The following is a 144179-nucleotide window of genomic DNA, read 5'->3' on the forward strand; positions in this document are numbered from 1 at the left end:
TTACAGTTGGGAATAGGGTTGGGATTAGGGTTAGGGGTGTGTCAGGGTTAGAGGTGTGGTTAGGGTTACCGTTGGAATTAGGGTTAGGGGTGTGTTTAGATTAGGGTTTCAGTTATAATTGGGGGGTTTCCACTGTTTCGGCACATCAGGGGCTCTCCAAACACGACATGGCGTCCGATCTCAATTCCAGCCAATTCTGCGTTGAAAAAGTAAAACAGTGCTCCTTCCCTTCCGAGCTCTCCTGTGTGCCCAAACAGGGGTTTACCCCAACATATGGGGTATCAGCGTACTCAGGACAAATTGGACAACAACTTTTGTGGACCAATTTCTCCTGTTACCCTTGGGAAAATACAAAACTGGGGGCTAAAAAATAATTTTTGTGGGAAAACAAAAAGATTTTTTATTTTCACGGCTCTGCGTTATAAACTGTAGTGAAACACTTGGGGGTTCAAAGTTCTCACAACACATCTAGATAAGTTCATTGAGAGGTCTAGTTTCCAATATGGGGTCACTTGTGGGGGGTTTCTACTGTTTAGGTACATTAGGGGCTCTGCAAACGCAATGTGACGCCTGCAGACCAATCCATCTAAGTCTGCATTCCAAATGATGCTCCTTCCCTTCCGAGCCCTCCCATGCGCCCAAACGGTGGTTCCCCCCCACATATCGGGTATCAGCGTACTCAGGACAAATTGGACAACAACATTTAGGGTCCAATTTCTCCTGCTAACCTTGGAAAAATACAAAACTGGGGGCTAAAATATAATTTTTGTGGAAAAAAAAATATTTTTTATTTGCATGGCTCTGCGTTATAAACTGTAGTGAAATACCTGGGGGTTCAAAGCTCTCACAACACATCAAGATGAGTTCCTTAGGGGGTCTACTTTCCAAAATGGTGTCACTTGTGGGGGGTTTCTACTGTTTAGGTACATTAGGGGCTCTGCAAACGCAATGTGACGCCTGCAGACCATTCCATCTAAGTCTGCATTCCAAATGGCGCTCCTTCCCTTCCGAACCCTCCCATGCGCCCAAACGGTGGTTCCCCCCCACATATGGGGTATCAGCGTACTCAGGACAAATTGGACAACAACTTTTGTGGTCCAATTTCTCCTGTTACCCTAGGGAAAATACAAAACTGGGGGCTAAAAAATAATTTTTGTGGGAAAAAAATTTTGTTTTATTTTTATGGCTCTGCATTATAAACTTCTGTGAAGCCCTTGGTGGGTCAAAGTGCTCACCACACATCCAGATAAGTTCCTTAGGGGGTCTACTTTCCAAAATGGTGTCACTTGTGGGGGGTTTCAATGTTTAGGCACATCAGTGGCTCTCCAAACGCAACATGGCGTCCCATCTCAATTCCTGTCAATTTTGCATTGAAAAGTCAAACGGCGCTCCTTCCCTTCCGAGCTCTCCCATGCGCCCAAACAGTGGTTTACTGCCACATATGGGGTATCAGCGTACTCGGGACAAATTGGACAACAACTTTTGAGGTCCAATTTCTTCTCTTACCCTTGGAAAAATAAAAAATTGGGGGCAAAAATATAATTTTTGTGAAAAAACATGATTTTTTATTTTTACGGTTCTGCATTATAAACTTCTGTGAAGCACTTGGTGGGTCAAAGTGCTCACCACACCTCTAGATAAGTTCCTTAGGGGGTCTACTTTCCAAAATGGTGTCACTTGTGGGGGGTTTCAATGTTTAGGCACATCAGTGGCTCTCCAAACGCAACATGGCGTCCCATCTCAATTTCTGTCAATTTTGCATTGAAAAGTTAAACTGCGCTCCTTCCCTTCCGAGCTCTCCCATGCGCCCAAACAGTGGTTTACTGCCACATATGGGGTATCAGCGTACTCAGGACAAATTGGACAACAACTTTTGAGGTCCAATTTCTTCTCTTACCCTTGGAAAAATAAAAAATTGGGGGCAAAAATATAATTTTTGTGAAAAAATATGATTTTTTATTTTTACGGTTCTGCATTATAAACTTCTGTGAAGCACTTGGTGGGTCAAAGTGCTCACCACACCTCTAGATAAGTTCCTTAGGGGGTCTACTTTCCAAAATGGTGTCACTTGTGGGGGGTTTCAATGTTTAGGCACATCAGTGGCTCTCCAAACGCAACATGGCGTCCCATCTCAATTTCTGTCAATTTTGCATTGAAAAGTCAAACTGCGCTCCTTCCCTTCCGAGCTCTCCCATGCGCCCAAACAGTGGTTTACTGCCACATATGGGGTATCAGCGTACTCAGGACAAATTGGACAACAACTTTTGAGGTCCAATTTCTTCTCTTACCCTTGGAAAAATAAAAAATTGGGGGCAAAAATATAATTTTTGTGAAAAAATATGATTTTTTATTTTTACGGTTCTGCATTATAAACTTCTGTGAAGCACTTGGTGGGTCAAAGTGCTCACCACACATCCAGATAAGTTCCTTAGGGGGTCTACTTTCCAAAATGGTGTCACTTGTGGGGGGTTTCAATGTTTAGGCACATCAGTGGCTCTCCAAACGCAACATGGCGTCCCATCTCAATTCCTGTCAATTTTGCATTGAAAAGTCAAATAGCGCTCCTTCCCTTCCGAGCTCTCCCATGCGCCCAAACAGTGGTTTACTGCCACATATCGGGTATCAGCGTACTCAGGACAAATTGGACAACAACTTTTTGGGTCCAATTTCTCCTGTTACCCTTGGTAAAATAAAACAAATTGGAGCTGAAGTAAATTTTTTGTGTAAAAAAGTTAAATGTTCATTTTTATTTAAACATTCCAAAAATTCCTATTAAACACCTGAAGGGTTAATAAACTTCTTGAATGTGGTTTTGAGCACCTTGAGGGGTGCAGTTTTTAGAATGGTGTCACACTTGGGCATTTTCTATCATATAGACCCCTCAAAATGACTTCAAATGAGACGTGGTCCCTAAAAAAAAATGGTGTTGTAAAAATGAGAAATTGCTGGTCAACTTTTAACCCTTATAACTCCCTAACAAAAAAAAAAATTGGTTCCAAAATTATGCTGATGTAAAGGAGACATGTGGGAAATGTTACTTATTAAGTATTTTGTGTGACATATCTCTGTGATTTAATTGCATAAAAATTCAAAGTTTGAAAATTGCGAAATTTTCAAAATTTTCGCCAAATTTCCGTTTTTTTCACAAATAAACGCAGGTACTATCAAAGAAATTTTACCACTATCATGAAGTACAATATGTCACGAGAAAACAATGTCAGAATCACCAGGATCCGTTGAAGCGTTTCGGAGTTATAACCTCATAAAGGGACAGTGGTCAGAATTGTAAAAATTGGCCTGGTCATTAACGTGCAAACCACCCTTGGGGGTAAAGGGGTTAATGCAATGTCGCAGTGACCAAAAAAAACGTAATTCTGGCGTTTAAATTTTTTTCTCACTACGCTGTTTAGCGATCTGGTTAATGCTTTTTTTTTAACAATAAATTTTTATTGAAGTTTGCATATATGATACAGGAAAAGAAGAAACTTTAGTATTATCATATAGTACATTGCATCATAACAAGGGGGTAACAGTCCTTCATTTATGTTCTGGTAACTGGCAATAAACTTAAGATGAGTCATATCAAAGGACGAGTGTAACAGCGACAAAAACACACACAAAATGGGGGACAAGGGTTAGGGGAGGGGGAAGGGAAGGGGGACCCGAGAAGAGGTTATAATGAATCCATACCCATTTGGGTAATTTTAATCAGAAGCCTGAGGACTACGGTTAGATAGTCGAGATACCGGAATAGCGAAAGGGGTGTGGCTGGCGTATTCCGCCCAGGGGAGCCAAGTAAGTTCAAATCTCTCTACTTTGTCAGTGAGTATAGCTGATAATTTTTCGTTTACCATGTACCATGATAGACGAGATTTAACTCCCGACAGATCCAAGCCAGGTGTTTTCCAAGCCGAGGCTATAGTTTGTTTGGCTGCTAAGAATATAAACGTGATAAGGGCTCGAGAATATTTAGAAATATTGGGGATACGCTTGTTTAGTAGGGCTTCCCAGGGGTTTTTCCTAAGATTGATATTTGTTATTGAGAGAATCAAGTAGTATACCCTGGTCCAAAACCTTCGAGCCGTTGGGCATAGCCACCAGATATGAAGCATATCTCCTATAGAGTTACATCCCCGAAAACACTTTGGAGAGTAGTTAGCGACTGCCTTCGCCACTCTAGCTGGGGTCAAGTACCATCTTGTAAGTACTTTGTAATTGGTCTCTAGCATGAGGGTGTTAAGTAAGCCTCCAGTGGAGGAAGACCAAATCTGGGTCCATTCTCAGTCCGTCAGGGTTGAACCAATATCAGACTCCCAGCGAGAGGTGTAGCCCAGGCACCGCCTGTGAGTTGGAGAGTTGATGTGTGAGTAAAGAAGGGATATGATACCTGGAGCATGTGGGTTTTGGTGGCATCTCTGTTCAAAGGGGGTGAAGGAATAGGGGGGGCAGAGTTTCTTAGTAGAGATTGAACAAAATTTTTAAGTTGCAAATATCGAAATATTTCTCTCAGTGGGAGATGGTATTTTTCACTCAAAGCTGAAAATGGGTTAAGCCCATCCACGTTGATGAGATGGTGAACTCTTGTTATTCCCGCCGCGACCCATAGTCGGAAGTCCCTAAGGGAATCCACTCCCGGGGGGAACTGGGCATTACCCCACAAGGGGGCCAAGGGTAGGAATGAAGATATTAAATGTGAGGAGTATTTTAATGAGTCCCAGATTCTGAGAGAGTGGACCATGGATTTCTCTCCGGTGTGTTGGGAGAGTCCAGAGCAACGTATCTAGGGTACTCAAGTGGAGTTCTGAGGCCTCTAGAGCTAGCCATAGGGGGGGGGGGGGTTCAGAATAGGCGTGGTACAACGTCAGTTGATCAAGTTGGGCTGCTTGATAATATTTCGAGAGGTTTGGGACCCCCAATCCCCCTTTTAGACAATGGCGGTAAAGGGTGGCTCTATTAACTCTAGGGAGACCCCCCTCCAAACAAAGGTATTAATCGCTCACTGAGCTATTTTAAGGTATTGTGTGGGGACCGAGACTGGGAGGACCTGAAATAGATAAAGTAATTTATGGAGTATAGTCATCTTTAGTGCGCGTACTCTGACGAGCCAGGAGAGGTTAAGTTTGCCCCATGACTGGAGTATTGATTGAATTTTACGGAGCATATGAGGATAATTAGCCGCGTATAATGAGCCGTACTCTGAAGTAAGTTTCACTCCTAAGTAGTCCAAATGGTTAGAAGTCCACTGAAACAGGAAATCTTGTATTAGCAATGTGATAGTGGAGGAAGGGAGAGTGATGTTCATGGCATAGGATTTAGAGGGATTAATTTGTAGACCTGAAATGTGTTCAAAGTTATTAAGAGTTTGAAGTAGGGGTGGGAGGGATGACGGAGGAGATGTTAGGAGGAGCAGCATGTCGTCAGCAAACAAAAAAAGTTTATGGGGGACTGATGCTATAGTGACTCCCTGGATGGATGAATTGAGTCGAAGGTGTATCGCCAAGGGTTCAAATGCTAAAAGAAATAATATAGGTGATAAGGGACAGCCTTGGCGAGTGCCTCTATGAATAGGGAAGCGCGGGGAGGAGAAGCCGTTGTATCGTACATATGCAGAAGGGGAGCTATAAAGGGCCTGAATCATTGTAAGAAAGTAAGGAGGGAAACCCCATTTCCGCAAGACCGCAAACAGATAAGACCAAGAAATAGAGTCAAAGGCTTTTTTAATGTCAAGCGACAATAACATGCTTGTTAAATTGCGCTGTTTGCAATGGTGCAACAGGTGAGAGACTCTTCTTATATTATCTGATGCTTGTCTTTTGGGAACAAAACCTACCTGGTCTCTATGTATTATGGCTCCCAGACCCGAGTTTAGACGTTAGGATAGAATCTTGGCTAATATTTTAAGGTCTATGTTAATTAGGGATATTGGTCTGTAGTTAGACCATACTAACTGATCAGAATTAGGCTTTGGTATCATAGACACAGCTGCTATTAATGATGCCTCTCCAGGTCTATTACCGTCTCTCAAGGAGTTAAAGTAATTGGTAAGCTGGGGTATCAGAAGTGGGGCATATTTTTTTATAATATAGGGCAGTAAAGCCGTCCGGGCCGGGCTTTTTATTGACTTTCAATTGTTGGATAGCTAACTCTATGTCGTTAGAGGAAATAGGTTGGTTCAGCGAATCAATCAAACTTGGGCCAAGAGCCGGGAGTGGGACGGAGTCCAAGAAAGCTTCCAGCTCCCCTGAATCGACAGTTGAAGTGGCGCTATATAATTGTTTTAATTTCTGCTGAAACAATTGCGTGATCTTCAGCGGGATGGACGTGATTCCTGAGGGGGTACGTAATCTTACTGGGGGACAGGGTTGGGGTAGGCATTTTAACCAACGTGCTAAATTGGAGTTGTTTTTATTATTGAGGGCATAAAACCGTTGTTGGGACCAGCGTAAGGCTCGGTCAGCGTTTTCAGCTAGACAGAGGTAAAGTTCAGTTCGGGCGTGGGTGAGATTTCTATATATGTCAGGGGATGGCGAATTCTTTAATTGAGTCTCAAGCACTGATACCCTGTCCTCCAATTCAGCCATCTTCGCACATCTCTCTTTTTTCCTGCGGGAGGCCACTTGAATACAGAGGCCTCTCAATACTGCCTTATGCGCTTCCCACAAAGAAATAGGGGAAGAAGCTGATTGAAGATTTAAAGAAAAATACTCTTCTAGGTGACCTTTTAATTTCAAATTGATATCAGGGTAGGAGAGCAGAGAGTCGTTCAGGATCCAATTATATGATTGCGGTTTAGGGTGCAGCGCGGAACATATAAGCAAGATTGGGGAATGATCAGACCATGGGGTGGAAAGGATGGAGACATTAGAGACATTAGGAATGAAGGATGGATGGGCAAATATGTGGTCTATTCTGGTATGGACTAAGTGTCGCGGGGAAAAATACGTATAATCTCTCTGTGAGGGGTGCAAGTCCCTCCACAGGTCCACCCACTGGTATTGGGAGAGGAGTTTATTAAGGGAGGACGAGTCCGCCGACGGAAGAGGTGATGGAATAGTAAGGGATTGTGTAATTGTTGACCTATCCAAATGGGGTTTGAGTATACAGTTAGAATCGCGGCACAGTACCGTAGCTCCTTGGGCATGCTCAGTGATTAATTCACATAACTGAGAGAAAAAGGCGGTTTGATGGGTGTTAGGGGCATAGTACGAAACGATGGTTACCAGTTCGTCCGAAATGGTGCCTGTAACTATCAAGTAACGACCTTCTTTATCGGCTACTAAAGATTTAAAGACAAAAGGGACGAACCTCTTAAAGCAAATGGCAACGCCTTTAGTCTTATTTGGGGCAGTAGCTAGATAATATAATGGGTAGGAAGCGGATAAGAACTTAGGATAAGAACTGGCCGAGAAGTGTGTCTCTTGGAGACAGACCACGTCAGCCCGTTGAGACCTATAATAGCGAAAGGCCTTGGTACGTTTGTGTGGAGAATTAAAACCGCGTACATTGTGTGAAATGATCGTTAGCGGCATGATAAAGAGATGTGGGGTTCGCCTATGGTAGCTATCATTCGTGGTTTGGGGTTGGAAATGAAAGAGTCCTCTTGGTTCAGGCAAGATAGATAGTGTTTACTCGGGTGGGGAATGGGGGAGGAGGAGTGGGTGGTCGGGTATAACTGGGATATAAGGCTAACAGGGGAAACCGTAACATTAGCCAAGCACAACATGCTGAGCAGCAGTGTATAGGGACACTGTAGGGACAACGCAATTTAGAGTAGACCTAGTAATTAAGTGTGAAGGAAGGGTGGGGTAGATGGGGAAAGCTGGATATATGGAGCGCCAATAAGGCCTAGCAATATATCGGGTCTACATGTAGGCTGCGAACTGTGCCAGCCCTGTAGGGGCGGTTATTAAGAAAGAACTTACAGCTATAATGGAATACCAAAACAAAACAAGGCATAAAGTTAGTATCAATAACCTTATAACACAAATAAAACAGCGGTGCATTATAAGAAAAATAGACCTCCTTAGGCACTCATAGCTCATAAAATAACAAATCAAATCTGGATTCCAAGTAAACGTTCAATAGAGGTCAAAGGCGCTGAAGAATCATAGAAAAGAAACTGGAAAACAATCCTAAACTGTGAAGTGAAAAAATATTAGTATGCTTCAATAGCATTAACACGAACTTTTCTGTCTGCTATAAAACAGACAAAAGATAATATTGACACCAGAGGATTCTAAGGCTGCAGTTTGAATTGCCTAGGTGTGGATCAAAGATCCAGGAGGAGCTATAGTAAGCGTTGGGTCTCAAGGGGGGCCCGGATGAGGCCTGCAGCTCAGATCGTCTGTCTCCCGACCGCGGCAATGACGATGATGGTTGTGGGGCAGGTGAGGGGGGAATCATAAGCTGTAGCTTGGTGAGGCAGCGGCCCGCGCCCTCCGGGGAAAGGACCGTGTGAACCATCTCACCGTGGGTAAATATCAGCTTAAAGGGGAATCCCCAACGATACTTAATGTTTTTGGAACGTAAAACGTCCAAGTATGGTCTCATTGCCCGTCTTTTCGCAATAGTAGTAGGGGCCAGGTCTGGGAACAGTTCGTAGGAGTGCCCCTGGAAAACCAAAGATGTAGAATTTCTTGCAGCTTGGAGAAGTTGATCTTTAGTTTTATAATAACGTAGCTTTAAGATTATGTCTCTCGGGGGGCCATTGGGGTTTTTCCTGGTTAAGGCTCTGTGAATGCGGTCCATCTCAAGGCGTTCAATAGAAATGCCGGGTAGAAGTTCTTGGAACAGAGCTGTGGCCATTGACTGGAGGTCTGTAATGGACTCCGGCAGGCCTCTAATTCTGATATTGCTTCTGCAGGCTCGATTCTCGAAATCCTCTAGTTTGTTGTTGAGGGTATATATCTCCATATCTTTTTCCTGGGTGGCAAGATTGGTTAGAGCCAGAGGCGTAGCTAGAGCTTTTGCCGCCCGGGGCTGTTCCCGAGTTTGGCGCCCCCCCCCGGCTCAATACACACAAAGGTTACCAAAAACGGTTTTCCTGTTTTGTAGAACTTAAACTGGGCCTAATGGTGTCACCCCCACATGCCACACCTGTGACTTAATACCACCACACCATGACCAGGCCACATAGTGACCGAATAATACTACATACAAGGGACAAATACCACAACACCATTTCCAGACCACATATTACCACCACATAGTGACTGAATACTACAATACTGATTAGTAATAAAAAAAAAACCACAATACTATCACCATAAGTGCCAGTATTCACAGGAGATCTGTACTTAGTATGCAGTGTCTGTGTAGAGGTAATACAGAGATCACTGGTGACATTATACACAGGACCTCTATATAGTATACAGTGTATAGTGTCAGTGTATAGGTAACACTGACTCACCAGTGACGTCTCTAGGTGAAGTCCTTCATCTTTCATCCAGCACAGACCGCCATCATTCCTTCCAGCCAGGACTCGTTTCTGCAGGAAATAACACAGTTATCTCGAGCTCCGCTTGCAGAACACATTACTTAATTTTTCACAACTTCTACATTACATCACATGAAGAAAAAAAGGTGATATAGTGTCACTCTGCACAGTAACAGGACCGCCCCCCCCATTTAAAACAGTATACTCAAAAAATAAAATAAATACATCACTGCAGTAATAATATCCCTTAATTAGCCCCTATGGTAACACTATTCCCCACCCTGGCCCCGTTTCTCATTCCTGGCTCCAGCCATATGTTCTCGCATCCTGCCCTCATGAGTATCCATTCTACCCCATATGATCTCCACATCCTGCCCCACCAGCCTCCATCGTATCCGTCCTGCCCCATGATCCAATCCTGCCCCGTGTCTCCAATCATGCCCCGTATCTACATTCTGCCCATGCCTCAAGTCCTGCCCCCAGTGTGTCCAGCATATTACCCCCATGTTGTCCAGCAATCTGCCCCAGTGTGTCCAGCATATTACCCCCATGTTGTCCAGCAATCTGCCCCAGTGTGTCCAGCATATTACCCCCAGTGTGTCCAGCAATCTGCCCCAGTATGTCCAGAACTGCCCCCAGTGTGTCCAGCAATCTGCCCCAGTGTCCAGCCTTTCCCCAGTGTGTCCAGCAGTCTGCCCCAGTGTGTCCAGCATATTACCCCCAGTGTCCAGCATTGCCCCAGTGTGTCCAGCATATTACCCCCAGTGTGTCCAGCAATCTGCCCCAGTGTCCAGCATTGCCCCAGTGTGTCCAGAAGTCTGCCCCAGGGTCTCCAGCATTGCCTCAATGTGTCCAGAAATCTGCCCCAGGGTCTCCAGTATTGCCCCAGTGTGTCCAGCAATCTGCCCCATGGTCTCCTGTATTGCCCCAGTGTGTCCAGCATTCTGCCCCATGGTCTCCAGTATTGCCCCGGTGTATCCAGCAATCTGCCCCATGGTCTCCTGTATTGCCCCAGTGTGTCCAGCATTCTGCCCCATGGTCTCCAGTATTGCCCCGGTGTGTCCAGCAATCTGCCCCATGGTCTCCAGTATTGCCCCAGTATGTCCAGAAGTCTGCCCAGGGTCTCCAGCATTGCCTCAATGTGTCCTGAAATCTGCCCCATGGTCTCCAGTATTCAGTGTGTCCAGCAATCTGCCCCATAGTCTCCTGTATTGCCCCAGTGTGTCCAGCATTCTGCCCCATGGTCTCCAGTATTTCCCCAGTGTGTCCAGCATTCTGCCCCATGGTCTCCAGTATTGCCCCAGTGTGTCCAGCAATCTGCCCCATGGTCTCCTGTATTGCCCCAGTGTGTCCAGCATTCTGCCACATGGTCTCCAGTATTTCCCCAGTGTGTCCAGCATTCTGCCCCATGGTCTCCAGTATTGCCCCAGTGTGTCCAGCAATCTGCCCCATGGTCTCCTGTATTGCCCCAGTGTGTCCAGCATTCTGCCACATGGTCTCCTGTATTGCCCCAGTGTGTCCAGCATTCTGCCCCATGGTCTCCAGTATTGCCCCAGTGTGTCCAGCAATCTGCCCCATGGTCTCCTGTATTGCCCCAGTGTGTCCAGCAATCTGCCCCATGGTCTCCAGTATTTCCCCAGTGTGTCCAGCATTCTGCCCCATGGTCTCCAGTATTGCCCCAGTGTGTCCAGCAATCTGCCCCATGGTCTCCTGTATTGCCCCAGTGTGTCCAGCATTCTGCCACATGGTCTCCAGTATTTCCCCAGTGTGTCCAGCATTCTGCCCCATGGTCTCCAGTATTGCCCCAGTGTGTCCAGCAATCTGCCCCATGGTCTCCTGTATTGCCCCAGTGTGTCCAGCATTCTGCCACATGGTCTCCTGTATTGCCCCAGTGTGTCCAGCATTCTGCCCCATGGTCTCCAGTATTGCCCCAGTGTGTCCAGCAATCTGCCCCATGGTCTCCTGTATTGCCCCAGTGTGTCCAGCATTCTGCCACATGGTCTCCTGTATTGCCCCAGTGTGTCCAGCATTCTGCCCCATGGTCTCCAGTATTGCCCCAGTGTGTCCAGCAATCTGCCCCATGGTCTCCTGTATTGCCCCAGTGTGTCCAGCAATCTGCCCCATGGTCTCCTGTATTGCCCCAGTGTGTCCAGCATTCTGCCACATGGTCTCCTGTATTGCCCCAGTGTGTCCAGCAATCTGCCCCATGGTCTCATGTATTGCCCCAGTGTGTCCAGCAATCTGCCCCATGGTCTCCAGTATTGCCCCAGCCCCAGACAGTCAGACATAAAGAAAAAAAAAAAAAAGTAAAATCCTCACCTCTCCCGTTCCCAGCGCAGGTCCGGTGCAGTCAGCGTCTCTCCGGCTCTGCGACGCTCAGGACAGAGAGGCAGAGCGGCGCGCACAGTAGTGACGTCATCGCGCCCTCTGCTCTGAGACGTCGCAGAGTCAGAGGACGCTGCAGCATGCCGGCGCCGCAGGAACCAGGAGAGGTGAGTATAGAGCGGGGGGCGGGGTCCGGTGGTGGGGGGAGCTGGCCCTGGTCGTGGCGGCGGACGGCGCCGCCCGAAGATTTAAAGGGGTGTCTTTTTTTTTTTTTTTTTCTTCTCCTGCAGCGCCGGCCGCCCCCCGCATTGTGCCGCCCGGGGCGGACCGCCCCCCCCCCCGCACCCCCCTTCCTACGCCACTGGTTAGAGCAGAGTCCATTTTATCTTCTAAGTCAGAGGTACGAGATCCCAGCTCCCTAATCTCTTTCGTTAGGTCTTTAGTCAGTTTATCGGACATTTTGGATAATTCCGTATGTAAAATAGACTGAAATTGAGAGAGTAGGGCATTGTGGTCCGGAGTTGGGGTACTAGGCACCCTGGTGGTAGAGGCTGGAATTGTATCTGACTCGCTCCGTCCATTATGGAAGAATTAGAGGATTCAGACTGGGAGTGTGGCTCAGGTGACATAGTATCTTCTAGATCCGTCAGCGCCTGGAACCGATTGCTAGCGTACCTGGAGTTAGTTCTACGCTGCTTAGTCATGGGAGCGGTAGAATTAGATAGAGAACCACAGTATTATACGACCAGCTTAAAAGGATAGAATCAAGGGAAATACATGCTGTATGCTGTCCCTTACGGGGGTTGGGGGGTGCTGGTGTCAGGCCATTAATTCCGACTCAGTAAACTTTTAAGGTGTTCCAGGATTAGAAGGTGGTGACAGTTCCTTCAAGCGGCCAGTAGGTGTCAGCACAGGATCACATATCTGAGAATTGAGCAGTCTGCAATCCTTCACTATTCACCAAGGTACAGACCCTGCAATCTGCGCTTTCAAGTCTTTTAAAAATGGAGGGGGCTAGGATGTTGAGTTGTTTCCTTACAGGCTGAGGTCTTTTCTACTACTTTAGTGCTTGAGCCTTTAGATGAAAATGGCGCCAATATAAGTATGCAGACTGTCCGTTCCCTGAATTCCCTCTCCAACGCTGTTAATAAAGAGGGAAGTGGAGTGCCCCCTGACAGACTTATTTAGTTTTCTTCCCAGGCAACTCTAGATACAGGGTTCTCCCAGCACTCAGGCCCGACGCCACAGTGTCCGTCTCCAGGGGAGGCCAGTCACGCCTTGCGTTTCCTGTCTGTGGGGAAGCATCTTATAGGGGGAGCACCCCGAGCACAACAGCACGGCCCGTCTTACCTCAGAAAATGCGGCACAAGGAGAGTCACCACAGCAATCGGCGCTCCTCCACTCACCGCCGTCGGACGGACTCGGCCCCGCTGTCAGTTCCCCGCCGCAGAACACACCGGAGCACCAGGCGGCCGGCGATGTGGCAGGTAAGCAGACGCAGCCTCGGGGAGGCGGCTCTGGATCCTCGGCACGTAGGTGCCAATCTGTCTCACCGAGACCAAGCGCCGGCATCACAGCGAGCACAGAGGCCGCGGCGCGCTGCAGGGAGGGGAGGAGGAAGGCGGGAAGCGTCACTGACGGGCCCTTCGCCTAATCACCTCCGCTGGTTCCCTCACCTTTCTACGGCAGCGGATCTCCCCCAGCAGAGCCACCGGGTCCCAGGTAAACGGGGGTGGGTTCCTCTCTTGCCTCACTGAATTCGGTTTTCTTTAATAGGATGAGGTGCAGCAGGTCCACAGGCGAATGGTGGGCTGTATTCTCTCCTGTCAGGCTTGAGGCCTGCTTGCAGGCCTCAGATTTCAAGCGGGCCTAGAGCGTAAATATGCGGTCCATATGATCAATCAACGACTCTGGGCTCCAGAGGCAGATGTGCGTTGCCTCTAGGTGTATGGATGAGTCCACAAAACCTTCGGATTGATTAGATTGCAAGATCTATCACTGGAGCACAAGGAGATCACAACGCGATCACATCGCTTTGCTGTGGGGGTCTCAGGGAAGCCCACAGGGAGCCCCCTCCCTGCACGACGCTTCCCTATACTGCCAGCACACCGCGATCATGTTTGATCGCGGTGTGCCGGGGGTTAATGTGCCGGGGGCGGGCCGTGACCGCTCCTGGCACATAGCGCCTGATGTCAGCTGCGATAGGCAGCTGACACTCGGCCACGCTCCCCCCGTGAGCATGGCCGATCGCCCTGGACGTACTATTCCGTCCATGGGAATTAAGGCCCACCCCACATGGACGGAATAGTACGTTGGATGGCAGAAAGGGGTTAAACATTCAAAAAATTCCTATGAAGCACCTGAAGGGTAAGGCTAGGTTCACACTGCGTTAGGGTGATCCTTTTAACGGATACGTTACTTAGCGGCACTAACACAATATATCGGATCTGTTAATGCACCCATAGACTTTCATTATCGTAACGCATCCTTAACGCATGTCAAAATCGGCATGGGTTAGCGATAATGCTGAAAGATCATTTTTGTGACTAAAAAGTTAAATGTTCATTTTTTCCTTCCATGTTGCTTCTGCTGCTGTGAAGCACCTGAAGGGTTAATAAACTTCTTGAATATGGTTTTGAGCACCTTGAGGGGTGCAGTTTTTAGAATGGTGTCACTTTTTGGTATTTTCAGCCATATAGACCCCTCAAACTGACTTCAAATGTGAGATGGTCCCTAAAAAAAATGGTTTTGTAAATTTCGTTGTAAAAATGAGAAAACGCTGGTCAAATCTTAATCCTTATAACTTCCTAGCAAAAAAAAAAAAATTGTTTCCAAAATTGTGCTGATGTAAAGTAGACATGTGGGAAATGTTATTTATTATCTACTTTGTTTCAGATAACTCTCTGGTTTAACAGAAAAAAAATTAAAAATTTGAAAATTGCTAAATTTTCAAAATTTTTGCCAAATTTCCGATTTTTTTCACAAATAAATGCAAAAATTATCGACCTAAATTTACTACTAACATGAAGCCCAATATATCACGAAAAAACAACCTCAGAATGGCTAGGATCCGTTGAAACGTTCCCGAGTTATTACCTCATAAAGGGACACTTGTCAGAATCGCAAAAAATGGCCAGGTCATTAAGGTCAAAATAGGCTGGGTCATGAAGGGGTTACAGAAAATAACCAGACCTTGTAATTACGGTATTTGGATATTTTGGCTGGCCTAATTTCTGATAAATTAGAAACAGATGCATACTGCTTTCCACCACAAGTAAAAAACAACATGTTAAAACAATAGATGACTTGTAATAGTGTCAGTTTTACTTACAAAAGGTAGAGGAGTATTACAATTAACAAAACTATATACAGAGCCACAAAAGAAAGAATGCTGGACAAACACAATGGTGCGGCAGCTATATCAAAACTATTACACAGCAAGGTTGGAAAAGTTGCCCTTATCCACCAAAGTCCAGTCCAACTTTTCTAAAGCTCATGTGAAATGTAAGTCATAAACTTGCCTGGCAACTGTGAGCAACTATTAGTGAGAAGATTAGTTATGCTTGTTCATGATGCTGTTCCCTGTGACAGAGGAGACACATTTTGAGTGGTGTTTATTCCATCTGCAATGCATCGTGACACATGACTAGATGGTTTGCAACTTGAAATATGTGACAGTGGCTATGTTTTATCACATTCTCTGTGAAACCCTTTTTGTGTAACTTACCAGAATAAGCTGTTGTGTGCGCATATGAGGAATGTTTCTAGCCATTACTTAAATTAAATACTGCATTTTCATTACATTAGCACAAGAGATAAATATATTCTACTTCATTTACACTGATAGGACAGGTAGGAATTTTAATTGACACTTGAACACTATATAAAAGGTGCCCCAAATCACACCTCTACCTTTTTTCTTGTCTGATTGACCTCAACTGGACAGATGGTAAGAGCAGGCTAACATATTTCTTTTGCAGATCTTCTTACAATAAGATGTTAGTCTTATTAATTCTTAAATAACAAGACAAAGTCTCCTGTAGACTGTGGCCTGAGATTTAACAACAGCTTTGCCCTTGTTAAAGCAAGATTAGTTTTAGTGGTAAAGGAAGCCATCTCATCATGTTCCGGGAGCAGTGATGCAGGCTTCCCAAGAGTGGCCATGATGGGAGGAGAATGGCTATATTCTTCACTGAATTAAACGTACCTAATCATTGTTTTGCAGTAAGAACTTTCAGGAATGACAGAATATCTTTCTGCAATGTAGATTGGAAAGACTTGACTCTTGCTATGGCTCACGCACATGAAATACAGTGTAAGCAATGGAGAGTTCATCTGTAGCCCTTGTTTTCTAAGGTCTTTGACTATCATGAATGTAATATAAATGTCTACCTAGCTTCCTTAGAGGAGCTTTACTTTGGCTTCTGACAGCAAAGTCAGAAAGTGTCCATTACATCAGACTCCTAGTTTCCTCTGAGCACCAGGCCGACAACCCTCAGTGGGGATGGAGAGCTCATCTGGACGTCATTAATGTTCTAGGCTCATCGTAAGAACAAGCAATGTTTCAGCCTTAATATCCTGAAGGTAATTTGGCTTATGTTCTGTCTTCTTATCCTATTGGTTTGGGATATGAAGGAGTTGCATATCAAGTGCTCACAAAACTTCCAGTTGATATGACGTTAATACCACGGATTAGATAACAGAGTATGGCAGGGCCACAGACCTCATCTGTATGATTATGTGTTGGCTGAATAGTGATGAATTAGTCTCAAAGAAGCCAAACTTATCTTCCTAGTGTAGTTTGCACTGCTCTACTGACATCCAAGGGACATGTCTCAAATTTTTGCGTGTGTGGTTCTATCTTTGAGCACTTGCGAGAAACCTCTGCAAAGTCAGCAAATAATCTTCCTGCTCTGGGTCATTCAGCACCTTTTTTGCCATCCAGAATAGGACATGCTGAGGTTTTACCATTGCTTGGCACTAGTCATGTTTCTTATCTTTCCCAGTTCTCCAGTAGACTATGAAATGACTGCCCTTTTGTCATCTAGGGTCAGCAGCTTGAAAAGAAAATACCTTTCTAGCAAAAGGAGAAAACCTAAAATATCAGCCACACCAGTAGCAGTAGGCCTACATTTAGAAAACTGCACTATTCTTGAAGCCTAGTATCTCATCCTCAAGTGTTGCATTATACTCCTTAAGTCAGTGGAGCAAATACGTAACGTGGGCTCTCGGCCACTCCTAATAAATTTACTTACTCAATGTAAAACTCTATGTAAAGACATATAGAAAAGACAGCCATTTTTGAGATAGGTGCAGTAGGTCTCTCCTAAAGGATTTTCTTTCTATATCCCCATCTGTTGTGCTGCTGTAAGGGAAGTGAGGATTTAGAAGGTAAATCTGTTTTCCTTAGTCCTGTCAGCAGCACAAGACATTCACGCCACTAATAAAAGTTTAAAACAAAATGGAGTGGCGTTACAATCCACTTATACAGTGTTCAGTCAAATTTTTATTGATACCTGTCCTATGAATTCTCAGGTCAGATAATATCCCCATCTGTTGGGGCAGGAAGGGAAAACAGATTTCCATACTAAATCATCACTATTCACCAGCATTCGCTCTGCCGCCTCTCAAATATAATTTTCAGTTCTGAACTTCTCCTCAGTTCACGAACTGGAGATTGGAGACTAGCTGCACAGACCTAAGCTACAGACACTGTCAGGTCATCGCCGTTATACAGGTCCTTCTCAAAAAATTAGCATATAGTGTTAAATTTCATTATTTACCATAATGTAATGATTACAATTAAACTTTCATATATTATACATTCATTATCCACCAACTGAAATTTGTCAGGTCTTTTATTGTTTTAATACTGATGATTTTGGCATACAACTCCTGATAACCCAAAAAACCTGTCTCAATAAATTAGCATATCAAGAAAAGGTTCTCTAAACGACCTATTACCCTAATCTTCTGAATCAACTAATTAACTCTAAACACATGCAAAAGATACCTGAGGCTTTTATAAACTCCCTGCCTGGTTCATTACTCAAAACCCCCATCATGGGTAAAGGTACTGTCACACTAGACGATATCGCTAGCGATCCGTGACGTTGCAGCGTCCTCGCTAGCGATATCGTCCAGTGTGACAGGCAGCAGCGATCAGGCCCCTGCTGGGAGACCGCTGGTCGGGGAAGAAAGTCCAGAACTTTATTTCGTCGCTGGACTCCCCGTAGACATCGCTGAATCGGCGTGTGTGACACCGATTCAGCGATGTCTTTGCTGGTAACCAGAGTAAACATTGGGTAACTAAGCGCAGGGCCGCGCTTAATAACCCGATGTTTACCCTGGTTACCATCCTAAAAGTAAAAAAACAAACACTACATACTTACCTACAGCCGTCTGTCCTCCAGCGCTGTGCTCTCACTGCTCTGCACTCCTCCTGCTCTGGCTGTGAGCGTCGGTCAGCCGGAAAGCAGAGCGGTGACGTCACCGCTCTGCTTTCTGGCTGCCCGGCGCTCACAGCCAGACCAGAGAAGCAGAGCGCCGAGGACAGACAGCAGAAGGTAAGTATGTAGCGTTTGTTTTTTTACTTTTTAGGATGGTAACCAGGGTAAACATCGGGTTACTAAGATCGGCCCTGCGCTTAGTTACCCGATGTTTACCCTGGTTACTGGGGACCTCGGGATCGTTGGTCGCTGGAGAGCTGTCTGTGTGACAGCTCTCCAGCGACCAAACAGCGACGCTGCAGCGATCCGGATCGTTGTCGGTATCGCTGCAGCGTCGCTATGTGTGACGGTACCTTAAGACTAGCGACCTGACAGATGTCAAGAAGGCCATCATTGACACCCTCAAGCAAGAGGGTAAGACCCAGAAAGAAATTTCTCAACAAATAGGCTGTTCCCAGAGTGCTGTATCAAGGCACCTCAATGGTAAGTCTGTTGGAAGGAAACAATGTGGCAGAAAACGCTGTACAACGAGAAGAGGAGACCGGACCCTGAGGAAGATTGTGGAGAAGGACCGATTCCAGACCTTGGGGAACCTGAGGAAGCAGTGGACTGAGTCTGGTGTGGAAACATCCAGAGCCACCGTGCACAGGCGTGTGCAGGAAATGGGCTACAGGTGCCGCATTCCCCAGGTAAAGCCACTTTTGAGCTACAGAGAAGCAGCACTGGACTGTTGCTAAGTGGTCCCAAGTACTTTCTTCTGATGAAAGCAAATTTTGCATGTCATTCGGAAATCAAGGTGCCAGAGTCTGGAGGAAGACTGGGGAGAAGGAAATGCCAAAATGCCTGAAGTCCAGTGTCAAGTACCCACAGTCAGTGATGGTGTGGGGTGCCATGTCAGCTGCTGGTGTTGGTCCACTGTGTTTCATCAAGGGCAGGGTCAATGCAGCTAGCTATCAGGAGATTTTGGAGCACTTCATGCTTCCATCGGCTGAAATGCTTTATGGAGATGAAGATTTCATTTTTCAGCACGACCTGGCACCTGCTCACAGTGCCAAAACCACTGGTAAATGGTTTACTGACCATGGTATTACTGTGCTCAATTGGCCTGCCAACTCTCCTGACCTGAACCCCATAGAGAATCTGTGGGATATTGTGAAGAGAAAGTTGAGAGACGCAAGACCCAACACTCTGGATGAGCTTTAGGCCGCTATTGAAGCATCCTGGGCCTCCATAACATCTCAGCAGTGTCACAGGCTGATTGCCTCCATGCCACGCCGCATTGAAGCAGTCATTTCTGCCAAAGGATTCCCGACCAAGTATTGAGTGCATAACTGAACATTATTATTTGTTGTTTTTTTTGTTTGTTATTAAAAAACACTTTTATTTGATTGGATGGGTGAACTATGCTAATTTATTGAGACAGATTTTTTGGGTTATCAGGAGTTGTATGCCAAAATCATCAGTATTAAAACAATAAAAGACCTGACAAATTTCAGTTGGTGGATAATGAATCTATAATATATGAAAGTTTAATTGTAATCATTACATTATGGTAAATAATGAAATTTAACACTATATGCTAATTTTTTGAGAAGGACCTGTACTGACTACAATGATACCTGGGTGATGAAATCCGTCTTGCGGTTGTTTAATCTCTATTATCACTTTTGAGTTAATGATATGCTTGTGCTCCGGGGCGGCCTGTGGGGGGTCTTCACGTCCTGCTCTGATTAGGTATAATGCAGCCTGCTGACAGGTCACTGCTCCCTCACTGACCTGCCCCATGGTTTACATACTGAATATTGTATGTACATATTGAAAAAAAAACCTCCTGCAGGCAGGCGATGGACGTGGCATCAATACTGTAGCATAATCACATGTTTACTGTGCTAATATTTAAGGTTCTCCTGATATTAAAAAAAAAATAATTTGAAAGTGTGTCCACTGCCCCTGCGCAGTAGCCACTATCGGTGATGCGATTTGTTTTCTTCCATTTGAAACTGATCCAGTAAGCAAAACTTGGGATCTTTTTCAAATTAAAGAACAACTGATGACCATTTAACAGATCCATATTTCATAAACTTCAATGCTAAACAAAAATAAAAAAAAATGGATACAGCTAAAATCAGTTTTTTTAACAGACAAAAAAAAAGTAAAAAAGTTGACAATGATGATTACTAGACATGTGGGCATAACAGTTCAAGGCTTTTTTTTTTTTTTAGTAGATAGTGAGTTCAGAAGGCAGAGGAAGGGAAACACTGGCTTATGTGACATAATACAAAGTTTCTTCTATTTTCTTGTACTATAGATTTCTGAAAAGTTTATTGAAACTACAGTGACCATTTAAATTCATCTACCATATTAAAAACTTTCATAAAATGTCTTATAGCGCATGAGATAGTTGTATGCAGGGTATATGAGTTTACGTATCATTTAATTCATTTTTTTCCTAAATGCTGGAGGCTGTATTGGGATGCCAATTGGTAGGTAATAGGGTTCAGAGACCCCAAAGTGTTTGCTAAAACCTCCACTCTGAAATGAATAGCTGCTACAGGAGGGCATGCGCACAGCGATGTACAGGCGCAGTAATAAGTCTTTGGGTCCAAACACCACTGTGTTACTAATGGACAAGTCAGACAAATAAATTATGAAAAGCTTGACTTATTTTTTCAGATTTGGACTGTATATAACATTGAAAAGAAGCTGATGGCAATGTCTGAACTTGTCCTTGGACTCATAAATGTGGTATGATTGATCCTTGCTCAAGAGGAGTCTTCGACGGTGATCATTTCTGACTTTCCAGTGTCTTTGTCAGTGCAAGTTACATGTAATGAGCCATCTCTGTAAAAAGAAAAAACAAACAATCATGATGAACCAAATATGTGTAAACCCTGCAGAACATGGAAGCAAGATCACTCAGTCTTACAGGAGGCTGAATAACTCAATCCTGAGATTTGCAAAAAAAATACTATTAAAATCACTAAGTTTACAAATTATAGTATGGCTGGGGTCACATTTGCGTGTGCAATGCGAGAAACTTGCTCTCGGGAATGGAGCGTTCAGCTGCATAGAAATACATGCATCCGCACGCTCCGGTCCTGAGTGCCGGCGGCAGTGCTGGGTATTGGTGCGAGAGACTCGGGCGGGTTTCTCGCATTGCACTCGTAAGTGTGACCCCGACCTAATATTTAATTTCCCCACAGCTTCGATAGATGAAAAAAATATATTTGAGCAAAAGCAGCAAGTCCTGATGGAGATTTATTGATTAATCAACAGTAAAAATGATTAGTTCCCTTCCAAAAACCATGCAAATGACATAGGTGTTAAACCAGCCTTGAAAGATGAAGGTACAGATGCCCATAGCCATTCGATCTCTGGCAGAGTATCCTGTCACAGAAGGGAATAAACTGTAAGCCAAAACCAGGAGTGGAACAGTCAGAGGAAACGTCTGATAAATACAGAAGTGGTGACGTGTTTCTATCACCCACTCCTGGTTTTGGCTTACAAGTCCTGATGTAAAATACTGACCAAATACTGATAGTGTGAGGGTCTCTCTTAAAAGAAAAAAAAATCTGGCTTTATGCCCTGTGTCTTTAGGCAAGCAGTCTTTCAATTGTAGACAAAAGTGATTCTTATAGGGCATGTCTTCACTTGCTCCAAAGCATTAAATATAAAAAAAAGAAATTTGGCAGATGGTCTTCCTAGTCTTATAGCTGGAGCCCACAGCCTTATTCAAAAAAAGTAAATTTTTGCTTGTTTCAGTGATAAGACGCTATATCTTGTATACAAACTTTGCGTGATCTGATTTAGTTTCATACTCCTTTTTCATCAGTCATCTGGACAGACATGAGCTGCCATACCATATGAAGGGAATAATATTACTCCATCTACTGATGACTCAGAAATCTGACAACAGTGGACCATGATAGTTGGTGTATTGTGCTGAAATGCAAGTCTACTTATAACCTCATACATGCTGCATTTATTGGAGAAGTAACTTCATTATAAAGTGTATAGGGAAGGTGAGTCAATTAAATCATTTTACCTCTTCATTGTAAGTACAGTTACTATGTCATGAACACCATCTTTCTTCTGTAGATCTTTAAGTACAATCTGTGAAAACAAATGACAAGTTATCTAGCTATTCAGGTTAGCAATAGTGAGAGACGGAGGGACAGAGCCGGAGGGACAGAGAGCCGGAAGGACACGGAAAGAGCCGGAGGGACACGGAAAGAGAGAAACTAGAAATATATTAGGACATTGTATGTATTTATATGTGAAAAATAAATAAGTAAATGAGAATTAATGTCTTACTTGTGCAAATTTTAAGTTGTCTGGTGTGCTTGACTTTCGAACTGACTCGTACAGTTCCAAGCAAACAGAGGTAAAGTTACCAGGCGCTTGTAAGGAGTGCTGTCTACGGGCAGGAAGCGGTGTACCCGACGGCAATAAAATCGAGAACTTCTCAGCGCCTGACTCATCAGCCTCCTGTAACGATACAAGTGGAAAAGATAGTAAATACTAAAGTAGGAACATTTGGCCATTGGCCCCTGCCGCCATTTTTTTTCTCAACCAAGCTTTACAAGATTCATAACTGTATTTTTCCATCATCACAGCCATATGAAAGCTGGTTTTAGGTAGGACAAGTTCTATTCTTTCATGGCACCATTTAATTGACTCTATAATGTATTGCAGGGCTAAGGCTGCAGTCACACTAGCAGTATTTAAACCAGGAGTGGAACAATCAGTGGAAAAGTATAATAGAAACATATGCACCACTTCTGTATTTATCACCCATTCCTGGTTTTGGCTTACAAATACTGAGCTAAAATATTGACCAAATACTGCTATGTGATGGCAGTCTAAGGGTCCTAAATTAGCAAGCCAGGGGTTGGCTGCTTTCAGAATTTTGCACAATCCATCTGTTTCACTACTTCACTGCCGTGGCCACTATTCATAGCAGGGTCTGAGGTGTAAACTCCAATCCTGGAAGTTGTAGGGCGGTGTCTGCTGTATAATACGGCTGGCGTCTGCTCCATAATCCCCCAACTGACATGTGACATACACGGTATAATAAAGCAAGCCTTGCTTAGCTCTACGTCTTCTCAATATATTTATGATATTCTGCCAATTTTGCTTTGTTACATAACTACTGTAGCAAAGCTCTTATGTTGTGAATGCACAGCTGAAACTCAAGAAGATCTAAGCAGACGATTACAAACCAATAAAAACAGAGTGTGTATCCTACAACTAGGACAAAGCTGCGTGTAGAGATTTGATCACAAGTTTCTTTCCCATGTATCTTATTATATACCCCATGCATGCTTTTATATTAATTTCCCCATTGCCTGGAATACAAACCTTAACCATGATGTCACTGGCAGAGCACTCAATAGTAATGGTGTCTAATTCCATAGATAGATTTTCTTTGCCCAGTAGAATTCCAGCTTCTATGGCAGCTCCTATAGGAATCACCTCATCTGGTGGTATGCTATTGAGCAGTTCCACGTCATGGAATAAATCACGTATCAATTGCTGCAGTTTGGGCATGCGAGCTGACCCACCACATAAAACCACCTACGATGCCAAGGAAATTTTAGCAATTAGAAAATAGCAAAGAATGTCTAAAAAATATCAAAACATAAAATGCATATTCATTTTGCTACGAATTGCACAATGCAATTGTATTTAAAGTGTACACATCCTGCTGCTGGCTTCAGTGCTAAAGTGGCGCTTTAACCCCTCGAGGGTATGCGCACACCTTCAGGTTTTTTTTTGCGATAAAAGCGCGATAAAACCGCATTAGAAACCGCAGACATATGCATCCTATCATTTAGAATGCATTCTGCAATTTTTGTGCACATGATGCATTTATTTCCACGAAAAAAAAAACATTGCGGTAAAAAAAAGCAGCATGTTCATTAAGTTTGCGTTTTTTTTTTTCGCGTTTTTCCCGCTATTCATGCATTGGGAAAAAAAGCACAAAAAAATGATTTCTGGCAGAAAGGTCCGGTTTTTGTCAGGAAATTTCTGCTAGAAAATCCTGACGTGTACACATACTCTAACAACCAGAGGTATTTTTGGTTTTGTATTTTCATTTTTTTTGCTCCCCTTCTTCCCAGACCCATGACCATTTTATATTTCAGCCAAATGGCCGTGTGAGGGCTTTTTTTTTGCCGGAAGAGTTGTACCTTTGAACGACACCATTGGTTTTAACATATTGTGTATTGGAAAACAGGAAAAAAAAGATTCCAAGTGCGGTGAAATTGCAAAAAAAGTGTAATTCCACAATTATTTTTTGTTTGGCTTTTTTGCTAGGTTCACTAAATGCTAAATTGGACCTGCCATTATGATTCTCCAGGTCATTACGAATTCATAGACACCAAATATGTCTAGGTTCATTTTTATCCTTAAAAAAGATTCCAAAGTTTGTAAAAGAAAAAAGCGCAATTTTCCGATACCCGAAGCGTCTCAATTTTTCATGGTCTCTGGTTGGGTGAGGGCTTATTTTTTTGCGCGCTGAGCTGATATTTTTAATGATATCATTTTGGTGCAGAAATGATCTTTTGATCGCTCGTTATTGCATTTTAATGCAATGTTGCAGCGACCAAAAAAGGTAATTCTAGCGTTTTGACTTTTTTTCACATTACGCCATTTAGCAATCGGGTTAATTATTATTTTTTTTTTTACATTGCTAGATCGGGCGATTCTGAAGCCGGCGATACCAAAGATATGTAAGGTTTGATTTTTTTTTATGGTTTTCTTTTGAATGAGGCAAAAGAGGGGTGATTTGAACTTATGTATTTTTTTTTTTAAACATTTTTAAAAACATTTTTTTACGTTTGAATTCCTCACTTGCTATGAGCACCAACCACCGAGCGGTGCTCATATCAGTCAGGCAGTGACAACCTTAGAGTTCTGCTGGAAACCTCTGGTTGTCAAGCCAACCCATTGGCGACCCGCGGTCATGTGGCACAGGCGCCGATGGCCGGGATTTCCAGCGCGCTTGCCGGAAGCCCCTGTTAAAAGTCACTGTCAGAGTTTGAGAGTGGCATTTAACTAGTTAATAGCTGCAGGTGGATTGCAATTCCACCTGTGGCTTTTAGAGGCACGTCAGCTGTTCAAAACAGCTGACATGTGTCGGAAAAGATGTGGGCTCCGAACTAGAGCCCACATCAAAAGCAAGACCGGCATCAGTGTAATTTTAAGCCCGATGTCAGAAAGGGGTTAAATGTAAGTTCCCTGCCTCAGGTCACACACTCGCCCCCTCTGGCATCTTCACCGTTTTTCGGTGTCTGGAAGTTAGAGGCTACGTCACAAACTCTCAATACAAGTCTATGAGAGCCAGAACGAGGCTCTCAGACTTATTGAAAAATTAATTAGGAAAACACGGCACTTCTGGAATTCTGGTGGTGCACAAGTAGGATAACCAAATCCGCCAGCTGTGATGTAGAAATACTTGGCACTCGTATAGGTGTGTTTAAGAACTTGTTTATTGGATGAAGAAATTCCAGAAAAAAAAAAAAAAACAAAAACGACGTTGACACTGCAAACCCTCACACAGCACGCTGCCACACAGATCTCCTCAATCCAGAAGACTGATGAAGGGACAGGAATTGACCAAAACGTCTCATTTTTTGGAAATGTCTTCATCCAATAAATAGGTTTTTAAACACACCTATATGAGTGCCAAGTATTCCCTACATCACATTTTATTGAAAAATGACGTCTGTGCTACTCCAAACAGTTGAGCTGCAGGCAGGTCAGTTTTTGCCGGCGACTGACCGGAGCGGAAGTGAAAATAGATGAAAATATCGGAAGGTGGTTTACATTTAAAGCACCACTGGAGAAGTAATAATAATAATAATAATAATACAAAAAGACAACTGATTGGTGCTTTAAAAAAAAAAAAAAAAAAAATATGTAGAGAACTCACATTCAAAATGGTGCCAGACATTTTTTTCACTTTTATCACCTGTCAATTAGGTAAGATATCGATTGAGATAGTCTTTGCAAACATGTTAAATGTGAGCTGTACAATGGTTCAGCCGGCAGCTCTGGCGCCAAACTCTCCCATACACAGAAGCACTCAATCTGCGGAGTACAACTGTAGTCTCTTCGAGAGAGCCGCTGCCAGACTTCTCCGATGGTGGTTTACCGAGAACAAAAGGATCGGCCTACCAAGATCAGACATGCCAGATCCTTATCTACCATGGCATCTTATATTGGGGGAGAGCTGGGGCCCCCATACACAATAGACCATCAACCAAACCAGACGATATTGACTGAAGTTGCAAGAAGTGTATACGTTCCCCTGGTATTTACATGGATTTCCTCCAGGAGCTCTCGTGTCTTCATACTTATAGGGAATTTAGATTGTGAGCACCAGTATAGACAGTGATAAGGTGTGTGAAACGCCGTAGAATATGAATGAAGCGAAAAAATAAAAAATAATTAATATATGGGAGGCTGATAACTGCAGGTATAGGCAGCACTCTCGCTCCTGTGCAGTGGCCACAAACCGCTGGTATGGGCAATTGAATAGGATTTATACCATCTCTAACACTGAGAAATGACAACAGCGCCACAAATTCTACGGTAAAGCTGACAAAGAAACCACACGTCTTTAGGAAGCAAAGAATAATGTGCCTCCAACGTTGCATATTTAAAATAATGAGCCATTACATAATACTGACAAAATGCATACCTGATTCACATCTGTCGCCTTGACACCAACCTGATCCAGTAGGACTTTTATTGGATCAATGCACTGATTGAACAGAGATGAACAGATGAGCTCAAATCGAGCCCTGCAAGAAAAATCAGTTGCATAAATAGAAAAACAAAAAAGGGGAGGCGGTAAGAGGAGTAACCAGTTTAAAAGACAAAACAATTAAAACTAAAATCCTAACTAATCATTAACTATCAAATATGACATATTACTATTATATGCTAATACTTTATAACATGCAGAACATCATGGCCTCAGAGTACATGTGATGTCTAATAAGTCATTCACACACTGAATAATAACTGTATTGATATTGACCTGCATTATAGATGTTTGAAGTCTGAAGCATGCCAAATTATTCTACGAATTTCTACAATAGATTGTACCCTTTGCAATCTATAGATTATGGATTTTATTGCAGATTTCAATCTACAACAGAGTCTTTTTGATAAACTTATATGTACCCATGGACTACAGAATCTACAATCACATCCCACAATAGAGCAAAACCCAGGAGGAAGAAGAATGAAAAACATTACCTAGAAACGTTGCACTCAAAATCAATGCCATCATACAATGAATCCACAAAACAATTGGCACTTCCTAAATTGGACAGAGAATGCTTGGCCAGATCAGCACTGTTCATTAGTTTCATCATTGCTCGGGCATTTCCATTGATGTCTTGTTTGTATGACCTAACCACAAAAAAACAAAACAAAAAACATTTTATTATAAAGCTTCCCTACCACTCACCTTCCCAGTATACTTTATTTAGTAAATGAAAAATGTCACCAAAATTAAGCCTTAGTGCAGTTTTAGTCTAGGTTCACACATGAGGCATGTACTTTTAATAATTTCTGCTTGTAGGATTACACCCTGACTAAAATAAATGAATTCTTACTGCAATAAGCCATTTAAAAGGACATTACTGTACATTACACACTATAAAGTTAACTGTATAGCAGATCATCACCTCCATCATCACCGGAGCTTATTTTTTTGCATGTCGATTACTATTTTCTTTACAGCGGTTACCATATGGGTTAATAAATGTTACAATACTGTGGTAAAGTTTTAGGCAGGTATGGAAAAAATGCTGCAAAGCAAGAATTCTTTCAAGAATACAAGTCTTAATAGTTTAATTTATCAATGAACAAAATACAAAGTGAATTAAAACAGAAATCTAATTCAAATTAATATTTGGCGTAACCATACTTTGCCTTTAAAGCAGCATCAATTCTTCATGGTACACTTAGACACAGATTTTGTAGGAACTCGGGACAGAGGATATTCTAAATATCTTGGAGAAATCACCAGTTTTTCTGAGCATTTAGACTTCAACAACTCCTGTCACTTCACGTAATCCCAGACACTCATTCATGTTGATCAGGGTCTAAGGGGGATCATCAGTTTCAAGAGTTCTTGTTTTTTTAATTCTGAAGATCGTTCTTTATGCTATTGACTATATGTATACGGTTGCACAAAGCACATCAAGAACAAGGCAACATTGAGCACAGTATTGTAGATGCAGTGTTTGGCCAAGGAAACTTAGTGCAGTAGATTAAAGACATCATGCTTAGTTTCCTTTGAAATAAGAAGATGTCCAGCAGTGCCATCAGCACAGAACTGGCAACAACCAGTGAGGACCCAGCTACACCCAACAAATGTCTGGGGAAGTCTAGCCAAAAGTGCTCCTCTTGGAAGAATTGTGGCCCAAAACCCATAGTTTTGACATGGAAATTAGGCCAAGTGACTCAATTATACAAGAAAACATGGGACGCAGGATTCAGAAAGATAACTGTGCAGGAGACAGCGCTAAAGTTTAGCGCTGTCCCCTGCATCTGGTGCTGAAGCTGCCATTCATATCTTCTTTGAAGCAGCGTTTGCTGTAGAGAAGATATGAATTTTTTTTTTTTTTTTGTTTCTCGTGTTTAAAATAAAGATCCATGTGCCCACCCCCCTCCCACCCCCTGTGCGCTCGCCCGCTGTTCTTAAAATACTCACCCGGCTCCCTCGCTGGCTGGCGCTGCTTCCTGTCCTGGCCGCACCTTCTACTGTATGAGCGGTCACGTGGGGCAGCTCATTTACAGTAAGGAATATGCGGCTCCACCCCTATGGGAGGTGGAGCCGCATATTCATGACAAATCGGTGGCCCCACGTGACCGCTCATACAGTAGAAGGTGCGGCCAGGACAGGAAGCAGCGCCAGCAAGCGAGGGAGCCGGGTGAGTATTTTAAGAACAGCGGGGGGCGCACAGAGGGTGGGAGGGGGGTGAGGTCACGGATCTTTATTTTAAACACGAGAAACAAAAAAAAAAAAAGGAATATTCATATCTTCTCTACAGCAAACGCTGCTGCAAAGAAGATATGAATGGTGGCTTCATTCAGCACCAGTGGGGGGACAGCGCTTACTGTAGCGCTGTCTCCTGCACGGCACACGGACCCATTGACTTTAATGGGTCCGTGTAATCCGTGCGCTCTCACGAACACAGACATGTCTCCGTGTTTGGCACACGGAGACACGGTCCACACAAAAAAAAAAAAAATCAATGACATCTGCACAGATGCATTGATTTCAATGTGTCTACGTGTGTCAGTGGCTCCGGTACGTGAGGAAACGGTCACCTCCCGTACCGGAGCCACTGACGTGTGAAACCGGCCTAAAAGAGGACCTTCTCCATAAATGACAATAACATAGTAAAAGAAAGAAAAGCTTTAGAATAAAGCATAAAATAATAGAACTTACCTGTGAAATTCAGATGCAAGGTACTGAGCTAAGGCTTCTGTAAAACACACTCCTCCAATAGTATCGTAAGTCTTTGTGGCAAGCACCCGGTATATTCCGCTGTTAACTTCTATCATAGTGACAGACAGGGATGTACCTCCCAGTTTGTACACCAAAACATTGCTGTAAATAAGGAAAGCGCACAGACACATGAGCACCTTACAGCCACACGTCTACAAGCTAAAGCTGGGGGGCATGTAACACCATGGATCTCGAATGGTAGAGGATCTGCAGATATAAGCCCACCACGAAGCATAAAAAGCAGCACGTGTAACCAGTACATAAACATTATCACTTAAATAGCATAGTAATACTCAACTGGAATCTGGTAGTATAGGGCAAGATACTGTACCTTTTCCCCATGGGTGAATCTTGTCCAATTCCATAGGCCAACAGGGCCGCAGATGGTTCATGGACCATACGCAGTATATTAAATCCAGCAGATGCGGCTGCTTCCCTGGATTACAGATAAAACAGTAGTCAAATGGCATTGCCCTTACACATTCACAATATTGAGGTTGCATGTGGGTTATTATGTGGCCTCCGCTGCCTCGGAGTACTAATATCTTCCAACAGTTCCAAAGTGTGTGACCTAAGGAGACGGGTGTTTGTGCATGTACTGTTAGTGTGTATGACACCGCTGCGTCTGCGTGCTGGAGTACAAACTGCTGCTTCAACCATTAAAGTACTGTGTAGAAGACAATCAGGAGTCATGTGGAAGGCAGCATTCACATTCAGCAGCGTGACGCAGGTGAGAACCGCAGCAGATCTGAATGGCTGCAGTCTTTTTATGGCTTCATGCAAAATCTCGATACTACTGGAAAACTGCACAGCCCTGAGTATCAGCCTAAGCATTAGTATCTTGTAATACTGTACATAATATGGATCGCGTTCTTACCCAAGAGCTTTTTTCTGATTTTCACCAAAATCAAACGGTACAGTGATAACCACATCGTTGACATCAGATCCCAGAGCAGATTGGGCCGTCTCTAAGGAGCAACACCAAAGTTTGGTCAGCGTGGAACAGACGGTAAGGGACATAACTGTGAAAATGAATCACGAGCACCTTTCATTTTACTGAAGATCAGTTTGGCAACATCTTCTGGACTCACAAGTTTCATGATGTCCCCCGTGTCGATTTCATATCGGAGTTTCCCTCCTTTTTCAACCACCTGTAATTACAAGACACGTATTTTTCTGCCAATGTATCTAAAAGGTGGCAAACACCAGAAATTGTAACCTAAAGGGATTGGCCAGCTTTAATGCTTAACTGCCATTTTATAAGACTTTTCCCATGTCATTTCACAGGTTCTGATCAGCGGTGCTGCAAGTGTCGAGAGCCTCAAGGATCACTATAATGAAGGTATTCTTGCTATTGCAATCCAATGCATGGGATTCACGTCTGCTGGGCAATAAATTAAATTATGCCGTGAGCAGGATAGAGTTTGATGCAATGTCATCTAGACGAAAGTGTTTACATGTGCCCCTATTCCGCAGTGACTGGTAACCTCATAAGGATGCAGCCAATTACTGCTTTTTGTGCCCATTTTCTCCCCACATAATATTTTTGGCAGCCTGACTGTATGAGAGCTTGTTTATTTTGAAAGATAAATTACGGTTTAATATAAAGTTTATTTAAAATTCATAATCAATGTTGAATTATTAAGAAAATCACCACTCATGCAGGAAACGTATGCCCTAATGGTATTGGAAACCAGAACAGCCATGTACTTACTGAACATTTGCTTTCAGAGATGTGTTTCTGGGCGTATGGGTCTTCAGAGCTGGAGTGGTATAAAAACGTCACTTATGGTATACAACACAAAACAGATCATTCATATAACCAGAGCACGATTCCTTTTCACCGATTACGGCTCTGCCAACTCATTGTACCGTAATTTGTCACCAGATGTTCACTTTGTACAAACAGAAGGGGGACGAGACCACCACTGAACATCATTTAACATTTTATATATAGACTTTAATGAGTTAAGTACACGTAGAATACTTATATGGCACTGACCAGAGTCTGAACATTGGTCAGAGCTGCAATCACAATTCTGTACATTACTTAAAGATCATTGTACAGTTTGCTCCTGGGATCTTTATTGCTGCCAACGCATAATAGGCGCTGAGATAAACTGGTTGGGCCAAGTTCACACGTCCAGTAATCATCTGTTAGTACGGATCCAGCCACAATTCGTTGACAAAACAATTGTGCAGATAACTTTGTTTTTTAGAAATAGATTTCAGCTGCATCTGTTTATTTCACATTGAAGTCTATGGAAAACGGATCTGTTACATTAGCCATCCGTTTCTCTCCTATTTGAAAAGGATCAGTTTCTGGCTTACTGGATCAGGTTCAAATAAATGATCACTCGAAAATTCCCAAGTCCAGTCATATATGTTAATTATTTTTATATCTCCAGGAAGTAATAAACGTATCCTTTTCGAATGGGAGAAAAACGGATGGCTATTTAGCGGATTCAATTTCCATAGACTTCAATGGCAAAAAAACAGATACAAGTAAAATCAGTCTTTTCCATGCGAAGAAAAAAGTTACGTCTACACAACTATCAATGGATTGCTGCGGGATCCATTCTAACAGATGGCTACTGGACACGTGAACTTATCCTTAGCCGACAACTATTTCCATTGACAACCAGGAAAACTGAACACAAGTCTGAAACACTGTACAAGATAAGTGAAACAATGTATCTGCAGTTATTCACCTCTCAAATGGGTTCTCATCTTCATTAGTAGATAAAATTGCTAGTAAAAATAAGCAAATTTGCTATTTACTTCTTATTAAAAATCATCTCCTTTCTTAAGAACAGAGGGATTTTTCATGTTATACAGTACAGCTTGTTGCCACAGTCATTAGCCACCCTGTAATCTTAGTGTGGCTGCTTTACTGGGCAAGGAGCTCCAGAGCTGGCATCCATGATTTTGAGCCTTCTCATGAGGCTCTGGAGCTTATTTCATACTTCTCAGGCAGCATGGGAGAATGCTCAGTCCGACCAGTGGGGCCACCATGCCGCGGGACCGAACTGTATCTTCAGGAGCACACTACCCGCCAAACAAAGGCAGAGAAGCGGTGCGTTCCTGAAGAAAGCAGGGCAGTCAACACTTAAGCAGATGAATTCTGTATGTCACACACTAAATGTGTACATAATTATACGTTTTCTTACCTCCTTCCCAAAATCTGTTTTACTTTGACCACAGTATTTGTTGCATTTCTTACTCGACTTTGTTTTGCTGCTAGACCGACAATCTATAAAAAAAATGGCATCAAACATGATAAAGAATGTCCAAAGGTTGGGCCCCCAATATTCCGGCGGTGCATCCTTACCACTTCATTCTCCAAGTACCCAACCACTGCAGGTGTAACTCTGTCGCCGGCATCATTGGCCACCACGTCAGCACGGCCATCCTGGAAGAGAGAGCTACATTACTGGAAAATAATACATGTAACGGCCAATATATACTGAAAGTGGGGGGTCTTCACACCACAGCTGTATTACCGAGCAAAGAGCAGAATGAAAGGCTGAACACATGGCTCTCAGATAAGGTCACAATACATCTGTGTGTGTGAGATGGAAAAGGAACCGGTCACCTCAAGAAATGCTATTAGCCTACAGATATAGCGAGAATCCTCAGGGAAATAGCCGGCGACCTGGAAGAGCAGCTGCAGGGAGAAAAGTAACTGACGTCTTCCCTGTAGCCACTCATGGGGAGGGAACGGTTACAGCCACCACTCGCTACACGGTGCGACTATAATCTCTCCCAGCAGCGTATCTATGAAGAGCAGGCGGCCAAGGTGTCGGGGAGCGATCACAGCCATGATCACTGAGTGGTGACTGCTCCTCTCCATCCATCGCCCCGATGACTGGCTGCAGGGGGAATAAGACGCCATTTTCGCCCTGTAACCGCTCTTCCAGTATGCTGGCTACCAAGGCTTTGCACGTGATGGCCGCAATATTCTCCTTCACGACCTGAGAGGTCACCAGTGCCGGATAGAGTCCAGTGTGCGCACTAATAAGGCTGGGTTCACACTGCATATGTGGCGTCCGTTAGACTGCGTTACACGGCGGCATAACGCGGTGTAACGCAGTCCAGTAACGCCACCATTATGTCCTATGTCGGACGCATCGCTAGCGCACGCCCTAGTGTTACTGACCGACACATCATGGCCCCACAATGCAGGGATCTCCTGCTAGCACTGGGCCCTGTAGATGGCACCGATGCCAGGCTCCCACACGCCTCTGCCCTTTGTGCCGGGTCACGGGCCTAATATTCCTATCTGCTACCAGCGACACACGGGGGAGGAGTACTGCACCTTATACACGGCGACACAAGCACACGTGCAGCCCAAGTGCACACCGATCGCCGCCATGCCAGAGTCTGGCACTACAGACAATCTTCTCCAGCCAATGTGGACACGACTGTGAGCACGACTGCGAGATGCGGCAGCCAATGGAGGGACGGAGAAGGGTCACATGGGTGATCACGGCTCTAGAATCCAACCAATCAGAAGGTGACATAGCAGGGGCGGAGCGACACTTCCCGTTACTGACGTTGTTTCCGGCGAGACGTCACCGGCTGTGGAGGAGCGCTGTGTGCCGGCCGGTAGCGGGCCCTGAACCGGAACTATGATACGTGTGACGCGCGTGTCTGTGAGGACCGCGTGGAGATGTCTGGGGCTGGGCCTGCTCTGGGCCCTGTCAGTGAGGGCAGCGCCTCAGGCTGAGTGTGGAGGTGAGGCAGGTGTGCTCCGTGCTGCATGGCCTGCTGCTGACCTGTGTGCTGTGCCGGCGGTGTGCATGACTCACTGCTCAGTGATAGGACCAAGCCATGAACGCCTGGCCGGGTCACATGACAGACACTGCTAACTACGGCCCTAGTCCTGAGCATGGCCGCGCAGCCGTGTGACTAGTGGGCGGGACCCAGCATTGGCTGCCTGTAGCCCCGCCTCCGATAATGACCTCACGGAGCCTCACACGACGCTTATAGTCTAGCCTGAGCTGCCCTGTAAAGGGGCTCACACATGGGTACGATCGTGGTGTTTGTAAAAAACTAGCACCTTCGCTGTGGTCAAGAATGGAGGTAGTTTATCTCGTATACAGCTTGTTGCCTAGGTTACCGACCACCCTGCACTCCCAGCCAGGACATAGTTTATGCATTGCAGCCTGCTCGCCCCACTTTGAGACTGACTAGATTGCTGTATTAGGGATCTTTCAGATGACTGCAATCATCAGTCCGATCTCTGATCACAATGCAGAAACTGTCTGCGCGTCTCCTGTCCCCGAGCGTGAAAGCTGCATAGAACTATGAGGCTGTGGAAACACCAGAACTAGGGCCGAGCTGCTTACCTGCCCACGCCTCCAAACAAATGCACTGACAGGGTGCAGCGGACCCTATTAAAGGTGGCAGAAACACAGGTGCAGGAATACTGATGAGACAACCGCTCTCAGCCTACCAAGCCATGGAGGGTTGCCTGCTTGGTATAGTTTAGCCCTCAACCTCTCTGAAGAGACACTTTGCACACAAGTGGAGAGTAAAAGGCTTAGCATATATGAGTGATTTTACTTCTATTGTTACCTGTGTGCAGATTTTCCAATCACTCGGACAGCACATTAGTGAGGTGGACAGCATTACACCTGTCAATTTCCTCCCAGGCAGGATTGCAAGTAAAGGTGATGAAAAGATCTGGACGGCCATACTTTCTCACATAAGTCATTGCATCCTGTGTGTATTCATGCATGTCGTGGGCTTCCAGTGACAGTTGATGGAAGAATAACCATTTTCCCCAACTCTTTTGGATCAGCATCATTTGCAACAGCATCTCTAAGGTGAATATATTCCTCTGCCCTGAGCTTCTTTTGATTTAGTCAGATATATAAAAGACGTTCACTCTCAATCTTTGCATACATGTCAACAATAAATTGGTGGAAGAGGTGTTTGCATTTCAAGATGTGATTTTCCTCTGCAAATCTTGTCATGATCCTATATGCATAGAAGTCCATGGCAGACACTTTTTTTCCTGAAGGGTTGCCTGTTGTAGGATCTGTCTGAGGTATTCCAAAGTGATAGCCATCCTGTCCCTGCCAAAAGATGATTGGATATTGCAGTGCATCATAGGACCTGTGAGTTTCTGCTACTCGTTGCAAACTATTGTTCCTTTTCTGAAGTACAATGTCACGGCTTTGAAAATCATTGCCTACAATCAAGATGGCTACCTCATCAAATGTGGGAGCATTGAAATGTCGCTGATGTTCTCCTTGTGGTGTTTTGTCAGCTCGAATGACAACCTTGTAATCGTCATTTGGCATGCATTCAAGTGCAGTCTTGAAAAGCTGAACATATGGATTGTTGGAGTGAAGGAACTGCTGCAAAATAGTGACAATATCAAGGCGAGTGCTGGGAATTAAAGAGCATTTCCACTGAGCCTCTGCCTCTGCATTTTCCATGAAGAAGAGTTGAAGAAATTGAGGTTTTTCTTGTAATGGAAGCAGTGAACCAATTGAGTGGTAAACCTATCCTTGAACTTTAAAGGGCCACTGTCACCCCCCTCCAGCCGTTATAAACTAAAAGAGCCACCTTGTGCAGCAGTAATGCTGCATTCTAACAAGGTGGCTCTTTTAGTTTTAGGTTCAAGCATACCCCAAATAAAGCGTTTTTATACTTAGCCACAATTCCTGTCTCTAGCCAGGGAGGCGGGTCCTCACTCCCCAGCTCTAACCGCTCCTCTGCCGTCACTCAACTCTTCCTGCGCTTTCGGTGCCGCCCCCTCAGCGCTGTGTACGTTTCAAAACCAGCGCCTGCGCAGTGTACTGCTGTGCTGCGCAGACGCAGTAAGCTCTGGCCGTCTGACATCCCAGCCAGGCTTGCAGACTGCGCCTGCGCGGGCATTGCGGCTAGCCACCCTTAACATCCCCGCCCCGCACTGTGTTATGCATTATGCACAGTGCGGGGCGGGGATTCCAAAGGTGGCTGGCCGCAATGCCCGCGCAGGCGCAGTCTGCAAGCCTGGCTGGGATGTCAGACGGCCAGAGCTTACTGCGTCTCCGCAGCACAGCAGTACACTGCGCAGGCGCTGGTTTTGAAACGTACACAGCGCTGAGGGGGCGGCGCCGAAAGCGCAGGAAGAGTTGAGTGACGGCAGAGGAGCGGTTAGAGCTGGGGAGTGAGGACCCGCCTCCCTGGCTAGAGACAGGAATTGTGGCTAAGTATAAAAACGCTTTATTTGGGGTATGCTTGAACCTAAAACTAAAAGAGCCACCTTGTTAGAATGCAGCATTACTGCTGCACAAGGTGGCTCTTTTAGTTTATAATGGCTGGAGGGGGGTGACGGTGGCCCTTTAACCCCTTAGTGACCGAGCCAAATTTTTTAAATCTGACCAGTGTCACTTTATGTGGTAACAACTCTGCAACGCTTCAACAAATCCCAGTGATTTTGAGATTGTTTTTTCGTGACACATTATACTTTATGATAATGGTAAATTTTGTTCAACATTTTTTGTGTTTATTTATAAAAAATATCAAGAATTTGAGAAAAATGTTAAAAAATTAGCTATTTTCTAAATTTGAATGATTATCCCTTTAATCCAGATGGTCATACCACAGCAAACCATTAATAAATAACATTTCCCACATGTCTGCTTTACATCAGGACCATTTGTAAAATATTATTTTATTTTGTTAGCAGTTTAGGAGGTTTAAAAATGTAGCAGCAATTTTTAATTTTTTCAAAGAAATTTACAAAATTTATTTTTTTAGGGACTTATCCATGTTTGAAGTGACTTTAGGGGTCCCATATATTGGGAAACCCACAAACGTGATACCATTTTAAAAACAGCTCCCCCTGACATATCAAAAACTGCGGTCAGGTAGTTTATTAACCCTTCAGGTGCTTTACAGGAATTAATGCAAAGTGGTATGACAGAAATGAAAATGTGTATTTTTACCACCTAAATGTCTCTAACTTCTAAACAGATTACTACAGGCGTCAGACTCTAAGGCCGCTATTTGGCCATGAATTGCCACCGCAAACATCAGGACAACAAAATCATGATATGAGGGTACCAATTGGGACAAAGAAGAAGCCCCCACGCTCTGTTAACCATTTATAATGATGTAGTCACTATTGACAGCAGCATCTAAGGGGTTAAACAGATTTAGATGGTGCAAATACTGATCGTGGCTGGTACAGCAAGTTGTCAGCTATAGTGTACAACTGACAGATGCTGGATTGTCACCTGTATGGGGAGGCTATTCTCTTATATCTCAGGTCAGTTAAAAGACGTATTGGCGGTCATTAAGGGGCTAAATGTCGGCATAAATCCTGTTGTAAACATTTCTTTTGTTGCACCAAATGATGTCATTTGGAAGCAGGAGTTGTACTTCCTGATGTTGTCCAGGAAATGCTTTGATATTGTACTGGTACCTGTCATCAGAGACTTTAGGGGATCTGGTGGTGACAGGAGAGGTGGAAGTTTTATCTTGCCATTTTCACAGCATAAACCTGGCGGTTCATCTTTCCATTTTAGGGCACTGCAGTACATGCAGACCACATCCATTTTTCCTATCTGAACTTTAGGATTATCCTGATAGTTTATGTCTGACTGGTAATAAAAGGCAGCATGTTTCAAATTTCCAACCATTTCCTGCGCCCTGGTGGAAGAAATAGCAATTGTCGTAGTGGCAAGTTGGCCTTCTCTCTGCTGAGATGACTCATTGGCCCTTGAGGAAGCAGCTCTTCTCTTATCTGCAAGCCTCGCTTCCCTCTCCTCAGAAAGTTCATTGGTCTTGAGGAAGCAGCTCGCTTTCATGTCTGCAAGCCTCTCTTCCCTCTCCTCAGAAAGTTCATTGGCTCTTGAGGAAGCAGTTCTTGTTCTCTTGTCTGCAATCCTTGCTTCCCTCTCCTCAGAAAGTTCATTGGCTCTTGAGGAAGCAGCTCTTGTTTTCATGTCCGCAAGCCTCACTTCCCTCTCAGAAAGTTCATTGGCTCTTGAGGAAGCAGTTCTTGTTCTCTTGTCCGCAAGCCTCGCTTCCCTCTCCTCAGAAAGTTCATTGGCTCTTGAGGAAGCAGCTGCTGTTCTCATGTGTGTCAGTCTTGTTTCTCGGTCTTCACATTTTTCATTGGCCCGTAATGCAGGTTTTCTTTTCGCATCAGCTGACATTCGTGCCATGGAATTCCTTTTCATATGAGGCATTATTGTGGTAAAAATAGTCTGTAACTGGCAGTTTCTATATCCTCTCACATAGAGGTAATGTGACTGACATCAGCTTTCCACCAACACACCCTAACTGACATGCTATTGCCTCACACAAGCTTTGTTATACTGAGAATGTCCTTTGTTGCCTATATTAACCAATCAGACCTCAGATTAATTTACTGTAGCAAAATAGAAGCTGAGCTGCGATTGTTTGCTATTGGCAGCCTGATAAATCCCCAGCCAACAGGAAGCCCTCCCCCCTGGCAGTATATATTAGCTCACACATACACATAATAGACAGGTCATGTGACTGACAGCTGCCGTATTTCTTATATGGTACATTTGTTGCTCTTGTAGTTTGCTTATTAATCAGACAGGAGGATAGAAATAACAAGGATCCAAGGGGATCCGGCCCGCGGAAGAAGCATTTGTCCGAAACAGCGCTCGTCAGGCGAGGGGAAAATATCGCCAGCAACTACTACTTTTTTACATAGTTCCATAGCACTTTACTTTACCTCCATCACGGTGCATGATAGGTATTTCTATACATTTAACCCCTTGGATCCTTATTTCTATCCTCCTTCATTAACTATACCTTGGCAAGTATAGGATCTTTTTCCTTTTCAGCTTAACAAGCTAAATTTAGCATTAGCTGTTTTTGCCTTGCATTTTGGCTCTTAATGATGCTCTTCTTGTGGTTTGGAAACTTTAGGATACCAAGGTCTACCACTTTGGAGGGGAATTTATTATGCATATTAACTATTTCTAGAATGTCTACCAATAACAATAGACCATTTTTATTATGTATATTCCGGGCCATCTTTCCTTCCCCCTATATATTTTGGAGGTCCCATTATACTGTCTGTTATATTGTATATTTAATTTTTTTTTTAAATTTGTATTAATAAATATTAAATTTAACTGTATTGCAATTGTTTACCTCAGTACTTGTGAAGTCTTGGGAGACAGGTGTGGGAGGTTGGATTATAGAGGACCGGCAGAACAGAGGGCACGGGTAGGGTGGTAGACGAAGACGTGGGAGGAGATGCTTTGTGGCTGAGAGTAATAAGTCTGTATTGAACTCTCTAGTGGTTGCCCAACCACTACAATGACTGGCACATGGTGTAGAAATTGGTGTAATGGTTGGAAAGGAATAAGATGCTGGCTGCTGCATTCAGGGCGGATTGGAGAGGTGAGAGTTTGGTAAGAGGGAGACTGATTAATAGAGAGTTAAATAGTCCAGGTGAGAATGAATAAGAGCTACAGTAAGAGTTTTTGTAGAGTCAAAGGTAAGAAAAGGTTGAATTCTAGAGATGTTTTTGAGTTGCAGATGACATGAGCAAGCAAGTGAACGGATGTGGGGGGTGAATGAAAAATATGAATCAGAGTGACCCCAAGACAGCGGGTATGTTGCTAGGGAGTAATGGCAGAATCACACACAGAAATTGCAATATTAGGCATAGGTATGTTAGTGGATGGAGGAAACACAAGGAGTTCATTTTTTTGATAAATTCAGTTTTGGATAGAGCAAGTACATAATGTTCGAGACAACAAAAATGAAAATCACTGGTATTTTGTAGTAATGCAGGGTTGATGACAGGAGGTGATGTGTATAATTTAGTGTCATCAGCATAGAGATAGTAATGAAAACCGAATCTACTGATGGTTTGTCCAATAGGGGTAGTGTATAGGGAAAAAGGAGGGGAGGGGGGGGGGGGGGCTAGGACTTAACTCTGAGGAACCCCAACAGTAAGGGGAAGAGGAGCCAGCAAAAGATACAGTAAAGGAGAGGTTATAGAGGTAGGAGAACCAGGAGACAGTGGTATGTTTGAGGCTGATAGAATGGAGCATAGTGAGGAAGGGCTGGTGATCTACAGTGTTAAATGCTGCAGAGAGATCCAGGAGAATCCGCATGGAGTAGTGACAATTAGATTTAGCTTTTAGTAGATCATTAGCGACTTTAGGGAGGGCAGTTTCAGGAGAGTGTAAAGGGTCAAGAAGAGAATTATCCGAGAGATAGGGGATCCAGACAGTAATGGACCAAATGTTCTAGGAGTTTACAGATGAAGGGGGGGGATTATAGACAGGTCTGTGGTTAGCAGCACAGTTCTGGTCGAGGGGTGTTTTTTAAGTAATGGGTGTATGGTTTCGTGTTTAAATTAGAAAAAAATACCAGTTGAGAGGGAGAGATTAAATATTTTAGTTATGTGAGTGGTGACAGCTGAGGAAAGGGACTGGAGGATATGTGAAAGAATAGGGTCACTGCTCCAGATAGGGCGAGAAGATGCAAGGAGCCCGTTTACTTCAGTGCCTGGTTCAAAGAAAGTGAGCTAGATGCAGTGCAGGAGGGAGGAGAATGCATAACATTACGGGATTGGGAAAAAAATGTCCTGTTGGATATGGTCAATTCTTTTCTTCAAAATAAGTGGCCAGATTGTCAGCGCTGAGGTCCTTGGTGAGGATCTGTATTCTAAGATTGAGGAGAGAATGAAAAGTGTCAAAGAGCCGTTTAAGATTTTTGGCTAATGCTGTGATGAGAGTGTTGAAGTAGGTTTATTTAGAGAGGTGAAGGGTAGAGTTGTATGTTTTAAGCATAAACTTATAATGGATGAAATCTTTGTCCAGATTGAAATTTCTCCACAAACATTCGGAACACCTGAAGCGCCGCTGGGGAAAAAGTGTGGAAAAATATTTAGAATTGAGTCCTCAGTGGTTGATACCTTTTAATGGCTAACTGAAAAGATGCTAACAAATTGCAAGCTTTCGAGACTACTCGGGCCTCTTCATGAGGCATAGATTAATACAAAATCTGAAGAATCACATATTTATACACAACACAGCAGAAAGATAATGCAATGGATAAGACAAGTGACGGGGATAAACAGTTGTGTCCTTAAATATTGGAACAGTTCATAGATAAGGAGTGTCTACGGTGTTTTAGGCAGCCCCCAAACCTAAGAAGTATCCTTGTCAGAAGCTCCTTGTCCTCTCAAACAGCTGCAGGAACCTTTCTTTGCAACCAGAAAAAATGTAAAACCTGTCCATTTATAATGATTACGGACAAGAGAAAGATCCCCAATTCACATCAGGACTACAAGATACCAGGTACTTTCAGCTACATCACATCTAATGTGGTGTACTTAATTATTTGTACTAAATGCCCAACTGAGGGTCTGTATGTAGGGGAGACAGGGCAAAAACTGAGAACAAGGATTAACTCTCATCGCCACACAATAAGAGAAAAAAAGAATAGATCTACCTGTGGCAAAACATTTTTGCCTCTCTGATCACAGCACCATGGACAGGAGATTACTTGTATTAAAGGGTAATTTCAAATCTCAGACAGAAAGGTCTAGGAGTATAAGCTGATGACGACCTTTGACACACTCGGTGCAGGAATGAATGTGTCACATGGATTTAGGTCTTTCTACATCAATTAAGGAATTTGCTCCTCAGACCCTGTGGGGGGCATCACAACACGGAACCAGACCCCAATCAGAGGATAATAAAACATTCACACTCCTAATCTATGAACTGTTACAATATTTATGGACACAACTGTTTATCCCCCTCTACCATAATGATAACTCTACTTCACGTCACTTGTCTTATCCATTGCATTATCTATCTGCTATGTTGTGTATAAATGTGATTCTTCGGATTTTGTATTAGTCTTTGCCTAATGAAGAGAGGCCTGAGTAGTCTCGAAACCTTGCAATTTGTTACCATCTTTTCAGTTAGCCATTAAAAGGTATCAACCACTGAGGACTCTCAATTCTAAATATTTTTCTATCTACTGGCTAACACGGTACCAAGGTATATATCTTTCCTGTATGCAGTGTGTGGCAGTGTTGTCTCTGTGTTGAGGTGTTCTATCTGTAGGAGGTGCAGCTTCACCAGCTTCATCCAGGGCACTTTGCAATGCTTCAGTGCAAAGACAGGACATGAGAGGGAGGAGATTGGGGCCAATGATGACTTCACATTCTATAAGTAGGAGTGGCCTGAGCGGGGTGACAGTTCTTGACAGATAATTAAAGAAGGTTGTGGTCAGAGAGCTGAAGATGGGAATCAGTAAAGTTCTCATTTTAGGAATAACCTTTTAAGAACACCATGTAAAATAGCTCCTAAAATAAAGGGTTTAGAGAAACACCCCTATATTTAATACATAAAAGTACAAGATACAAAAATAAGACACTAAAAACTTCATATGAATAACAGATATAAAATTGAAATCAATGCCAGGAAACAATGACACGCTTTGCTTAAAACAACAAATATCAAGCTAACCTGTGATTGAATAGGTGCTCACATGCCTTTAAATAGCCTATGAATAGTTGCTTTGATGGATCAGTTATTCTCTGTTCACAATGGAAGAGAGCTGTGCCGAACAGAAAGGCTATTATCACCAAGCTCAAGCAGTCTAAAGGCTATACACAGTAGATGGTTGTCGGCCAAACGATGCTTAGGGTGATTGGCTGACAGTCATCTCCACTGATTCTCCTATATACACAGGAGCGCTCGTTCAGCTGAATGCTTTTGTATTCTCTATGAAAAAGTCACAGGCTGACACGTCAGCAGCTTATCACTGGGAGAACCATGTGATCTGCAGTAAAAAATCGGGATGTGTGATCGACAACTTCCCACTACCATCAGTCGGTGCCCTGATACATAAAAACTTGGCTGAACCTGTCGATAAAGCAGTGCGTCTCAAATAATGCGGTGTCCTCATTCAATTGAATTTGCAGCACAGGGATCCTGGTTCAAATTGCACAAAGGACAACATCTGCAAAGAGTTTATATGTTTTCCCCATGTTTGTGTAGGTTTCCTCTAAATACTCAGGTTTTTGCCCACACTCCAAAGACATATTGTAATTTGTATGTAACCCTTCCTCATGTACAGCACTATGGAAACAATGGTGCTATATAAATAATTAATATTGATAGGCAATAATGAGCAGACAAATATACAGTAAAAAAATTTGTTTGGGTCCAAACTTGAACTTGATCCCGGATCCACATCCAACAGAAGTCAATGAGAACTCGAACTTTGGTGCTTTAAAATGGCTGTAAAATGGTCATAGTCAGGGCTAGGGGGCTACAAAAGTAAGCTTGAACAAGGATGCAAAAGTCCAAGCGGAAGAGAATATGGCAGTAGGTGAAAGAGGTATCCATCACTGTTTTTGTGAGGGTTTTCTTTGTTAGTGAACTGACTTAAAAGATCATAGAATTAAAAAAAATAATCTAGAACCAGGAGGCAGGGGTCCAAGTGGAGGGGGAGATTGGGGTGTAAGTGGAAGAGACGTAGGAAGAGGAGGTAGCCAACACTGGTTTTGTGGGTTTGTTTTGGTGGGATGAGATGGGGATTCCTCTGAAAACAGGCAGTGTAATAATCTGCTGGCCACTGTCTATCTGTATATAGGCCATGTAAAACTGCACTTTTTGGGGTTGAAAATAATGAGAAGAGCATCAAATAGAGGATTCTTCACCTGCAACCCATGGGTACCTGTCTTTCAACTCACCCCTTTGTAAATCAGGCAAGCAGTCTGAGCTTCAAGTCATCCAGCCGTCACTTCTGGTTTTTGATGATGGTTCCGTAGGCCATCCACCTGACCATCCACCTGACCATGCCCGCCAATTCCAAGAGAAAGAGTGCACTGATACCCTTCTGTTGGAGGAGGAGTACGTGGGAGGGGTTGTTCAAGCAGTCAGTGGACCACAGCAGCAAATCTCTGATGACGAAACAGAGGTCTCTAAGAAACTGGTTTGGGCATTTCTAGGAATGTTGGGAAACTATCAGCAGGGTATCCCGAATTTCACCATGACAGCTGCACCCCTGACTGACCTTCGACCTTCTTAACCCTGCTGTGGAACCATGGGGTCATATAGACCCCAGCGCTGAATAAATTGAAATATTTCTAAAACTGATCAATCTCAGACATTGACCTTCTATGTATTTTCAAGTAACATATTTCTGCTTATGTTGATATTTCAAATTTGTTTTTCAATTTTGTTTCAAAGTTACTTTCAATTTTTGTGTGTTTGGGACTCTCCTGACCCTATAGTACCTTTATTGTCTGACATTTTAAAAAAAATATTTTCTGTTTATTCACCGGTTTTGTTATATAATTGTAAATAAACAATGGCTAGTTCCACGTGACACCAGCAGTGTTACAGGACAGCGCAAACGGTGCTATGCTTGTCCTCGTTCGAAGGACAAAAAGACGAGATTTGTTTGCAATGACTGCAAGAAGTTCATTTGTGAAGAACATGGCACTATGACGTGCAGTGAATGCAAGGGCTAAATTTATTGCCAGATCATTCGTTGTTATTATGTTTTTACTAAAATACAGTTGCATTTATTGTGCTTTTTTTATTGAATTTGAATACTTTTACTTATTAGTAAAGCATTTTGGTATAAATTTCAGTTTGTGTTTGATGATAACAAATAAATCACTTCAAAGTTACGTTTGATTTCATAACTGTGTTCTGAAATGATGACAGAATAAAACTTGATTATTCTAAACAGCCAGCATGTTCATTTTAATGAAATATGACGATTTTGAGCCTGGGGTCATATAGACCCCATGGTACCAAAGCAGTGATTTTTTTTCATGGTTGCACAGCAGGGTTAAGGGCACGAAGATGTCAATAGCCAAATGGTTTCTTGAAGCCGAGATGGCGTTTCAAGAGTTGAAACTCAGAGCTAAACGACTTCAAAACTTTCATGTAGAACACAGTCCTGGGATGCCCTGTGTAGACTTCCCTGTTTGGTGAGTGAAGGTGCCAACACCCCCGGCTTTGGGTGGGGGGGACATTTAACATAGTCACTGGCTAAGTACTAGAGGGGAGATATATGTAGCACTGAGGTTGTTCGCTTCAGTAATATAAACCTTTGGAAAAACCATCCAGCACACTAAGCGATGAGAGGGGTTAATCAGCCATGTTTAGTGCTAGGATGATTGAACAGCTGTAGAGATGGAAGAATCCAGAGGATAAAAATCCAGCTTTCTAAAGCATTTGAGTGTGGGTGGGTCTGGAGGTCCAATCTCTGGAGATGTTAAGGAAAGCTGGATGTATGAAGGTTGCAGGTCTACTGGATTGAATGTCCTCTGCTAAAGGACATGGAAGCTGAAATCTAAGCCAGATGGGCTAACCAACATTATTGTATGGACTTGTTACTTTTTTTTACATTCTGCTGGACAAAGGCTGTATTTATGTTTTCTGGTGATGTGGTTTATGAGTGCAATAAACCAGGCAGACTTTAAATAGAAACGGTTGCTGTCTATCTCGTTAAGAAACCGAGTAAGTCAACCCACTACAGCTGATATAACCACATGTTCCATGGTGCCGGTGTTCTCTCTTTTTGTTTTACAATAATTTTTTACACACACTACTCGCAAAAAAATGCTGCATAGTACAGTAAATGTTTACACACACTACTCGTATAGATACACGGTACAGTAAAATTATTGGTTTGGCCTATAGATTGCAATGAGACAGATAATGACAAGTTTATTTCGCAGACTTAAAAAAAACATTCCGGTCCACAAAAATGACTACTTTGGCCTATAAATGGCTACGAGATGGCTGATGCCAATTATTTATTTGCCACACTACTAGAAAAGACATCTGTGTGTAGCAAGAATGGGGAATCGTGTCAGAGTTTAAGCCCCACGGCTGACACCCTGCTTACACTCTACCGCATGTCCTGATTCCCCCAGCTCCTGCTACACACAGATGTCCTTGACAAAGACCGCTCTGTGTCGAAACGTAGAACCATATCTGTTTTCACTCTTTGCTGAATCAAAATAACACTGCAGCAAGACCTACAGTCCCATTTTCTTTTTTGTGCTGAGGTTTCTACTTTGTATACCATGCATAAGTCATCAGTAGTGATGAGCGAGCATACTCGTTACTCGAATTTACCGAACATGCTTGGGTGTTCACAAAGATATCTTTGTGTGGAAACTTCCTGAAGAAGAAGCCTTTGAGCTTCGAAACGCGTTGAATAAACCACCCGAACACCCTAAACAGTATATCTGGATCTATTATTTATCGCAGCAGCGCAGATGTAATCCACATTTCATTTATTATAACGGTTCTGAGAGGTCGCAACGCCAACCTGTGGATCTGCAGCAGCTGACAACTACACGCTTGTACTGTGTACTACCAGGTGAGCAGTTCTCTCACAATTGATTAAGAACAATCCTGGGGATAAGACCCTATTTGCGCTTTTTTTGTCTCCTATCTTTCAATACTAGCATATAGAAATAAAATATGACTTCTTAACAACAAAGACCATTAATATGAGGCACACAGGTAGGGCTAGTTTAACATTTCTATCACCTGTATGACCATAGTAATAACATATACATCCCAGGAGGTGACAGATTCCTTTTTAAACTTGAAATCTTATTTTTTGTTTTATTGTTAGAATCATTCATATTGTTATAATTATTGTAGCTAGTTATTTTTTACGCCCATATTTTACATATTATATACTTCATAGTATGCACTCTTCCATTTTCTAGCATGCCAATTGAAATGTACAGTGAAATGTATCCTGCAGATGGCGCTGGTACATTAAAATACTTCTTGATACCTAAAGCAGTATTCTCGGCAAAATTTAACATCCATATGCTTATACTAACTATGTAGGACACTTGACCAGCAAACATTTTGATTACTTTTATTCTTTACCTTTATTAGTGCTTGATTACTTTTGATGCTAAGAGCTTTACATGATTGCAGTTCATCATTATTTTATTTCTTGTGAATTATTAAATGAAAAACACAGAGCTATTCCAGTTTTTACGCTTCAGATGTGCTTTGATTGTTGTAGGTAGGCAGAGTAGGTTTCTGAAGATGTAAACTGTTAATTTGGAACAAAGCTAGCTATATCACTAATGCAAATGGGTTTTCTATAGGCAAAAATGTTAGAATCTCACTATACAGACACTGATAGTAAATGTGTCATAAAGCAACATCTTACAGCCGTATTTTACCCTTCGCCACGACAGCACCCACTTGAGAGAGGGATCCGCCCATAGGAACAGGAAACCTACAGAAATAAAAGGGGACGGCCCACCTCTCCTCAGTTGGTTTCCTGTCCCTATGGGAAGCGAAGCACGAACACCTACGGAGAAAATACCTGGGCCAGAGCATGCTGCCTGTGCAGTATCCGTTGAGAACGGCAGGGGCTGTGGTCCAGGTGCAGCGTGGGGAGAGCCCTGTCTACTAGCCTCCCTCCTCATCTGGCAGGTATCCGGGCGGACCTGGTCCGGGGATGGCCAACCGGTATCATGTGGGCACGCAGCGTGTGGTCGGGGTCCGGGTGAGGCCAACACATGTGGGATCGCGGGGAGCATCCAGTGGAAGCGGGGACTCTGGCACCGGCCGCCCCACTCCTCCATGAAAGCTGGTATCAGCATGGCAGGCCGGGGAAGGATAATGCCGGGCTGTGCAATAGATCGGGGAGACTTCTGGGGGAAACCGGAAGAGGCGGTACAACCGGCGGGAACCGCGCCTGATTCAAACCTAGGAAGGTAAATATAAGAGAGCTACAAGATTCATCAAACTTGAAAGAGCTAAATGCGATAAGTTATGCATTGCACCATTTTCTTCCGCAGCTTCAAGGGGCGCATGTGAGAATCATGTTGGAAAACACCACGGCAGTCGCATATTTGAACAGACAGGGAGAAACATGATCAAAAAGCCTAAAATCTTCTGCAGAAAGAATTTTTGATTTAGCCAAAAGTCATTTACTGTCACTCTCTGCTCTTCATATCAGGGGTAAGGACAATTCAAGAGCAGATTTTCTAAGCCGCCATACGTTGAGGCAAGGAGAATGCTGTCTGAATCCCCAAATATTCAGAAAAATCGTGAGGTTGTGGGGTCTTCCTCAAATAGACCTTTTCACCACGAGAAAGAACAAGCAGATACAGAGATTCGCCTCCCTGAATACAACAGATCATCCGGAGATACTAGATGCCTTTTATGCTCCATGGCAATTCAAGCTAGTTTAGGCCTTTCCGCCAATAATACTGTTGCCACTGGTCTCAGAAAGGTCAGAGAGGAGAGGGCGAGAATAATCCTGATCGCGCCATTTTGGCCCAAGAGGCCACGGTTCTCCTGGCTGCAAGCCATGCCAATATCAGACCCATTGGTCCTCCCTTCAGTCCCCAATCTGCTCTCTCAAGAGCCATTCTTCCATCCTCAAGTGGAGAGTCTACACTTGACGGCCTGGAACTTGAGAGGCAGTTAATAAGATCAAGAGGTTTTTCGGAAGGGTTAGTCAATACGCTCCTACAGAGTAGGAAACAATCTACAACAAAAATTTACACTAAGATATGGAGAAAATTCCTAGAATTCCATATGGACATCTGCTCTAGGGAAGTTCCGATTACACCTATTTTAGAATTCCTGCAAAGAGGTAGAGATTTGGGCCAGTCTGATAATACATTAAATGTCCACATATGTGTCCTAGGGGCCCTTTACGGTTATAATGTAGCAGGAGACAGGTGGATCTCTCGGTTCATCACAGCATGCGAACGTATGAATCCGGTCATATCACAGGTTCCATCCTGGGACTTGAATCTGGTCCTTGATGCCCTAACAGGGCCTCCCTTTGAACCGTTAGACTCTGTTCCACTAAAATATATATCTCTGAAGACAGCCCTTTTAGTAGCGTTGATGTCGGCTAGGAGGGTTAGCGATATCCAGGCGCTATCCATAGATCCATCTTTTCTATTGATATTCCAGGACAGAATAGTACTGAAGCCGGATCCTTCGTATCTTCCTAAAGTGGCAGCAAAATTTCACAGATCACAAGAGATCTTTCTTCCCTCCTTTAGTGATTTCCCAATTCAAGAAGAAGAAAAATTTCACACCCTAGATGTGAGGAGAGCAGTCATAAAGTACATAGATAGATCTAGGGATTGGAGGCAGCGTGGGGCTCTATTTATATCCTTTCAGAGCCACAGAAAGGGGTACAGAGTCACGAGAGGGGCACCTTATCCCGTTGGATCAGGGATGCGATTTACCTGGCATCCTCCACGAAAGATGAAAATCGTCCGGAGGGCATAAGGGTGCATTCAGCATCGAGCCATGGCATCATCCTGGGCAGAAAGGGCAGATATCCAAATTGAATCTATATGTAAGGCAGCAACATGGTCCACTCCGTGCACCATCTAAAATCATTACAGACTCAATCTTTCATCTTCTGACCTAGCCTTTGGCAGAGCCATCCTCGGCACGGTGGTCCCTCCCAGGTGATGGGTCTCTAGAAGTCTCTCAAGTGGGTGCTGTCTTGGCGAAGGGTAAAAAGCCGGATTACTCACCGGTAATGCTCTTTTAATGAGTCCACGACAGCACCCACTCACTACCCTCTCTAAGTTAGGTGTAAATAGTACACATAATAATATATAGATAAATAGATTCCTGGATGTGTAAGATTATATTGCATTTGGGCGGTTCCCCTGGTACTCTGAAATCCAACTGAGGAGGAGAGGTGGGCTGCCCCTTTTATTTCTGTAGGTTTCCTGTTCCTACGGGCAAATCCCTCAAGTGGGTGCTGTCGTGGACTCATTAAAAGAGCATTACCGGTGAGTAATCCTGCTTTTCCAATGTGTAGAGGTGTACCTAAGAACCAAGAACTGCCGTTTCAGACTAGATTTGTTGACTACAACTATAAAATGGGCTGTAACTTATTTCAAGATGAGTGATGTAATGCAATTACAATGTTACTGAACTTATTACAGAGTTATTCTATATAAACTGATATTCAGCCATTATGAATAAGAATAAAACAATCCTTTCCAGTTTGAACTTCAACTCTGTTTTTGTATTGTAACATGTTCCTCTGTGCGCACACAGGCCTCCACCGTAGCTTCATTACGATGAGTGGACCAGTTGTTACATGACTGTGTGACGCCCAGGAGACCGGGATACCCAGCACCGGACCAATGGAGTCTGTCTCTTGAGGGGGATGTCACGGGTGGCTTGACCCGGTGCTGTGGCCTCAGGCAATGCACAGTGTAAGGGGTATCGTGAGGGGACAGGCACTTACTTGATCAGCAGCAGGTTCTCCCAGCGGTGACGATCCCGATCCTGGATAGATGGCTATTGTCCAAATGAAAGACTGAAGCACTGAAACGTTTAACCAGTTTACTTTAACATAAAGGGATTTACAACCAGTCCTGTCACCGGAGTCTGTATGGGAACTCTGAGTTACTTTGACCCTGCCGGGGTCTTCGCCTCTTATTGTGCGCAATTTCTGTGTGGCCCTGCTGCTGTATGTGAACTGGCTGCCGGCCCAATCTGTCCCCTCCGGGTCCTGGTTCGACGGGCAACCCGAGTCCTTTTATCGGCTTACCCCCTCTGGGAGTACCGCTGAACTCTGTATCTGTTGCTGCGTCCGGCCCTAGTGAAGCTGATATCACCTCACGTTTTTCCGGTTGCTGTATTATATATAATGAATACAGCCACGGATCCGGTATCCGTCTTTGCGCCTGTTCTGGGTAGTGATTAATGCTACCCGGTTCTCACAATGTCCTTTTTCTCTATCCCTCTTCTCCTCAGGCCGGTGATTTAGGCCTGGTAACAGTCACAGGGCTGTTAGATATTCAACTGTATGACCTCTCACTTTCAGCTCCTTAGCCCAACTGCCATTTCTTCTCTCAGACCAGAATGGATCAAGGGAAGTCTCTGGAGCTCCCCCTTCTGGCCGGAGGTGGTAGTGCAGTTTTGCTATCTTAATATTTGTGTTTAGTGTCAGTAACTATTTTTGTGGCAAATACCCCTAGGGGTGCCACATTCCCCCTTAGTTAAGAACAGTACTCCGGGACTGTGGGACGATAACATTTTGAAATAACAATTAATATGTACAGAGTCTTAAAAATGAAAAGTTACAAAAAAAACACTCAAGGAAACAAAAATAGAGTTCTGTAAAAAGTCACTTCAAATAGCGTCCATTAATACAGTTCTACCCTTGAAGGTACTCAATAGAAAGTCTAAAGAAAGTTCAAAAAGAGCAAAAAGCAAAGTTCAAAAAGCAGTCTTTCCGGAGCTTTGATTTAGTGCCTCCGGGCTGATAACAAGTTCAAGAATATGCAAGAAGTTCATACAGACAAGTCTCTGTAGGTACTGGGCTTAAACGTTGCAGACTGATAACAATGACTATACTACATTTTCTGTTTAACTATATACAGCATAACATATATACAATTCACATTATGAGCTTTATAGTTGGTAATCTGCATACCTGGCCGGTAATTGACCCTGGGTACTACGCTGTGATCTACGTAATAGCGGTATCTCTTCATGTGGAGTACTACTGTCTACTGCGGATGTAGTATCTGCCCGCCCTGCTAAAGATAATTCCACGACTATGGAGTTGGCAAGTCCACCGTGAATGGGATTACTCTGACCAGGAATCTGTTCTTCCTGGCCTGGAACCTCCTGTAGTACGGGGTCAGCCTCCTCCTGTCTTGGGACTTCTGGTATTGGGTTCGGTGTTGGGTAAAAGGCCACCATGGGAACCACTACTCCACCATGGTATGTTAGTAGGGTTTTGGGAAAGTCTCCTATACAGGTGTGATACATTTCCTCTTCTTTTTCCTTTACTGGTTGGACCTGCATGGGTTGAATAACTTCTGGTTCTGGCTGGACAACTTCTGGCTCTTTCAATGCTTCCGGACATAATTTAAGATTGCCTCTTGACACTAGTACAGATGTTAAGCCTCCGTTTTTGCTAATGAGACACATTTTAGGATTATCCATTCTTGTTGGTAAAACTGTGTAGGGTACGGCTTCCCACTGATTGTCTAGTTTATTGGTTCGACGATTTCTCTTGAGCACTTGGTCACCCGGTCTTAATGGGGTCGCTAGAGCATTCTGGTTGAACGTTCGCTCTTGTCTTTCTCTAGTTTGCTGAAGGCTTCTTTCCACACTCTCTTGCACTTGGCGATACTGCTTTTGCCGTATGATATCCCAATTGGAGTCTTGAACTTCTGCGTCTGGTTTCAGAATTCCCATTTCTAGATCAATTGGTAATTGGCCGGGTCTTGCACGCATAAGGTAAGCTGGGGTGCAGTTGGTGGAGCTCACCGGGACATGATTATACAGATCCACCAAGTCAGGCAATTTCTCTGGCCATTGATTCCTTTCTGTCTCAGGTAAAGTCTTTAGTAGGTCTATTACAATATGGTTCATCTTCTCGCATAAGCCGTTTGTTTGTGGATGATAGGCCGTCGTCCGGATCTTTTTGCAACCATACATATTACAGAATTCTCTGAAGATCTCTGATTCAAAGGCTGTACCTTGGTCGGTGAGAACCTGTTCCGGATATCCATGGGGTCTACAAAAGTACGTTTGGAACGCTTTGGCTGCTGTTTTTGCTGTCAGATCTTTTACGGGTACTACTACCAAGAAGCGTGAATAATGGTCCACGATGGTCAAGGCATAGACATAGCCGGACCGGCTTGGTGTCAACTTCACGTGGTCCATGGCTACAAGTTCAAGTGGTTGTTTGGTGATTATGGGCTGCAGTGGTGCTCTTTGGTTCTTTTGATCATTTCTTCTGAGGTTGCACGGGCCACAATTTCTGCACCACTGTTCGATTGATTTTCTCATCCCGACCCAATAAAATCTTTCTCTTAGAAGTACTTCTAACTTTTTCCAACCGAAGTGACCAGCACCATTATGGTAAGCTTCGAGGACCATCTTGACATCTTGTTTAGGCACGATAATCTGCCAAACCAATTCATGTGTTTTCGGATTGGTGTACCTTCTACAGAGCTTCCCTTGATACAGGAACATTTTGCCTCTCTCTTTCCAGAGTTGATGCGTCTCTTCTGGGGCATCCTCATCGGGATATGCACTTTGCTCAGTTAACAGTTCCTTCACCAACTTCACAGCCGGATTGCTGTCTTGGGTGTCAGCCCATCTATGGTGTGCTAACGGATTAAAATTCACCTCTTGTTGTTTCTGATAGGTACTTGACTGATGATGTTTTGCCTTGGGATGATGGAAGGCTGGTAGTTCAATTTCTTCAAGCTCCCCTGTTTCTTCTTCTACATCTCTCAAGTGTGGCATCCGGGATAGGGCATCGGCATTTCCATTCTTGCGACCTGCTCGATACTTGATCTTGAAGTTGTAATTAGATAACCGGGCTATCCATCGCTGTTCTAACGCACCTAATTTGGCTGTGTCCAGGTGGGTCAACGGATTGTTGTCAGTATAGACAATAAATTCTGCAGCAGCCAGATAGTGTTTGAAACGTTCAGTCACAGCCCAAACTACTGCCAGTAGTTCCAATTTGAAGGAGCTATAATTTTCTGGATTTCTTTCAGTAGGCCGGAGCTTTCTACTTGCAAAGGCGATGACTTTCTCCCGACCTTCTTGCTTTTGTGACAGCACCGCTCCTAGTCCCACATTACTGGCATCGGTGTAGAGGATGAAAGGTTGATGGTAATCTGGGTATGCCAGAACCTCTTCTCCGGTTAGTGCCTTCTTTAGTTGTTCAAAGGAGTCTTCCCTTTCATCGTTCCACTGAAAAGGAGGGTTTCGGTTTGAAGGCTTCTTCGTCTGCCCTACCAAGGCGTCTTGCAAGGGTGCTGCCAATTTGGTAAATCCTTTTATAAATCTGCGATAGTAACCCACCAATCCCAGGAATTGCCTCACTTCTTTTGCGTTGGTAGGTCTTGGCCAATCCCTTATGGCGCTTATTTTCTCGGGATCCGGTGCTACTCCCTCCGAACTCACGATGTGTCCCAGGTACTGTACCTTTGGCTTGAGAAGGTGACATTTGGATGGCTTGATTTTCATGCCATACCTGGATAAGGCTTCGAACACTTCTGCCAGGTCTATTAAGTGTTGTTCATAAGTCTTTGAGTAGACGATCACATCATCTAGGTACAGGAGGACGGTCTCGAAGTTCTTGTGTCCGAGGCAGCATTCCATCAGCCGCTGGAAGGTACCGGATGCGTTGCAGAGTCCGAATGGCATGCGATTAAATTCACATAGACCCATTGGTGTGGTGAATGCCGTCTTTTCCTTATCTCTCTCAGCCACAGGGACTTGCCAATACCCGCTTGTTAAGTCTAAGGTGGAAAAATAATTAGCAGATTTCAAAGCAGTCAAGGACTCTTCTATCCTAGGCAAGGGGTAGGCGTCTTTATGGGTGATGTTATTAATCCGCCGGTAGTCTACGCACATTCTCATGGTTCCGTCCTTTTTTTTGACAAGCACTAGAGGGGCCGCCCAGGGGCTACAGCTGTCTCTTATTACCCCGGCCTGTTTCATTTCCCTCAGCATATCTTTTGCACATTGATAGTGAGCGGGCGGTATGGGTCTATATCTTTCTTTTATTGGGGGATGGTCACCTGTGGGGATTGTGTGTTCTACCCCTTCTATCCGTCCGAAGTCCAATGGGTGTTTACTGAAGACTTGTTCATATTCCGTCACTAGCCTATACACCCCTTGTTTTTGATGGGTAGGTGTTGAATATATGCCCACGTGTAGCTGTTGGCACCAATCCTCCATTTCTCCATCTGAGCCATTGCCTTCCACCTGACAGGTTGGTTCTAAGGGCTCAATGGTTGTGATGGCATTGTTGTCAACAGTATATAGCTTTGCCATTGTAGCATACCTTGGCAAAGTGACCTCTTCCTCTCCACAGTTCAAAAGTCGTACCGGCACTCGTCCCCGGTGTACCTTGACTATCCCTCGTGCTGTGAGTATAGTGGGCCTGCTGTCGGTGTACACTGGTTCTATTAAGGCTTGATAATCTCGTCCCTTAGTACCAATGGCTGCTCTACACCATACCAGCATTTCTGTTTTTGGTGGGATTACAATAGACGTTGAATCACTTACCCTCACACTGCCGATTTCTCCACCTGCAACTTCTACCTGTTGCCTTAACATCAATACTTTTATTTCCCTCCGGAGAACTCTCTGCTGGCAGGATTGGGCAGTTTCAGCAATTTGCTGTAAGACAGAAATGACTTCGGAAAAGCAGTTCTCTAACACATTCATTCCTATCAATACAGTTGGTTCACAGTTCCGCCGGTCAACATCAACAACAATTATACCCTGTTTCTTCAATTCTACTTTACCAATCTTTATGGTCATCTCCCTGAATCCTAGTTTCGGCACCAACTTACCATTACTGGCCCATATATCTAGTTCAACATCAGAGGGCCCTTTATCAATATCTGTATCAGCCCAGTACCTCTTATAAAGGATATACGGTATAGATGAAATCTGGGAACCTGTGTCCAGCAAAGCGTTGAGGGGCATTCCGTCCAGCACGATAGGGATAATGGGTCGTCCTCCGATGTACCTGTCGTGCCAGGGTGTTGGGCCTTGAAAGTTCCTTCCTGCGAAGCGGCCCGCATTCCCAGGGGATTCCCGTTTAAATCACAATCTCATGCAAAGTGGCCTGGCTGCTGGCAACGGCGGCAAATGGGCTGTCCATCCGGTTGGTAGCGGTCGCGGGGTCGTCCTCTCCATGTCGGGTATCTCCAGGGTCTCATCCATGGAACACCTTCTCTACGGTTTGACAACTCCATCTTGGGTCCTCTCATCTCCTGCATGGCTTTAGCCATTGAAGCAACAACATCAGTTAAGGAGTCAAGCTTTTGTTGAAGATCCTCATTAGTACTGGGCCCCAGGGGCTTAGCAATGGCCCCGGACATAGCTGATGTCACTGGCACTCCCTGTTGTTGAGGTGCCTCTGCCATAGGTTGCGCAGGATCCTGATCCCGAGGTGCCTCTGCCAGCTGGAGACGTATAGCGCTCTCCTTTAATTGAGCAAATGTCAATTCAGGGTTCTTAAAAACAAGCATGCTCACATGCCCCCGGTGAGAAGGGGTGTAGAGTCGCTCCATAAATTGATCTCTTAGCAGTTTATCCGCTCCGGTGTTAAAAATGGGTTCAGCCAGTGTAAGTGATTTAAGGGCTTCCTGCAGGTTTAAGGCAAAGTCTCTCACGCCCTCATTAACTTTTTGTTTGCAATTAAAGAATCGTATTTTAGCTTTGCTGCTGGCAGTGGTTTCAAATGTAGCTTTTAATCCAGCAAATATGCGTTCAACAGTGCCTTTTAGATCAGCTGCCCATGCTGTGACTTCTCGCTTAGCATGGCCACTTAACTGCATCATCAGGAGACTAACACGCTGAACTTCACCCACAGGGAACATGTCAAAATGGGCCAGCATCTTTTCTCTGAAATCGTCAAGGGTATTAGGCTCACCTTCATACATTGGAAGCCAAGGGCCACCCGGGGTATATGGCATCAGCACCGGCATGATGGGTGCCACTCCTTGCACCGCTGCGCTACCGGACTCTCTATCGACACTCTGTCTTTCAGCTGCATTAGCGCCGTTGGGTGCTGCGGCGTCTCCGTGCTGCGACATACTGTGCCCCCTTAGTTAATCCGGATCCTTCCGGTCCTCCGCTTCCGTCGGGATAGTGTAGATTCGTTCCGCTGTGCAGCAGGATTGGTTTTCCCCTTGCTCTGACGTCAGAGCGCTCAGCTTGGTGCCGCCCACAATGACACGCCCCCTGCTGCTCCCGCCCGCCGCGCGCTCTGTAATGGCGGATTTTGACGTTTTTCAGTTAGACTGGGGCTCAGGTAATGGCGTAGCTCAATTAACAGTCTCGCGCCTAACGGTTATGAGGTGATTACCTCAGGGGATGGCGGCCATCTTTACTCCATTATAACCAATGGGGAAAAGTCACTTTCAATAGTTTTTAATGGGAAATGGAATTTTCTTTAATAAAGTCAATTTTCACGATTTTTCATCCAAGTTTTCAAAGTTTTGGGCTCCAATCACGGCACACAATACCCGGTATATGGGCTGGCTCTATCCTGTTCGTGACGCCAATTGTGACGCCCAGGAGACCGGGATACCCAGCACCGGACCAATGGAGTCTGTCTCTTGAGGGGGATGTCATGGGTGGCTTGACCCGGTGCTGTGGCCTCAGGCAATGCACAGTGTAAGGGGTATCGTGAGGGGACAGGCACTTACTTGATCAGCAGCAGGTTCTCCCAGCGGTGACGATCCCGATCCTGGATAGATGGCTATTGTCCAAATGAAAGACTGAAGCACTGAAACGTTTAACCAGTTTACTTTAACATAAAGGGATTTACAACCAGTCCTGTCACCGGAGTCTGTATGGGAACTCTGAGTTACTTTGACCCTGCCGGGGTCTTCGCCTCTTATTGTGCGCAATTTCTGTGTGGCCCTGCTGCTGTATGTGAACTGGCTGCCGGCCCAATCTGTCCCCTCCGGGTCCTGGTTCGACGGGCAACCCGAGTCCTTTTATCGGTTTACCCCCTCTGGGAGTACCGCTGAACTCTGTATCTGTTGCTGCGTCCGGCCCTAGTGAAGCTGATATCACCTCACGTTTTTCCGGTTGCTGTATTATATATAATGAATACAGCCACGGATCCGGTATCCGTCTTTGCGCCTGTTCTGGGTAGTGATTAATGCTACCCGGTTCTCACAATGTCCTTTTTCTCTATCCCTCTTCTCCTCAGGCCGGTGATTTAGGCCTGGTAACAGTCACAGGGCTGTTAGATATTCAACTGTATGACCTCTCACTTTCAGCTCCTTGGCCCAACTGCCATTTCTTCTCTCAGACCAGAATGGATTAAGGGGAGTCTCTGGAGCTCCCCCTTCTGGCCGGAGGTGGTAGTGCAGTTTTGCTATCTTAATATTTGTGTTTAGTGTCAGTAACTATTTTTGTGGCAAATACCCCTAGGGGTGCCACATTTGCTTACACTTCAGTAGTGCCAATATTGATAATATTGCTGACATAGCTTTGTGGAGAAAGATTCAGTATCACCAGTTTTCATTTAAATCTCTTTCTGGGCTTTTCGGTCAAATGGATGGTCCTATTAGGGACTAAAATCTATCTCTGTACGCATACTCAGAAAGGGAAGGCTGTCAGTCACAGATACAGTTATGTGCAAAATAATAGCAGTCTAACATTACTAATGTGTTTAATTACTGCTTTTGGCAGAAAGGATCATACAACATGGAAAAAATAAATAAAATGATTAGGTGTAGGAGAGTAATCAACAGTCATGTACCTTGCCAATTGGGTGTAATTTACTCATTTAATGAAAGGGGGAGTTCTAATTAATAGCAGTGCGGAGTTCGATTAGTGAGATCATTCATTCTGTGAGTAAAAAGGTGTCAATTATGGCCTTTATTGGAAAAAGGAGGAGAGCAAATGTTGTACCTGCTGGTATTAGCCCTTGCTCAATAAGTAAAATGGGTAGTTCCAAACATTGTCCTGAAGGCGAAAGAACTTTGATTTAAAATGGCAATCAAAATCTGAAACACGTGGTAGGAAAAGAAATACTACCATCCGCATAGCTCATAGAATTACAAGAATGGCAAAAAAACATCCAATGATCAGCTCCAGGGAGATCACAGAAGATCTCCATTTACCTTTGAATTCTGCAATCATCAGAAGATGCCTATGTGAACCCAAACTATTTGCAAGAAACCCTCGTAAAGTAAAATTGCTGAAAAAGACGTGCTGAAAAGGTTACAATTTGCCAAAGATCACATTGACTGGCTAAAGAGAAGTGGCGCAACATTCTATGGACAGATGAGAGCAAGATTGTTACTATTGGGTCTAAAGGACGCAGACTGTGAGATGACCTATAAACACTGAATTCAAGCCACAAGTAAACTGTGAAGACTGTAAAACATGGAGGTCCAAGCATTATGGTTTGAGGATGTTTCTCATACTATGGAGTTGGGCCCATTTATCGCATGCCAGGCACCATGGATCAGTTTGACTATATGAAAATACTGGAAGAGGTCAAATGTATATTATATATGTTTTACTTTTTTATGCAGGATGCAGCAATATTGCCCTTATAAACTAGCATACCACGCCTCATGTGGTGTATTCATATATTGCTGGGCAGCCCCCTAATGTAATAGTATGGGCATCACTAATTAGCTGTAAGCCGGACACTGCACTCCATCAGTGTGACTGGCGCCCTGTACTAGTCTTATCCGTGTGCAATTCTAATACTAGTAGAATCAGCTATGGAGGATATCCAATATTAAAACATAACTTTTACTAACATGAGATTAAAATATTTTGGCCACCCAACAAAAGACACAAACATAAACAAAGTGCTCAAGTGAACCAGTGCTCAAAGAATAAAAATTGTATTGGTCTCACCAATGAAGACGGACAAATCAGTATAGTAGTATACTTCCCAGTCTATCCGACTGAGAGAACATGGTAGAAGACGTGTGGGTGATCACCTTGGTGATATTCTAATCAGAGGGACACCCCCATTGTAAAACATGTCAATGGTACACATGGAGGTGATGTCAAGGTGCTGCGCTTCATGGGAATTGACAGAGTACATATGCCTCCCGGGGGGGGGGGGGGGGGGGGTTATTTTGACAGGATGCTTCTACAGAGGGAGGCAAGCTGGATATTCCTATTGGATACATGCCATCATCGGGGCCTCAATGATCAGCTCAGTTTTTGCTGCTTTCTATGATAGATAGAGGGTAAGGGCTTATCTACCCTTCTTTTCTCTCCCTCATTTCTCTTCCCCCATCCCCTCCTCCCCCATTACCCCTCTTTACTCCACACTTCCTTTCCTCTTCCCCCCTCCCTCTTCCCTTGTCCTTATGTCCCCCGCCTCATCAGCTTGTCTTATTGCTTCATAAACACTTTTATGTGATAATCACGTGTTATGTTTAAATACCTTATCCTTTTGTTCTTTATCGTGGGTCCTTAGCAGGTTAAACGGCTAAAGAAAACAAGATTTTAAATGTGTCTTGAATGACTTAGTGGGATTGAGCCACTGCTTTCTCCTAGGATAGTCGTTTATATTAGTACATCTAGTGTTCACTCGATTGTAGGGTTTCACACTATTTTTTTTCAAGAAAAGCACATCCAGCCCATGAATGGCAGCGCTTCCCAGGACTCACACTCAAAGATGATATTTAATATTTATTTCATAACTTAAAATAGAAGAGATACAACGCGTTTTGGATACCGTATATATCCTTCTTCAGGTATCATAAAAACACAGTACAAATCCTACTAATATAAAATTCAATTACACTTATATATAGTATCAAACCTTTTATCCCAGTCTCAGAAACTTGATTTGGGGTGTGAACCAAGTTCAGGAAAACACCCACTGATTGATACAGCCTTGTTAACATCGAGGCAAGCTGCAAGCCCTGTATATTGAAAAGTATCTCAGAGCGAATTTGGAGGATACACGATCGAAAGCCATTTTAGTCTTTTATCAGGTGAGTGCATAAAATTGTGCACCCTTTAAAGACTATAATATTGTGTTTACGCACTTAGGGCGCCGCGATTTGTCTGTTCTTCTCTCCCAAACAGGGTTTTTTTGTACACTATTTTTTTGATATTGGACTATCATATATTTTGGTACATTATTTTTATGCAAATTTGGCGCTGTTTCCCCATCAATTAACAACGACCGTCTTTATATCTCTGAAAATTGACAATTGCGGAATGAAATATATGTTTATGCTTTACTATGCCCAACGGGCCTGTGACTGACCTCTGTACAGCATCTAATATTTGACCCGCTATTGAGTGTATTGGGGTCTTGTTAAATATGGTAAACTGCTCGGGGTGGCCCCCCCTTGGTACCTCCTCGTTCTATGAATGGGAGCGCACCATGGATCCCGGCCTTAGGATACGCCGACAGTATGGCTTTATTCGTTCCGGCGTTCTAGTGTTCCGTATCTAATAGGGTGATCATTAGGCATCAGTACCGTATACGAAGTGACGCCCACAATATGGCATCGCTACATCCGGCTATTATGCGTTACACCTTTTGGAGCGCAAATGCCGGGGTAGTAGGCGGGTGCCCGCCAGGATGTGACGTATCCAACATGGCGTCTTGACTTCCGGTATATGTGCGCTTCATTCATAGAGACGCAACTACCGGTCTGGTACGCCAGCGGCTACATGTGTTGTAAGTACACACCCCCACCCCTCCTTAATGTTTGCGATATACAGGAGGGCAATCAGGTACCCTAATGGTCAAAGTTTACACACGTCATTGATTGTGGGCGGGCCTTGCAGCTTAAAAAGAGATTACCTTGAGACGGAGGTGAGGATTCATTTAGACTGCGGACACAGTCATCTCAGCTTTTGGGCACCCAGCCACTGTGGGACCCATGACATACACGGACTTCTGATTGGACTATTTGTGCCTACTGGCACGTATTTCTATTCAAACTCCCCTGATGATTCTCCAGGACCGGAGTTGAAACGCGTAGGGAGAAAAAGGAACTTTGTTCATCCAGATTTCTGTTTTGGTGGTTGTCCATAGTAGGGTCCACTTGGGGCCTGTCATTGTGAGGACATAACTCCTGAGGGGATACAGGGTAGACAGAACTATTGAACCCTACCCCTTTCCTACAGACCGGGACCATGTTCTCTCAGTCGGTTAGACTGGGAAGTATACTACTATACTGATTTGTCCGTCTTCATTGGTGAGACCAATACAATTTTTATTCTTTGAGCACTGGTTCACTTGAGCACTTTGTTTATGTTTGTGTCTTTTGTTGGGTGGCCAAAATATTTTAATCTCATGTTAGTAAAGGTTATGATTTAATATTGGATATCCTCCATAGCTGATTCTACTTGTTGATCCTGAGGGGTGGATATGGTGTGGTTACTGCACATTATTGCTTTCTGCAATTCTAATACTAGGAGACCATCCCCTCCATGAATTGGTAGGTGTGCGAGTGCTTGTCTCATCGGGATTTTGCGCCTTTATCTATGCCTTTATTATTGGTGTGCCACAGCTTTGTATTGTCACCTGTGTTTGTGAACACGGCTGCTTTTCTATGTGTTTTTTTATGTCCTTTTGCTGTGTTCTTGCTTTAGTGGAAAGCTAACATTGAGGCCAATGAGTTGAGAAACCTATGTTGGCACCCACTGCACAATTCTAATAGACTACAAAGAATATATAGTAAATCATTGCAGAGTTTTCGTGACTCAGTTTTCACATCTTGCAATGTGGATGTTCCACCGAAGCACTGCAGATAAAACTCTCAGTGCCAGCTCTTATCTGTATAACGGATCGCTGCCATCTTAAGCTGTATCTTTGATTAGAGAAAAGTCTATTACAAATCTGCAGTGATGTCACAATGTCATGAGAAAACCGTTTGGGCATCCATCAGCGTGATCCAGTGACACACACACAGTGGGAACTGGAAAATAGCTTGCTTTTCACATGCGAGTTTACGGCTGTGGGAAAGCTGCACACATGATGTGCTATGGAGAGTTTCCTGTATAACAAGGATCACATTTCTACAAACCTCATACTCTGACATTGTTAGATCTGTCATGTCGTGTCACATCAACTAAATTGCAGCAAATTGCCAAGCCATTTATTCCATCAACCTCCAATGCATTTTCCATAGATTCTAAAGATACAGATAAAACCAGAAATAAGTGATTTCAAATATTCTGATGTGATCTATTGAAATTAAACACATACTATGGCTCCTTAGGGCTTGTTCACACTGGCAAGTAGCGTCCGATGGTTCTTTCATGTGAAATAATCGGATGCTCTGTGCAAATGACCCTTGACTCAAACTCTGCTGCGAGCGTGAGCCGAGTGTCATTTTACTGTGACCCGATTTATCTTCCATAGGAGAATCTGATCACAGGTTTGGAGAAGATGGAGAACTTAATTTCTCCATCTTCTTCTAGTCTGTTAGTCGGCGTAGATTGGACTGCACTTGGATGACATTGGAGTGCAGTCGGATGTTTTGCACGCACCCATAGACTTGTATGGATGCGAACCCTCCAATATACAGTATGCTGCAGCATGCAGAGATTTTTATTTATCTATTTTTTTCTTCTGACTTGGCATGAAAAAATAACCACTAGTCGGCACTTCTCCACAGTATAACATTGGACCGAGTGCTATCCAATGAAATAGCGGATAGCACTCTCCCGAGTTATACCCTGGCTACTCGCGAGTGTGAGCGTACTCTTAAGGTAAGGGCATGATATATCATACCTGCCACTAAACTACAAACGCTTGAACACACCACTTTGCGCATATCACAAAGGCAATGCACCAAAGATTGGATATTCTATTCCCTGCCACAGCCCAGCACCCAGTATTTTTCTGACTTGCCTTTTTCCTTCACCAATTGTTTGTCCTATATCCCTTTTTTCACGTAGTGCTTTTTGCACTAACATTATGTTTTTGTTTTTTCCCCCATAGTTTACTTTCTGTGTTTAATCGCTTGTAGTATAGGTCTCACCCCTTTAGGATGCATTGATAATGCACTGGTGCTATTTTTGCTATATAGACTGGATTAGGATTAGTTAATTAAGTGATCATTGTTTTCTTTTAGAGTATTTTTAATCACAAAATATTTTTTTTAACACAGATGATTTTCTGTCATGTTTTATGTTATTCATGTTCACTGTTCATACTTATATAACAGGGGTTTGATTTACCGTATATTTAGTTTTACTTATTTTTCTGCATACAGTTGGCTCTTGTTTATATGCTATGTGATAGCAGTCTATAGCTGGGAGACCATAATTACTGCATTTTGTTGTTTGGTCTATGTTCTCTATGTCCTCTTTTTTTAAATAATTTTAATTAATGTGTGTTTATTATTTTTAATTAAATAAAATATATTTTATTCTTTTTTTCAATTTGTCTATGTGATGAATGCGATTTAGTGTATCTTTGATATCTTGTTGTTTATTAGCTTTAGGGTGCAGTCAGATGGCCGTATGACATGGCCAACAATCTTATCACAATGCTCGGACTGGCAACTCTCCTGATCCTAGTGTGACTGCATGTATTCGTATGCAGCTGTCATGCTCGGGACAGGAAAGCCGCTGACCAGTCCGTGCTTTAGGAACCCAATTATCGTGTTATACGGCCATCTGACTGCGCCCTTAATCACACACTAACTGGATCTTCCCTACATTGGTTTATTGAGTGGCGCCAATCTCTCTTTGCTATTATTATGTCATGCCTTTGAGTCGCCCCACCTGGGCCGTGGGGTACTCGGTGCCGGGTCCTGAGTTCACAGGGGGATGTCATGGTGGCGGCGACCCGGTCCGTGGCCCTGGGCGCCCATGTAAAAGGGAAAGGTCTTTAAAGGGAATAAAGTTTATGTTCGTGACGCCACCTGTGGTATTCGGTCAGTGGAGACCGACGCTGCTCTAAGGGGTCCTTTGGGGTGATGTTATGGCAGCTAGATGGTATACCTTCCCACAGGTGAAGTATATCCCCAGGGCTCCCGGTGTGTAGATGAAAGATGGTGAGAGGCACAGTAAAAAATGAGGACGCAGGTTTGCAGTCTCCTTACCTTGTTTACTGAAGACTTCAGGCAGCCACAGTCCAGGGCACCAGATCACAGGGCAGGCAGGGTCCGGCCGGCTTGAAGACAAGTTAAGAGTCCCCTTACCTAGGTGGAAATCAAAGCCTTCCTCTAGCACAGTGATGTTGTAGTCCTTTAGTGCCTATGGCTTCACATTAGGTCCTCATAGGTGTTTTCTCTCTCTCTCTCTGTCCCCCGTATAGGATAGGACACGACCCGTATGACTGGTAACTTGAGGTGGTTTATAGGGACTCTAGCATGCCCCAGCCTCTAAGGGTGTCACGATGCCTCCTGGGTACTAAGGCAGACAGGGAATGTGGAGTTCAGCTGTCCTGCCGGTCTCTGATGTAAGTCGTGGAGAGCCTTACAATCCTTGGTGTTCCGGCTACCGGTCTCTGCGCCTCAGAAGGAGGCAGCCTGTTTGGGGCTGGTCTCCCCCTGGTATCCTCTCCTGTGCTTTGCTCTCCTGCATGTTCACTGTAATGTATTCAGCTCTCTGAATGTCTCTTTCCAGGAACTGCTGCACTGCGGCTACACAGCTCCGTAAACCCTCTTCTGCCTCAGACTGATCCAGTCTGTTTCCTGGCAAGAACTGACTGATTTTCCCTATAAACTACTATATATATATATATATATATATATATATATATATATGATCCTATTTACTACATATATATATATATATGTATGTATATATATATATGTATATATATATATATATATATAGTCACCTAGTAAATAGGATCAAAAGCTCCCCTGTGTTGCATGCTTGTGGTACCTGGTTACAGTTATCCCTTCTTACCTTCAAGCGTAACATCAATCTCCCCGTGAGGAAAGCAATGCTACTGTGACGACCAGGACCCTGGGGCGCCACACCTTCCCCTTGATTAAAATGAGAACATAACTTCAAAGAGTGTCTTACGATTGAGTCCACCCAGATCAATTATGTATTATATGATTAGCCTTACAATTTCATGAAAAATGGGCAGACACACTGATTTTCCCCTATCGATAAAATCGGATTACCAGTGATTACAAAACTCAGACCCACAGTGAGTGATTGGTTGAATCTTGAGGAAATGGCAATGTAACATCTAAGGGTATGTTCACACAGAGAATCCCCTCAAAGTCACATCCTATTGCTGATCATACAGCAAGATTTTTTTTCATTTCTGAAAAGCACAGTGTAATTTCTTTTATGCAGCTTCCTTGTCAAATGCAAACAAAACCTAATATTGAAGTGAAAAAGGCTGCACAAAAGCTTTGGGGAAAAAAACAGTCAAAAATCACTTTAAAACCTCCTCAGGACTAGAATTTTTGTCATGTCTTAATGGATAGTGGCACAAGTGGATTTCAGAAGTGAGAGGTGGGAGCGGTTAACTGGGGGGCAGGACTTGCCAATAGAACTACAGCATGACTCGTTCTTGAGTTTTGTTCACCCCCAGGTGGCCACCCAAGACATGTGAATGGGCCATGTCCAACACCCTTCAGCTATAGGGTCCTGGTACTAACAATAGTGTACTAACAATTGTTCTACTATCTTCTCCTCACCTTAGTAACCCAATACAATAAGTCCCCACTCAACATGAAATAAGAAAATCTGGTGTCAACCCTGTTATGGACCTGGTGGTTAGGAGCACCCGGAACGACCTGATGGTTAAACTCACACAGGACAAGCTCTGGGAAGTGGGAGCTCTGCTGACCGCAACCCCTAATCCTATCAAACAACTAGAAATAGCCGTGGAGCGTACCTAACACGACCTAGACGCCTCTTCACAGCCTAAGAGCTAACTAGCCCTAAAGATAGAAAATAAAGCCTACCTTGCCTCAGAGAAATTCCCCAAAGGAAAAGGCAGCCCCCCACATATATTGACTGTGAGTTAAGATGAAAGTCACAAACACAGAAATGAAACAGATTTCAGCAAAGGGAGGCCAGACTTACTAAACAGACTGAGGATAGAAAACGTATCTTTGCGGTCAGCACAAAAAACTACAAAAGACCACGCAGAGTGTGCAAAAAGACCTCCGCACCGACTCACGGTGCGGAGGTGCCACTCTGCATCCCAGAGCTTCCAGCTAGCAAGACAAAATCATGATAGCCAACTGGACAAGGAAACAATGGACAAATAATAACTAGCAGGGACTTAGCTTCTGCTGGAGTAGACAGGTCACCAGGTGGCAGACCTAGCGAACCGCTTAGTGCGCTTAGGTCAATCGGAGATAGCATGAGTGGAATCACCACAGTAAAAACACAGCCCATTCCGACGTCTGTGTTCTTGCCGTTCCGCTCTGGTCAAAGTCCTATCACATTGCATAGGCTCAGGCCTATGCTCAGAGAACACCGCCAAATGGTGCACAGCTTTGCGCTCACGCAAGCGCCGATCGATCTGAATGGCCAAGGACATAGACTCATTCAGACCAGCAGGCGTGGGAAATCCCACCATGACATCGTTAAGGGCTTCAGAAAGACCCTTTCTGAAAATTGCCGCCAGGGCACACTCATTCCACTGAGTAAGCACAGACCACTTTCTAAACTTCTGACAGTACACCTCCGCTTCATCCTGACCCTGACACAAAGCCAGCAAGATTTTCTCTGCCTGATCCACTGAATTTGGTTCATTATAAAGCAATCCAAGTGCCAGAAAAAACGCATCTACATCACGCAATGCAGGATCTCCTGGCGCAAGGGAAAATGCCCAGTCTTGAGGGTCACCACGCAACAAAGAAATAATGATTTTTACTTGTTGAACGGGGTCACCAGAGGAGCGGGGTTTCAAAGCTAGAAACAGTTTACAATTATTTTTGAAATTCAGGAATTTAGATCTATCCCCAGAAAACAAATCAGGAATTGGAATTCTAGGCTCTAACATCGGATTCTGAACCACAAAATCTTGAATGTTTTGTACCCTTGCAGTGAGATGATCCACACAAGAGGACAGACCCTGAATGTCCATATCAACACCTGTGTCCTGAACCACCCAGAGGTCAAGGGGAAAAGAAAGACAAAAAACACTGCAGAGAAAAAAAAATGGTCTCAGAACTTCTCTTATCCCTCTATTGAGATGCATTAATACTTTGGGCCAGCTGTACTGTTATGGACCTGGTGGTTAGGAGCACCCGGAACGACCTGATGGTTAAACTCACACAGGACAAGCTCTGGGAAGTGGGAGCTCTGCTGACCGCAACCCCTAATCCTATCACACAACTAGAAATTGCCGTGGAGCATACCTAACACGACCTAGACGCCTCTTCACAGCCTAAGAGCTAACTAGCCCTAAAGATAGAAAATAAAGCCTACCTTGCCTCAGAGAAATTCCCCAAAGGAAAAGGCAGCCCCCCACATATATTGACTGTGAGTTAAGATGAAAGTCACAAACACAGAAATGAAACAGATTTCAGCAAAGGGAGGCCAGAATTACTAAACAGACTGAGGATAGAAAAGGTATCTTTGCGGTCAGCACAAAAAACTACAAAAGACCACGCAGAATGTGCAAAAAGACCTCCGCACCGACTCACGGTGCGGAGGTGCCACTCTGCATCCCAGAGCTTCCAGCTAGCAAGACAAAATCATGATAGCCAACTGGACAAGGAAACAATGGACAAATAATAACTAGCAGGGACTTAGCTTCTGCTGGAGTAGACAGGTCACCAGAAAGATCCATGAGCGAACTGAACTAGTACAAGAACATTGACAGCTGGCATGGAGTAATGATCTGAGAGGAGTTAAATAGAACAGCCAGCCAAAGAATAAACTACGTCACCTGTGGAAGGAACCTCAGAAGCAGCAGCTCCACTCACAGCCACCAGAGGGAATCCATGGACAGAACTCGCCGAAGTACCATTCATGACCACAGGAGGGAGTCCGAAAACAGAATTCACAACACAGCCCCCGGCTTCTGTGCTTTACCATTATTCTGTTTATAATGGTTACCTTATTGAACGCTTCTTTTTCAGTTAGGTCTCTATGTTGGATGGACTCAAAATTTACACTAGTCTCCCCTATCTCAGGAACATCGGCATCCGGGGATACTACCTCCTCATCCTCTACCATTACACAGAAGGGAAACCTATCAGGCTTCTTTAGGGCCAACCTGTTTCTTACCAGAGCAATCAATGTCTCCACCACTCCCCCATAAGTCCCAAAACAACAAAAAGTCCTGACCTATGATAATTGGATGCAATAAATCCAGGACAACATCGCCCTTATGGGACTAAGTACCTCAGGCTGTCTCAATGACCTTCTGGCCACCAGATAGTCTTTAGCATTCCCTTGAATGCAGCAGATGCCCACCTTCTTCTCAGGGATCAATTGAAGAGTGTGGCCCTCACAAGGGTCACCAAACTCTGAATCTAGTAGTCCGCTTATTTGCAGACCATTAGCTTTTACTGGACAAGTTTGGGGCCCCTCGCCCAGAGGACAGTCCACATTGCAAGCTGGATTAGCATAGAAAGAACACAGGCATCCCATGCTACATTTCTTTTGCTCAGTGGTCAGGGGACAATGAGCAGCTATATGACCTGGGTCGTAACATCTCCAGCAATTACATTCCCTGATGAGATCCTCAGCATGACCTGTGCCACTCCCTTGGACTTTGGATGCCCCACCCCTCTTTTTAGCCTCCTGATGGGAAAGCCAGTATGGAGTGGGTTGCCTCCCCAAGGAACCGTCGACCCCTGATACCTCTCAACAAGTCCAACCAAGTCCATCGGCACTACAGGAAACTCCCTGAGCGTCCCAAGTCAGCATCGGGTTCAAAAGGGAGTGCAAAAACTGGTCCATTACAACTTGCTCTACCATCTACGATAGAGTAGAAGAATCTAGCTGCAACCATGTTTGGACAAGGTGCAACAGATCAAACATTTGAGAGCGAGGGGGTTATGTCATGGTGATATGCCCAGAGGTGGACTTATTGTGCTCCGACAGACTGTCACCCCCAAGTGCGCCAACATTTTGGTTTTCAATTTTGCATATTCTTTGGTGTCCTCTAAGGTTAAATCATAGTAGGCCTTTTATGGCTCCCCCGTTAAGTATTGCAACAGTACGTCAGCCCACTGCTCTTGCGGGAGTTTCTTCCTATTGGTGACCCTTTGAAAAAAAGCCTCTATATCGTCACCCGGGATCATTTTCTGCAAAGCTCTCCTCACCACATCAACTGACTTTGAATTCGAAGCTGCCGCCGTGCCACAAATCACCTGTTTGAGTGATTCAATCTTCTGTTGCTGCTTGAGCTGTTGCATAAGCTGCTTACTTGTTTTCTGTTGTGCTAACTGTTGCTGCTGTAGCTATTGCTGCTGTAGCTGTTGCTGCTGCTGCTCCTGGGCTTTCAACATGTGTTTAATCAGCTTTTCTATTCTCCCAGGCTTATAGCTGCCTTCACCTACAACATGCAGTACTTCTGTAGCAGTCACACATGTTCCATAGGAATGTTTCCCGCACTTCTAACACCAAATGTAACAATGTTTCTCATTTGGTATTCTCAAGACGGCATCGTAATTATCATGCAACTCCTGGCACCTTACACCATCAAGAAAAAAAATGGACAATAATTTTCACGTGGTGTATATCTTCTGTTTGGTATTTTTCACATTTGTATAACATCCATGTATAGGTTTTTGATGTTCATATGATCCTTTTAATATATCCACAAATGAGAAAAAAATTCTGAAAGGCTCAATACAGTATTCTATATTATTGCAATGGATCCATTAAAAATGGATGTCATTCAGGTGATGTCAGTTGCTCTTTTTTTTTTTAAGTTTAATGAGCGAGTCTGATCAGAAAAACTGATCAGTATTGCGTGTGATGTAGTTTTTATACATATAGATCATTGATTTTTGTGTAAAAACATGTTAGCTATTTTGTTCCCTTGCATTGGTTTGTTTGGCACATGGGCATTGCACAGACCAAAAATATGTTTGTCTGAAAGTGCTAACGTCACCTTCATAAATCCTAGTTTCACAGTCTGTATATGAGCCACAATTGCCCAGACCAACCGCATATAGCATAATTCAGGTCAGGGGAACTACTGGTTCATACATGAGCCAGGATAATCTGGCATGTGATGCTTCCCTAAAGCCGCTGAAAATTTTGATTGTGGAAAAATTCATTTATGAATAAAGATACAGAGAAAATACATTCATGTTATGAATATATTCTGTTATTGCAAATATTTCTTTTATTTCTCTCTCCAGTTTGTAAAGAATATCTGCACAGATTTTACCAGTCTTTAATCGAAAGAAATATTGACTTTACTCCAGCTGCCATAGAGAGAGAATTAATCGACACATGCAGAGATTCTACAGGAAAAGAAAACCGCCTGGTAAGAATCAACATGAACACGTCTATCTGTGAGGCTGGAGTTCAAAGCATGCTTGGCCCAGTGACAAAATTCACATACAAAACACATTGATCAGCAGTGGAATATGCAAACTGGTATCCTGCCTTGTAAAGATAGGGTAATGGAAATATTTCTAAGAACTACCTATATGAAAAATTCAATCGCGTCACAATGGACGGGTTGTCATACTGACAAAAGGAAGCAGATTTTTCATGGATTAATAATAGCAATAAACATTATTTAGTCAAATATTGTCAGTAATTGCAATTAAAACATTCAGTGATTATCTGTCACTATCACTGGATGTAATAGAATGCTGTAGATCTTCCATAATCCAGAGACCGATCAATTCATGTATTGATGACGTATGATAATCTAGAGATGAATTATAAAGCACTAGCACCCATATAATATGATAAACAATCTGAATATAAAAAAGTGAACAAAAATACAAACATATTAAAACCAATTAGAAGGCAAAAACAAATATTGTTGCAAAAATACAGTATTAAACTTTAATTGATATATATGTTTGACAGTTTTTAGGTTTTCCTATTTATGCACCCTAAATGAGTATACAGCTCGTCTATACAGTATTAGATTATATATCCCCCCTCCTTTTTGGTATCTTTGTATTTTGTGCCTTATTGGGCAGCTCATTCTTCTTGAGCAATTGGTAGTATATTCCTACCCTATGTGCACACTGTTCCTTTGATACTGTATCCATTGACTCTTCTATATAGATTATTCGTCACGACCATTTTCGGCCTTGTATTCCATTGTGACACACACGCTGTATGTTAGCATTTATGGACGTCTTCTTCCATCAATGACATTTTTTGGCTTTGATGTATATCGTTTGCACAAGTAGGCAGGGCGGTTCACACTGGCATGCAAACCATGACTATATCCTGTGTGGACATGTCTGTCCGCATATGTCCTTGTTATGTTTCTGGTTACATTGCTTGCTATTCTTGGCGATATGGTCCACACTGACATATTTTAGGACCGCCACACCCTTGTATTATACTTGTCCCTTGTTTACTGACATCTCTTCCAGTGCTGCCATTAGTTATTTTTTTCCCCAGATACAGTATGAGCTCCTATATAGCCTCCTATATACAGTATGATCCCGCACATAACTGCCTATATACAGTATGAGCCCCCACATAGCCTCCTATATACAGTATGAGCCTGCACATAGCTCACTAGATACAGTATGATCCCTCACATAGCCTCCTATATACCTGATGAGTCTGCACATAGCTGCCTATATACAGTATGAGCCCCCACATAGCCTCCTATATACAGTCTGAGCCTGCACATAGCTCACTAGATACAGTATGATCCCTCACATAGCCTCCTATATACATGATGAGTCCACACATAGATGCCCATATACAGTATGAGCCCCCACATATGCAACCTACACATGTGGTCAAAATTGTTGGTACCCCTCCGTGGAAACATGGTTGAAAAGCAATGTATAACTTTCATTCGTTCATTTTCATAGATTTTTTATTTATTATTACTTTTGTCAGATTCAAGTTATTTCTGTGACCATTGTGGGTTTTTCTGTCATTAAACGAGGGGTACCAACAATTTCGACCAGGTGTGTATATAAAGTATGAATCCCATATAGCCTCCTATACAAGAAAAGGAGACCATAAGCTGTACTGCAATGAGGATAACAGCTCACAGGCGCAGGCAATATGCCCTCACATAGCCCCCAATATACAGTATGAGCCCCCACATAGTTATCTAGATACAATATGAGCCCCTACATAGCACCCTATTTAATGTATGAGCCCCATATAGCCTTTTATATACAGTATGATTGTGCACATACTGTAGCGCCCTATATAAAATATGAGCCCCCACATAGCTCCCTGTTGTGAATTCTGTGGCAGAGCTCCCTCCTGTGGTCACAAGTGGTACTTCGGCTGATTCTCTCTGTGAGCTTCTGTTGGTGGAGGGAAGTGGTACTGCGGCTTCTGAGTTTCCTCCCTCAGGTGATCTGGTGAGGTCGTTAGGTGCTTCTCTACTTAACTCCACCTAATGCTTTGATCCTGGCTTCCTGTCAATGTTCCAGTGTTGGACTTGCTTTTCCCTGGATCATTCCTGTGGCCTGCTGCTCTGCATAGCTAAGTTCTTCTTTGCTATTTGTTTGCTATTTTTTCTGTCCAGCTTGTCTAATTTGTTGCTGGAAGCTCTGGGACGCAAAGGGTGTACCTCCGTGCCGTTCGTTCGGTACGGAGGGTCTTTTTGCCCCCTTTGCGTGGTTTTCTTTAGGGTTTTGTGTAGACCGCAAAGTTACCTTTTCTATCCTCGCTCTGTTAAGAAAGTCGGGCCTCACTTTGCTGAATCTATTTCATCTCTACGTTTGTCTTTTCATCTTAACTCACAGTCATTATATGTGGGGGGCTGCCTTTTCCTTTGGGGTATTTCTCTGAGGCAAGGTAGGCTTATTTTCTATCTTCAGGCTAGTTAGTTTCTCAGGCTGTGCCGAGTTGCATAGGCAGAGTTGGGCGCAATCCACGGCTGCCTCTAGTGTTGTTTGGAGAGGATTAGGGATTGCGGTCTGCAGAGTTCCCACGTCTCAGAGCTCGTTCTATGATTTTGGGTTATTGTCAGATCACTGTATGTGCTCTGACCGCTATGTCCATTGTGGTACTGAATTGCCTTTCATAACAGTACAGGAAGCCCAAAGTACTAATGATTCTCAATAGAGGGAAAAAAGAAGTTCTGAGACCATTTTTTTTTCTTTGCACTGTGTTTTGCCTTTTTTTTCCCCTAGACATTTGGGTGGTTCAGTACACAGGTGTGGTGATGGACATTAGAAGTCTGTCTTCATTTGTGGATCAGCTCTCGGCAAGTGTACAAAAGATTCAAGACACTATTGATCAGAAATCTATGTTACAACCAAGAATTCCTATTCCTGATTTGTTTTTTGGAGATAGAACTAAGTTTCTGAGTTTCAAAAAATAATTGTAAATTATTTCTGGCCTTGAAACCTCGCTCCTCTGGTGATCCAGTTCAACAGGTTTTGATTGTTATTTCTTTTTTGCGCGGCGAACCTCAGGACTGGGCGTTTTCACTTGCGCCAGGAGATCCTGCATTGAGTAATATCGATGCGTTTTTCCTGGCGCTCGGATTGCTGTACGATGAACCTAATTCAGTGGATCAGGCAGAGAAAAATTTGCTGGCTCTTTGTCAGGGTCAGGATGATATAGAGGTATATTGTCAGAAATTTAGAAAGTGGTCTGTGCTCACTCAATGGAATGAATCTGCGCTGGCAGCTATGTTCAGAAAGGGTCTCTCTGAAGCCCTTAAGGATGTCATGGTGGGATTTCCTATGCCTGCTGGTTTGAATGAGTCTATGTCTTTGGCCATTCAGATCGGTCGACGCTTGCGTGAGCGTAAATCTGTGCACCATTTGGCGGTATTACCTGAGCTTAAACCTGAGCCTATGCAGTGCGATAGGACTTTGTGTTCTTGCCGTTCAACTCTGGTCAGACGTCTGAATGGGCTGTGTTTCTACTGTGGTGATTCCACTCATGCTATCTCTGATTGTCCTAAGCGCACTAAGCGGTTCGCTAGGTCTGCCACCATTGGTACTGTACAGTCAAAATTTCTTCTGTTCGTTACCTTGATCTGTTCTTTGTCATCGTATCCTGTCATGGCATTTGTGGATTCAGGCGCTGCCCTGAATTTGATGGACTTGGAGTATGCTAAGCGTTGTGGGTTTCTCTTAGAGCCCTTGCAGTGTCCTATTCCATTGAGAGGAATTGATGCCACGCCTTTGGCCAAGAATAAGCCTCAATACTGGACCCAGCTGACCATGTGCATGGCTCCTGCACATCAGGAGGTTATTCGCTTTCTGGTGTTGCATAATCTGCATGATGTGGTCGTGTTGGGGTTGCCATGGCTACAAGCCCATAATCCAGTATTAGATTGGAAATCCATGTCGGTGTCCAGCTGGGGTTGTCAGGGGGTACATGGTGATGTTCGATTTCTGTCAATTTCGTCATCCACCCCTTCTGAGGTTCCAGAGTTCTTGTCTGATTACCGGGATGTATTTGATGAGCCCAAGTCCGATGCCCTACCTCCGCATAGGGATTGTGATTGTGCTATCAATTTGATTCCTGGTAGTAAATTCCCCAAAGGTCGACTGTTTAATTTATCCATGCCTGAGCACGCCGCTATGTGCAGTTATGTGAAGGAATCCCTGGAGAAGGGGCATATTCGCCCGTCATCGTCACCATTAGGAGCAGGGTTCTTTTTTGTAGCCAAGAAGGATGGTTCGCTGAGACCTTGTATAGATTACCGCCTTCTAAATAAGATCACGGTTAAATTTCAGTACCCCTTGCCATTGTTATCTGATTTGTTTGCTTGGATTAAGGGGGCTAGTTGGTTCACCAAGATAGATCTTCGTGGTGCGTATAATCTGGTGCGAATCAGGCGAGGAGATGAATGGAAAACTGCATTTAATACGCCCGAGGGTCATTTTGAGTATCTAGTGATGCCATTCGGACTTGCCAATGCTCCATCAGTGTTTCAGTCCTTTATGCATGACATCTTCCGAGAGTACCTGGATAAATTCCTGATTGTGTACTTGGATGACATTTTGATCTTCTCGGATGATTGGGAGTCTCATGTGAAGCAGGTCAGAACAGTTTTTCAGGTCCTGCGTGCTAATTCTTTGTTTGTGAAGGGATCAAAGTGTCTCTTTGGTGTGCAGAAGGTTTCATTTTTGGGGTTCATCTTTTCCCCTTCTACTATCGAGATGGATCCTGTTAAGGTCCAAGCCATCCATGATTGGACTCAGCCGACATCTCTGAAAAGTCTGCAAAAGTTCCTGGGCTTTGCTAATTTTTATCGTCGCTTCATCTGCAATTTTTCTAGTATTGCCAAACCATTGACCGATTTGACCAAGAAGGGTGCTGATTTGGTCAATTGGTCTTCTGCTGCTGTGGAAGCTTTTCAAGAGCTGAAGCATCGTTTTTCTACTGCCCCTGTGTTGTGTCAACCAGATGTTTCTCTTCCGTTCCAGGTCGAGGTTGATGCTTCTGAGATTGGAGCAGGGGCTGTTTTGTCGCAGAGAGCTTCCGATTGCTCAGTGATGAAACCATGCGCTTTTTTTTCCAGGAAGTTTTCGCCTGCTGAGCAAAATTATGATGTGGGTAACCGAGAGTTGCTGGCCATGAAGTGGGCATTCGAGGAGTGGCGTCATTGGCTTGAAGGAGCTAAGCATCGCATGGTGGTATTGACTGATCATAAGAACTTGACTTATCTTGAGTCTGCTAAGCGGTTGAATCCTAGACAGGCTCGTTGGTCGCTGTTTTTTGCCCGTTTTGACTTTGTGATTTCGTACCTTCCGGGCTCTAAAAATGTGAAGGCGGATGCTCTGTCTAGGAGTTTTGTGCCCGACTCTCCGGGTTTGTCTGAGCCGGCGGGTATCCTCAAGGAAGGAGTAATTGTGTCTGCCATCTCCCCTGATTTGCGGCGGGTGCTGCAAAAATTTCAGGCTAATAAACCGGATCGTTGTCCAGCGGAGAGACTGTTTGTCCCTGATAGGTGGACCAATAAAGTTATCTCTGAGGTTCATTGTTCGGTGTTGGCTGGTCATCCTGGAATCTTTGGTACCAGAGAGTTAGTGGCTAGATCCTTTTGGTGGCCGTCTCTGTCGCGGGATGTGCGTGCTTTTGTGCAGTCCTGTGGGATTTGTGCTCGGGCTAAGCCCTGCTGTTCTCGTGCCAGTGGGTTGCTTTTGCCCTTGCCGGTCCCGAAGAGGCCTTGGACACATATCTCTATGGATTTTATTTCTGATCTTCCCGTTTCTCAAAAGATGTCAGTCATTTGGGTGGTCTGTGATCGCTTTTCTAAGATGGTCCATCTGGTACCCTTGTCTAAATTGCCTTCCTCCTCTGATTTGGTGCCATTGTTCTTCCAGCATGTGGTTCGTTTGCATGGCATTCCAGAGAATATCGTTTCTGACAGAGGTTCCCAGTTTGTTTCAAGGTTTTGGCGAGCCTTTTGTGGTAGGATGGGCATTGACTTGTCTTTTTCCTCGGCTTTCCATCCTCAGACTAATGGCCAGACCGAACGAACCAATCAGACCTTGGAAACATATCTGAGATGCTTTGTTTCTGCCGATCAGGATGACTGGGTGTCCTTTTTGCCTTTGGCTGAGTTCGCCCTTAATAATCGGGCCAGCTCGGCTACCTTGGTTTCGCCATTTTTCTGCAATTCTGGGTTCCATCCTCGTTTCTCTTCAGGACAGGTTGAGTCTTCGGACTGTCCTGGTGTGGATACTGTGGTGGACAGGTTGCAGCAGATTTGGACTCATGTAGTGGACAATTTGACCTTGTCCCAGGAGAAGGCTCAACGTTTCGCTAATCGCAGACGCCGTGTGGGTCCCCGACTTCGTGTTGGGGATCTGGTTTGGTTATCTTCTCGTCATATTCCTATAAAGGTTTCCTCTCCTAAGTTTAAACCTCGTTTCATTGGTCCGTATAGGATTTCTGAGGTTCTTAATCCTGTGTCTTTTCGTCTGACCCTTCCAGATTCTTTTTCCATACATAACGTATTCCATAGGTCATTGTTGCGGAGATACGTGGCACCTATGGTTCCATCTGTTGATCCTCCTGCCCCGGTTTTGGTGGAGGGGGAATTGGAGTATATTGTGGAGAAGATTTTGGATTCTCGTGTTTCTAAACGGAAACTCCAGTATCTGGTTAAATGGAAGGGTTATGCTCAGGAAGATAATTCCTGGGTTTTTGCCTCTGATGTCCATGCTCCCGATCTTGTTCGTGCCTTTCATGTGGCTCATCCTGGTCGGCCTGGGGGCTCTGGTGAGGGTTCGGTGACCCCTCCTCAAGGTGGGGGTACTGTTGTGAATTCTGTGGCAGAGCTCCCTCCTGTGGTCACAAGTGGTACTTCGGCTGATTCTCTCTGTGAGCTTCTGTTGGTGGAGGTAAGTGGTACTGCGGCTTCTGAGTTTCCTCCCTCAGGAGATCTGGTAAGGTCGTTAGGTGCTTCTCTACTTAACTCCACCTAATGCTTTGATCCTGGCTTCCTGTCAATGTTCCAGTTTTGGACTTGCTTTTCCCTGGATCATTCCTGTGGCCTGCTGCTCTGCATAGCTAAGTTCTTCTTTGCTATTTGTTTGCTATTTTTTCTGTCCAGCTTGTCTAATTTGTTGCTGGAAGCTCTGGGACGCAAAGGGTGTACCTCCGTGCCGTTCGTTCGGTACGGAGGGTCTTTTTGCCCTCTTTGCGTGGTTTTCTTTAGGGTTTTGTGTAGACCGCAAAGTTACCTTTTCTATCCTCGCTCTGTTAAGAAAGTCGGGCCTCACTTTGCTGAATCTATTTCATCTCTACGTTTGTCTTTTCATCTTAACTTACAGTCATTATATGTGGGGGGCTGCCTTTTCCTTTGGGGTATTTCTCTGAGGCAAGGTAGGCTTATTTTCTATCTTCAGGCTAGTTAGTTTCTCAGGCTGTGCCGAGTTGCATAGGCAGAGTTAGGCGCAATCCACGGCTGCCTCTAGTGTTGTTTGGAGAGGATTAGGGATTGCGGTCTGCAGAGTTCCCACGTCTCAGAGCTCGTTCTATGATTTTGGGTTATTGTCAGATCACTGTATGTCCTCTGACCGCTATGTCCATTGTGGTACTGAATTGCGTTTCATAACAGCTCCCTATATACAATAGGAGCCCAGACATAGCTCCCAGTTACAGTATGAGCCCCCATATAGCCTTCTATATACAGTATGAGCCCACACATAGCTCCCTATATACAGTATGAGACCTGTACATAGCTGACTATATACAGAATGAGCCCACACATAGCTCCTCCTATATATAGTATGAACCCACACATAGCTCCTCCTATATATAGTATGAACCAACACATAGCTCCCTAAATACATTATGAGCCCCCTCATAGCCTCCTATACTCAGTATGAGCCTGCACATAGCTGCCTATACACAGTATGTGCCCTATATACTGTAGCCTCCAATATACAATATGAACCAGCACATAGCCTCATATACAGTATGAGCCCGCACATAGCCTCCTATATACAGTATGACCCTGCAAATAGATCTTTATGTATAGCCCCTCCATAATATAGCCTGCTATATACAGTATGAGACCCCACATATCCTTCTATATACAATGAGCCTCACATAGCCTCCATATATTCAGTATAAGCCCTACATAGCTACCTATATACATTATGAACCCAACATAGCCTCCGTATATACAGCATGATCCCCCATATAGCCTCCTATATACAGTATGAGCCTGTACATAGTCTCCTATATAAAGCATGAGCCCCACATAGCACCCTATATTCAGTATGAGCCATCACATAGGCTCCTGTATACATTACAAGCTCTCACATAGCCCCGATATACACTATGAGCCCCCACATACTGTAACTCCCTATGCACAAATCCCATACGTATTTTAATACAAAAAAACACCACATATGCACCTGGCTCCTGTTCCCCTGCCGCTCTGCTCCAGTCCCCGAGGCCCCACTTGTACTTGTGGTGCGTACATACTGGCGTGCGCCATTATAAAAGTTATAATAAGGGCAATCTGAGTATGGGCCCCCCTGGAGCCTCGGGCCCCAGGCGGTAGCCCAGATTGCCCTCATTATAATCCGCCTATGTGTGCATGTGTTTTAAGCTCACTGTGATCACTTAATTAAGTTTTATATTCTTCAGTATTCAGATTGTATGTTACATTATATGGGTGCTAGTGCCTTTGCATATCATTTTTCCTTTTTTCTGCATATAGTAATCTGGCACACATTATTTTATTTCCAGTAATTCCTGTGTCTGATTTGTGACTGCACATGATTGTGTTAGTCAATCATGATAACCATGCAGCTTGCCAGAAATATGAGTGTAGGCCTAAACAATAATATCTGTTGCGTGAAACTGAGATTGCGATCATCATTTCCTATATTGTCACATGGAAACAACACAGAGTCACATGGTTCCAAATGTGTTGGATCTTCTGTCGCTTGTTGTCAGTCATTCACAATCACTTGCCATAGGCTTCAATGCAAAGCGAATGCAACTTTGACTTGCATGCAATATTGGTGATTTTATTTGGATATTCCATTACTTCACAATCTGCTCAAGTTCTGAAAACCCTGAGAATCACAATCACTAGATGGAAGTAGAAAGTAAATATGGCTGAGCTGAAGGTCTCTATGCTGGAAGCATTGTTGTCTAGGAAAGTTGTGTAGGAACCTCATCGATTGTCTAGCATGCCTCCATTCACTCAGAGGATTGGTAGGGGGCCTTTTAGGGGGCCTTCAGTCATAATGTCACTGATCAGAAAGCAATTATATAGCCTATCGATATGCAATCATTACTTCTTATGGTAAAGACCACTTAAATTATATATTTTGGTTTTCTTTAGATTGAATTTCAGAACTTCCAATATCCATAGTTTTCCATTATTTTGTAAGTACACAGTTAATAGTAATTGTAAAAATTAAGCAACCAAATATTTTTTATAATGTTTATTCTATCACATTGCTCAGGCGAATGTTCCTAAAGTAGTTAATTACATACTCATTACTTAAAGTAAAGTTTATTTCTTCACAATGTTTTATCTCAGTGCACAGCTTTTAGTGCCATATATTATACTAGAGGGATAAGTATGGACTTAGCTAAAAATTGATTTATGAGTTCAATGTGTGTAATCTTGTCCTATTACAACCTATATATTACAGTGGGTGAAATAAGTATTGAAAACGTCACCAAGTTTCTAAATAAATATATTTCTAAAAGTGATACTGACATGACATTCTCACCAGATGTCTGTAACAATCCATCCAACCCACACATCCAAAGAAATCACACCATAAATGTCCATAAATTAAATTATGTGTAATGATTAGAAATGACACAGGGAAAAAGTATTGAACACATGAAGAAAGCCATAGAAAGTCATGACACCATCTGAAATCTACCAGTCATTAGAAACCAATCCTGCCACTTATTGAAAAATAATATCAGCGGGTTCAACTGATGGCCTAAAAATAGGTGCCTCATTACCAAGGTGCCACAAAAGAAACTTGTAATGATGGGTAAAACCAGTGAGCTGCCGCAACCTTAGGCTATGTGCACACATTGCAGATTTGGGTGCAGAATTTTCTACACAAAATCTGGATCTCTTGGCAGAAAACGCAGGTTCAGATTTGATGCGTTTTTGTTGCGGATTTTGTGCGTTTTTGTTGCAGATTTACTGCGGATTTACTGCGGTTTTTACCACTGCGGATTTCTATTATGGAATGGGTGCAGAAACGCTGCAGATCCGCACAAAAGAAGTGACATGCTCCTTCTTTCAATCCGCTGCGTTTTCCATGCGGAATTTTACGCACCATTAGCACAGTATTTTTTTTTACTATTGATTTACATTGTACTGTAAATCACTTTGCGGATCTGCAGCATTTCTGCGCAGAAAAAAACGCTGCGGATCCGCAGTAAATCCGCAATGTGTGCACATAGCCTTATAAAACCTTCACACTTTATATAATAAATGTAATTTATTATGCAAGATGATACTTAACCCCTTCTGACGTCGGACTGGACAGTACGTCCAACGTCAGAATCCCCACCTCAAAGCCACGACATATCAGCTGTTTTCAACAGCTGACATGTGCCCGCAGTAGGCGAGGTCGAATTTGCGATCCGCCCGCGCATATTAACTAGTTAAATGCCGCTGTCAAACTCTGACAGCGGTGTAACAGGGTCTACAAAGCTGGGGTACCTCTTTCAGTACCACCCCGTGTTTCAGGAGGTCCACTCTGCTTTGGCTGGAGTCTGAATGAAGGATGCTGGCTGGAATTGCTTGGTTACATGGGCGCATATAAAAGATCACTGCTTCTCCACGTATTTCCAGTCTGACCACACTGTCCTCACAGGACACAGAATATATCACACAGATACAGAGGGCAGGCCAATAGAAAAGCGGCAGGCCAGACATACATTACAATAGCCGCAGGTGGCCGGAGGCTGCCGATATTTACTGTGGGAATTACAAAGGTGGGGGTCGGACAAAAGGGCAATATCGTGTCCCCTCTGCCCAGGGGCGCAGCCTGTGGGATGATGCATTAGGGACTTGCATCTCACATGGAACCTATTATACATACATTTAACTGCACAACATATTCTGGCTGCTGAGTGGTTCTGTAACACGTAGCACGGCTCCCCTTTTCAGCGACGCGATCGGCATACACAGTCTGATCCTTAACGGATCGGTTTGGGGATGACAAAAGTTTATGGGGTTGGTACAAGTTCCATTTGTCGACTTAGTCCATCGGCGTTACCATTTTGTTTGCCGGGTCTGTAGTGGATGGTGAAGTCCAGAGGTTGCAGGGCTAAACTCCACCGCAGCAATCTGGCATTGTCTCCGGAGACCCGATTAAGCCAGACTAGGGCATTATGGTCCGTTAGGACGGAAAACTGTCGTTCATACAAATATGGTTGCAACTTTTTGAGTGCCCATACTACCGCCAGGCACTCCTTCTCGATGGCCGCATAACTTACTTCACGGGGCAGTAGTTTCCGACTCAGGTAAGCTACTGGGTGTTCTTGGCCGTCCGGCCCAACTTGGCTCAGTACTGCCCCCAATCCAAACATAGAAGCGTCTGTGTGAACAAGGAAACATTTAGTTGGATCGGGTGCGGCCATTACAGGGGTATTGGTGAGGGCGTCCTTTAGCTGGCGTAAGGCTTCCTCACACTCTGGGGTCCAGGTTACCTAGCAGGGTTGGTTCTTACGGGTCAGATCAGTGAGGGGCTTGGCCACACTGCTGTAATTGGGAACAAATTTCCTATAATACCCCGCTGTCCCTAGAAACGCCATGACCTGGGTTTTAGTGCGTGGGGTGGGCCACTTGACTATGGCCTCAGTCTTGGCTGGTTCTGGTCGCTGTTTCCCACTTCCCACCCAATGCCCTAAGTACTGAACCTCTGCTTTGTCCACGTGACACTTGTTTGGGTTCAGGGTGATTCTGGCCTTGTGGATCCTGTCCAATACTGTCTCTAGGTGATTAAGATGCTCTTCCCATGTCGCACTGTAGATGGCGATGTCGTCCAGGTAGGCACAAGCATAGTCCTGGAGACCATCCAGAAGCCAGTCAGCCAGCCTCTGGAAGGTCGCCGGGGCATTCTTCATCCTGAATGGCATAACTCGAAACTGGAATAAGCCAAACGGGGTGAGAAATGCCGACTTGGGAATAGCGTCAGGACTAAGGGGAATCTGCCAGTAGCCTTTGCATAGATCGATGGTGGTCAAATACTTTGCCCCCGCCTGCCGGTCTAACAACTCATCCACACGCGGCATGAGATATGCATCCGTCACTGTTTTCTCATTGAGCTTACGATAGTCTACACAAAACCGTGTAGTCTCATCCTTCTTGGGCACTAACACTACGGGGGATGCCCAGGGGCTATCTGACTCTTCGATGACCCCTAAACGCAACATCTCTTGTATCTCTTGTCGCATCCTCTCTCGTACAGACTCAGGGACGCGGAAGGGGTTTTGTCGCAGGGGGGTCTGATCCTGGGTCTCAACCTTGTGTTGTGCCAGGCGAGTGTACGCTGGTCTCCTGGAAAACATCCTGTGTCGCTGCCTCAACAACTCCTCCGCCTGCTGTCTCTCCCGGGGGCCTAGGTCTTCACCCAAGTGTACCTGGTCCCATGTTTTAGACTGAGTCCTTTCCCCTAAGACATCCGGCAAGGGAAGTCCGGCTAAATCCTCTGCTTCAGGTGCACAGATGGCCACTACCTCTTCAGGGCGCTCACGGTAGGTCTTCAGCATATTCACGTGGAACATGCGGATAACCCTGGGGTCGTCACAATCGGTGACATTATAGGTTGTGTCAGCTATTTTCCCAACTACCTGGTAGGGCCCCTGCCATGCAGCTTGAAACTTGTTCTGCTTAGTGGGCTCTAACACCAGGACCTTCTGTCCTATTTCAAAGGTGCGCTCTCTGGCCCTCCGATCGTACCATACGTGCTGGCGCCGATGGGTCACCTGCATGTTCTCATGTACAGCCTGGGTCAGCTCCTGTATGCGGTCCCAGAATTCCAGCACATAGGGTACAATAGATACCCCTTCTATGAGGCCCTCCCCTTCCCAGTGTTCTAGCACTATGTTTAGGGGTCCCCTTACCCATCTCCCGTATACCAGCTCGAACGGGGAGAACCCTGTGGATTCTTGGGGCACCTCCCGATAGGCAAACAGAATTTTTTAAAGCGTTCACACAACCCATTGGTTTGCGGGTGGTATGGGGCACTTCTAATGGACTTTACGCCGTACAGCTTCCACAGTTGGTTGGTCACCTATGCTGTAAACTGGGTACCCTGGTCCGAGATAATCTCCCAGGGAAATCCAACCCGTGAGAAAACTTGGAGCAGGGCGGCCGCCACCGTCTCTGCCAGTATGTTAGGTAACGCAACCGCCTCTGGATACCGTGTGGCATAATCTACCACTGTCAATATATACCTTTTCCCTGACGGACTGAGTTTGGCTAACGGCCCTATCAGATCGACCGCTACTCGGCTAAATGGTTCCTCCACAATGGGGAGGGGGCGTAATTTGGCCTTGTATCAATCTCCCCTCTTGCCAATGCACTGGCAACATTCACAGGTCTGGCAGTACTGACGAACATCATAGGTTACCCCCGGCCAAAAGAAGTTTTGTGTCAGATGATGCCTGGTGCGACTGACGCCGAAGTGCCCGGCCAAGGGTATGTCATGAGAGATTCGCAGTAACTCCTGCCTAATCTTTTTGGGAACTACCAGCTGTCGTTTTATAGTGGGGCTCGTCCCTGTGTGGTGCTGCTCTATGATCCGGTAGAGGAGTCCCTGCTTCCATACAAACTGTTCCCCTTCCAGTACCCCTCTCCCCTCCTGTGCCTTCCCACGATATCCCTCCAATGAAGGATCCTCAAGTAACTCCCTCTTAAATTTATCTGGGGTGGCCCAAGAAATGTGTCTGGCTATGGGAATACGTGTAGGGCTGGGATGTCTTACCTGGGCCTCCTCTGAGTGTGATTCCGCCTCCGAAGCTCGAGCTTGTCTCTGGGTGGTCACAGGATATGTCTCAGCCAGAGGGGCAACCGAGAAGGCAGACAACATGGGCCCCAAATCATTTCCCAGCAAGACATCTGCAGGCAAATCCTCCATCAAGCCGACCTCAACAAGGCCATCCCCGTCTCCCCAGTTCAGGTGAATCCTGGCAGTGGGCAGTCAATGTATAGCTCCCCCTGCTACACGGACTGCCACTGTCTGGTCCGTCTTCTCTTGGTCCCGGACGAGATTAGGCTTCACAAGGGTCAAAGTTGCCACGGAATCTCTTAGTCCCTGCATACGTTTCCCATTAACCCACATGACCTGTCGATGCTTTTGTCGATTATCTGCCCGGGCTGCCTGCATAGGGTCTACATCATGCAGCACTTCCTCCATCTCTTCCACCCCTTGGTTAGTCGTAGACCCCAATGCCGGGTCAGCTTCGCCTTGGTAGCAGTGTACAGCAGCCCGGCTGAAGTAGCTGTTCCCACCTTTGGCCACTGGGTATGCTGAGTCCGGTTGGGACATTGTCTTTGCAGGTGACCCAGCTGACGGCAGGTGTGGCATCGCACCCCAGGGGGACTGTGGTAGGCTGGGTTTTTAGCTGGTCCTCTTACAATCTTCGGTGGTTTGGGGCCCTCCAGGTTCATGGGCGGACCCCTAGTGACCATCTTTGATCCGGACAACTGAGGCCTCCTGGCATCATGATGTTCATCGGCCAGACGAGTGGCTTCCTCAAGAGTCGTTGGCCGCCTGTCCCGAAGCCATTCCTGTGTCTCGGGGGTTAGTCCATTAAAGAATCGTTCTGACAAGAAGAGCTGGAGGACGTCCTCCTTAGTGGTTGCTTGGCTTCCTTGTACCCACTGTAGCAGTGACCACCATAATTTACAGGCCCATTCAGCAAGGATATCGGTTACGTATTTTATAAGTCCGCGGAACTTTTGGCGGTGTGCCTCTGATGTCAGCGCATTCCGGGCCAAGATCACTTCTTTGATCCGCTCATAGTCCATACAGTCCTCATCAGGTACCGTGCGATAGGCGTCCGCTGCCCGGCCTGTCAGCTTGCTGGCCAGAATCTGAACCCGTTCCTACAGCTTCACTTGATGAAGGGCACACTGCCGCTCAAAGTCCTGCAGAAAGCCATCAATGTCTTCCTCTGCCTCCCCCAACTGTCGGAAGGCATTATACTGGATCTTTTTGTGGCTTACTGTTGAAGGTACCTGGTCGAAGGACAGAGATCCCCCTGCTCACTGACTCTCCTCTCTCCGAACTGCCATCTCCATCTTGGCCAGCTCCACTTTGGTCCGCTCTGCCATCTCCATCTTGGCTAGCTCTATCCTGGTCTGCTCGGCCATCTTTTCCTTCAGATCAGTACGCACATCAGCCATCACCTCTCATATGATCTCTACTGCAGGTTTTGGGCCATAGAACGCCAGTCTGTTCTTTACCTCCCTCTGGAATTCAGTCTCCTCCACGTTCACATTGGGGGGCGCTGCACTGTCTTGTTCCATGATGGCTGCTATCATATCCGCTTTTGTTTTGTTGCTGGCGATCAACCCTCGGGCTTCCACCAGATCTTTTCTGTTTTCCATTCATTCTTTCCTCCTGTAGAAGGGGTATCATAGCTGTCTGCCACCAGTGTAACGGGGTCTACCAAGCTGGGGTACCTCTTTCAGTACCACCCTGTGTTTCAGGAGGTCCACTCTGCTTTGGCTGGAGTCTGAATGAAGGACGCTAGCTGGAATTCCTTGGTTACATGGGCGCATATAAAAGATCACTGCTTCTCCACGTATTTCCAGTCTGACCACACTTTACTCACAGGACACAGAATATATCATACAGATACAGAGGGCAGGCCAATATTAAAGCGGCAGGCCAGACATACATTACAATAGCCGCAGGTGGCCGGAGCCTGCCGATATTTACTGTGGGAATTACAAAGGTGGGGGGTGGACAAAAGGGGAATATCGTGTCCCCTCTGCCCAGGGGCGCAGCCTGTGGGCTGATGCATTAGGGACATGCTTCTCACATGGAACCTATTATACATACATATAACTGCACAACATATTCTGTGTGCCGAGTGGTTCCGTAACACGTAACAAGCGGCATTTACATGGTGCTTCCAGCCATTGGGCCGGAAATACACGCACCGCTGACCCCTGTCACATGATCAGGGGTAGCCAGTGCGTCGGCATGACAACCAGAGGTCTCCTTGAGACCTCTATTGTTGTTGATGCCGGATTGCTATGAGTGCCACCCTGTGGTCGGCGCTCATAACAATGCAGTAATTCTGCTACATAGGAACGATATGAACATTGTCTCTATGTAGCAGAGCCAATCAAGTTATGCCAGCTTCTAGTCTCTCATGGAGGCTACTGAAGCATACCAAAAGTAAAAAAAGGTGATTAATAAAATTTAAAAAAATATAAAAGTTTAAATCACCCCCCTTTTACCCCATTCAAAATAAAACAATAAAAAAAAAAATCAAACATACACATATTTGGTATCGCTGAATCAGAATCGCCCGATCTATCAAAAAAAAAAAAAAGGATTAACCTGATCGCTAAGCGTGGTAGCGAGAAAAAAAATCAAAACCCCAGAATTACGTTTTTTTGGTCGCCGCGAAATTGCATTACAATGCAATAACGGGTGATCAAAAGATCAGCTCGGCATGCAAAAAAATAAGCCCACACCCAACCTGAGATCATGAAAAATGGAGACGCTACAGGTCTCGGAAAATTGCGCATTTTTTTTTTCTTTTAGCAAAGTTTGAATTTTTTTTCACCACTTAGATAAAAAAGACATGTATGGTGTCTATGAACTCGTAATGACATGGAGAATCACAATGGCAGGTCAGTTTTAGCATTTAGTGAACCTAGCAAAAAAGCCAAACAAAAAACAAGTGTGGGATTGCACTTTTTTTTTGCAATTTCACCGCACTTGGAATTTTTTTCCCGTTTTCAAGTACATGACATGCTAAAACCAATGGTATCGCTGAAAATTACAACCCGTCATGCAAAAAACAAGCCCTCGCATGGCCATATTGACGGAAAAAAGAGTTATGGCTCTGGGAAGGGGGGAGTGAAAAACGAAAACGCAAAACAAAACAAAAAACTCCGGTCATGAAAGGGTTAATTAGAAATGGTTTAAATTTATTTATTTTTTGTATCTTTCAAAAAATTTCCAAACATTACAGTGAACATAAACTTATTTGTAAAACGAGTACAATATTAGACTTGTATCTTTAATATGCTCCATTTATAACTTACTTTTTTTATTGCCCCATTGTAAAATGTCTAGTTTCTATATTTAGTGCAATATATTGCCTCTGCTGAGCCGCCTTTATCTGTATAAGCCTTCATGCTGTGGTTCTTGAACTTTGGCTTCTTTTAATAGACCAATTACCAACTTATCACTTTCCATGTCTTGCTTGAAAGTATTAGTTTTATGTAAGGAATATAAAGATAATCGCACATATAAGGCCAGGTTCACACTGCGCTAGTGTGACCCGTTTAACGGACTACGTTACACCGCGGCATAATGCCATTACTGTCAATGGCGGACGCATCGCTGGTGCACGCCCAGACGCGGGCTGCAGCGTTTCCGGGTCCGTCACTGCTAGCGCACTGCTAGCGCAGATGGAGCTAGCAGATGCTCCATCTCCGCTAGCGCTGTGCAAGCGCCGGCACTTGCGTTAGTGCAGTCCTTTAACAGATATGTTGAACGGACTGTACTAACGCAGTGTGAACTTAGCCTAAGAATTCTCGATAATTCTCAGTAATGAATTGTTTGATTAAAAAAGTTCCTACATATCATTTTGTATTCATTTATAATATAGATATTTCTCCTTCGCCTCATTGGGGGACACAGACCATGGGTGTATGCTGCTGCCACCAGGAGGCTGACACTAAGTAATACAAAAAAAGTTCGCTCCTTCCCTGCAGTATACACCCTCCTGCTGGCTCCCAGCTAACCAGTTCTTGCTTGGTGTCCGTAGGAGGCACACGGACGGGTCTGCTATACAGACCCAAAGAACTATTTTTTACAGTTTTTTACTTTTTACTATGGTCGAATGGGGCGACGGATTCTTTCATGTTCCGATCTCCTCGAACCAACAACAGGCGAGCACGGGAGTTTCACCTCTCCGTATCCTCTCCTGCGACGTGGGAAGCCACTGCCTGAGCTGATTTTAGGGGCGACGGGCCCCTTCAAGGGCACCGATCTCCCCCCTCCCTTATCAGACGAGCACTGGAGTTTCACCTTCAGTATCCTCTTCTGCAGCCAGGCCTATTGCCGGACATGCAGCCCTGTCCACCAGGTTTTACCCTCGGCTGTACAGAGGCACCTTCCAGTGTGGCGTCCGAGCAGCCCCCACTGCATCACCACTGAACAAGCGGATGATTGAAGGAGGCAGACGGTTCCTCTCCACCCCTCTTCTGCAGGGATGGTGGATGGAGGCTCCCCAACCCTGCACCGTCCTTCTACCCGGGCACAGCTCTGACCTGCATCCCCTTCATATTGGGGTAAGTGCTCCGTGAGATTTGGGTTTTTCTGGCGGTCAGAGGAGGGCTCCATAGCGGCAGGGTCCCCACAGAGCTTCACGGCACTTTTCCCTTCAGTCTGCGGGTGCGCGCCGGCCGAAGCCATAAATTTAGTCCCCGGCTTCGGCCCTGTTTAGGCCGCATCCCGGGAAGCCCCGCCCACCGCTTGCTTCATTCTAGCGGCTCCGCCCCCCTATTCAGGCGCTTCTCGTTCCAGACGAGATCCCGGCGGCCATCTTCCTCCTCCTCCATTTGCCGGTCATTAGTTTTTCTGGAAAGGGCTACCGCCGGCGGTTTTTCAGCGCTGAAGTCAGCGGTATTCCAGTCGGGGGACTCAGAACCTCGGTAAGGTGATTCGCCCCCCCTCCCCCCCCGCCCGCACGCACCACCGGCAGCATTAAGGGACTAGCTTTCCCTGTTTTTTATATACTTAAGGCCTGCAATCTCTGGCTCTCCTGCAAGCTCCGGTCTTAAAGGCACGGGTCTTAAGGGTACATGACCTCATTCCCTGGTATTTAAGACTCATGCCCAGTAGTCGCTGGGCCCATAGGTGCATCCCCAGCTTTCCTTGCCTTTTTATTAATCTCATGACCAGCATGGTCTTACGGGTTCCCTTGTTTAAAAGGGGCACATCTCCAGCATTCTCTGCTCTCCCAGAAGCCGGTCATTTTTCCCATAGTTCTTAATCAAATGAGCTCAGGAGCCCCCGCTGCCGCCGAGCCCAGCTCTTCCAGTTCCCCTCAGGGGGCTCCACCTTCCCCTGGCCTTACACACATGGCCAGTATGCCCTGGTCTTAAAGGCACATGGCCAGTATGCTCCCGTCTTAAAGGCACTTGACCAGCATTCATGGTCTTATAGACGCATGACCAGCATTCCTGTTCTTAAAGGCACATACCAGCTTTGCTGGTCTTAAAGGCACATGTCCAGCATTCCTCACTCGACCAGTATTCCTGGTCTTAAAGGCACGTGACCAGTTTACCCTGGTCTTAAAGGCACATGACCAGTATGCCCTGGTCTTAAAGGCACGTGACCAGTATACCCTGGTCCTAAAGCACATGACCAGTATTCCCTGGTCTTAAAGACACGTGACCAGTTTACCCTGGTCTTAAAGGCACATGACCAGTATGCCCTGGTCTTAAAGGCACGTGACCAGTATTTTCTGGTCTTAAAGGCACATGACCAGTATGCCCTGGTCTTAAAGGCACGTGACCAGTATCCCCTGGTCTCAAACGCAAATAACCAGTATGCCCTGGTCTTAAAAGCACATGACTAGTACGCCCTGGTTTTCAAAGGCACATGACCAGTATACCCTGGTCTTAAAGGCCCATGTCCAGTATGCCCTGGCTTTTAAAGGCACATGACCAGTATGCCCTGGTCTTAAATGTTCACGACCAGTATGCCCTGGTCTTAAAGGCACGTGACCAGTATACCCTGGTCTTAAAGGCTCATGACCAGTATGCCCTGGTCTTAAAGGCACGTGACCAGTATTTTCTGGTCTTAAAGGCACATGACCAGTATGCCCTGGTCTTAAAGGCACATGACCAGTATCCCCTGGTCTCAAACGCAAATAACCAGTATGCCCTGGTCTTAAAAGCACATGACTAGTACGCCCTGGTTTTCAAAGGCACATGACCAGTATACCCTGGTCTTAAAGGCCCATGTCCAGTATGCCCTGGCTTTTAAAGGCACATGACCAGTATGCCCTGGTCTTAAAGGTTCACGACCAGTATGCCCTGGTCTTAAAGGCACGTGACCAGTATACCCTGGTCTTAAAGGCTCATGACCAGTATGCCCTGGTCTTAAACGCAAATGACCAGCATGCCCTGGTTTCAACGGCACATGACCTGTATGTCCTGGACTTAAAGGTTCACGTCAAGTATTTCCTGGTTCTTAAGGGCTCATGACCAGTAGGCCCTGGTTCCTGAAGGCACATGTCCAGCATGCCCTGCTTTTAAAGGCACATGAACAGTACGTCATCTTACTAAGGCACAAGACCAGTATTCCCTGGTCTTAAAGGCTCATGACCAGTACTCCCTAGTCTTAAAGGCGGATGACCAGTATTTACTGGTCTTAAGGGCACATCACCTATCCTAAGCTGGTCACCCTAACTGAGCTCCGGAGCACTCTACATGCTCCCTCTCCTACAATGGGAGCCGTCGGCTAGCAGGGGCCGCAAGTATTCTAGATAAACGTACAGGTTCTAGAAAATCTCCATCAACAAATTGACGGGGGATGCACCGGACAGAAACCTCTAAGTAGGATGCCATACCTGGTCGGATTTTTATGGGCGACGGGTCCTTTAAAGGGCTCCGATTTCCTCCCACACCTTCAACAGACGAGCACACGGAGTGTCGCCTCCATGTATCCTCTTCTGCATCCAGGCCTATCGCCAGACAACCTGTCCTGTCCACTCGGAACTCTGGGCATGTACGGAGGCACACATTTGTGGCATCCTAACAAGGAGGTTTTCCCCCCCTTTGTATCAGATGCAAGAAAGCGGACGATTCCTCTCCACGTCCCTGTTAAGAAGAGGGTGGATCGAGGGTCCCTTATTTTCTACTCTGCACGACAATGGCAGAGACCTGCTGGTTGCAGTCCCGCATTCTGCCACTGGGCAGACTATCCGGGTAGAATTTCTTGTGGTATAACTACCAGTATCCTGGCCGGCGTATCATCAATTAGATACCACAGACGGTCGGATAGCAAATCTAGTTCGTTCCGTCTTGTGTTTTCGGGTTCAGCGCTCTACCCTTCCTTAGCCGCCACATGGGTTGCTTGACCAATAGTCTCCTGGTCAGAGACCTTAACTACTTTGTTTTCAGCAGTATAGCTGGCCAATCAAATCTTCTGAGCGGGAGACTAGCAGGGGATCGTATCTCCTCTACAGACCCATCCAGCAGTGGAAGCATTGTCCAGGACAGTCTAGATCTAAGGGACCTTGGTTCCAAAAAGGAGGGAATGAAAAGTGTCACCATTCCTGGACCTCAAACTTCTAACAACCTTTGACAAGGTCCTCCTTTTTTCGGATGGAGTTCCTCCGCTCAGCCATTACTTCAACAGATAGAGGTGGACTTTTCTGGCATCCATCGACATTCGGGATTCTTACCCTCACTTGTCTATTTCTCCTCTCTACAATAATCCCTTCGCCTTTCCATTCGCGAACAGCTTTTTCAAGTCACGACCTTGCCCTCCGGCCAGGCTACCACACCAGAGTCGTCGCAAGGGTCATGACGGTTGTCATGTGCTTCTTGCACCCTAGAAGCATGATCGTCCTGCCCTATTTGGTCGACTTTGTAGCCGCTCTTCTAGGACTACGCTGAGTCGTCTATATGACTTGCAATACACTCTCAACTGGTCTAACAGCTAAACTTAGACAAGTTTTTTCCTCATGCCCAGTCCAGCAGATCCTCTTTGAGGATGATCCGGCCCAAGAAGGATGGTTATTCTCTCTCGAGTCAAGGTCATGGCCCTTCAACAGAGAGCTGGTGCACTTGATCACTCATTCCCTCGGTTCAGTCAAGTTCGCTAGGAGGGTTCTGAAAAAAAAAAAAATATATATAGTCGACAATGGAAGCGTTTTCCTTCGCTGCGCTCGTTTTCTGCAAGTCAATCAGGCTTTCAAAGGGTAGTCTCTGAACTCCTTCCTTGTCCAGAGCCTTCTCCTGGTCCAACGGTTATTAGGAAATACCAATGCCAGTCTTCTTCTCCCAATCTTTTCTCTGGAGATCCCAACGGTACGACTGATCCTACAGCAGGTCCACTGCCTTTTGGCGGGTCTTCAGTTGGATAATGCCACGGCTGTGCCACACGTTAACCATCTAGCAAGTACCCACAGTCAAGCGCCATGGCCAAGGTACCTCGCACTATCTGATGAACCGAGATCTATCATTCGGTGATCTCAACAGTACATATCCCCGGAGTAGAACACTGGGCGGCAGACATTTTCAGCCGTCAGGTTTTCTCCTCAAGTGAGTGGGAACTTCACTCGGAAGTCTTCCATCGGATCTGCCTTCACTGGAGTACTCCAGACGTAGGTCAGATGGCGTCCAAGCTGAACGCTAATGTACTCCGTTCATGGTCTGGCCTCGCTCCAGGACCATCGCAGTGCATGCTCTGTTCTTCCATGGTCCCAATTTCTATAACCCCTCTTCCACTACGTCTGAGATCTTTTCGGAAGCAGGAAGGGCCCCAGTGATCCCGGGAGACCCGCACTGACCATGTCAGGTTTTCTCGCTTACGGTTCTAGTATTTTTCCGTCTTATTGCAACAAAACTGGAATTATGGACTTTCTCGCAGGGAGTCTTAACCTGTAGTTCTTCCCTACCGCGTACCGCTAGATCCGTGGGACCTTAATGGTCCTGGGCATCTTACAGTGGACTCCTTTTTTGATCCGGACAGATTTTACTATCAGGGAAGGTCTCTTCCCTTCTTTCTCTGCGTTCTTGTCCTCCTGACGAGTCTTCTGAACTCGTCGTTCTGTTCTTTGTCTTTTTTCCTTATTACCATCAAGGCAGGGTTGCCCTCAAGCCATCCCCTTCCCTCGTTGCCAAGGCGGTATTGTATTCCCACTGTTACAGGGGCATCGTTCTCTCATCTCTTTCGGCTCCAGTCCACAAAACGGAATGGGTTCTCCATAATCTGGAAGAAGTGAGTGCTCCGAGTGGGTACGTATCGAGGACGGCGTCCTTCCATAGGTTGGACACTTTACTTGGGTTCCTCGATGGCAAGTAGGCTTCCTGACGGTCGCAGGAAGGGTTTAGCCGTTTCTTCGGCCATGTTAGCCTGGTGGATTCTTTTCTCCATCCAGGAGTCCTTCCGGGCTAGATGTCAGCCTATTTCCCTGTCTGAGGGCTCTAGGCACCAGACGTCGGCAAGCATGACCGCAAGTTTGCGGATTCCTCCAGTCCGCATGCATTCTTGAAGCACTATTATTCACATACTTCCACAGATGTGAGTCTGGGCAGGCGGACTTTGCAGGCCGCGGTGGCGCACTTGTAAGTAGCGGTTACACGGCCTGATCTGATGTTGTCCCCGCCCAGGGACTGCTTTGGGACGTCCCATGGTCTGTGTCCCCCAATGAGGCGAAGGAGAAATAGGGATTTTTGTGTACTCACCGTAAAATCCTTTTCTCCTAGCCATTCATTGGGGGACACAGCTCCCACCGTTATTAGCTTATGCTTTGTTTTTTATCTTTTGATATGTTACACTCTCATACATAATGTGACATGTTTTATGCTTATATGTCGTTATTGATCTCCTACTGCTTTTGCACCGAACTGGTTAGCTGGGAGCCAGCAGGAGGGTGTATACTGCAGGGGAGGAGCTAACTTTTTTTGTATTACTTAGTGTCAGCCTCCTGGTGGCAGCAGCATACACCCATGGTCTGTGTCCCCCAATGAATGGCCCGGAGAAAAGGATTTTACGGTGAGTACACAAAAATCCCTATTTTTTACATAAGCAATTATGTTAATAATACAAGTTTTTTTCTAAGTGTTATTATTTAGGGGCCACAAGCGATGCAGCTACAAAAATTCTCAGTGAGGTTACTCGTCCGATGAGTGCACATGTTCCAACACACAAAATTTGTGACAAGCTAAAGAAAATCGACATTCAGATTTGTGAACTGAAATATGGTATGTATCAGGTCAAGCACTCAATGAAATGTGTCTTAGCACTTTCTTTATACATGTTGGTACTTTTATAAACCAAATGTTTAACATTATTGCAAAATTCTAGAGGAGAATGCAGAAGCATTTGCAATAAAAATATTTAACCAATGTTTTGGGTTTGCATCCAGATTTCAATCGCGATTTGACATTAAAGAGGTTGTCCACTACCATAACTCAATTACTGGTTTTTGCCATAAATGCTTAAAGAATAATGTCCTTAAATATCCTCATATACTTCACATAGTATCTTGACTGCAGTATTGTATAGGCTCCTTACAACTGACCAACTTTTATATCAACACCCCCTATTACAACCCTGCTTCGCTCCCACGGAACACCCCTTCCCTTAAATGAACACTCGTAACACATTTGTCTTTGGATAAATTGGCCAAATTGGCCTTTTATTAACAAGCATTACAATAAATAACTTTTAGTAAGGAGGTTCTTGGAGCTCCGAAACCCGGCGGAAACCAGTAAATAATATAATTACGGTAACCATCCAGCATTACTTCCAGCCGCTACTACAGGCTCGGGGGCACCTTTGTTGCTGGAAAACCTTTTCCATGACACTGACTCCCAGGGACTCCACCCTGTAGAGTCCCAAAATCCGCCAGGCAATTAACCAAAATCCAAACATAAAGCAGAGGTTACCATCCACCTGATGTAAAACCCCCGAACCACAATTTTGCCACCAACTCCAAGAACCCCCCTCACCACAGCTTGCAAAAATGACCCAATGACATCATCATCAACATTTTGATATTTTACTTTACTTTAACCCCTAAATTAAAGGGCGGGACCTTTGCTCTTGGTGCCTTGTGCCAATTGCTAGCCCTCACCCCTTCTCAGACAGGTAAACCCTGCTCAAATGTAAACATCTCCCCTTACCGTCCAACCCCTCTAATCTTTTGACTCCACAGAACCCGCGCTTCTGCCCATATTTATTCTCTAACCCTCTGCTTGTCCTACAAACCAAGACATGGGTCACTTCACCCATGGCTTTGCTGAGGGCTGCGTTTTTCCTTTCTGTTTTGCTTCATATGCCCTGTCATTACTTCCTCTTCAGGTTCCTCTTCTCCTTTACTACATTTCCCAACAATCGCTAACATGTAGGCCTTTAGCCTGAATGGTGCTCTGTGCAAAACTGCCCCAGCCCTATTGATTTTTAGCCCTGTTTCCTAGGACACAAACTCAGACAGGAGCCCATTTTTTAAAAAATTCCTAAGGAAATTGATTTCTTTACATATATTGCACTGCAAATTAGCGTTAATTCCAGTATGTCTGAACAAACCTTTACAGGGGTATTCTTATCTTGTGTATTTATGGCATTGATATTACGTAATGGATATTATATGCAGATCTCACAGATGGGACCCACATGTATATCGGGAATGAGGTGCTGCTGCTTTTTGTGGACAGGTGGTATAAACTCCTATAGACATGAATGGGAATTTTGCCATCTCTTAGCTGAGAGCAGTGCATGTCATGGCCCAGTTTGTGGGATCCGCATCAACTATATACATGTCTACTATACAAGATGAAGCATGATGGAGATGACGCATGATGGACATGACGCTTGATGTGGATGACGCATGATGTGGATGACGCATGATGTGGATGACGCATGATGGAGCTGGCACCCTACTCTGCATGTATTCAGGCACAAAAAGGACAAAATACAAATGTTAAAGGGGATTGTACAAAATTATAAAAAGATCTCTGCTGCATAATAAAGTGCCCTCTGTTTACATCAGGCATTGCATCTCAGCTTCACTGACCAGAACAGGCCGAGGGGCAGCACCACATACACAACATGATGACAGGGGGCGCTGTTTATGGCAGAACACCACCATATTTATACCAAATAATTCCCTTATTAACCAGTCTGGGCCCACACCAGTTGACAATGCTGCAAATAATTTTGAGGGAAATCTGTGTGATACAAATCTACACCGAACCATGTGGATATTGCTGCAGATTTGCCTCTGATGTTCTTGTATGTTATGAAAAAAAAAAGTCAATTACTTTGAAATCCACAGAAAAAAATACAATACATTGTACATAATACACCTCAGCGGCTGCAGAACCTCATATTAGACATTTCAGCTACTGCAGAATCTCCTAGGGTATGTGCACACGTTGCAGATTCTCTGCGGATCCACAGCGTATTTTGCGGTGCAGAAACGCTGCAGATCCGCAATTGATTTACAGTACAATGTAAATCAATGAGAAAAAAAATGCTGTGCACACTTTGCGGAAAATCCGCTGCGGAAACGCTGCGGTTTAAAAGAAGGAGCATGTCACTTATTTTTTGTGAATCTGCAGCGTTTTTGTACCCATTCCATTATAGAAAACCGCAGGGGTAAAAAACGCAGCAAATCCGCAAGAAAACCGCAGCAAAAACGCACAAAAAACGCTGCGGAACCGCAGAAAAAAATGCGACAAATCCGCAGGTGCTTTTTCTGCCAGGAGAGGCAGAATCCGCACCAGAAATTCCTAAGCCTAATCCACAACGTGTGCACATAGCCTTAATATGCACTTCAGCTTCTGCAAAACCTCATAATACACACCCTGGTGCTTCAGATCATTATAATATACCCTCCAGCTGCTGCAGAACCTCATAATAAATTAATCTCAGCTACTGCAGAACCTCATAATAAGCTCAGCTGCGGCACAACCTGATAACATACCCCTCAGTTGCTGCAAAACCTCATATTACACACCTCCGCTGCTACAGAGCCTCATAAATCACACCTCAGCTGCTGCAAAACCTCATAATACATACCTCAGCTGATGCAAACCCGATAAGACATATGTCAGCTGCTGTAGAACCTCATGTTAGACACCTCTGCTGATGCAAAGCCTTATTATACAAACCTCAGTTGCTGCAGAATCTTGTAATACACACCTCAGCTGCCATAGAACATCATAATACAGATCTCAGCTGCAGAACTGCATAATAGTGCTGCATTAAATTGATAGCATAGCTTTCACATCAGCTGCTGCAGAACCTCAACATATACCTCTGCTGCAAAACCTAATAAAAAGCTACCTCAGCTTCTAGAGAACCTCATAATACCCATGTCAGTTGCTACTAAACTTCATTACACAGACCCAAGCTGCTGCAGAACTTCATTATACACATCTCAGCTGCTGCGGTACCTCACAATGCATAACTCACTGGCTGTGGATCCTGATAATATATATCTCACTGCAGAACCTCATAATACACACCACAGCACTGCAGAACCTCATATTAACCCCTTCCCGACCTGTGACACAGCGTATGCGTCATGAAAGTCGGTGCCAATCCGATCTGTGACGCATATGCTGCGTCACAGAATGATCGCGCTCCTGCAGGTCGGGTGAAAGGGTTAACTGTAATTTCACCCGACCTGCGGGGACAGGGGGAGTGGTACTTCAGCCCAGGGGGGTGGCTTCGCCCCCCGTGGCTACGATCGCTCTGATTGGCTGTTGAAAGTGATGTTTCACTTTCAATCAGAGCAATCGTAATATTTCACCAATGAAAATTGGTGAAATATTACAATCCAGCCATGGCCGAAGCTGCAATATCATCGGCCATGGCTGGAGACCGCGATCTGCCCCCGCCACCGATCCACCGCCCCGTCCTCCATCCTGTCCTATGCTGTGCTCCGCTCCCTTCCGTCCTCCTGTCTGCTCCCCCTGCAGTCCGATCCCACCCCCCCCCCCGCTGTCCAAGCTCACCCCCGCATACTTACCGACCTCCGATGTCCCTCCCGGTGTCCATCGGTCTTCTGCATGGGCCCACCATCTTCAAAAATGGCGGGCGCATGCATAGTGCGCCCGCCGAATCTGCCATATTCGTTCAAGGTACATTTTGATTGCTGTGATAGGTTCTATCTCAGCGATCAAAATAAAAAAAATAACAAACAAACCCCCCCTTTATCACCGCCATAGGTAGGGACAATAATAAAATAAAGAAAATATATTTACTTTTATTTTTCGGTTAGGGTTAGTGCTAGGGTTAGGGTTAGAATTAGGGTTAGGGTTAGAACTAGGTTTAGGGTTAGAACTAGGGTTAGGGTTAGAACTAGGGTTAGGGTTAGAACTAGGGTTAGGGTTAGAACTAGGGTTAGGGTTGCAATTAGGGTTAGGGTTAGAATTAGGGTTAGAATTGGGCTATATGCACACGGTGCGGATTTGGCTGCGGATCCGCAGCGGATTGGCCTCTGCGGATTCATAGCAGTTTTCCATCATGTTTACAGTACCATGTAAATGTATGGAACACCAATCCGCTGTGCCCATGGTGCGAAAAATACAGCGCGGAAATGCTGCTTGTATTTTCCGCAGCATGTCAATTCTTTGTGCGGACTCCGGAGCATTTTTCACCTGTTCCTCAATAGGAATCCGCAGGCGAAATCCGCACAAAAAACAGTGGAAATTCGCTGTAAATCCGCAAGTAAAACGCAGTGCGTTTTACCTGCGGACTTTTCAAAAACTGCGGAAAAGTCCTCACACGAATCCGCAGCGTGGGCACATAGCCTTAGGGTTAGGGTTGGAATTAGAGTTAGGATTGGAATTAGGGTTAGCGTTGGAAATAGGGTTAAAATTAGGGTTAGGGGTGTGTTGGGGTTAAGGTTAGGCTTGTGGTTAGGGTTATGGTTAGGGTTGGGATTAGGGTTAGGGGTGTGTTGGGGTTAGGGTTGTGGTTAGGGGTGTGTTGGGGTTATGGATGTGATTAGGGTTATGGCTAGAGTTGGGATTAGGGTAGGGGTGTGTTGGGGTTAGTGTTGGAGTTAGAATTGAGGGGTTTCCACTGTTTAGGCACATCAGGGGTCTCGAAACGCGACATGGCACCACAATTGATTCCAGCCAATCTTGCGTTCAAAGAGTCAAATGGTGCTCTTTCCCTTCCGAGCCCCGACGTGCGCCCAAACAGTAGTTTACCCCCACATGTGAGGTATCGTTGTACTCAGGAGAAATTGCCCAACAAATTTTAAGATCCATTTTATCCTGTTGCCCATGTAAAAATGAAAAAATTGAGGCTAAAAGAATTTTTTGTGTGAAAAAAAAGTACTTTTTCATTTTTACGGATCAATTTGTGAAGCCCCTTAGGGTTCAAAGTGCTCACTATGCATCTAGATAAGTTCCTTGGGGGTCTAGTTTCCAAAATGGGGTCACTTGTGGGGGTGCTCCAATATTTAGGCACACAGGGGCTTTCCAAACGCGACATGGTGTCCGCTAAAGATTGGAGCCAATTTTTCATTCAAAAAGTCAAATGGCGCTCCTTCTCTTCTGAGCCCTGTCGTGCGCCCAAACAGTGGTTCCCCCCCACATATGGGGTATCGGCGTACTCAGAACAAATTGTACAATAACTTTCGGGGTCCAGTTTCTCCTTTTACCCTTGGGAAAATTAAAAAAATTGTTGCTAAAAGATCATTTTTGTGACTAAAAAGTGAAATGTTCATTTTTTCCTTCCGTGTTGCTTCTGCTGCTGTGAATCACCTGAAGGGTTAATAAACTTCTTGAATGTGGTTTTGAGCACCTTGATGGGTGCAGTTTTTAGAATGGTGTCACTTTTGGGTTTTTTCAGCCATATAGACCCCTCAAACGAACTTCAAATGTGAGGTGGTCCCTAAAAAAAATGGTTTTATAAATTTTGTTGTAAAAATGAGAAATCACTGGTCAAATTTTAACCCTTATAACTTCCTAGCAAAAAAAATGTTGTTTCCAAAATTGTGCTGATGTAAAGTAGACATGTTGGTAATGTTATTTATTAACTATTTTGTGTCACATAACTCTCCTGTTTAACAGAATAAAAATTCAAAATTTGAAAATTGCGAAATTTTCAAAATTTTCGCCAAATTTCTGATTTTTTCACAAATAAATGCAAAAATTATTGACCTAAATTTACTACTAGCATGAAGCCCAATATGTCACGAAAAACAATCTTAGAATAGCTAGGATCCGTTGAAGCGTTCCTGAGTTATTACCTCATAAAGAATTGCAAAAAATGACCAGGTTATTAAGGTAAAAATAGACTGGGTCATGAAGGGGTTAAACATATCAGCTGTTGCAGAACCACATAATCCACAACTCAGCTGCTGCAGAACTTCATAGTACACAACTCCGCTGCTGCAGGACCTTATAATACATATCTCAGCCTTTGTAGAACCTTCTATTACATACTATACAACAGCTGCTGCACATCCTCATATTAGACATCTTGGCTGTTACAGACACCTCATAATTCACACCTCGGCTGCTGAACAACATAATACACATCTCAGCTGCTGCAGAACATCATAATACACACCTTATCCACCTCAAAGCATACTTCATCCACTGTAGAACCTCATAATACACACTTCAACCGCTGCAGAACATGCCTTAGGGCTCCTTCTCACTTAAGAAAAATACGTCCGAGTCTCGCAGGTTAAAACCCTCTTCTGGCGCCGGCACTCCAGAGCGGAGCGTGCGGCCGCACAGCAACACATGGAGCTGCACGCTCCACTCCGGAGTGCCGGCGCCAGAAGAGGGTTTTAACCTGCGAGACTTGGACGTATTTCTCGCAAGTGAGAAGGAGCCCTTAGCTGCATCAAAACACCTAAATATACACCTCAGCTGCTACAGTACCTCACAATGCTTTAAAATATACAGTACCTCAGCTACTGCAGAACATCAAAATGCACTTCTTACTTGCTGGAGAACCTCATAATACACATCTCCGATGCTGCTGAACCACATAATACACATCAATTGACTTATGTAAAATCATATAATGTGATTTTCTGGTTTCTATTTTTAGATTCTGTCTCTCACTATTGAAGTGTACCTATCATAAATATTACAGACTTCTCCTTTCTTTGTAGGTGCGAAAACTTGCAAAATCGGCATTGTGTCAAATATTTATTTTCCCCACTGTATATACACAGTACATATGTAATATATATTGTCTGGTCTAAAATGATAAGTCTTCAGTCACTCTATGACTGCAGACTTGTGAATCCTCCCAGCACACACACTAGAGAGATCTATCTACCGATCTATATGTGCTATCTATCTATCTATCCATTTTTCTATCTATCAGCACCAAGTCTTACACTCCATGATGCACAGGTGAAATTCTTCCTGTATGCAGATGACCTACTGCTGCTGTGACCAACTGAGAAAGGCTTCCAAGACAATCTGAAAATCTTGGAGAAACTCAGCTCCACATGGACACTTCCGATCGACCCAAAGAAAACCAACATCATGGTATTCCACAAGAGAAAGCCAAGATCAGACCAGTACCCTTCATTTGTGCTAAACATCTTTACTCTTACATGAACTGACAAATACACCTACCGGGGCCTTGAAATTTACCAATCAGGGAGTTTCAAACAAGCCATAGAGACCCTGATGGACAAGGCCTGCAAACCTTCTATGCCATCCAAAGGAAACTCTACCATCTGAAGACGCCAGTGAGGATCTGGCTAAAAATCTTTGATGCCATCATTGCCCCTATCCTCCTGAATGGCAGTGAAGTCTGGGGTCTTCACACATGCCCAGACCAACAGAAATATTCCACCTGGAATCCTGTAAGCACCTTCTCCAGATCAACTGGAGCACTGCCAACAGTGCCTGTCGGGCTGAGTTGGGCAGATTCCTTCTACACCAGCAGGACAGCTTGAATTTCTGTGGAACTCGATTGGGGCTGCTTATTCACCATCTGGACTATCCTGCGTTGCAACCTGTCATTAATTTTTCTCTGCCGTCCATGTCTAAGGAGATTAGCTACTTTGCCATGGGTTGCAAACTTCTATTACGGCTCACTGTGATACTCACCTAGCTTCCCGGGTCCCGCACCATGTTTCTCCTCCTCCTCTTCTGGGTCTTTGGCCGCACTGGGGATCCCGTTCCCCATACATGCTCCTTGCTTCTTTATGATGCAGGATTGTACTGACCAGGAAGCGCTGTCCTGCCTGGGCAGCGGCCTCCGGGTATATCAGGTCACTTCCTGCAAGAGGAAGCGCCTGATTATTATTGTGTCCCTCTGTGCTCCCACCAGGTCTACTTAGGCTCCAGTAGGTCAGGTCCCTGTATGCTTCCAGTGCGTGCGTGCTCTGCCTAGGCCCTGTACGCTTCCAGTGTGTGCTCTGCTCTGTCCCTGTACTCTTCCAGTGTGTGCGTGCTCTGCTCAATCCCTGTACGCTTCCAGTGTGTGCGTGCCCTGCTCCATCCCTGTACGCTTCCAGTGCATGCTCTGCTTAGTCCCTGTACGCTTCCAGTGCATGCTCCGCTCAGTCCCTGTACGCTTCCAGTGCATGTGTGCTCTGTTCAGTCCCAGTACGCTTCCAGTGTGTGCTCTGCTCTGTCCCTATACGCTTCCATTGTGTGCATGCTCTGCTCAGTCCCTGTATGCTTCCAGTGTGTGCTCTGCTCTGTCCCTGTACGCTTCCAGTGTGTGCATGCTCTGCTCACTCCCTGTATGCTTCCAGTGTGTGCGTGCCCTGCTCCATCCCTGTACTCTTCCAGTGCATGTTCTGTTCAGTCCCTGTACGCTTCCAGTGCGTGCTATGCTCAGTCCCTGTACGTTTCCAGTGCGTGCGTGCTTTGCTCCATCCCTATGCTCCTCCAGTGCGTGCCCTGCTCCGTCATGTATCCGGTACCCTCTGTGTGAACCCCGCCGTGTCCTGAGTCCCGGGTTTTCTCTTGTCCTGAGTCCCGGGTTTTCTCTGTGGCTGCTCCATCCGTCTGGTCCTCGGTGAGTACCCTGATTCTCTTCGTTGTCCCCAAGCCGCCCCTCTGGCACAAACTATTGCGATGTATCTTCCTCCTAGGCTTGACCCTAATGGTCCCTGTATAGGGGTCGGTTCCACCTGGTCAGCTCGCCTTGGAACGGTCGTCACCGCAATCCAGTGGGTCCACTCCAGGAATAGTAACAACTTCTTGATTATGTTGCGCACCGTGGACAAAGGAACATTATGATCTCTGGAGATGGACTTATAAGCTTGAGATTTTGATATTTTTCAACAATTTTTTTTATCTCAAATCCTAAGACATTTCTCTTCTCATCATATTTCTGTTTGCCATGCTTAGTGTAGCACACACAAACACACAATACAAAGATTGAGTCAACTTCTCCCGTTTTTATCTGATTTCAGGTGTAATTTTTGAAATAATGTCCAATTTGCCTTTTTTCAGTTTTTTTTTTTTCTTATTTTTGTGTTGTTCTAATACACAAAAAGGAAGTAAACATGCACAGGAACAGTGTGAGTTCTGCTGTTTACCCAGAATTTTGGAAAGGTGCAGCAATTTTGTACAGCCCAGTTTGTTTGTCTTTGCGTAACATTATGTCAAATTTGCCTTTTTTCTCTATTTATGTTGTTCCGATGCACACAAAGGAAATAAACATGTGTATAACAAAACACGTGTATTTACCATAATGTTCTGGGAAAGATACTTCATTTTCTCAGTAACAATTATAAGGGTGCCAACACTTTCAGCCATGAACACATACGCACACACCTACCTTGAAATTTTTCCAGAAAATGAAGTAATTCTACCAGAAAACTATTTTGGTTACATGTTTTGTTATACACAGATTTATTTTCTTTGTGTCTATTGGAACAACACAAAAAAAACAGGAAAAAAAGGCAAATTGAACACAAAACCCCCAAAATGAGCTGGACAAAAACTGTTGCCACCCTCAACTTAATATTTGGTTGCACACCCTTTGGAATAAATAACTGCAATTGCTTCCTATCAACAGGCTTCTTACACCTCTCAACTGGAATTTTGGACCACTCTGCTTTTGCAAACTGCTCCAGGGTGCATTCTCTCCCAACAGCAATTTTAAGATCTCTCCTTAGGTGTTCAATGGGATTCACAGTGGCTTGTGAAAGCATTCACCTCATTGGCATTTTTCATGTTTTGCTACCTTGCAACCTGGAATTTCACTGTTTTTATTTACAGTGTTTGCATCAGTTTGTGTAAAGAACATCTCTACAACTGTGAACATTTGGTTTTCTTTTTATTGTGAAGCAAACGACAAATAGGACAAAATACCTTAAAATTTCAGTGTGCAAAACTATTCACCCACTGGCGGACACAGACAGAAAAGGGTCCCTGTGTAAGAACAATTTGTGGGCCCTATGCAGCCCAAGAGCTCCTAAATATGCAAAATTGCACCTGCTTTTGAGGTAGAAATGGGTCCCCTTACATCTTGGGCCCCAGTGCTGTAGCACAGGTTGCACCAATGATATGTCTGCTCCTGTATTCACCCTCCCTAAAGTCAGTACTTTGTAGAGCCTCCTTTTGTGGTAATTACAGCTGCAAGTCGCTTTGAATAAGTCTGTATGACCTTTCCAGAGTTTGCACCTGGGATTTTTGACCATTCCACAAGGCAAAACTGCTCCAGCTCCTTCAAGTTAGATAATTTCCTCTGGTAAACAGCAATCTTGAAGTCTAACCACAGATTCTCAATTGGATTAAGGTCTAGGATTTGACTAGGCCACTTAAAAACATTTGCACGTTTTCCTTAAACCACTCAAGTGTTGCTTTAGCAGTATGTTTTGGGTCATTGTCTTGTTGGAAGGTGAACCTCTGCACAAGTCTCAAATCACTGACAAAAAGGTTTCGCTCAAAAATATCCCTGTGTTTCGGACCATCCATCTTTCCCCTCAACTCAGACCATTTTCCATGTCCTTGCTACCGAAAAAAATCCCCACAGCATGATGCTGCCACCACCAAGTTTTACTGTGGATATGGTGTTCTTGGGGTGATGAGCTGTGTTGATTTGGTGTCAGACATAGCATTTACGTTGGTGGCCAAAAAATTCAATTTTTGTCTCATCTGACCACATCACCTTCCTCCATACATTTGGATAGTCTCCCACATGTATTTTGGCAAACTCAAAATGAGTCTTATAATTGTATGTAAGTAAAGGTTTTTTTTCTGCCCACTCTTCAAAAAAGGCTGTGGGGTGTACGGCTTCTTTTGGCCATATGGACAGATACTTCAGTCTCTGCTTGGGAACTCTGCATCTCCTTCAGGGTTATTTTTGGTATCTGTGCTTAATGCCGTCCTTGTCTGGATTGAGCGTTTTGGCGGGCAGGCTTCTCTTGGCAGATTTGTTGTAGTTCCACTTGATGATAATGGATTTGATGGTGCTCCAGGAGATCATCAGATATTGGGATATTTTTTTTTTAATTTTTATAACCCAACCCTGACTTGTATTGCTAAACAACTTTGCCCCTGACTTGTTTGGAGATCTCTTTAGTCTTCATGACATTTTTTGGTTAGTGGTACCTTTTGCCTAATGGTGTTGCAGCCTCTGTGGTCTTTCAGAAAAGGTGTGTATATACTGACAGACCATGAGAAACTTAGATTTCATACAGGTAGACTTATGAAAGTAATTGCTTGCACCAGAAATGTTTTAGAGCTTCATAACAAAAGGACAGAATACATGCCATTTTTAGTTATTTGATCCCATAAATGTAATTTATGTCTATATTTTTCTCACTTCTCTTCACCCACTTAAACTATTTAGTGCTAATGCATCACACAAAAATCGGATTACAGAAATATTTAAACGCAGGTTGTAATGTAACAAAATAGGTAAAAAACAAAGGGAAGTGAATACTTTTGCAAGCCACTGTAGATCTGGACTCATTGCTAGTCAGTTCAAAACTCTCCAGTGCTTTCTTTCCATCTATTTTTGAGTGCTTCTTGAAGGGTATTTCTGGTCATTGTCCTGCTTGAGGACCCATGACCTAGGATGCAAACCCAGCTTACTGATATCGGGCACTACATTGCGACCCAAAATGCTTTGGTGATTTTCAGATTTCATCATGCCTTGCAGACAGTGAAGACACCCAGTGGCAGAAGCAGAAAAACAACCTCAAAACATTTTTGAATGCCCACCATATTTGACTGTAGATATTGTGTTCTTTTCTTTGAAGGCCTCATTCTGTTTTCAGCAAACAGTAAAATGATGGACTTTAACAAAAAGGTCTATCTTGGTCTCATCTGTCTGCAAGACACTTTCCCACAAGGATTTTGTCTTACTTACGTACATTTTGGAAAACGGCAGTCTAGCTTTTTTATGTCTCTATGTCAACAGCGGGATCCTCCTAGGTCTCTTGTCATAGTGTTACATTTCATTTGGATAATTTGCAATGACACTAATGCACCCTGAGCCTACAAGACAGCTTGAATTTCTTTGGAACTTGTTTGTGGCTGTTTGTGCGCCAGCCGGACTATCATGCGTTGCAACATTTCATAATTTTTTTCCACGTCCAGGGAGATTAGCTACAGTGCCATGGGTTGTAATCTTCTTGATTATATTGTGCACCATGGACAAAGGAACATCAATATCTCTGGAGATGGACTTGTAACCTTGAGATTGTTGATATTTTTCAATTTTTTTTTTACCAAGCCCTCAGACAGTTGTCTTCTCTTTCTGTTCTCCATGGAAGTAGTGACGTTTTGAAATGCAGACTTTGATGGAATGGTCTGCGGGCGTCACATTGCGTTTGCAGAGCCCCTGATGTACCTAAACAGACCCCCCCCCACAAGTGACCCCATTTTGGAAACTAGACCCCAAGGAACTTATCTAGATGTGTGGTGAGCACTTTGAACCCCCAAGTGCTTCACAAAAGTTTATAACGCAGAGCCATGAAAATAAAAAATCATTTTTTTCCTCAAAAATGATTTTTTAGCCCACAATTTTTTATTTTCACAACGGTAACATGAGAAGCTGAACCCCTATAGTTGTTGCCCAGTTTGTCCTGAGTATGCTGATGCCCAATATGTGGGGGTAAACCACTGTTTGGTCACACATTGGGGCTCGAAAAGAAAGTAGTGATGTTTTGAAATGCAGACTTTGATGGAATGGTCTGCGGGCATCACATTGCGTTCCCCCACAAGTGACCCCATTTTGGAAACTAGACCCCCCAAGGAACTTATCTAGATGTGTGGTGAGAACTTTGAACCCCCAAGTGCTTCACAAAAGTTTACAACACAGAGCCATGAAAATAAAAAATCATTTTTTTCCCCACAAAAATAATATTTTAGCCCCCATTTTTTTATTTTTCCAAGGGTAACAGGAGAAATTAGACCCCCAAAATTGTTGTACAATTTTTCCTGAGTAGGCTTATGTCCCATATGTTTGGGTAAACCACTGTTTGGGCACACGTCGGGGCACGGAAGGGAGGGAGCACCATTTGACTTTTTGAATGCAAGATTGGCTGGAATCAATGGTGGTGCTCTGTCGTGATTGGAGACCCCCTGATGTGCCTAAACAGTGGAAACCCCTCAATTCTAGCTCTAACACTAACCCTAACACACCCCTAACTCTAATCCCAACTCTAACTATAACCGTAATCACAACCCTAACCCCAACACACCCCTAACCCTAATCCCAACGATAATCCCAACCCTAACCATAACCCTAACCACAAACCTAACCCTAACCTCAACACACCCCTAACCCTTATCTTAACCCTATTTCCAACCCTAACCCTAATTCCAACCCTAACTCTAATTCCAGCCCTAACCCTAAGGCTATGTGCCCACGTTGCGGATTTGTGTGCGGATTTTTCCGCACTGTTTTTGAAAAATCTGCAGGTAAAACGCACGTTTTACTTGTGGATTTACTGGGGAATCCGTACAAAGAATTGACATGTTGCGGAAAATACAACGCAGCATTTCCGCACGGTATTTTCCACACCATGGGCACAGCAGATTTGGTTTTCCATAGGTTTACATGGGTAAAACTGCCACGAATCCACAGCGGCCAATCCGCTGCGGATCCGCAGCCAAATCCGCACCGTGTGCACATAGCCTAATTCTAACCCTAATTGCAACCCTAACCCTAGCCCTAAACCTAGCCCTAACCCTAACCCTAGCCCTAACCCTAACCCTAGTTCTAACCCTAACCCTAGTGGAAAAATAAAAATAAATACAGTGGGGCAAAAAAGTATTTAGTCAGTCAGCAATAGTGCAAGTTCCACCACTTAAAAAGATGAGAGGCGTCTGTAATTTACATCATAGGTAGACCTCAACTATGGGAGACAAACTGAGAAAAAAAAAATCCAGAAAATCACATTGTCTGTTTTTTTAACATTTTATTTGCATATTATGGTGGAAAATAAGTATTTGGTCAGAAACAAACAATCAAGATTTCTGGCTCTCACAGACCTGTAACTTCTTCTTTAAGAGTCTCCTCTTTCCTCCACTCATTACCTGTAGTAATGGCACCTGTTTAAACTTGTTATCAGTATAAAAAGACACCTGTGCACACCCTCAAACAGTCTGACTCCAAACTCCACTATGGTGAAGACCAAAGAGCTGTCAAAGGACACCAGAAACAAAATTGTAGCCCTGCACTAGGCTGGGAAGACTGAATCTGCAATAGCCAACCAGCTTGGAGTGAAGAAATCAACAGTGGGAGCAATAATTAGAAAATGGAAGACATACAAGACCACTGATAATCTCCCTCGATCTGGGGCTCCACGCAAAATCCCACCCCGTGGGGTCAGAATGATCACAAGAACGGTGAGCAAAAATCCCAGAACCACGCGGGGGGACCTAGTGAATGAACTGCAGAGAGCTGGGACCAATGTAACAAGGCCTACCATAAGTAACACACTACGCCACCATGGACTCAGATCCTGCAGTGCCAGACGTGTCCCACTGCTTAAGCCAGTACATGTCCGGGCCCGTCTGAAGTTTGCTAGAGAGCATTTGGATGATCCAGAGGAGTTTTGGGAGAATGTCCTATGGTCTGATGAAACCAAACTGGAACTGTTTGGTAGAAACACAACTTGTCGTGTTTGGAGGAAAAAGAATACTGAGTTGCATCCATCAAACACCATACCTACTGTAAAGCATGGTGGTGGAAACATCATGCTTTGGGGCTGTTTCTCTGCAAAGGGGCCAGGACGACTGATCCGGGTACATGAAAGAATGAATGGGGCCATGTATCGTGAGATTTTGAGTGCAAACCTCCTTCCATCAGCAAGGGCATTGAAGATAAAATGTGGCTGGGTCTTTCAACATGACAATGATCCAAAGCACACCGCCAGGGCAACGAAGGAGTGGCTTCGTAAGAAGCATTTCAAGGTCCTGGAGTGGCCTAGCCAGTCTCCAGATCTCAACCCTATAGAAAACCTTTGGAGGGAGTTGAAAGTCCGTGTTGCCAAGCGAAAAGCCAAAAACATCACTGCTCTAGAGGAGATCTGCATGGAGGAATGGGCCAACATACCAACAACAGTGTGTGGCAACCTTGTGAAGACTTACAGAAAACGTTTGACCTCTGTCATTGGCAACATAGGATATATTACAAAGTATTGAGATGAAATTTTGTTTCTGACCAAATACTTATTTTCCACCATAATATGCAAGTAAAATGTTAAAAAAAACAGACAATGTGATTTTCTGGATTTTTTTTTCTCAGTTTGTCTCCCATAGTTGAGGTCTACCTATGATGTAAATTACAGACGCCTCTCATATTTTTAAGTGGTGGAACTTGCACTATTGCTGACTGACTAAATACTTTTTTGCCCCACTGTATATTTTATTTATTTCATTATTTTCCCTACCTATGGGGGTAATAAGGGGGGGCTTTATTTACTATTTTTTTATTTTGATCACTGTGATATAACCTATCACAGTGATCAAAATGTACCTGTAACGAATCTGCCGGCCGGCAGATTGAGCGGGCGCACTGTGCATGTGCCCACCATTTTGGAAGATGGTGGCACCCATTGAAGATGCCGGACGGACACCGAGAGGGTCCCCGGGACTCCAGCGGTACGGGGGGTGAGATCGGACAGCGGGGGGGAGGGGCACCGGAGGGGAGAGGAAAGCAGCGGAGGGCAGCGGAGCACAGAACGGCGGGGAGGAAAGACTGACAGCGGCGGCAGATCGCCGCTGTCAGTCGGTGAGGTTCAGATCGCGATCTCCAGCCATGGCCGATGATATTGCTGTGACAGAAAAATGACTGGTACATCCAAACTAGTGTTATAATAATAATAATTTTTTTTTATTTATATAGCGCCAACATATTCCGCAGCGCTTTACAAATTATAGAGGGGACTTGTACAGACAATAGACATTACAGCATAACAGAAATACAGTTCAAAACAGATACCAGGAGGAATGAGGGCCCTGCTCGCAAGCTTACAAACTATGAGGAAAAGGGGAGACACGAGAGGTGGATAGTGTTGGGTAAATGTGGACACCTCTATCAGTAAAGCCTACATATGGGTTGGCCGGAACCAAGTGTGATTAGTGTGATTAGATGTAATTAAAAACCACATGGTGAAGGGAGGAGTGCTCAGTCAGTAAGCTAACATAGAAATAACAGAAAAATGACTGGCAGATCCAAACTAGTGTAAATAGGTGCATACCAGGAGCAGCTACCTCCATATACAATATACAAAAAAAAGGTTGCACTCTATCGTGCCAAAGCATGTCTAATATGAAATACATGAAATATGAATAGCAAAATGGCTTTTGAACATTGGGAAAAATATTTGAGAGACGCTTTGCACAGAATTTTGCAAAATAGTGTGAGCCCATCAACCATCGTCAAGGTGGTCTCATTAAATCTGATGGGTCCCTGACCTCCCTGTCCAAATGTGAACACTTACCGAAGGCTAATGTCTGTATGCTTGGGTAAATGTGGACACCTCTATCAGTAAAACCTACATATGGGTTGGCCGGAACCAAATGTGATTAGATGTAATTAAAAACCACATGGTGAAAAGAGGAGTGCTCAGTCAGTAAGCTAACATAGAAATGACAGAAAAATGACTGGCACATCCAAACTAGTGTGAATGGATGCATACCAGGAGCTGCTACCTCCATATACAATATACAAAAAAAGGTTGCACTTTATCGTGCCAAAGCATGTCTAATATGATATTGCATCATCGGCCATGGCTGGATTGTAATATTTCACCAAATTTCAGAGGTGAAATATTACAAATTGCTCTGATTGGCTGTTGCACTTTCAACAGCCAATCAGAGTGATCGTAGCCACGTGGAGGCAAAGCCACCCCCCGGGCTAAAGTACCACGCCCCCTGTCCCTGCAGATCGGGTGAAATTGGAGTTAACCCTTTCACCCGATCTGCAGGGATGCGATTCCTCCATGACGCCACATAGGCGTCACAGGTCAGATTGGCACCGACTTTCATGACGCCTACGTTGCGTCACAGGTCGGGAAGGGGTTAATGAACATGCTGCGTTTTTTACCGTGATGCTTTTTTTGGCGGAAAAAAACGCATCATGTGCACAAAAATTGCGGAATTCATTCTAAATGATGGGATGCATAATGTAAGCTGTTTTTTGCGGTTTTATAGCGTTTTTTATAGCAAAAAAACGCAATAAAAAGGGGAAAAATCAGCAACGTGTGCACACAGCCTAAATGTGCTGCCAAGAACAGTGATCTTTTGAGCAAATAAAAATATCATTTTATCCAATGAACGAGCAATTTGCATGCCCTTCAGGAGATTATCAGCCTATTTATACGATTATCATCAAATGAGTTTTCCTAGCTACGCTTGTTTCATGATAACTGTGCAGTGTAAACTTCCTTTATTATCTCTGAATGATCTAATGAGGCATATGGAGATGGGTTGTGTTTGTTAGCACCACGCCGAATCCCTGCTCTGACAGGCGGGTCACCGGCATGTCTCTTCACTCTCCCATGCTGCAGACAGTTCTTCCCTTCCCCATGCTCGGCATGCTTCCAACCGATCCTCTAACCATGTCCTTAGGGCACGTGCAGGTGCGCTCCAGCTCTCTTAAAGGGCCAGCGAGTGCACTTGCTATTTCCTCCCCAGCCAATGGCTATGGGACATTATGTATATATTGCTTCCAACCCACTGGGGAGGTGCCTGAGCAACCTCACTGTTTTGCAGTCTATGTTTTGTAAGGATGCATACCAGTCCCCACTGCACTCAACTGCAGACACTGCTTGCTGCACTCTAATACAGACCTTGCCTTCTGCACTCAACTGCAGACCCTCCATGCTGCACTCTAATGTGGATCCTGCCTGCTGCACTCTTCTGCAGATCCTGTCAGCTGCACTCTGATACAAACACTGCCCGTTGCACTCTGACACAAACACTGCCTGCTTCACTCTGATACGAACTCTGTCTGCTGCACTCTGATGCGAACTCTGTCTGCTGCACACGGATGTGAACTGTCTGCTGAATTCTAATACAAACTCTACCAGCTGCTCCCTCCAGTCTGTCCTCTGGCTCCAGCTGCTGCATGTCCGATGGTCTGTCCTGGAGTGGCACCTGGCGTTCATAGGGAGCCAAGTCTAACCTCACCATCAGAGGCTCTAGTGAACAGCAAGGTGTTCACTTAGTCAAGCCCCTCCAGGCTCTCCACAGTCTGTGGCATAGTTGTTCCACAAAACCACATCTTGACAGTCTTGAGATAACCAATTGACTAGTTGGTGTCCATTTCAGAAATATTTTATACATAATTTGAATGTGGCATATGATATAATTTCTAAATATGTTCTACACTTTTATATATTATGTTACTTAGAGAAGGAGATAGATCTAAACTCTGTGGACTTGGCTAAGATGAAGGTGGCAGAGTTGAAGAAGATACTAGACCGATGGGGAGAAGCATGCATAGCCTGCATAGAGAAAACTGACTATATACAACTCATAAAAGAGCTGACTCCAAAGTATGCTGTAAAAAGCCAAAAGGAGGATCTCTGAAACCTGCATCGGGAAATATGCCATTGAAAGACACAATCTGGACTGGTTAATGTTTTGCACCTAAATTAAATCATCAATTCACACTGACATTTTATGTGTAATTGTTTTTATTAGAGTAGTTGTGGATATTAAGATTTGAATTCTTTATTTTAATAGTAAAGACCTTTTGCAAATGTGGTGCCAATATTCAAAAAGGGCTCTAAAAGTGAACCTGGAAATTATAGGCCAGTAAGTCTAACCTCTATTGTTGGTAAAATATTTGAAGGGTTTCTGAGGGATGTTATTCTGGATTATCTCAATGAGAATAACTGTTTAACTCCATATCAGCATGGGTTTATGAGAAATCGCTCCTGTCAAACCAATCTAATCAGTTTTTATGAAGAGGTAAGCTATAGGCTGGACCACGGTGAGTCATTGGACGTGGTATATCTCGATTTTTCCAAAGCGTTTGATACCGTGCCGCACAAGAGGTTGGTACACAAAATGAGAATGCTTGGTCTGGGGGAAAATGTGTGTAAATGGGTTAGTAACTGGCTTAGTGATAGAAAGCAGAGGGTGGTTATAAATGGTATAGTCTCTAACTGGGTCGCTGTGACCAGTGGGGTACCGCAGGGGTCGGTATTGGGACTTGTTCTCTTCAACATATTCATTAATGATCTGGTAGAAGGTTTACACAGTAAAATATCGATATTTGCAGATGATACAAAACTATGTAAAGCAGTTAATACAAGAGAAGATAGTATTCTGCTACAGATGGATCTGGATAAGTTGGAAACTTGGGCTGAAAGGTGGCAGATGAGGTTTAACAATGATAAATGTAAGGTTATACACATGGGAAGAAGGAATCAATATCACCATTACACACTGAACGGGAAACCACTGGGTAAATCTGACAGAGAGAAGGACTTGGGGATCCTAGTTAATGATAAACTTACCTGGAGCAACCAGTGCCAGGCAGCAGCTGCCAAGGCAAACAGGATCATGGAGTGCATTAAAAGAGGTCTGGATACACATGATGAGAGCATTATACTGCCTCTGCACAAATCCCTAGTTAGACCGCACATGGAGTACTGTGTCCAGTTTTGGGCACCGGTGCTCAGGAAGGATATAATGGAACTAGAGAGAGTACAAAGGAGGGCAACAAAATTAATAAAGGGGATGGGAGAACTACAATACCCAGATAGATTAGCGAAATTAGGATTATTTAGTCTAGAAAAAAGACGACTGAGGGGCGATCTAATAACCATGTATAAGTATATAAGGGGACAATACAAATATCTCGCTGAGGATCTGTTTATACCAAGGAAGGTGACGGGCACAAGGGGGCATTCTTTGCGTCTGGAGGAGAGAAGGTTTTTCCACCAACATAGAAGAGGATTCTTTACTGTTAGGGCAGTGAGAATCTGGAATTGCTTGCCTGAGGAGGTGGTGATGGCAAACTCAGTCGAGGGGTTCAAGAGAGGCCTGGATGTCTTCCTGAAGCAGAACAATATTGTAACATACAATTATTAGGTTCTGTAGAAGGACAAAGATCTGGGGATTTATTATGATGGAATATAGGCTGAACTGGATGGACAAATGTCTTTTTTCAGCCTTACTAACTATGTTACTATGCTGAATTATTTATTAAACCGAAAATGACCTGGCAATTCTGAATATGTATTCTTCAGTCTCCTAAAACAGAAAATTGAGTCTCCCTCATTCTAAATTAGCTATAGTTGTCGCATGGTTGTTAAACTCAAAGCATAAAAAAATTACATAACTATTACTACAGGACAGGGTATACATAGAAGAGCAACACTTGCTTTGAAGGCTGCAAGAGCTGATGAGTGGAACCAAGGTCATGCTCCTCAAAATGGAGGGGCAACATCACTGGTATGCTGTGGGTGTGATCCCATAAGCAAGGGAGCAGGATGAACCCTTCTTCAGGAGTGAAAGGGGCTGGGCAAGGGTCCTTGAGAAGGCTTGAGATAGGGCTACTACCACCCTCAAGAGATTGGACTATCCTCATATATGCGAGCAGGTGATGGTGCAGATGACACATGGGACTGATGCCCATTTCTACATGTTGGGGCATCGTCACTTACAGCCCAGGAACCTGGGAATTGGGCTTCAGGATGCAGGAAGAGGCAGTCTCCCCAGCCTCTTGAGGAAGGAGAAGAAGTGGACACCCGAAGGGAATGTTGTGAATTCTGCTTTTGGGCTCCCTCCGGTGGTTGTAGGTGGTAATGTAGTTGTCTCTGGGCTGCAGTCCTGGACAGGTGTATCTGCTGATTGCAATTCTGACTGGGGTATTTAGGTTTGCAGGACTAATTAGTCCTTGACAGTTGTCAATGTTTCTTGGGAAGTGTTGGATCTCTGTCTGGCTTCTCCTGCTTAGCTGCCAATTCAGCAAAGATAAGTGTCTGTTTCTTTTTCTTTGGCACACAAGCTGTGTACTTGTTTTTTGATTGTATTCCTGCTCTGTGTGTAGGATTCTCTGGAGTTGCAGATATACGTTCCACGTCTTTAGTTAGATGGAGGAATTTTTTGTATAATCTGCTGTGGATATTTTTGGAAGGGTTTTAATACTGACCGCATAGTACGCTGTCCTATCCTTTCCTATTTTAGCTAGCTTGGCCTCTTGTGCTAAATCCTGTTTTCTGCCTGTGTTTGTCTTTCCTCTCCTACTCACAGCCAATATTTGTGGGGGGCTGCCTATCCTTTGGGGTTCTGCTCTGAGACAAGGTAGTATTCCTATTTCTATTTATAGGGGTATCTAGTCCTCCGGCTGTGACGAGGTGTCTAGGGTTTGTTAGGTACACCCCACGGCTACTTCTAGTTGCAGTGTTAGGGTACCATCACACTATACCATTTCGATCGCTACGACGGTACGATTCGTGACGTTCCAGCGATATCGTTACGATATCGCTGTGTCTGACACGCAGCAGCGATCAGGGATCCTGCTGAGAATCGTACGTCGTAGCAGATCGTTTAGAACTTTCTTTCATCGCTGGATCTCCCACTGTCATCGCTAGATCGGTGTGTGTGACACCGATCTAGCGATGCGATCCAGCGATGCGTTCGCTTGTAACCAGGGTAAACATCGGGTAACTAAGCGCAGGACCGCGCTTAGTAACCCGATGTTTACCCCGGTTACAAGCGTAAAACTAAAAAAAAACAAACAGCACATACTTACATTCTGGTGTCCGTCAGGTCCCTTGCCGTCTGCTTCCTGCACTGTGACTGCCAGCCGTAAAGTGAAAGCAGAGCACAGCGGCTGTGCTTTCACTTTCACTTTACGGCCGGCAGTCAGTGAGTGCGGGAAGCAGACGGCAAGGGACCTGACGGACACCAGAATGTAAGTATGTGCTGTTTTTTTTTTTTTAGTTTTACGCTTGTAACCAGGGTAAACATCGGGTTACTAAGCGCGGTCCTGCGCTTAGTTACCCGATGTTTACCCTGGTTACCCAGGGACCTCGGCATCGTTGGTCGCTGGAGAGCTGTCTGTGTGACAGCTCCCCAGCGACCACACTACGATTTACCTACGATCACAGCCAGGTCATATCGCTGGTCGTGATCGTAGGTAAATCGTATAGTGTGACGGTACCCTTAAGATCAGGATTTGCGGTCAGTATAGTTACCACCTACTCCAGTGAAAGTTTTCATGCTGCTCCAAGGTCACCGGATCATAACAGGGAATTACTGTATTACACTTCTTATAATTTTTTCCTGGCTTTGTACTTTCTGCAAAGCATTTATGAGTGTAGGAGTACAGCAACTACACTTTAAAAATATTTGATTGAGACCAGCCAGTTGTTTCTTTTCTGTGGCCTATGGGTGACTGGATGACCATCCTTATAATTCTTTTCCTATCTTTGCACTTTCTGCAAAGCGTTTATGAGTACATCAACTAAACTTTCAAAACAGACATTCAAACATTTTTTCTGTATTCAATTAGTCATCCATATAGTTTAGCACAGTTCTTGTTACATTACGGTGGTATGTTTACATTTTTTTCTGGATTGAATTAGTCATCTATACAATATTACAAGTTTTCTGGTACATTATGGCAGTATACAGTTCTGGCAAAAATTAAGAGACCACTGCAAAATGTTCAGTTTGTCAGATTTTTCTCTTTATAGGTATATTTTTGAGTAAAATATAAACTTTTGACCACATGTCTCTGAATTTCCAAACAATAAATTTTGTATTTTTTTTCTGAAAAGGAGAAATGGTCAAAATTAAAAACAAAACAAAAACAGTGCTTTCAGACCTCAAATAATGCAAAGAAAACAAGTTCATCATCATTTAGAAACAACAATACTAATGTTTTAACTCAGGAAGAAAGTCAGAAATCAATATTTTGTGGAATAACCATGATTTTTAATCGCAGCTTTCATGCGTCTTGCATTCATTCCACCAGTCTATCACACTGCTTCAGGCGCAAATATTTAAGCAGTTCTTCTTTGTTTGATGGTTTGTGACTATCCATCATCCTCTTGATTACATTCCAGAGGTTTTCAATGGGGTTCGTGTCTCGAGATTGGGCTGCCCATGACAGGGTTTTGATGTGGTGGTCTCTTAATTTTTGCCAGAGCTGTATAACACTCCCAAAAAGTGTAGAAAAATTTGTCTGTATTCAATTAGTCAACCATAGCATATTATGTGCTTTCTGTGACATTTGGAAGGTATATAACACTCCAAAAAAAATGTGGCTGGATCAATTACTCATTCATAGAGTATTAGATGCTTTCCGTTACATTAGCGTGGTATACAACACTCCAAAGAAGCATTAATTTTTTTTTTGGATTCAATTACTCATCCATACATTATTATATGCTTTGTGTTAAATTTCGGTGGAATATAATGCTCCAAAACAGCGTTGAAAAATTTGTATTCAATTAGTCATCCATAGTGTATTAGGTGCTTACTCTGATATTAGGATGCTGTATAACATTCCAAAAAACATTGAAAAAATGTGTCTAGGTTCAATTACTTATCCATACAGTATTACGTGCTTTGTGTTAAATTTCAGTGGTACATAACATTTTAAAAAAGTGTTGAATATTTTTTTCTGGATTCAATTAGTCATCCATACAGTATTATGTGCTTTCTCTTAAATTCTTAAATTTTGGTGGTATGTAACACTCAAAAAATGCATTAACAAAGTTGCCTGGAGTCAATTACTCATTCATACAATATTATATACTTTGTGTTAAATTTCAGTGGTACATAATGTTAGGAGTCGAGTTCCCGCCGCTGCACAGGGGGAATCTCGAGCCGTGTCTGCTGCCGTCTCCCATTCTGCATCGGCCGCAGTGGAGCCTGCTCAGCGGAGACGTCAGTCCCAGCGTCTCATTGAATCTGATACTGCTGCCTCTCCAGGCTCTGCTATTGTACCCTGCACTGGTCTGCGATGAGCAGGCTTTTCTGGGACTAAGTCCTGCTTTGCACACAGTGAGCATGCCCAAGGTAAGATCTCTCAGTGGAGGTCTAGGGTCACATGCTCAGGTACTGCAGCAACTTCCATTGGTCCTCCAGGAAGGCCCTGTACCTGATCAAGGTCTGTGGCAGCCTTCCATTGGTCCTTCTAGGAAGGTCCTGAAGTTGCTGCAGCTATAAAAGGTTCTCATGACTTCACGGCCATGCGCTAGTATCAAATATAAAACCAAAAACAGTAGTATCAAATATGTACGAGCTCAGCGCCAGTATGGTCGTGTGTGTGGTCAGGGACCCGGCTGAAATAAGCCCCTAGAATGCTGGCACCTCCGGCGAGGAGTTTCTCATGAGTGAATTCAGAGCTGGCTAATAGCCATTAGAATTCTGGCTCACCCGGAGAGGAGCAGCGTGTTTGGTTGGGACTGCATGACCACTGTCGGCTCTACTCAGTAGCTGTTTTCCCTGTGAGCTGAACAGGGCACAGCGTTCGCTTTACTACAGGCTCTGTGAAGTAACAGAGTTTGTTTATACTAATTTACTTCACCGCCTTACTTAGCAGCAGGTTCTTTCCTGCACGGTGGATCCCGGGTTGCGAACGCACCTTTCTCATCTAATAAATATATTCGGTGCGTTCCGCCAACCCTAACAGTATACTAGCACCAGGATCTGGCTAAGTAATGGCGGATGAACAGCGATTGCAGGGGTACATCCAGCTGCTGGAGGGCCAGTTGGCGTCTCTCGAGCGTGCAACCTCAGCGGTGGATGTTACCGCTATAGCTGTTCAGGCTGCTAGCGTGGCTGCAGCAGCTTTACCCACTGCCACCTCTGTTCCGACCTCATCTCACTTCCCGTTGCCTGAAAAATACTCTAGGGACAGTAAGTCCTGTAGGGGTTTCGTGAGCCAGTGTGGTATACATCTCGAGCTCCTGGCTGCACGTTTTCCCACAGAGCGGGCAAAGGTGGGTTTCATAATCTCTCTCCTGTCGGACAGAACTTTGGAGTGGGCTATGCTGCTGTGTGAGCGCAACGATCATGTGGTGCGGAGTGTTCCTCGGTTTCTGGGCACTCTGAAACAGGTCTTTGTAGGACCTCAAGTCACCCATGATACGGTGCTCCAACTGCTGGCATTGAGTCAGGGTTCGACCATGGTCAGCCATTTTGCCGTCCACTTCCGGACATTAGTGTCTGAGTTGGAGTGGCCAGATAAAGCCCTCATTCCTGTATTTTGGAGGGGGCTGGCTAACCATGTGAAGGACGCTTTGGCCACTAGGGAGATTCCCGCCACACTGGAGGAGCTCATAGCTGTATCAACTCGCATAGACCTTCGTTTTCACGAGCGAAGGTTGGAGCGAGCCCAGTGTAGGCAGAGGTTTCGGTTGGCTCCCACCTTCGCAAGACCTTTGGAATCTCCGGTCCAGGCGCCTGAGTCACATGAGGCCATAGAGGTGTCACGAGCAGGGTCCAAGTCCCGGTCCGCTCGTGCACTTAAGGTCTGTCATGTTTGCCAGCAGTCAGGACATCTTGCCTTCAAGTGTCCTCAGCGGTCGGGGAAACGTCAGCGTCTAGTGGCAGTTGGAGGAGGTACACTAGACACGGAGACGTTTGCCTCTAAGTTGTCCTTCAAGGGGACAATTACCATAGGCCCATCCACTCTTATGGTAGAGCTATGCGTGGACTCTGGGGCGGAGGGTAATTTTATGTCATCCACTTTCGCCCAGCGACACGCAATACCCCTGGTCATGCTCGCCAAACCAGTAACCGTTCGAATGGTAAATGGTTCAACACTACCCTCACAGATTACACATCAAACCATTCCTTTCACTCTCTCTGTGTCTCCATCACATCAGGAGATTATCTCTCTATTAGTCATTCCTGAGGGAATTGATGAGGTCCTGTTGGGGATACCATGGCTACGCTATCATTCTCCGCATATAGAGTGGTCCTCAGGGAGAATTTTGGGACGGAGTAAATCCAGTGAGGGTAGATGTCAGAGGGAGTGCATTCAGGTTGCTACAACAGAGGTACCCGCAGATCTTTGCTCTCTCTCCAAGCACTATTGGCCCTATGCGGACGTGTTCTCCAAAAGAGCTGCGGAGACCCTTCCGCCTCACCGCCCCTATGACTGTCCTATTGACCTCTTGCCTGGTGCTGAGCCTCCCCGGTGTCGAGTCTATCCGTTATCTCTCCCGGAGAAGAAGGCAATGTCTCAGTACATCCAAGAGAATCTGGCAAGAAGATTCATTAGGAAGTCAGTGTCACCTGCAGGGGCTGGGTTCTTCTTCGTGCAGAAGAAGAGTGGAGACTTACGTCCATGCATAGACTACAGGGGTCTTAACGCCATCACCGTTAAGAACAAGTACCCACTACCCCTGATATCTGATCTTTTTGATAGGCTATGGGGAGCAAGGGTATTTACTAAATTAGATCTGCGGGGTGCTTACAACCTGATTCACATCCATGAGGGGGACGAATGGAAGACGGGTTTTAACACCAGGGATGGGCACTATGAATATCTGGTGATGCCCTTCGGGCTCTGTAATGCCCCGGCCATTTTCTAAGACTTTGTGAATGACATCTTCCGGGATATGCTCACCACCTCAGTTGTAGTCTATCTGGATGATATTCTCATCTACTCTCCAGATATTGACTCCCATCGGAGAGATGTTCGCAAAGTCTTTGACCTCTTATTGGCAAACTCCCTCTACGCCAAGTTGGAGAAGTATGTGTTTGAGCAGGAGTCCTTGCCTTTCCTTGGTTATATAATCTCTGCCCAGGGTTTGGCTATGGATCCTGCCAAGCTACAGGCTGTGATGGACTAGCAGGAACCCCATTCACTTAAAGTGGTGCAGCGCTTTATGGGGTTCATTAATTACTATCGCCAGTTCAGTCCACACTTCTCAACTTTGGTAGCTCCCTTGGGTGCCCTCACCAAGAAGGGAGCAAATCCCAAGTTCTGGTCGGATGATATCTCCAAGGCCTTTCTCTCGGTTAAGTCACACTTCACTAGCGCTCCCATTCTACATCGCCCCGATGAAGATAAGCCATTTATCATGAAGGTGGATGCCTCATCCGTTGGTGCTGGAGCAGTCCTTTTCCAGAAGGATGCTCAAGGTCGAAAGCTTCCTTGTTTCTTCTTCTCCAAGACCTTCACACCGGCGGAGAGGAATTATTCCATCGGGGACAGGGAGTTGTTAGCCATGAAGTTGGCTTTCTCAGAGTGGAGACACCTCTTGGAGGGAGCTCGCTTTCCCTTCCAGGTATTCACTGACCACAAGAACGTGGTATATCTACAGATGGCCCAGCAGCTGAATTCTCACCAGGCTAAATGGTCCCTGTTCTCCCAGTTTCATTTTACTCTTCATTTTCTCTCCGGGGAGAAGAACATTCGTGCCGATGCTCTCTCCCGCTCCATAGTGTCATCTGAGGAGGAGGAGCCTCGGCTAATTGTCCCTTCTGAGTCTAAGAACTGTGGCTCCAGTTTCACTAGAGTCCGTGCTGCCCGGGCAAGACTTTCGTGCCAGCGAATTTTCCACCGGAGGTTCTCTCTTGGGCTCAATCATCCAGAGTGGGTGGGCATTTTGGGACCAAAAGGACATCTAAGCTTTTGGCGAGGACATACTGGTGGCCGCATATGGCCCGTGACGTTGGGGACTGTATTCGGGCGTGCGTTTCCTGCGCCCAGAATCGGTCTCCTCGGCAATGGCCTGCTGGGTTGCTTTACCCCCTGCCGGTGGCAGACAGGCCCTGGGAGATGGTCGGGTGGACTTCGTGGTAGGCTTACCCAAGTCTCGTAGCTGCACCGTTATCTGGGTTGTCACGATCATTTCTCTAAGATGGTGCACTTGGTGCCGCTTCCACGGTTACCTTCTGCACGGGCCTTGGCGGCGTTATTCATAAAGCATATTTTCCGTGTACATGGAATGCCTGATAAAATTGTCAGCGACCAAGGTCCCCAGTTCGCATCTCGGTTTTGGAGAGAGCTCTGCCGTTTACTTAGCATAGAGTTGAATCTCTCCCCTGCATATCATCCCGAGACGAATGGGTTGGTAGAGAGGACCAACCAGACTCTGGTGATATACTTGCGACATTTTGTCTCTGCTAGGCAGGATGACTGGGCATCTTTGCTATCTTGGGCGGAATTTGCCTTGAACAACGCTGTAGCCGATTCCACTGGGCAGACTCCTTTTGTCCTTAATTACGGCCAGCATCCGCGTGTCCCTGTGCCCATGCCCGTGTCATCCACTGATTCTAGGGTGGCAGACTGGGCGGTGGATGCACGTGACATTTGGGACCGCACACAGGATGCCATCCAGGCCTCCAAGGAGAGAATGAGGGTTTCTGCTGATACACACCGGCGCCCCGCTCCTACCTTTGCTCCTGGCGACTTAGTGTGGCTCTCCGCACGTAACATCAGGCTGTGAGTTGAGTCCACTAAGTTTGCGCCTCGCTACATTGGCCCGTTCTAGGTTCTGGAACAGGTCAACCCTGTGGTCTACCATTTAGCCATTCCTCCCCGCCTTGGTATCACTGACAACTTCCACATCTCTCTCTTAAAGCCCGTCCATTTGTCCCTGTTTTCCGAGTCATCTGCCGGGACGTCAGATTCATCCACGGATGAGTTTGAGGTGAATGCTATCGTAGGGTGCAAGGTGGTCCGTGGCAAGAAATTTTATCTGGTGGACTGGAAGGGTCACGGTCCAGAGGACAGAACCTGGGAAACTGTGGAGCACATTCGGGCTCTGCTGCTCATTGCAGCTTTTGAGCGTAGTGAGGCTCAAGGAGTGGGGGACCCTGGAGGGGTAATGTTAGGAGTCGAGTTTCCGCCGCTGCACAGGGGGAATCTCGAGCCGTGTCTGGTGCGGTTTCCCATTCTGCATCGGCCGCAGTGGAGCCTGCTCAGCGGAGACGTCGGTCCCAGCGTCTCATTGAATCTGATACTGTGCAAAGGGTTACTGCTGCCTCTCCAGACTCTGCTATTGTACCCTGCACTGGTCTGCGACGAGCAGGCTTTTCTGGGACTAAGTCCTGCTTTGCACACACTGAGCATGCCCAGGGTAAGATCTCTCAGTGGAGGTCTAGGGTCACATGCTCAGGTACTGCAGCAACTTTCATTGGTCCTTCAGAAAGGCCCTGTACCTGATCAAGTTCTGTGGCAGCCTTCCATTGGTCCTTCTAGGAAGGTCCTGAAATTGCTGCAGCTATTAAAGGTTCTCATGACCGCACGGCCATGCGCTAGTATCAAATATGTACGAGCTCAGCGCCAGTGTGGTCGTGTGTGGTCAGGGACCCGGCTGAAATAAGCCCCTAGAATGCTGGCACCTCCAGCGAGGAGTTTCTCATGAGTGAATTCAGGGCTAGCTAATAGCCGTTAGAATTCCGGCTCACCCAGAGAGGAGCAGCGTGTTTGGTTGGGACTGCATGACCACTGTCGGCTCTACTCAGTAGCTGTGTTCCCTGTGAGCTGAACAGGGCACAGCGTTCTCTTTACTACAGGCTCTGTGAAGTAACAGAGTTCGTTTATACTAATTTACTTCACCACCTTACCAGCAGGTTCTTTCCTGCACGGTGGATCCCGGGTTGCGAAAGCACCTATCTCATCTAATAAATATATTCGGTGCGTTCCGCCAACCCTAACACATAACACTTCACAAAAGTGTTGAACAATTTTTCTGGATTCAGTTAGTCAGCTATACAGTATTAGGTGCTTTCTGTGACATTAGGGTGGTATATAAAAGTCCAAGAAAGCACTGAAAAATGTGTCTAGATTCAATTACTCATTCATACTGAATTACATGCTTTGTGTTAAATTTCCTGTGCTATATAACACTTTAACGTGGCTTTTGTTACATTATGGTGGTATATAAAACTCCAAAAAAGGTTCCCAAAAATGTTATGGATTCAGTTATTCATCTATACAGTTTATAGCGGTTCTTGTTACATTACAGTGGTACGGTATATAAAACTCCAAAAAAACCCTTCCAAAATATTTAAGAAATCAATTATTCCTCCATACAGTTTAATGAGGTTTTTCTTTTACATTACTGTGGTATATTAAACTCCAAAATAAACCTTCAACAAAGTGTGGATTCAATTCTTCATCAATACAGTTTAACATGGTTCTTTTTACATTACGGTGGTATATAAAACTATAAAACTCAAAATAACCCTTCCAAAAATTTTAATAGATTCATTATTCATCCATTGAGTTTAACGTGATTCTTTTTTACATTACGTTGGTATATTAAACAAAAAAAAACTTACATTTTTTAATGGATTCAATTATTTAGCCACACAGTTTAACACAGTTATTGTTAAATTACGGTGGCATATAAATCTCCCCAAAAAACTTCCAAAATTTTTATGGATTCAATTAGTCAGCCATACAGTTTAAAGCGGTTCTTGTTTTATCACAGTGGTATAAAAAACTCAAAAAACCTTCAAAATATTTTTATGGATTCAATTATTCATCCATAAAGTTGAATGTGATTATTGTTACATTACGGTGTGTGACAGAGTAATTGGCTTTGTAGAGGAATGGGGGTACGTGTCACTGCGCATGCAGCGGTCAGTGATATGAAACCAGAGTGTTTGGCATTTCCAGCACACTATGTGCTGAGTGACCGTGTACAGAGTTTAATGGGCCAGTTTTATGTGAGCACCCGCAGTGTGGGTAGGAGGGTGCTCACCGTACCCCCTTTCCCTGCAGGACCTGCAGGTGTTTGAGGACCTGCAGTGATGTCACAATCATGTGACCAGCCCAGCTGATATACCTGGACCTCTGGTTCAGTCTGTGGTGTGTATTGGAAGAGTAGGAACTCCCACATAACTCCCAGAGGAGCTAAAGGACAATTTTTTTCAACTGGTATGGACTACTTTATTGCTCATTACGCTCATTTTTCATATATATACTTGTTATATAGAATAGTTTTTCTTGTATTATTACACAATTTTGATAACTGGGTTCTGAGCAGTATTGATTTTTCCTCTCCAGCGTCTCACACTTATGAAATTTCTTATCCGTTTTTTGCACTGGCACTTTTTTTCTGATTTGCTGCCATTTCTTGCTCTCCCATCCTCTTAAATACACGTGGTTCTTGTGTGTTTACACCTGTGATATCAGCTATTCAACTTTGTCTCCAACAATTCTTGTTGTCATTTACTTGTTTGTTTTATATGTCATTTTGAATAAATTATGATCTTGTTTTTATGTGGGACTCTTTGTGCTCTTTTTTCTCTCTTGTGTGATATTGCTATTTGAGAGTGTCCTGTGCTATTGTAGTTTACTGGATTGCCCCCCCAGTAGGGCAATGGGGTACATGGAGGCGGGCCCTTCGGTTCTCGTCAGGGATGTCACGGTGGCTGACCCGGTCCGTGGCCCTAGGGGATGTCTGTTAATAAATGGGGGAAAGGTCTTTAAAGGGGAAATGTTCATGACGCCACCTGTGGTTTTCGGTCAGGGTGACCGACGCTGCTTAGGGGTCCGCTGGGGTGATGTTACAGCAGCTAGATGGTATACCTTACCACAGGTGAAGTGTATCCCCAGGGCTTCCCAGTGTGGTCGATGGTGAGAGGCGCAGTGAATAATGAGGACACAAGGTTGCAGTCTCTTTACCTTTACTGGAGGCTTCAGTGTCCACAGTCCAGAGCACCAGATCACAGGGCAGGCAGAAGGCAAATCCAGAGTCCCCTTATCCAGGTGGAAATCAGTAGCCTTCATCTAGCGCCTAAGTGTTGTAATCCCTTCCTGCTGAGCTTCTCGGTGAGGTCCTCACAACTATTGCAGATGTAATGTCTCTTTCTCTCTGTCCCCCTGATGGATGAGATAGGACAAACCCATATGACTGATGGTCTGAGGCTTTTTACAGGGACTCTATCACGCCCCGGTCCCCACAAGTTGCCACCGTGCCTCCTGGGTGTAAGGTCGGGCAGCCAACGTGGAATTGACTGTCCTGCCTGTCTCTGAAGTAAAGCATAGAGATCCTTACTCCCTCGGTGTTCTGGCTACTGGCTTCTGCGCCTCAGAAAGGAGGCAGCCTTTTACAGGGCAGAACTCTTTCTGGTTTCCTCTCCTTTGCTATGACTTCGTTTCTCACTCACTACAAGACAATTCCCTTCTGATATCTCTTTCTTAGGATGCTGCCGCACGTGGGGCAGGAGTAGCTCCGTGGACCCTCGTCCTCCGCAGACCTCAGTCTGCATCTGGCTCCCTCTCACCCCAGCCAGCTTCTCCTTTGTTCTGCCTCACTTTCTATCCAGACCACCAGTTTTACCTAGTTGTGAGGAGTGCCCTAATAGATAGAAGCATGGCTCCCCCTGGTGGCCTGGAGTGTGAAGTGTGTTGTGTAGTTTGTGATACCTGGTAAGGTGATCTCCTTTATTGCCTTCAGACGTAACACCACTCCCCCTGGTGGAAGAATGACATCACTGCAACAACCAGGACCCTGGGGCACTGCATTCGCATACTTATGCCAACACATTATTTTTATTTCTCCACCAGAAAACAAGTTTTCAGTTTATTTTTCAATTGAATTGTAGAGATTATAGGTAACATGAAAAGTGGAAAAAGTTCTGCAATTATTCGTCTTGGTGTGATTTTTTTTAAATGACAAAAACCTGACATTTTAACAGGTGTGTAGATTTTATATATCCACTGAATCATACCTGCTACTATCAACCAAGCCTCCATGGCTTGGGAAAGCTTGGAGAGATGATAAGTTCCCGAGTCCAACAGTAATCCAAGGAAATACAGCCAAGATGAAGCAGAATGCTGGGCATAGATCCAACGCTAGACTCCTGGTTCTGCAGTCAGCCTTTAAGGGTATATTTGGGACCTTATGAAAAACCGCCCTGTGCTGGCGAAAAATGGCGCTGTGAACAACGGATAGACAAGCAGGTAGGTAGAATCTACCTTATTGTTGTTTGTGCTAAGGCACATTTTTTGTTTTTTATAAAGTCCTGGATATACCCATTAAGTAAAAAATCATCCCATTTCCATTTCTGTTCTGATGATAGAAAAATGTAACTGCAAACCATTGCAACCCTTTGGCTGTACTTCTGCATGATAGAAAAGTATGAGAGAACAAAAGTATGTATATAAGTAATCTCATATTAGTTGGTCCAAAGGTTATTATTGGTGGATTTAGTAGCTATGTTCATGGGATGAGAGGGAATGCCTGTTATCAAAAATTTTTGGTACAAAGTACAAACTTGTCTCAGGAGGGATAGTTATTAGACAGTTGCAAAATATATGGTTGAAAAAAGTAAAGGTTAAATGTAGTACTCCTTAGTATGTAATTTAATGCACAAATTAGAAATATCTTCAATAGACATTGACCCACTTTAAATGGTGGTAAAGTATTGATAGATCTTATTTTACTAGGTACTACTAAATTAACTCTTAAAAGAACTTATGATGAGCAGTTACTATCATCTTTAAACCACATTTCACATATAAATATTGGAAACAAGCTGCACGTCTTTGTGACTAGTATACTTATATTGTGCTGGAGACATTGGATATTTTTCCACATCATTTCCATTCACACTAAATGTAAAAATGTTGCTTGGATTGTGGTTTATTTACACTCCACAGACACAAACATGATTTAACCCCTTAGTGACAGAGCCAATTTGGTACTTAATGACCGGGCCAATTTTTGCAATTCTGACCACTGTCACTTTATGAGGTTATAACTCTGGAACGCTTCAACGGATCCCGCTGATTCTGAGAATGTTTTTTCGTGACATATTGTACTTCATGTTAGTGGTAACATTTCTTCGATATTTCTTGCGATTATTTATGAAAAAAACGGAAATATGGCGAAAATTTTTAAAATTTTGCAATTTTCAAACTTTGTATTTTTATGCCCTTAAATCAGAGAGATATGTCACGAAAAATAGTTAATAAATAACATTTCCCACATGTCTACTTTACATCAGCACAATTTTGGAAACAACATTTTTTTTGTTAGGGAGTTATAAGGGTTAAAAGTTGACCAGCAATTTCTCATTTTTACAACACCATTTTTTTTTAGGGACCACATCACATTTGAAGTCATTTTGAGGGGTCTATATGATAGAAAATAATGAAGTGTGACACGATTCTAAAAACTACACCCCTCAAGGTTCTCAAAACCACATTCAAGAAGTTTATTAACCCTTTATGTGCTTCACAGGAACTGAAACAATGTGGAAGGAAAAAATGAACATTTAACTTTTTTTTGCAAACATCTTAATTCAGAACCATTTTTTTTATTTTCACAAGTGTAAAAACAGAAATGTAACCATAAATTTTGTTAGGCAATTTCTCCTGAATACGCCAATACCCCATATGTGGGGGTAAACCACTTTTTGGGCGCACCGCAGAACTTAGAAGTGAAGGAGCGCCGTTTGACTTTTTCAATGCAGAATTGGCTGGAATTGAGATCGGACGCCATGTCGCGTTTGGAGAGCCCCTGAAGTGCCTAAACAGTGGAAACCCCCACAAGTGACACCATTTTGGAAACTAGACCCCTTAAGGAACTTATCTAGATGTGTGGTGAGCACTTTGAACCCCCAAGTGCTTCACAGAAGTTTATAACGTAGAGCCGTGAAAATAAAAAAATCGCTTTTGTTTACACAAAAATGATCTTTTTGCCCACAAATTCTTATTTTCAAAAGTGTAACAGGAGAAATTAGAGCACAAAAGTTATTGTGCGATTTCTCCTGAATACGTCGATACCCCATATGTGAGGGTAAACCACTGTTTGGGCGCACCGCAGAGCTTGGAAGTGAAGGAGCGCCGTTTTACTTTTTCAATGTAGAATTGGCTGGAATTGAGATTGGACGCCAAGTCGTGTTTGGAGAGCCCCTGATGTGCCTAAACAGTGGAAACCCCCCACAAGTGACCCCATTTTGGAAACTAGACCCCTTAAGGAACTTATCTAGATGTGTGGTGAGCACTTTGAACCCCCATGTGCTTCACAGAAGTTTATAATGTAGAGCCGTGAAAAAAAATCACATTTTTTCTACAAAAATGATCCTTTTGCCCACAAAGTTTTATTTTTACAAGGGTAACAGGAGAAATTAGACCACAAAAGTTGTTGTGCAATTTCTCCTGAGTACGCTGATACCCAATATGTGGGGGTAAACCACTGTTAGGGCGCACCGCAGAGCTTGGAAGAGAAGGAGTGCCGTTTTACTTTTTCAATGTAGAATTGGCTGGAATTGAGATTGGACGCCATGTCGCGTTTGGAGAGCCCCTGATGTGCCTAAACAGTGGAAACCCCCCCCAAGTGACACTATTTTGGAAACTAGACCCCTTAAGGAACTTATCTAGATGTGTGGTGAGCACTTTGAACCCCCATGCGCTTCACAGAAGTTTATAACGTAGAGCCGTGAAAAAAAATTGCATTTTTTCTACAAAAATGATCTTTTTGCCCACAAATTTTTATTTTCACAAGGGTAACAGGAGAAATTAGACCACTAAAGTTGTTGTGCAATTTCTCCTGAGTACGTCGATACCCAATATGTGGGGGTAAACCACTGTTTGGGCGCACCGCAGAGCTTGGAAGAGAAAGAGTTCCGTTTTACTTTTTCAATGTAGAATTGGCTGGAATTGAGATTGGACGCCATGTCGCGTTTGGAGAGCCCCTGATGTGCCTAAACAGTAGAAATCTCCCACAAGTGACCCCATTTTGGAAACTAGACCCACCATGGAACTTATCTAGATGTGTGGTGAGAACTTTGAATGCCCAAGTGCTTCACAGAAGTTTAGAATGCAGAGTCGTGAAAATAAAAAATATATTTTTTTCCACAAAAAAGATATTGTAGCCCCCAAGATTTTATTTTCACAAGGGTAACAGGAGAAATTGGACTGCAATTGTTGTTGTCCAATTTATCCCGAGTACGCTGATGAGCCATATGTGGGGGTAAACCACTGTTTGAGCGCACGGCAGAGCTCGGAAGGGAAGGAGCGCCTTTTTGGAATGCAAACTTTGATAGAATCGTCTGTGGGCATTATGTTGCGATTGCAGAGCCCCTGATGTACCTAAACTGCAGTAACCCCCCACAAGTGACCCCATTTTGGAAACTAGACCCCCCAAGGAACTTATCTAGATGTGTGGTGAGAACTTTGAATGCCCAAGTCCTTCACAGAAGTTTAGAATGCAGAGTCGTGAAAATAAAAAATATTTTTATTTTCACAAAAAAGATATTGTAGCCCCCAAGTTTTTATTTTCACAAGGGTAACAGGAGAAATTGGACTGCAATAGTTGTTGTCCAATTTATCCCGAGTATGCTGATGTGCCATATGTGGGGGTAAACCACTGTTTGGGCGCACGGCAGAGCTCGGAAGGGAAGGAGCGCCTTTTTGGAATGCAGACTTTGATAGAATGGTCTGTGGGCATTATGTTGCGATTGCAGAGCCCCTGATGTACCTAAACTGTAGTAACCCCCCACAAGTGACCCCATTTTGGAAACTAGACCCCCCAAGGAACTTATCTAGATGTGTTGTGAGAACTTTGAATGCCCAAGTGCTTCACAGAAGTTTAGAATGCAGAGTCGTGAAAATAAAAAATATTTTTTTTTTCACAAAAAAGATATTGTAGCCCCCAAGTTTTTATTTTCACAAGGGTAACAGGAGAAATTGGACCACTAAAGTTGTTGTCCAATTTATCCTGAGTATGCTGATGCCCCATATGTGGGGGTAAACCACTGTTTGGGCGCACGGCAGAGCTCGGAAGGGAAGGAGCGCCGTTTTGGAATGCAGACTTAGATAGAATGGTCTGTGGGCGTTATGTTGCGTTTGCAGAGCCCCTGATGTACCTAAACAGTAGTAACCCCCCACAAGTGACCCCGTTTTGGAAACTAGACCCCCCAAGGAACTTGCATAGATGTGTGGTGAGAACTTTGAATGCCCAAGTGCTTCACAGAAGTTTATAATGCAGAGTCATGAAAATAAAAAATATTTTTTTTTCCACAAAAAAGATTTTGTAGCCCCCAAGTTTTTATTTTCACAAGGGTAACAAGAGAAATTGGACCCCAGAAGTTGTTGTCCAATTTATCCCGAGTACGCTGATGCCCCATATGTGGGGGTAATCCACTGTTTGGGCGCACGGCAGAGCTCAGAAGGGAGGGAGCACCATTTGACTTTTTGAGCTCAAAATTGGCTGTCGTGTTTGGAGACCCCCTGATGTACCTAAACAGTGGAAACCCCCCAATTCTAGCTCCAACCCTAACCCCAACACACCCCTAACCCTAATCCCAACCTGATCCATAATCCTAATCACTAACCCTAACCATAATCACAACCCTTACCCCAAAACAACCCTAATGTCAACCCTAACCATAACCCTAATCAAAACCCTAAATCCAACACACCCCTAATCCTAATCTCAACCCTAACCTCAAACCTAACCCTAATCCCAATACACCCCTAATCACAACCCTAACCTTAACCCTAATCCCAAACCTAACCCTAATTCCAAGCGTAACCCTAATGCCAGCCCTAACCCTAATGCCAACCCTAATCCAAACCCTAACCCTAATCCCAACTCTAACCCTAACTTTAGCCCCAACCCTAGCCCTAACTTTAGCCCCAACCCTAACCCTAGCCCTAAGGCTACTTTCACACTTGCGTCGTTTGGCATTCGGTCGCAATCCGTCGTTTTGGACAAGAAACAAATGTGCCCCCAGGATGCGTTTTTTGCCCATAGACTTGTATTGCCGACGGATCGTGATGGATGGCCACACGTCGCGTCCGTCGTGCACTGGATCAGTTGTGTTTTGGCGGACCGTCGGCACAAAAAAAGTTCAATGAAACTTTTTTTGTACGTCGCATCCGCCATTTTTGACCACACATGCGTGGCCGTAACTCCGCCCCCTCCTCCCCAGGACATAGATTGGGCAGCGGATGCGTTGAAAAACTACAGCCGCTGCCCACGTTGTGCACAATTTTCATAACGTGCGTCGGTATGTCGGGCCGACGCATTGCGACGGCCCCGTACCAACGTTGTTAGGACTGGCGGAACGCACCAAGAGAGATGTAATGGATGCGTTCGCAGTCCGGGGTCCACCGTGCAGGTGAAACCTGCTGCTAGGACATGACAGACGATATGGCGGTACTCATAAGTATACACGCGTGGGTGAACCTCACCCAGCGTGAAGAAAGCGATCCTGTTGCGTCACAGGATCGCGGTAACGCACATAGAGCGCGAGCAAGTGGTCAGCGAACTAGACCCCAACAGGGATAGTAGTCCGATTAGACCCTTGCTGGCACTACACCACAACTGGGTGTGAAAAGTATATACAATAGAGGCACCGAAGTGCAAACTGTGCTGTGCTGGCAGGCACCACTAAGTACCCAGACATGGGTCAGGAAGCGCACACAGGCGCGTGGCGCCGCACTGGCGGTCACAGCAGAGGACGCTGACACGTGTGTGACACGTTGAGTGTTAAGTCGGGCGCTAGATAGCAGCCATACACCATACGCGAACAATCATACAGTAGGGTAGGGGTATTTAAAGGACGACTTGCACTCACAACAAACACACGTATAAAGTTGTACACTAGCGCATGGCCGTGCGGTCATGCGCAGTTTATATAGCTGCAGGACAGGAAGCGGCCACAGAAACTTTGCCCTTCCAAGACCTGCCAAGAGGACCAATAGAATGCGCTGCAGAGTCTGAGCACATGACCCTCGATCTCCAACGGGAGATCTTGCCCTGGGCATGCTCAGTGTGCGCAGACAAGGACTTAGTCCCAGAGAAGTCCACTCGCCGCTGACCAGTATTGGCTTTAAAGGCAGAAGCTGGAGAAGCAGCAGTAAGGGTACCGTCACACTATAACATTTCGATCGTTACGACGGTACGATTCGTGACGTTCCAGCGATATCGTTACGATATCGCTGTGTCTGACACGCAGCAGCGATCAGGGATCCTGCTGAGAATCGTACGTCGTAGCAGATCGTATGGAACTTTCTTTCATCGCTGGATCTCCCGCTGTCATCGCTAGATCGGTGTGTGTGACACCGATCTAGCGATCTAGCGATGCGATCCAGCGATGCGTTCGCTTGTAACCAGGGTAAACATCGGGTAACTAAGCGCAGGACCGCGCTTAGTTACCCGATGTTTACCCTGGTTACAAGCGTTAAACTAAAAAAAAACAAACAGCACATACTTACATTCTGGTGTCCGTCAGGTCCCTTGCCGTCTCTGCTTCCCGCACTGTGACTGCCGGCCGTAAAGTGAAAGCAGAGCACAGCGGCTGTGCTTTCACTTTCACTTTACGGCCGGCAGTCACTGAGTGCGGGAAGCAGACTGCAAGGGACCTGACGGACACCAGAATGTAAGTATGTGCTGTTTTTTTTTTTTTAGTTTAACGCTTGTAACCAGGGTAAACATCGGGTAACTAAGCGCGGTCCTGCGCTTAGTTACCCGATGTTTACCCTGGTTACCCAGGGTCCTCGGCATCGTTGGTCGCTGGAGAGCTGTCTGTGTGACAGCTCCCCAGCGACCACACTACGATTTACCTACGATCACGGCCAGGTCATATCGCTGGTCGTGATCGTAGGTAAATCGTATAGTGTGACGGTACCCTAACTCTTCTCACAGAGTCAGACTGAGCGAGACGCTGGGATCGACGTCCCTGCTGAGCAGGCTCCACTGCGGCTGGAGGAGAATGGGAGACTGCAGCGGAGACGGATCGAGATTCCCCCTGTGCAGCAGAGGAAACTCGACTCCTAACATTACCCCCCCTCCTAGGGCCCCCCCTCCTTGGGCCTCGCTACGTTCGAAGGCAGCAATGAGCTGTGGGGCCCGAATGTTTTCAGCAGGCTCCCATGACCTGTTCTCTGGACCATAACCCTTCCAATCCACCAGATAGAACTTTTTGCCGCGTACCACCTTACACCCCAAAATAGCGTTCACCTCGTAATCGTCCGTAGACGAACCCGATGTCCCGGCAGATGACTCGGAAAACCGGGACATGTATACGGGTTTCAAGAGGGACACATGAAAGGTGTCGGTGATACCCAAGCGTGGAGGAAGAGCCAGGCGGTAGACCACAGGATTAACCTGTTCGAGAACATTGAAGGGACCCAAGTAGCGAGGAGCAAACTTAGTGGACTCAACTCGCAGCCTGATGTTACGGGCGGAGAGCCACACCAAGTCGCCAGGGACAAAAGTCGGAGCAGGGCGCCGATGAACATCGGCGGAGGACCTCATTCTCTCCTTGGAGGCCCGAATGGCATCCTGCGTGCGATCCCAAATGTCCCGTGCCTCCACAGCCCAGTCTGCCACCCTGGGATCAGCGGAAGACACAGGCATGGGCACTGGAACACGCGGATGCTGGCCGTAATTTAAGAGGAATGGAGTCTGACCGGTGGAGTCGGCTACGGCATTGTTAAGTGCAAACTCTGCCCACGGTAGCAAGGATGCCCAGTCATCCTGTCTGGCAGAAACAAAATGTCGCAGATATGTGACCAAGGTCTGGTTGGCCCTTTCTACCAACCCATTCGTCTCGGGATGATATGCCGAAGAGAGATTTAACTCAATACTGAGTAAACGACATAGCTCCCTCCAGAATCGAGACGCAAACTGGGGACCCCGGTCACTAACAATTTTGTCTGGCATACCGTGTAAGCGAAAGATATGCTTGATAAACAAGACAGCCAACGCCCGTGCAGATGGTAGCCGTGGAAGAGGCACCAAATGCACCATTTTGGAGAAATGGTCGGTGATCACCCAGATAATGGTGCAATTACGAGACTTGGGTAAGCCCACCACAAAGTCCATCCCGACCATCTCCCAGGGCCTGTCAGCCACGGGCAGAGGGTAAAGCAAACCAGCTGGCCGTTGCCGAGGAGTCTTGTTCCTGGCGCAAGAGACACACGCCCGAACGTACTCTGCGACATCACGAGCCATATGCGGCCACCAGTATGTCCTCGCCAGTAACTCAGATGTCCTTTTAGTACCAAAATGTCCACCCACCCTGGACGAGTGCGCCCAAGAGAGAACCTCCGGCCGCAAACTAGATGGAACAAAAGTCTTGCCCGGGGGCACAGACTCCAGCAAAACCGGGGCCACGGTTCTCAAACTCTCGGTGGGGACAATAAGCCGAGGCTCCTCCTCCTCCTCCGCAGATGACACAACGGAGCGAGAGAGAGCATCGGCCCGAATGTTCTTCTCCCCAGAAAGGAAATGGAGGGTGAAATGAAACCGGGAGAAGAACAAGGACCATCTGGCCTGGCGAGAATTCAACCGCTGAGCTGTCTGCAGATACACCAAATTTTTGTGATCTGTGAAGACTTGGAAGGGAAAACGTGCTCCCTCCAAGAGATGTCTCCACTCCGAGAAAGCCAACTTCATGGCTAGCAACTCCCTGTCCCCGATGGAATAATTCCTCTCTGCTGGTGCGAAGGTCTTGGAGAAAAAGAAGCAAGGATGCTTCCGACCTTGAGCATCCTTTTGGAAGAGGACTGCTCCAGCACCAACAGAAGAGGCATCCACCTCCATGATAAATGGCTTATCAACATCGGGGCGATGAAGTATGGGAGCGCTAGCGAAGTGTGACTTTATAGAGATAAAGGCCTTGGAGACCTCCTCAGACCACAATTTAGGATTTGCCCCCTTCTTGGTGAGGGCAACCAAGGGAGCTACCAAAGTTGAGAAATGCGGGATGAACTGGCGATAATAATTGATGAACCCCATAAAGCGCTGCACCGCTTTAAGAGAATGAGGTTCCTGCCAGTCCATCACAGCCTGTAGTTTGGCAGGATCCATAGCCAATCCCTGGGCTGAGATGATGTAGCCTAGGAAAGGTAAGGACTCCTGCTCAAACATGCACTTCTCCAACTTGGCATAGAGGGAGTTTGCCCGTAGGAGGTCGAAGACTTTGCAAACATCTCTCCGGTGGGAGTCAATATCTGGAGAGTAGATGAGAATATCATCCAGATAGACTACGACCGAGGTGGAAAGCATATCCCGGAAGATATCGTTCACAAAGTCTTGGAAAACGGCTGGGGCATTACAGAGCCCAAAGGGCATCACCAGATATTCATAGTGCCCATCCCTGGTGTTAAAAGCTGTCTTCCATTCGTCCCCCTCACGGATGCGAATCAGGTTGTAAGCACCCCGCAGATCTAATTTAGTAAATACCCTTGCTCCCCGAAGCCTATCGAACAGTTTAGATATCAAAGGCAAAGGGTATTTATTCTTAACGGTGATGGCGTTAAGACCCCTGTAGTCTATGCATGGACGCAATTCCCCACTCTTCTTCTGCACGAAGAAGAATCCTGCCCCAGCAGGTGACACTGACTTCCTGATGAACCCTCTTGCCAGATTTTCCTGTATGTACTGTGACATTGCCTCCGTCTCTGGGAGAGATAGCGGATAGACTCGACCCCGGGGAGGCTCAGCACCAGGCAAGAGGTCAATAGGACAGTCATAGGGGCGATGGGGCGGAAGGGTCTCCGCCGCCTTTTTGGAGAATACGTCTGCATATGACCAATACTGCTTGGGGAGAGAGGATAGATCTGCGGATACTTCAGTAGTAGCAACCTGAACGCACTCCCTCTGACACCTACCCCCACAAGATTCACCCCAACCCAGAATTCTGCCTGAGGACCACTCGATATGAGGAGAATGGTACCGTAGCCAAGGTATTCCCAACAGGATCTCATCAATTCCTTCCGGAATGACGAGCAGAGAAATTATCTCCTGATGAGATGGCGACATGGACAGAGTAAAAGGGATGGTCTGGTGTGTTATCTGTGAGGGCAATGTCGACCCATTCACCACTCGCACCGTTACTGGTTGAGCAAGCATAACCAAGGGTATTGCGTGACGTTGGGCGAAGGCAGAAGACATAAAGTTGCCCTCCGCCCCAGAATCCACGCAGAGCTCTACCGAGTGGGAAAATGAGCCAATAGTAATTGTCCCCTTAAAGGACAACTTAGAGGCAAACGTCGCCGTGTCTAGTGTACCTCCACCAACTACCACTAGACGCTGACGTTTCCTCGACCGCTGAGGACATCTGGTGGCTAGATGTCCTGACTGCTGGCAAACATGACAGACCCTGAGTGCACAAGTGGTCCGGGACTTAGATCCTGCTTGTGACACCTCCCTGGCCTCATGTGACTCAGGAACCAGGACTGGAAATTCAAGAGGTTTGGCAAAAGTAGGAGCCAGCCGAAACCTCTGCCTACACTGGGCTCGCTCTAACCTCCGCTCGTTAAAACGGAGGTCAATTCGAGTGGAGACAGTTATTAACTCCTCCAGTGTGGCAGGAATCTCCCTAGTGGCCAGAGCGTCCTTTACGTGGTCAGCCAAGCCCCTCCAAAATATGGGGATAAGAGCTTTATCCGACCAATCCAGCTCAGATGCTAAGGTGCGGAATTGGACGGCAAAATGACTGACCAAGGACTCACCCTGAGTTAATGCCAGCAATTGGAGCGCAGTATCATGGGTGACTTGAGGTCCTAAAAAGACCTGTTTCAGAGCGCTCAGAAACAGCGGAGCACTCTGCACCACATGATCGCCACGCTCCCACAGCGGCGTAGCCCATTCCAACGCCCTGTCCGACAATAGAGACAAAATAAATCCCACCTTAGCCCGCTCTGTGGGAAAACGTGTAGCCAGGAGCTCGAGATGAATAGAGCACTGACTCACAAATCCCCTACAAAACTTGCTATCACCAGAAAATTTTTCTGGCAGCGGGAGGTGAGATAATGTCGGAACAGGGGTGGCAATGGACATAGTAGCTGCAGCCACGCTGGCAGCCTGTACAGCTACTGCAGTAACATCCACAGCTGAGGTCGCGCTCTCGAGAGCCGCCAACCTACCCTCCAGCTGCTGGATATGCCGCAGAGATTGCTGTATGTCTGTCATCACTAGCCAGACCCTGGCGCTAGTGTAATGTTAGGACTGGCGGAACGCACCAAGAGAGATGTAATGGATGCGTTCGCAGTCCGGGGTCCACCGTGCAGGTGAAACCTGCTGCTAGGACATGACAGACGATATGGCGGTACTCATAAGTATACACGCGTGGGTAAACCTCACCCAGCGTGAAGAAAGCGATCCTGTTGCGTCACAGGATCGCGGTACCGCACATAGAGCGCGAGCAAGTGGTCAGCGAACTAGACCCCAACAGGGATAGTAGTCCGATTAGACACTTGCTGGCACTACACCACAACTGGGTGTGAAAAGTATATACAATAGAGGCACCGAAGTGCAAACTGTGCCGTGCTGGCAGGCACCACTAAGTACCCAGACATGGGTCAGGAAGCGCACACAGGCGCGTGGCGCCGCACTGGCGGTCACAGCAGAGGACGCTGACACGTGTGTGACACGTTGAGTGTTAAGTCGGGCGCTAGATAGCAGCCATACACCATACGCGAACAATCATACAGTAGGGTAGGGGTATTTAAAGGACGACTTGCACTCACAACAAACACACGTATAAAGTTGTACACTAGCGCATGGCCGTGCGGTCATGCGCAGTTTATATAGCTGCAGGACAGGAAGCGGCCACAGAAACTTTGCCCTTCCAAGACCTGCCAAGAGGACCAATAGAATGCGCTGCAGAGTCTGAGCACATGACCCTCGATCTCCAACGGGAGATCTTGCCCTGGGCATGCTCAGTGTGCGCAGACAAGGACTTAGTCCCAGAGAAGTCCACTCGCCGCTGACCAGTATTGGCTTTAAAGGCAGAAGCTGGAGAAGCAGCAGTAACTCTTCTCACAGAGTCAGACTGAGCGAGACGCTGGGATCGACGTCCCTGCTGAGCAGGCTCCACTGCGGCTGGAGGAGAATGGGAGACCGCAGCGGAGACGGATCGAGATTCCCCCTGTGCAGCAGAGGAAACTCGACTCCTAACAAACGTAAGTGTGAAAGAAGCCTAACCCTAAATTTAACCCTAACCCTAAATTTAGCCCCAACCCTAACCCTAAATTTAGCCCCAACCCTAGCCCTAACCCTAGCCCTAACCCTAACCCTAATTTTAGCCCCAACTGCTGTTCTCCTGCCGGCCAGCAGATGGAGACAGATGGCGGGCGCATGCGCCCGCCATTTTCTTTTGCCGGCGGCCAGGAGGAGCAGCAGGAGGATCCAGGGACACAGTTGAGTATGATAGGGTCCCCGAATCCCCCTATTTCTCTGTCCTCTGATGTGCGATCACATCAGAGGACAGAGAATTACACTTTACTTTTTTTTTTTTTTTTTTTTTAGCGGTCGCCGGTAAACAGTTAATTACCGGCGATCGCAAAACAGGGGTCGGTAAACCCCCCCAGCAGCCGAGACCCCAAAGATTCTGGCGGGGCCGGCCGGCGGGCGCACTGCGCATGCGCCCGCCATTTTGAAGATGGCGGTGCCCACCGAGAGCCACGAGGAGCACCGGGGGAGACAGGTAAGTATTTGGGGGCTACCTGGGACCCCTTTTCTCTGTCCTCCGATGTGCGATCACATCGGAGGACAGAGAAATTAAAAAGAGATCGCGTTTTTTTTTTTTTGCGATCGCCGGTAAACTGTTAATTACTGGCAATCGCAAATGCGGGGTGGGTAAAAAAAACCCGAATCATGTTCTCTGGGGTCTCGGCTACCCCCGGCAGCCGAGACCCCGGAGAAAATCCGACTCTGGGGGGCGCTATTTACTTTTTCCACAGCGCCGTTAATTAACGGCGCTGTGGTTTAAGTATCCTTAGCGGCCGCCGTTAAAAGGCGTATCGGCGGTCGCTAAGGGGTTAAAAGGGGTTTCCATGCATATAATATTGATGGCCCACCCTCAGGTTAGAGTTTCAACATTGAACTGGTAGGGGTCTCAATAATACCCCCACAGTTCAGCCGTTTAAATGAACCACCGGTACGGTGTTCATTTTAGGACATGGTCACAAATCAAAGTGAAACATCAGAAATAACATCAGAAATACTCTGTCTGATACCTGATTCTGATACTTGAGTCTTATACCTGACTGTCACACATGGTCACAAATCAAAGTCAAACATCAGAAATAACATCAGAAATACTCTGTCTGATACCTCATTCTGATACTTGACTCTGATACTTGACTCTGATACTTGACTTTGATACCTGACTCTGATACTTGACTTTGATACCTGACTCTGATACTTGACTCTGATATCTGACTCTGATACTTGACTCTGATACTTGACTCTGATACTTGACTCTGATACTTGACTCTGATACTTGACTCCGATACCTGAGTCTGATACTTGATTCTGATACATGAAATTAGTAAAATTAGTAAAATTAGCTAAAATTAGTACCTGGGATCACTTGAGCTTGTGGTGCAATGGTAATGCAGACGGCTGTAGCCTCTAGACGCAGGATCCGTTTTTTTTCCGCCGATCCTTTTTTTTCCTGCCGGATCGGTTTTATTTTTCTGCCGAATCCGTTTTTGTCGGCCGGATCCGTTTTTTTCTGCCAGATCCGTTTTTTTCTCCAGGATCCGTTTTTTTTTCCTCAGGATCCGTTTTTTTTTTCCGGATCCGTTTTTGTCCGCCGGATCCGTTTTTGTCTGCCGGTTCCGTTTTTTTTCTGCCTGATCTGTTTTTTACGCCGGATCCTTTTTTCTTACGCCGGATCCGTTTTTTTTACACCGGATCCGTTTTTTTTCGCCAGATCCGTTTTTTTTTCTGCCAGATCCATTTTTTTTGCCGGATCAGTTTTTTTTATGCCAGATCCGTTTTTTTCTGCCGGATCCGTTTTTTTTCGCCGGATCCATTTTTTTTACGCCGGATCCGTTTTTTTTGCCGGATCCATTTTTTTTTACGCCGGATCCGTTTTTCTTCCGCCAGATCCGTTTTTTTTAACCCCTTCCCGACCTTTGACGCCACGTAGGCGTCATGAAAGTCGGTGCCAATCCGACCCATGACGCCTATGTGGCGTCATGGAAAGATCGAGTCCCTGCAGGCCGGGTGAAAGGGTTAACTCCCATTTCACCCGATCTGCAGGGACAGGGGGAGTGGTAGTTTAGCCCAGGGGGGGTGGCTTCACCCCCTCGTGGCTACGATCACTCTGATTGGCTGTTGAAAGTGAAACTGCCAATCAGAGCGATTTGTAATATTTCACCTATTATAACGGGTGAAATATTACAATCCAGCCATGGCCGATGCTGCAATATCATCGGCCATGGCTGGAAACATTAATGTGCCCCCACCCCACCCCACCGATCGCCCCCCCAACCCCCCGATCTGTCCAGTACACTGCTTCGGCTCCTCTCTGTCCTGTGCTCCGCTCCCCCCCGTGCTCTTGTCCGCTCCCCCCGTGCTTCAATCACCCCCCCGTGCTCCGATCACCCCCCCTGCACTCCGATCCACCCCCCTCCGTGCTCCGTTCCACCCCCCGTGCTTCGTTCCACCCCCCCATGCTCCGTTCTACCCCCCCGTGTTCCGTTCCACCCCTCCCGCGCTCCGATTCACCCCCCCATGCTCCGCCCCCCCCCCCCCCCCCGTGCTCCCCCCACCCTATCATACTTACCGATCCTGCCGGGGTCCGTCCGTCTTCTCCCCGGGCGCCGCCATCTTCCAAAATGGCGGGCGCATGCGCAGTGCGCCCGCCGAATCTGCCGGCCGGCAGATTCGTTCCAAAGTGCATTTTGATCACTGAGATATAATCTATCTCAGTGATCAAAATAAAAAAAAAAATAAATGACCCCCCCCTTTGTCACCCCCATAGGTAGGGACAATAAAAAAATAAAGAATTTTTTTTTCCCACTAATGTTAGAATAGGGTTAGGGGTAGGGTTAGGGGTAGGGTTAGGGGTAGGGGTAGGGTTAGGGGTAGGGTTAGGGCTAGGGTTAGGGGTAGGGGTAGGGTTAGGGGTAGGGTTAGGGTTAGGGGTAGGGTTAGGGTTTCGGTATGTGCACACGTATTCTGGTCCTCTGCGGATTTTTCCGCTGCGGATTTGATAAATCCGCAGTGCTAAACCGCTGCGGATTTATTGCGGATTTACCGCGTTTTTTCTGCGCATTTCACTGCGGTTTTACAACTGCGATTTTCTATTTGAGCAGTTGTAAAACCGCTGCGGAATCCGCACAAAGAAGTGACATGCTGCG

At 45.1% G+C, this 144179-nt stretch overlaps 2 protein-coding genes across 2 annotated transcripts; one reads left to right on the plus strand and one right to left on the minus strand.

Moving 5' to 3' along the window:
* Positions 1 to 20515: 20515 nt before the first annotated feature.
* Positions 20516 to 34334, minus strand: HSPA14 (heat shock protein family A (Hsp70) member 14). Its single transcript, XM_069765173.1, has 14 exons — positions 34065 to 34334; positions 33078 to 33158; positions 32917 to 32999; positions 31461 to 31509; positions 30792 to 30897; positions 30624 to 30714; positions 30078 to 30182; positions 29687 to 29848; positions 27481 to 27636; positions 26918 to 27020; positions 23572 to 23787; positions 22525 to 22698; positions 22256 to 22323; positions 20516 to 21051 (listed from the first exon to the last, which is right to left on the minus strand). Exons 1-14 carry the CDS (start codon positions 34119 to 34121, stop codon positions 20973 to 20975), a joined length of 1530 nt encoding a protein of 509 aa, XP_069621274.1. The 5' UTR covers positions 34122 to 34334; the 3' UTR covers positions 20516 to 20972.
* A 14-nt stretch (positions 34335 to 34348) lies between these two features.
* CDNF (cerebral dopamine neurotrophic factor) lies at positions 34349 to 114786 on the plus strand. Its single transcript, XM_069765174.1, has 4 exons — positions 34349 to 34483; positions 71535 to 71662; positions 95818 to 95959; positions 114531 to 114786. The coding sequence occupies exons 1-4, from the start codon at positions 34378 to 34380 to the stop codon at positions 114707 to 114709; spliced, it is 555 nt and encodes a 184-aa protein (XP_069621275.1). The 5' UTR covers positions 34349 to 34377; the 3' UTR covers positions 114710 to 114786.
* The last annotated feature ends 29393 nt before the right edge of the window (positions 114787 to 144179 follow it).

Source organism: Ranitomeya imitator, chromosome 4, assembly GCF_032444005.1.
Source record: "Ranitomeya imitator isolate aRanImi1 chromosome 4, aRanImi1.pri, whole genome shotgun sequence".
In the NCBI taxonomy this organism is placed as follows: domain Eukaryota; kingdom Metazoa; phylum Chordata; class Amphibia; order Anura; family Dendrobatidae; genus Ranitomeya; species Ranitomeya imitator.

Coding starts and splice junctions, on each gene's coding strand:
- HSPA14 (XM_069765173.1), bottom strand. CDS start 34,121: ATGGCGGCGATCGGTGTGCACTTGGGCTGCACGTGTGCTTGTGTCGCC. Junction 33,159..34,064: donor CTTGTGTCGCCGTGTATAAG/GTGCAGTACTCC, acceptor TCTCTCTTCCAG/GATGGCCGTGCTGACGTGGT. Junction 27,637..29,686: donor CTTGCATCTGAATTTCACAG/GTAAGTTCTATT, acceptor TTTTGTGGTTAG/GTCATACAAACAAGACATCA.
- CDNF (XM_069765174.1), top strand. CDS start 34,378: ATGATACGTGTGACGCGCGTGTCTGTGAGGACCGCGTGGAGATGTCTG. Junction 34,484..71,534: donor GCCTCAGGCTGAGTGTGGAG/GTGAGGCAGGTG, acceptor TTCTCTCTCCAG/TTTGTAAAGAATATCTGCAC. Junction 95,960..114,530: donor GATTTGTGAACTGAAATATG/GTATGTATCAGG, acceptor TATGTTACTTAG/AGAAGGAGATAGATCTAAAC.